The 136,502-nt window shown below is 42.5% G+C and overlaps 1 protein-coding gene across 1 annotated transcript; it reads left to right on the plus strand.

Annotated features, from left to right (window-relative positions):
* The first annotated feature begins 37,112 nt into the window (after positions 1 to 37,112).
* On the plus strand, positions 37,113 to 117,792 carry E2F3 (E2F transcription factor 3). Its single transcript, XM_079934566.1, has 7 exons — positions 37,113 to 38,118; positions 105,498 to 105,609; positions 106,832 to 107,051; positions 108,377 to 108,564; positions 111,602 to 111,711; positions 113,021 to 113,156; positions 114,327 to 117,792. The coding sequence occupies exons 1-7, from the start codon at positions 37,720 to 37,722 to the stop codon at positions 114,587 to 114,589; spliced, it is 1,428 nt and encodes a 475-aa protein (XP_079790692.1). The 5' UTR covers positions 37,113 to 37,719; the 3' UTR covers positions 114,590 to 117,792.
* The last annotated feature ends 18,710 nt before the right edge of the window (positions 117,793 to 136,502 follow it).

Below are 136,502 nucleotides of genomic sequence, written 5' to 3' on the forward strand. Positions count from 1 at the left end.
TGGAGATGCTAAGACAAATAATTCAGAGTCCCTGCCTATAAAGGACTTAGAATATAACTGAAAGAAGCAAATAAATACAATAAAACTTTATAGGTACTATATAGAAGCATGTATCCTTCTCCCACACAGGAGGGAGAGGTTGAGTCTTGCCGTGGGCAGGGGTGTGTGACAAACCTTGCTTACTGCCTAGCTAACAGTCATGCTTCCCCCTTCCCCCAAGCCACCACCCACTAGACAGACTTGAAGGTCAAATACTCCCTTTCTCATCTTCCCTAGCAACTAAGCATGTATGTGACACAGATGTGTCAGTGAGATACAAGAGTAAATTTGCCAGTGGTTTCTGGGGAAATGTTGCTTTCTTAATAAAAGGGCTCATGGAAGATTGTGTTTTTCACAGACGGCCACAACAATGGCTTCCACCCATGTGCTCTTCTTACAATGTGATCGTGAATCTTTTCCCATTAAGAGATGGGGGTCGATGTCCTCTCCCCTTGATCCTGGAGTGAGCTTTGTGATTGTCTTAGCCAACAGAGCGCAGAAGTGGCACTGTGACGTCTGAGGCTAGATCATAAAATTGCCACGTGTTTCCACCTTGCTCTGTTGAGAGACTTGCTTCTGGAAGCAAGGAAGCCCAGACTATGCCAAGAGACCACAGGGAGAGACCATGTCTAGATGCTCTGGACAATACATCGGAGGTCCCAGTCCACAGTCAGCACCAACTATGACACCTGTGAGTGAGGACATCTCTCAATGACTGTAGCCCCCACCAGGGAATCATGCCCAGCCTTGAGGTCTTCCTAGCTGAGACCCCAGACATGGTGGAGCAGAGGCGACCTCTCCCCACTGTGCTCTGTACAAATTCCTATACCGCAGAATCTAAAAGCAAAATGAAATGGTTTTTTTTATGCTGCTTAGCTTTGGGGTGGTTTGCTTTACATCTGGAATGTGGATATAGCCAGCATGACCCTTTCTTTCTTCTTTCAGCCTTGATTCTAGGAGCTGAGCAGAGTGGGAGTGGCAGAAATCTTACAACCACTAGTGAAAGCATGACCTTGGCCTTGACATTGTTGAGCTGCTGAACCAACACCCACAACTATCTATCACCAGGCCTCTTGGAATGGGAGAAAAATCAATACACTCTTGTTTGTTTATGCTGCTATAAGCCAGATTATCTGTTACTTATAGTTAGAAGCACCCCTGACTCACACAAGTGACCCCTACTGGTAAGATTTGGTGGATTTATGGGGGATAAAATTTGATTGTAAAATATCAACGACTGTCTAATCAGAATAAAAGTGGAGATAGCAATTGTTATCTAGTCTTCTGAGAAATCTGGCTGTGAAGAAAACGAGAGAAATGAAGTGGTAGCTACAGGGATCCTATGGGCAAATTTTATAATCCATGAGGCAATATCTAGTAGAGCCAGAGAGATGAAAAACCGGGAAGTGAACAACCTCAGCAATTATTGGTACAGTTCCACCCTACTTTGGCCCTTGCTGTCTTTAACCAGTCTCAAAGACTCTCTTGGAAACGTTAAAAACAGGGCCAGCTTCCCGGGCGTGCGTCCCATACAGTGGCAGAGGGCTTCATGCTTAGAAGGACCGCACATGTGACTTAATGCTCTACTGTCTCTGTCTTGAACTTCTTAATAATTTTTGAACACGGGGTGCCACATTTTCATTTTGCAGAGTCCTGCAAATAATGTAGACAGTCCTGCCTAAAAGTTTCCTGCTCCTACGACCCACTCATGTGCAGTGCTGTGAAACAACTTGGGCTTTTATTACCAATGGATTTTTGTCTTAAGGGCACTATGTTGCTCAGGTTTTAAATAACATGGCACAGGGTGTCATATAGACATGTCTTCAGATGGCCATCAAGAAAGTGGCCTTTTCCAGCTGGGAAATTTTCCAGCCCTGTGGAGTCCTGGGCCAAGTGAGCACAAGCCCAGTGAGACTCTTGTAGCTCCTAATTAAGACCCTGCCATTCAAGCCCATGGATCTCCTGCCCAGCACTTGCATCACGATGTCAAATGCACTAGCAGATCTGTGAATTAATTCCTCAAGAACTATACCCCATAATATCCAGAGAATTGGGCAGCTGAGTGGCCCACTGCTGACTAATACCTTCCATACGACCAGCTGAAATATTCCTCCCACAGTAATTATGAATTCTCTCGTCTATCCTTCCCATCCACCCCAGAACCACAATTGTGCCTACAGGATGAGCTCCAGGTCAATCTCTGGGACACGCTTCATGTCCCAGAGGCTTGGTACATGAAGCTCTTGTATGAAGAGCTTGGTATGAAGTCTCTGGAAAAATGCAGCTACTTAAAGGGGATCTTATGTAGAAGGAATGATCTTGGTTGCCATACTCTTTATATTTTATCTCTCTAGCTGCTCAGAAGACTTCAGGATGTCTCTCAGAGGACACGGATAGCTAAAAATAGTTAAGCAAGTGATTTGATCCACTGTCACTGACGTGGATGAACAAAACCCCATTCTCTCCTGCTTTTCTATGCGGAGATTCCCAGAACCTGGCACTTCACCCATTGCTTCCCAGAGACACCCCCTAAGGTGGGGCAAAGGGGACAGCAGAATATTCTGTGAGGCTGTCATTTTCAAGCCATCAGGCATGTGCCATAACTATGGATCAGGAATTCCAGCTGCAGGGCTCATTCCCCATCTAGATAAAGGCACGGTGATCAGGTCTCCAGACAACTGGGCTGAGCTTTAGTCCTACCAAGAATGAAAACCAGGCGTGGGGGTAGGAGGTCTGTTGGTGGATGGGCCACATATGGTAAGGGTTTGATTAGAAAGAGGGCCTGCACATCCACAAGGGTGTCCATGGCTCCATGTTCCAGAAATAAAGCAGCAGATTCTTACCAAGCTCCCTCATCCTCTCCATCAGTGGGCAAAGAGCCACTGACATACACCACCTGACCTGACTCTAACGGCTCAGGGCCTGGGGAGAATCAGATGGTCATTTCTTGCAGATGGGGGTGAGTGTGGCTGTGAGTTGAGGACAGTGAAAGCAGGAGCTTACCTCCTTTCCCCTCCCCTCTCCCTGTGCTAAGGGAAAAGACTGCAATGAATTTATCCCTCCATTTTATTTTATTTTATTTTATTTTTGCGGTACGCGGGCCTCTCACTGTTGCGGCCTCTCCCGTTGTGGAGCACACGCTCCGGACGCGCAGGCTCAGCGGCCATGGCTCATGGGCCCAGCCGCTCCGCGGCATGTGGGATCTTCCCGGACCAGGTCACGAACCCGTGTCCCCTGCATGGGCAGGCGGACTCTCAACCACTGTACCACCAGGGAAGCCCCTATCCCTCCATTTTTATTAGCAGGGCTCAGCAACCTTTTTTTTTTTAAATTTACTTTTGGCTGTGTTGGGTTTTCGTTGCTGCACGTGGGCCTTCTCTAGTTGCAGCAAGTGGGGACTACTCTTCACTGCGTTGCACGGGCTTCTCATTGTGGTGGCTTCTCTTGTTGCAGAGCACGGACTCTAGGCGCGTGGGCTTCGGTAGTTGTGGCACAGGGGTTCAATAGTTGTGGCTTGCAGGCTCTAGAGCGCAGGCTCAGTAGTTGTGGTGCATGGGCTTAGTCGCTCCACGGCATGTGGGATCTTCCCGGACCAGGGATTGAACCCGTGTCCCCTGCATTGGCAGGCAGATTCTTAACCACTGTGCCACCAGGGAAGCCCTCAGCAATCATTTTTTAAAAATAAAATGTAATGCTTGTTTTTTAATAAATGGCTAAGTACTAGCAGAAAACCGAAAAGCAGAAAATGGAATTCTACTCACTTAGAGGAAAAGCTGGTAAAAACCCTGCGTGTTTGATAAATATCTTCAAGACCCATTTCTATGCCCACAATAGAGAACCCCATGGTCCAATGCCCACATATCACAGCAGCCTGAAATCATTTCAGCCCAAATATCTTAGAGAGGTATATGGTCCACAGGCATACTTTTAAAAAAATCCTCTTTTTCTTCTCCCACCCAAGGTCCCACACACAACAGCTCACCTCTTGATTCTCAAAACCCTTTAGAAAATATCCTCCTAGGCCTAGCTAATGTGCCTTTCCTGTCAGTTCTCATCACAAAAGCCCAAAGGACTTCATCTGGCAAGACAGACCCTTCCGTAGAGAATGAGAGAGAGAAAGAAACATATCAGGCAGGCTTCGAGTTCTCCTTTGCAGGTGGAGAAAGGGGAAAGCCGAGCTCATATACACTGGTAATCATTTTCTTGTCGTATATGTGCATTTTAAAAATTGAATGTTTTTCTACATCAATCAACATTCTTCTGTGTCATGATTTTGACTAGCTTCATTGTATTCCATTGTACAGGTAAACTATAATTTCTTTAACCAAAACACTATTTAATTGATTTCCAACTTTCACATAAGGTCTGTGATAAATTTCATTTTTATTTAAATCTTTGCACGTAACCTCAATTATTGACTTAGGATAAATATCCACAGTAGGGATTCAGATGCATTTTGGGGGCCACGTGTGTGACATGCATTGACTTAAATAACATAAGAGTGTATTTAGGGCTTCCGTGGTGGCGCAGTGGTTGAGAATCTGCCTGCCAATGCAGGGGACACGGGTTCGAGCCCTGATCTGGGAAGATCCCACATGCCGCGGAGCAACTAGGCCCGTGAGCCACAACTGCTGAGCCTGCACGTCTGGAGCCTGTGCTCCACAACGAGAGACCGTGACAGTGAGAGGCCCACACACCGTGAGGAAGAGTGGCCCCCGCTCGCTGCAGCTAGAGAAAGCCCTCGCACAGAAACGAAGACCCAACACAGCCATAAATAAATAAATAAATAAAAATAAATAAATGTACGAAAGAAAATTTAAATCACCTATGTTCCCACCACAGTTTAGATTCTGGTATGTAGCCTTTCAGACATTTCTCTAATCATATATATTTTTTTCCTTGCAGAAATTGAGTCATACTGTATATCCTGCAGTATAATTTGCCTTTTTTTTTCACTTAAAATACCTTGAGAAAACTCTATGTAAATAGCAACAAGATCGAAATATAGTTTTTAATTCAGAGTAAGGAGACTCAAATGAATTACAATTAAAGATAGTGACCAGTAGAGTAATTAATCAACGTTAGAGCAAAACTTGAGTCATTGTTTCCAGACCTATAGTCCTACCCATGAATAACTTCTACCAGTATATCTGAATTTCCATCTCTTTGCCTATATACCTGTCTACCTATATACATACCTATCCAGAGCTAGCTACCTACTTTACCAGTCATGATGGACTAAGTAATGCTCCAGTAACAAACAACCCTGAAATCTCAGTGGCTTAATAAATGTATTTCTTCATCCTACCACATGTCCAATGCAGGTTGGGGAGACTCTGGTTATCTAGGCTTCTGGGAACCAGGGTAATCAAATCTCCATTCAACCCAGCAGGGGCACAGAATATGGCAAAGCACACCCTGGTTCTCAAAGCCTCACCCAGAAGTGATACTTCTTACTTCCAAGCATCATTCATTCACCAAAGCAAATCTCATGGCAATCTAACTCCAAAAAAGTAATCCTGCCATGCAACCCTACCACGTCCCCAGAAGAACTAAAATATTTGTGAGTGGCAAGTGGCAAAGATGACACTTAGTTTTCTGGAGTTTATAAACAATTTAGTAGTAGAAATTGGGTTGGAATGGAGAATAAAATCTTTCCCGATTTGCAAATCCTTTAAGAGGATCAAATGATTTAACCATATTAGTCAGAGTTTGCATCATAATCATTTCCATTTCTATCTCAAACTATATTTTGTCCCTCCCCTAATCCTCTGTTCATCTAATACCAAACGAACCAGGAAGTAAGGGCATGGACAGCTGGTAACTTGCACAGAAGACAATTTGGGGATATGCTAAAAAGCCCAGTGTTATTCATTCCAGGTGATCTAAAACAAATAGATATGATTATTGAAACTGCTTTAAAAATTATCCTGAGGAATTGAATATCAATATTAGAGCCCTATCATCAGTGATTCAGACCAGGAAACTATTATGAAAATGCTACCAATAATAATATGCAGCTCTGCAACCAGTTTATTTCAAGGGTTGCCTACTGAATATATTAACTGATTAAATTTAATTAAAATTAAAATCACTTTTAAAAAAAGTGATATATAGATTATGGGAGAACTACATCTTTAGCTGTTGTATGATGCAACTAAGGTATATCAACCTGTTACATTTATTGAGGGATCCCAAGGGACCATGGCCTTGGGGAAGAGAAAGATGGACAGGGTCATCATCAGAGGGCACCTGAGCCTAGGACAAGTTGGGTACCACTGGAACCAAAGGATACAGCCCTCTGACTTAGGTGGAAGCTGAGATGGAAGAAAAGGTAGCCAGTTGAGTCATAGTGGAAGCTACGGACTTGAGGCAGACAGGTTCCAGGGATGAGACTAGACACAAATGCTCATCTATAACCAATCTTGTCAGCTCACTGGTAAATATGCATCAGGCATGGGAAAGAGCAGAAAAAGGAGAGACGATAGGACTCCAGGGACAACAGTTTGCAGTCCTTGGAAAGTGGGGCTGAGCCCGCGGTGGGCACAGCAGAGGACTCCCCAAGGCCCAGGGCAAGTCTTATTGGGATGTGAGCAGTAAAGGACTTCTGCACCTGGGGTAGCACAGGATGATGTTTCCTAGAAAAAAGCCATAAAGACACTGAAGACCAAAACTTATTGCAGAGGAAAACTCTTAGCTGCAAGCTAAGGGCTGGGCTTTCACTTCCTGGTCCTGCCTTCTGTTCACTGAGCAGCTAGGGAGGGTGAAACTGGCCTCTGTCGAATGCACACTCTCTTGCCAGACCTCGGCTACTCTGAGCAGAGAAGAGAGGGTCTCCCGGTCCTAAAAATGCAGGGGACAGGCTGAGGGAAGAAGTATAGATGGGGCGAAATTGGATTCAGAAAAATGCTGCCCATCCTGCTATTGTCCAATTAGTCCATCCCCATTTTAGAGTCCAGAGGCTGTATGTTTGGTGATATATATGCAAGTTTTAATCAAGTCAGCAAGTATTCTTTTCCATTCAATATAAGAAGCAAAATGGTTGAGCTCACTATTTTTTAATGTATCAAATATATTGGAATTAAAAATTTTTTTTTATAATTACAAAAGTAATACATGCAAATGTAGAAATTTTTGGAAAAGCAGAAAACTGTAAAGAAAAAAATGTAAAGTAACCATAAGCTCACTGCCTGGAGATGGCTAGAGTTTAATGTTTAATATGTTAATATAATGTTTAATATATTTCCTTCTCATCTTTCTCTCTGCAATTTTTAATAAGTTAGATTTGTAAAAACATTTAAAATTATATGTTATATATAATATGAACCCTATGCTTATCAATTTTAAATAAAATATGAATGTTTTTCTATGTATTAGAAAACTCCAGCACTAGCGGGTCTCTCACTGCTACGGCCTCCCCCGTTGTGGAGCACAGGCTCCGGACGCGCAGGCTCAGCGGCCATGGCTCACGGGCCCAGCCACTCCGCGGCACGTGGGATCTTCCCGGACCGGGGCACGAACCCGTGTCCCCACCCGTGTCCCCTGCATCGGCAGGCGGACTGTCAACCACTGCACCACCAGGGAAGCCCTCCAACACTATTTTAATGGCTTTACATAATCTTAGTGGCTCACCAGCACTTATTCATTTTCCTATTGTTAGTCATTAAGTTCATTTCCAATATTTCATTATTATAAATTATACTGAAATGCATTCATAAATATATTTCAGTATAATTTATATATATACTTATTAAACATAAATATATATTAAATATAAATATATATATAAATATGTATATATGAGCATACAACATTGTCCACATTTTGAATCATTTCATTAAGATAAATTCTGAAAAATGAAATCACTGAGTTAGAAGACAAACACTGAGGTAGTTTCGAAACACGACCCTGAAATTCTTTGACACTCTTCCTAGGGAGAGCTGGGGTCTATTATCCCCTCTCCTTGAGTCTCAGCAGGTTTGGGACAACTTCAACCAATAGAGTAAACAGAACTGATGCTGTGTGGTCTCTGAAATTTGATGGCTGGATCTCTGAGCCACCATATAAACAACCTTGACTACCCCACGGTTGCCATGCTGTGAAGAAGCCAACCCACGTGGAGGCCAAGTAAGGCACTCCAGGGGACATTCCTAGCCTGTGCATTACTCCAGTCCAGGCACCAAACTTGTGAGAGATCAAACCTTCTGAAGGGCAAACGCCAGTCACTGAGTCACCCCCAGCCTTCAAATCTTACCAGCTGAAGCCCCACCTGTCTTAGAACAGACAAACCATCCCCACTGCTCAAATTCCTGATTCCCAGAATCTTTGAACTTAATAAAATGATGTTTTAAGCCAAGTTTCTGGTTAATTTTTCATGCAGCAATAGTAACTGGAACAAACATTTTCAGGGTTCTTGATACATCCAGTCAATTTGTTTTCCAGGCAGCTTATAGCAATTTGGACTCCCACCTAGAGTACATGAGAACTCCCATAGCACCGCACTTGATCCACACTGACACATTTCAGAATTCATCTCTTGTTTTATCTTTAAATTTTTACTATGGAAAATGAACATTCACAAAAATGAGGAACTAATATATTAATGAGCATGTACCCATCACCTAGCTCCAATAATTCCCACTCTTATTTCATCCATCTCTGCCCCTTTCTACTCACATCTCTTATTTCTACCAGCAGAGCAGTTATATTTCTACATCACTCTTCTTATATAAAAATATATTTGCTCCTGTTGGTCACTGAAGACCAGGACTTGCCAGAAATAGCTAGATTAAACAATAAGCAACGGACTAAGAAAAGAAGATTGCTAAATACATATTAAATAGTTACAACGAGTTAGGCGCTATTTTAAATGGATCACACGTAATCACCCATTTAAGCCTCTTAGGAACTCTAAGAGGTAGGTAAAATTAATTACCATCATCCCATTTTACAGATGAGGAAATAGAGGCACAGGAAACTAAGGAACATGTTCAAGTTTGCATAGCTAGCTAGTAAGTGGTAGAGACAGAAATGGAATCCAAGCAGTCTGGCTCCAAAGCCCATGCTGATAACTACCTCACTGCTCTTGAGGGAGCCTAATTTCTGTGGCCGGTTATAGCAAATTCGTTTGTACGACACACTGAACTGATTCTCTAATCCACCATTATCCCAGTTACTGGGGAGATATTTGAAGGTTGAAGATATATATGGTGCCATTTGACCAGATGGCTCAAGTACAAGTATTGCTGGTTTACGAGTGGAGTCTTGTAAAGAAAAAGCCAGTCTGTGACCACCTGGAGGGGGGCGGATAGGGAGGGTGGGAGGGAGACGCAAGAGGGAGGAGATAGGGGGATATATGTATATGTACAGCTGATTCACTTTGTTATAAAGCAGAAACTAACACGCCATTGTAAAGCAATTATATTCCAATAAAGATGTTTAAAAAAAAGAAAAAGAAAAAGCTAGGCTAGGAAAAAAGGCAACTGTGTTATAGCCTAGTAAAGTCAGGGTTTCTACTGCATATGGAATAGGTCTTTTTATACTGAAAAGGAAAAAAAATACAACTTCTGGATTAATACAGTGGAATAAAGCTGCATCTTACCTAATTCCTAAGGAAATAATGGAAAAAAGTAGAAGCAAGTCCTCCAGAAATTCACCAGCAGCAATCAAATGAGGGAAGGCGCACATTCCAATGGTATAAACCTTGACCAGGTGGTCCGGGAAGGACATAGATTTGGGAGTAAAGCAGGGCAGCATCTTGGTAGAGCTGCCAACCCCAATTCCTTGTGTCACAAGTTATAAAACCCTAAGCATTCTCATCAATACTCCAAATCTGCACATCGGTGTGGTTATCCTTATTTTTTCTGTTTTCTGATTGCAGGGAATGGAAATGGCTGCTGAGGTGAATTGGGTGAAAGAGTCCATTGGAACATGGAGGGGAAAGCTCTAGGGCTACCCTCTTAACTGGAGAAGGGATCCAAAGCCTGCGGAGATGCAGGACACCAGGTGGGATGAACTGAGAAGCACAAAGCTCGGGTTTTCCAAGAGGGCGCCAGCCTCAGCGGAGCCCCCCTACCATGCCCAGAAGGTGCAGAAAAACAGGAAACAACTGAGCCCGCCAATTTCCCAGCACCACGATGGAAACAAACTGGCCTCAGATAAGCTGGGAAGGCAGTCACAGAGTCACCCACACTCCATCAGGGCGAACAGGGGGTTTGACAGAGCTGCCCGAACTTCAGCAAGATGAAAAGACTCAGCCCTAGAAAGGAGGCACCGGTGTCTGCAGGGCTGGGAGTGGAGTAGGGGCGGAAGGAACCAACTGGAACAAAAGACAAACATGCACCGCAGCCTGCATGAAAATGTGACTCAGGGACAAGAAAGACTTGACCTTACCAGAGCGTCCCGGCAAGGCAGAGCCACGGCGGGATCAGGGCCTTCCGGAGACTGCCATAGAGAGGAGGGGTCGAGGAGAAGAGAACCAAGCAGGGCGTGTCCACGTGAGACAGCCTCCGAAGGCCCAGCTGCAGAGGATTGAGACCTTATTCCTTTGTGAGATTCAAGGCGGTGAGCCAGCTCCAGCCTTAGGACCAATACCGAACCCTTCCGAAAGAAGACAGCTATCTGAGTACCACAGTGTTTTAGGTACTAAGCTCCTTTCATGTATTAAATCATTGAATTCTTACAGCAACCCTATGAGATATACTGTTATCATCCCATTTTACAGATAAAGAAATTTTACCCAAGGGCGCACAGCTGGTGAGGTGGTCTGGGTCCAGAATCTATTCTCTTATCCATTAAACTCCCCTGGCTCTCCCTTACTCAAAAAAAGAAAAAAAAAAAGTTGAATCTTCCTCCAGAGCTGGAGAAGCCCATGTGGTTTAATGGGTAGACCCAAGAGCTAACTGCAGCCTGCCTCATCTAGGAGGAGTTGAGCGTTTTTTTGATTTTTTCCTCCCCCACTCCTATCCCTGGAAAGTAGCTCAAGGAGGAAGACGTCAGCCATCCAGTTGGTTGCACTTTCTTTTGCTAACAAACCTTATTTTCCAGGTAAATAACCAGGTGAAATTAATCTGATCTCTACTAAGTGTTAAGATCTTTCTCTTAGGTAAATGAAAATCCCTTCACCAACAGGTTTAGCCTCCCAGGCTGTGGACAACACCCGTACATAAAACACCCACACAGGCACACACAGCTTGCAGCAGTGTTTTCACACAGACATAATTATGACTCACAAATAACCATGGCTGGAGCATAAAGCACTCAACCAGAAGTTACATAAGCATGGATGACATCCATTTTCTACTAGAGCAGTACTAACATGAGGCATAGTGGGTTGGAGAGTCAATTAACAGAAGGCAGAAAGAGGCCATTTATTGTAATGAATTCTTGAAGGGGGGTATCTGTCTTGTAATCACTAGTCCACTGCGGGGAGTGTAGTATTTCACCAATTAACAATAAACTCGGCGATAAGCCCAAATGTTGCTTCCAGAGAGGCATTTGGTCTGCAAACCAGTGACTCTAGAAACTTTCTCTGACTCAGTATCTCGTGTTCTAGAGTTGATTACCCTTAAATAATTCCCACATGTGAATGATTTTTTTTTGGTGTCTCCGAGAAAGTACATAAATTGTATTAAACTCCTCAAATCAAAAATAGGAGAGGGGGACAAAGCCAGGTTCTCAGCTCAGAAGCGTAAGGGACACATGAAATGCCTACAGCATGTGGGGCAGCAAAAGCGTTTGGCCCAAATGTTGTAACTCCCTCCCTATTTAACCCTCTCTGTCTTATTTGCTCCTTGATCTTTCCCTAAAGCTGTTGATGTATTAGCATATGGAAAACTTGTGAGAATAGGGGGGGTAGAAGAAGTTGATTATTGGAGCGTTGATTATAAGAAGTATAAAGAATAGATTGTTGGTTCTATTTTCTCTATTGCCCTGCTTCCAGTGATCTGTTCTCTATTATTATTAGCATTAGTATTGCTTTCTCTATGGTACACCCATCTGTTGGCACACGTAAAGGTGTTAGTTGAGAAGATAAGGAGGAAGAGAGAACAAGTGACATCACATGGAGGATAGTGGCTGAAAACTGTATTGGCACCAGTAAAATTTCTTCCTCCAGTGACAAGGCTTGGTGTAGGAAATTATCTCACATCTCTGCAGGCTCTGGGGCCATCCCTGAGGCAACCATGAGTGTTTAGATTCAATTTAGAACAAGTCAGTAAGGGACTTCCCTGGTGGCGCAGTGGTTAAGAATCCACCTGCTAATGCAGGGGACACGGGTTCGGTCCCTGGCCGGGAGTTGCCGCAGAGCAACTAAGCCCGTGCTACTGAACCCCACGCACCCTAGAGCCCATGCACTGCAACTACTGAGCCCGCGTGCTACAACTACTGAAGCCCGCATGCCTAGAGCCCGAGCTCTGCAACAAGAGAAGCCACCGGAATGAGAAGCCCACGCACCGCAAGGAAGAGTAGCCCCTGCTTGCCGCAACTAGAGAAAGCCCGCGTGCAGCAGCAAAGACCCAACACAGCCATAAATAAATAAATAACTTTTTTTAAAAAGTCGGTGAGAACTACTACTATTTAGAATCATCAAGGGTATTTAAGTACTTGTGGTGCTACATGTACGGGGACAGAAGAACGAAGTACATCAGTGGAAGAATTAGGAAGACTGAGAAAAAAAAGGACCAGCGAAAAGCAACTACACAGAAGCCAAGAAATTAGGGAGTTGGAAGAAGAGAGAGCAGAGCTAAAAGTGTCCAAATATTAGGTTTCTTGAAACGTTTTCTCCTTTAAAAAAAAAAAGTCCTGCCTGGATCCTACGTATCTCCCTTGTACTCTCCCCCAACTACTGTCTAACCACATTCTTCCTCAAGAGAAGTCCACTGTCCTTTTCCCACTCTCCGCCCCACCACTGAGTAATTCCATCTACTTCTGTAACCAAGCAAGACCCTGTGGGTCCTCCCTGGACCAACTCCTCCCCCATATCCTCTGCTGAAGCTCCTCTCTCAAGTGCCCAGATAATAGTATCTGACGCATGTTTCCTGAGTTGTTTTACAGATGAGAAAACCCCCACCAAATGGAAGAAATTAACTGCTTGATGACCATGAGCACGTAGCCCTCACGCCTACTAGGGCCTAAGGATTGATCACGTTAACCCCTGTGACGCCTGTTACCGCGAGCTGATCACGTACCCTGGGACGCCCCACACTCACCTGGCCTTTAAAAATGCTTCATTGAACTCCATCGGGGAGGTCGGGGTTTTTGAGCACTAGCTGTCCCGGACCCTTTGCTTGGCGCCTTGGAATAAATACTGCACTTTCCTTCACCACAACGTGATGTCAGTAGATTGACTTTACTGCACGTGGGTAAGTGGACCCAAGTTTAGTTTGGTAACATTTCTCTTGTTTTAGCCACCTCTTGTCTACATGCTCAGGACTCCCAAATCTATTCCTCCTGTCTCAACCTCTTCCTGAAGTTTAAGCTCATTTTTTCCGACTACTTGCTAAACAACTTCACCTGGACATCCCACAGACCCAGCTGAACTCTTTATTGACATCCCTGGTCTACAGCTTTCAGCTGGACCCACCACTATCTAACAACTACCCACTCTGGAAGCCTGTGAGGCATCTTGGATAGTGCCTCTCCTCCAACCCTCATTTTCAATCCCTGAGACTTGCCTCTTTTGGCTCCTAAGCATTTCTCAGCTTCATCATCCCTTCTCCACACTGAGTTCCTGTCACCTCATCTCTCTCCTCAACCACCACTGTGATCATCTGTTACTGGTCTCCCCTTCTCTGGTCCTGCCTCCCTCAAATCCATCCTTCCCACATTCTCAGAGTCAGCTGATTGCAAAGCTCACTCTCCTGTTTAAAACTTTTCATTTTCTGCCATTATCCATGGACACTGTGGAAACAACTTAAGTGTCCATCCAAGATGAATGGATAAAGGAGATGTGTTATCAACATACAATGGAATATTATGCAACTATGAAAAAGAAGGAAAATTTGCCATTTGCAATAAAATGGATGAACCTTGAGGGCATTAGGCTAAGTGAAATAAGTCAGAGAAAGACAGATGTATGATCTCTCTTATTTGTGGAATCTTAAAAAAACAGCTCATAAATACAGAAAACAGATTGGTGGTTTCCATAGGCAGGAGGTGGGTATGGGTGAAATGGGTGAAGGTGGTTAAAAGGTACAAACTTCCAGTTATAAAATAAACAAGTCCTGGGAATGTAATATACAGCATGGCAACCATAGCTAATAATACTGTGTTGCATGGGCTTCCCTGGTGGCGCAGTGGTTGGGAGTCTGCCTGCCAATGTAGGGGACACGGGTTCGAGCCCTGGTCTGGGAAGATCCCACATGCCGCGGAGCAACTAGGCCCGTGAGCCACAACTACTAAGCCTGTGCATCTGGAGCCTGTGCTCCGCAACGAGAGAGAGGCTGCGATAGTGAGAGGCCTGAGCACTGCGATGAAGAGTGGTCCCCGCTTGCCCCAACTAGAGAAAGCCCTCGCACAGAAATGAAGACCCAACACAGCCCAAAATAAATAAATTAATAAATTAATAAAAAGCCAAGCATTTGAAGCCATTTAAAATAAATAAATAAATAAATAAAAATAATACTGTGTTGCATATTTGAAAGCTGCTAAGAGAGATCTTAAAAGTTATCGTCACAAGAAAATGTAACTGTGATAGGAGATATTAACTAGACTTATTGTGGTGATCATTTTGCCATATATGCAAATATCAAATCATTAAACTGTACACCTGAAACTAACATAATGTTATATGTCTATTGTATCTCAATTTTTAAAAACTGTTCACTTGCTGCCCATCATCCATTGGATAAAATTGCCACGGGCCCTCCATCATCCAGCCCCTGCCTCCCTCTTCCATCTCCTCCCAAGGTCCCCCTCCCCAAACTCCAGCAATAATGAACTTTATGAGGCTCTAATTACACATGATGCTATTTATTCCTTCATTTCTCTGCTTATGCCCCTTCCCTGAACCCAGCTCAGCCTGACCATCTCACATGCACACTCTAAGATTCATCTCCACTTTGCTTTCTCCAAAAACTTATCTGGTCCTTCCAGGCTAGTTTCCCTCCCAATACCTTGTACATTTTTTTTAGTTCATGCAGTGAAACACTCAGAATTATGCCTAATAGTAGCTTAGAGTAATAACTCCAGTGTACGCTACACAGCTACTCCATCACATCCCACATCGTATTATAAGTGCCTGTTCTTATTTCTGTTAGATACTGAGCTCCTTGAGGACTTGCAGGATACCTTTCATTTGGCTGTCCAGATCCACTCTACCCTTCTCCCTCCTACTCTGCTCAAGGAAACTAATGTATAGACACATCAGTTGGCTTCCTCATCCACTGGCTTCTAATTGGTTTGGAAGGGACACAGCAGGGTAAGGAGAAGGTCAGGGTATTTATTCCTCAGCTCAGTCCTCGCTAGGTTGTCATTGGCTGACTGCTCCCTTGACTGGAAGCCACACTGGACAGGAAGCATCTCTACATAGTTTCCTGGTACTTCTTCTCCTTCACCTCCCATGTTCCAGTAGCTTTGCTCGCCATCTCCCCCAGTTTCAGGCCTAAGGATGGTAAAATGTTCCCACTGTTATTAGCTTTAGAAGACTACCCTATCCCGTGTGGTTTCCCTACACTCCGTCTACATTCTCTTCAAGTTCACCAATTTTAAATACCATCTGTTTTTTCTACTGGGATGCTAACTGATCCAAGGATAAAGATGGATTCTTTTTTGTCTCTGAAGCCTCATATTAGGCATAGTGGCACACAGTAGGTGCTTAGTAATGACTGGGTAAATAAATGTGTCATCCTGCTGCAGTTCATCAAGTCACACCCAACTAAGTCTGAGATAACAGAAAACAGTGGTAATTAATGAACTAACTAAACTTTAGTTCAAGAGAAAATAGAAATGCTTTCAAAAGCCGAGGTAGGGGAGTAGTCTCAACAGAGGGACTTGTAATCAGTTAGGATTAGAGAAAGCAGGGATGGTCTTGATCTTCCTGGTAAATTTAGGAGAAAGGAAGTTCACCTCTGGAATTTGTAAAAGGTTGGAACAATTGATGAGAGGAATGAGATATGGAAGATATAGAAAAAAGAACTGACAATTAGCAGAGAAAGCACAGTTGACACTAGTGTTTGTATTTGTGCGTATCTATAGTATGCCTGGATACAAGAAAAGAATTCAGATAAACACTATGTTGAGCACTCCCATGGGCCAGGCATTGGAGTAGGATCTGGAAACATGGTAATGAATGAGACATAATTTCTATCTTTGAGAAGTCTGCAGTAGAGAGAGGAAGACAAACACAAAAATAGATCATTTAAGGGCCACCTGGTAAGGACTATGATCTGTGGAAAGCTCCCACAGACACAGGAAGGTTTATCAACCCAGCGTGGAGGAGAGAATGGGAAAGAAGTCCAGAAAGACTTCCTGAGGAGGTGAGCTCTGAGAGGTGTCCTCAGAGAGGCAGCCAGGTGAAGAAGGGCAGCCCAGGCTTGGAGTCAGTACGGTGAGCAGAGGAGAAGGTCAAAGGGGTAGAAGCACAGGACTCATACACCCAACCCCAGACCCAAGATCCAAACACTATGACCTGCTTGGAAAACTATTGGTTTTTTTGTAATTAGTTTTAATTACAAAAGATATCATTAAAACATGTCTGCAAATAATGTAAAGAAACTTAAAGAGGTTTTCAGAGTAAAAATAGAAAGTCTGCTTTCTCTTCACTATCAATTCCCCTCTGTTCCTCAGCAATAAACCTCGCTAACAACTAGGCAGGTTTCCCAAATATTCTTCTGGGTGTGATAGAATAATAAGTTGGTACATTAATCAATGCGATTTTGTCTTTGATATTTGTTTTTGTTTCTGACTTCTTTTCATAATTCTTTTTTATCTGATGACCCTTTTAGTTATACTCCCTACACACCCTACACACACACACACACACACACACACACACACACACACACACACCATGAAAGCAGGACCATGAGGCAGGGGCATTGTAAGAATCAAGGCAGCTCACGGCCAAAGCTTTAGATTCCAACGACCTGACATAAAAGTATTCTCAGTTCCCGAATCTTGTTGTTATGTATCAACATCAAAGCCCTAAGGTATCTGGGGCTAAAAACTCATGGCATAAACAGTCATTTGCAAATAGAAAGGTTGCAGAGGCCAACTTCCCTGCCACCAGAGACTAGACAGGAAGTGGAGTGATGGAAGGGACAGGACAGAGGGGTGGGGACCTCAGGCTGAAGGGCAGGACCTGAAGCAGCCACATCTGTAGAAGAGGAGACTCCGCCTTCCTTCCCTGTGAGCAGTGGAGAGCCACCAGGGGGCCAAGGCAGTGTCTGCAGAGGGTCCAGCAGCCGCTTGAATGAGCAGAACCAAGGAACCCTTCAGCTGTTCTGGTTGCCCTCTGGCGAGGGCTTCCTATAGACAGCAGCTGGACAGCCATCAGTTGTTCAGCAGATATGATGCCTGTTTATGCCCCAGAACTTTGCCCTTTTCAAAGGCCCAGGCCATTTATAGGCCTACAAGATGGAGGGTGGAGCCAGGATACATAAGAAGTGATGTGTGGTCAAGCAAGCTCCAGCGTCCACTTTGCATGGCCTAACGAGAAACAGCTGGCCTCCCTGCTGCCTGGACAGAGGGGACCACAGCCTGACGTACGTCTGTACATAGATGCAGATTATTGTTTAACACTCACCTTACATTCCATAATTTCATACTTTTAACTTTCAACACCCAGAACAGTAAGGTCAAAGTAAATCCTCACTAAATATTTGTTGAATAAATGAACGATATATGGGTGATCTTTCCATGTAGAATGTATGGATTTCCATTATTCTTTCTATTGGCCGCTCAGTATTCTATCATATGATATAATCTATTTAACTATTTCCCTACTAACAGGCATTTCAGCAAGCACATTCCTGTAGGCTAGATACAGAGTGCAACTGTTGAACCAAAGTATGTAGACATTTTGATAGATACTGCCAAATTGTCCTCCAAAAAGATATGCCAATTTATGCTTGTAGCAAAGGCATATGATATGAGAGCCAATGTTGACTGAGAGTTTATTGTACCCAAGGCACAAATATTCTGCATGGATTGATTTTCTGATTCCTTCAAATAGCCCTTTAAGATAGGTCTTATCTTCATTTTATATATTTAGAAACTAAAGCATAGGCAAGTCAAATAATTTGACCAAAGTCATGGATTAGTAAATTGGACTCCAGAGCATATGTCCTTATCCATGTGCCTCTCTAAGGGAGGGTATCTATTTCCCCACACCTTTATTAATAACAGGGATTTATGCATTTTTGTCAACTTCATGAGATAATGTATGTGAGCATACTATATGAGCTCTGAAGTAGATGTAAAGGTAAAACCTTAGAAAGTTGACTCCACGTGGCTACCTCTCCAGTAGACCCAGTTTTTAATATTTTTGTGACTGAAAGAAAAGTCCTGCTGTTCTTGCTGACAGTGTAAGAGTATTGGTGAGGGGTCCGATTCGGAGACAGCAGAATCACTGTACCTCGTCACAACAGAAATGGATTTATCATTGCTATCTAAGCTTAAGGAATTTCCAAGAGGGACGAGACCAAGTGTGGCAGCCACATGGCCAGAAACTATGCTGCCGGGAGAAACACCCAACCACACCAGGAGCCTGTCTAACACCAGGAAGCCTCTCAGCTGCTGCTGGTACCACTGGACACAGGACAGTTGTGCTACCACCCAGCTGCCCCGGAAGAATGAGTCTCCACCACAAGGTCCTGTCTCCCCGTGGGCTGCTAGCTCATATCATTTGCTCCACCTGCTAAGTTTCTGGTGGAAGCTACTGGAGTCTGCAAAGTGGATTTTTAGCTTTCTAGCCTCTGAAGTACCATCCGGAAGGGACTGAAGTGAGTTCTACACAACCAACAGATTCCACTACAAGGAAACATATACTTTTTCTCTTTAAGAGTTCAATAAAGTTTTGTCCTCTGTGAATGAGAGGGGAAAATATTTATTTATTTATAAATAAATATGATTTATAAATAAATATGATTTATAGATATCTTTATTTTTCCTGATTTAGTACTCTTGCAATTTGTCCTAAACTTGAGGGCAGCGTTATAAATGAGAATTAGTGGCTCCAGCTACGAGAGCAAAGTGAGAAGCAAGACAATCGATCACCTGTTTATATAGATATAATGGGGGGAATTCCCTGGCGGTCCCGTGGTTAAGACTCTGCGCTTCCACTGCAGGGGGCCCGGGTTTGATCCCTGGTCGGGGAACTAGGATCCCGCATGCCACACAGCGAGGCCGATAGATAGATAGATAGATAGATAGATAGATAGATAGATAGATAAAGGTAGATAGAAAGGTAGATAGATAAATGATATAGATATAACAGTAATGGATATCTGTGGCACTGTCCCCCCAGCACTGACTTCTCTGCTTCTGAGAAGGGCTCTCTCCAGCACCACTCCCATCTACATGGCTACTATAAGACCTTCCTTGTTCATCTATGCTCTTGATAATTCTTGCATGACTACATCTCCCAGCCAAATGTGACAAAGCTAAGGGTGGGCAACTGACCCAAACCAAAATAATGAGTGCCTTTACTGGTGGTTTTGAATTTGTGACTCGGTGGTGGAACCCATAAGATATGACCCTAAAGAGCTGTTGGTAGCCCTGTCTCTTACTAGTCTGCAGTGAAAGAAATAAAGCCAGTCCAATTGAGCGAAGCCACGGCCATAGACAGAGTTCCAGTAGCGTTTGAACTTCTGGTTCAAGTCGTCCCCAAGACGTACCTGCATTACAGCCCTCTTTGACTTACCATACCTGATCAAGTTTAAGACACCATCAGTTAAAAGATGCACCACTACGTTATGTATGTATTTGATGTAAATACACTTGTAATGAAATAGTAATGTGCTATCAATTGTTAGACTCATTTCGGAGCTGTTTTTTAAAAGTGTAATGCAAATTTTAGAATCAATGAGCTAGAGTAGTTATTCAACTCTTCCTTGGCATCTAAGCAAATTCAAGTTGGCTTGCCATGACTTACAGTCACAAGACTAATATATTATGGACTAACATATGTGAATATGATGCAGAGAGAAGTTCTGACCTGGGAATAAGATAATGTGAAAAACACACAGCAGTAAGTATTTCTTAAGGGAAAAATTATGTCATGTAAGAATTTTAAAGAGCATAAATTACCCTGAAAGTAAGCATGATTGCCAGTGTCCTCATTTGCTCCAGTATTACTTGGAAGCATCCAGTGACCCATCTTGAGGTGAAGAACTAAAGACAGTAACAATCGTTTCAAGCAAGTCAATGAAGCCATTTTCCTATAATTATCAAACACAAACACAATTTCAGATATTGGTTAATATACATGAGCATCTTCTCAAGAGTGAGAGAGTCCCCAAATTCCATCCTCTTAATGTAACTAAATCATATTCTAACAACTAGTGAAGAAAGAATGATTCAAACTAAAGAAAGCTTTAAAACTCCACAAATCAGCAAACTTTTCTTTGGGAACAAAACAGTTTAGAAACTCAGCTTTACCTTTGCCAGTGCAGGTAACGGGCCCTATCCGAAAGGCTACAGAGATTTGCCAGCTGTTCAAGGTGGTAGTTTGAATTTATGGAACAAAACCAGAATTCATTCTTACAGGTTCAAGTGTCCTGTATCTCACTTTTATTTTAAATTTGGCTCGTGGTCTCCCGTCTGCCGTAGCGTGAGTGGCGAACTCACACAGTCTGCCAGATGGCAGAGGGAAGCCCATTAGTTATGCATCACACATCCTGATCAAAACTGAAAGAAAGTATGCTCAGATTGAGGAGGGATGCTCGAGAGCAAGGCAATGATTAGAATATTCGGTATTTCTACAGAAGATTTCACATCATCGTTGTCCATAAATAAACTCATTCTTATGATCTGCAGACCCAAATCTGGGATTGCTTCCAAAGGAACTTCTCTCATGGTTTGGGTCAAAACGCACACGTTCCTGTGATATTCATTAGAGAATGCCACAGAGCCGATGCCCTTTCAAGGTTATCTCGAGAAGTCTGAGAATTAGACTGTGAGATAATACATTAAATGTTGTGCCTTTCAGAGGAGGCCTGTTCTTTAATAGGTACTGGGGAGAAAGAAGAGGAATTCAGTTACAAAGGAAGCTTATTAGAAACTTCGAGAGAACAGGCTTGATGAAAATTAATGGGAAATGCAATGTATAAATACTGCTGACGAGAAAGATACTAAGAAGTACTCTGAAGGAGCTGAGGGACCCAAAAGTGTATAGAATAATATTAACTGATTGCTTTAAGGAAAACCAATCACTGTACATATGTCCATGGAAGCCAATCCCAGCTCCACTTGGAATTGTTCTTTTGACAAGGAGCAAATGAATAACTATTTCTAGTCCTCGGTTGCCCCATCTATAAAATAAGAATAAAAATACCTGTCTTTCCCCACCCACTAGGATTCTGTGAAGAAAAATGATAGAGAGAGACATTTCAAAGGGGGGAAATCTCTGTCTCAGTTGAAGAAAGGAAAAAAATCTTTCTTCCTATCCCGAACTTTCTGAAAAAGCTAGAGAAATCAACAGACATTCACTGAGCATCTATGATAACTCCAGGTCAGCTCTGAGGGTAGCTTAGAAGACCACAAACATGCAACTGCAGCAATAGAAGTAGAGAAAATAGAATAGAAGTGGTCCAGGGTAAAGATGGCCCTCCAGTTGTGAGGGATGCAACATGTACAGTTCCTGTTCTCATGCAGTTTCTGGTCTAGTGCCCAGGGGAGCCCTGGGGCTGCAGTGTCCAAGCCTGGATCTCCATTAGAATTGCATGGGAAGCTTCCTAAGATCAAAATCCCTGGGTGCCTCACCCAAGATCCAGTGAATTGGAGCATCTGAAATGAAGAGGGATGTGACAGGTAGAGAGGTGATTGGATGATGACCCTGGACATCTCATGCAAACTCGCATCAGTGTTGTTCTGCCCTTATTTACATTCAGCAAGATTTTGGTTGAATAGAGAATTCAACATCAAAAATAAAATAAGCTTTTGGTTTTGCAAAATCATAGGTCTAATGGGTTTCCTCATAGACAGGAAATTATTTCAAGAAATTCTTTCATTCATTCATTCATCATTCGTTCACTCAACAGACACTTCTTGTATGCCTCTTGTGGCCCTAGGGTCTCAGCAGTGGAAAGGACAGACAAAGTCCCAGTTCTTATGAAGCTATCACCAACATAAACTGAGCATCCAGACCCCCAGCTTTTGTTTTTTCAGGTTTGATTCTTTAACTGAACCAGATGTTCTTCCCATAATTCCACACATTCTTTCTCACCCTACCCCCTTTCTGCCACCCTTTCTTCCCTCCAGAAATTCATTTCTATTTATTTGCAAACACAGATTTTAACATTTGCTCATCTGAAGTCTATTAGTCTCTGCATATTTCTGCCCTTGATTCTGAACCAGGCAGTGCAGTAAAACAAGTACGTCTGTGTAACACGTGCTTGTTCCTTGCTTCATTTTCTTCTGTTTTATATTCAGGATGACAGGAACTATATCTTGGAGCAGGATGTTTACATGTACATACCTTGGGTAGATAGGATCTGATGGGCGATGTAGACATGATCAATCGACAAATATTTATGAGACATTCCTGAACTTACAAAACAATCTCCTTATTCTCAAGAAGCATATCAAGCTTCCTGTGATGGACAACTCAGTAAAGGTAACAGAGGCCTACTCTCTCCCTTCGGTAATGTGAGGAGAGGGGAGGAAGGATTTTCAAGGTGGCAGGCAAATTATCTCCTCTTGTAGTGCAAGGCCAAAATAATGCCTGCCTTGTATTGAACAGTTCCACATTAGGTACTGTGGGAGTGTGTGTGAGGCAAAAACAGGACTAGTGGTACCTAGAGGGATAAACTTTTCACTCTTCCTGGTACATATCTCACCAGCTTTGCGCAGGATGAAAATAAGGGCAATTCTTGATAAAACCAACAAAAGGGAAGATGGGAAGTTGACACTCTGAGCATCCTTTCCTCCTTTGTTCCTTCTACTCCCCTCAAGTGGGCTTTCTCATCACCATCGCCTCATCAGCACCGCTCCCATCTTTCTGTTCCCAGAACATTGCTACCCAAGGCCCCACTGTTTGTCCCACCTCCTCGCTAGGGTGTGAGGGCACAGAATTCTACCGAGCCCCCTCCTTCATTTGTCAACAGAGTGAGTCCAACTGCTCCTTGGCAGGTCCTCCCTGCTTGAGAACATCCCTCCTAAAGCTGGCTGGCCAAAGGGAGAGGATGACCTTCCCAGATAGAGAAGGACTGTTGTCCATGTGAAGAGTCTACTGATCTCTCCAACAGCCCTCCAAGCTCACATTATTGCACTTTCTCTGGTACCAAATTTAGCCTCTCTGATCCAGATTCTTTGACATTGCTGGTAAACTTTAACGGATCAAGTAAATTATTCCAGGCTAATCAGCTCATGGGAAAACAGCCATGGAGAATCTAAACACTCATCTGTTACCTGTCTCAGTGTCATCTGTGAATTATTACAACCTCTCACGACAACGTCCTGACCTTTGTTCTCTTAACCCAAGGAAATGCCTCTAAGAGAAGGAATTTCAGGCTACAGTAAAAAGGGCAGGAGATATATTAGCACTGGAGGGTCCTTCACCTCATACTATTACCTGTAGGTCATCCTCCAACACAAAACTAGTTCAACAAAGAAAATTCAGTGACCTTCTTGCAAGGAGAGGAAAAAATTAATATATACTTCAAGGATTAGCCATGTTTTATACATTTTCTGCCATAGTTTAAGTTGAAAATGTTTTCATAGAACCATAATGTGTAAGTAGTTCTCTGTGCATTTCCCCCCAAATAACTCAGAGTTTAAAAAATATCCATTTTTGTAATAAAATGTTGGGAAAATAACCTTAGAGATTAAATATCAACTACTTGCTCTTAAACCAAGGACATGCCATTCACCTTTAAACCCTTAAACCATCACTGAGAACTGAAAGATACAAATCATATTGTTTCTGGTTTTTTATAAGAGCTTTGTTTTGTTTTGAGCAACTTAACATATAAACAGAAAATATTACCCTGAAGAAAAGAATGTGATCACTTTTTTTGGCAAGTAAGATGTTAGCAAAGACATTTACCTTTGTAGAATTTATTAGAAAGAAATTTACCTGCTGTATTAGTGTCCTAGGGCTGCTGTAATGTGGGATCTTAAAACAAATGAAATTTATGTCTCACAGTTCTGGAGGCTAGAGGTCTGAAATCATAGTGTTGGCCAAACCACGCTCCCTCTCAAAACTGTAGGGGAATCCTTCCTTGTCTTTTCCAGCTCCTGGGAGTTTTCTGGCAATCTCTGGCATTCCTCAGGTTGTATCCACACACTCCAAACTCTGCCTTCATTATCACATGACATTTTCCTTGTGTCTGTGTCTTCACATAGCCATCTTCTTATGCGGACACCAGTCTTGTTGGATTAAGGGGCCACCCTATTCCAGTATGACCTTGTTTAACTCAACTAATTATATTGCCAGTGACTCTATTTCCAAATAAGAACACATTCTGCAGTACTGGGGGTTAGGACTTCAACATATCTTTTGAGGGGGACACAATTCAAGCAATCATATCTGGAATCTGTAATTTCATTGGAGAATGACTTGGAAAGCAGGTCTTGTCCTCTGGAGAAGTTGGGTACTCGGTCTAAACCAGTGTTCCATTTTCAGAGCTATGTTATTGATATATATAGGCCACTGGGTTCCCATTTAGGGTGGTATGAGTTGTAGAAGGATCATTGAATCAAGAGTAGGAATATCTGAGTTAGAAATTCAGCTCTGCCATCTAGCAGGTGTGTGACTTTGGGCTAGGTGTTTGATATCTGTAACCCTTTGTGTTAGAGAGGGTAAAAATACCTAGGTTTTTCAGAAGGTTAGAAACACCTATATACCAATACTGCATAAGGCAAAGGCACCTAGCCTTGTGGATTATTGTGAATATTTTTAATTATTCAAAACAAGACTGTATTCATGTATTACTTGTAAAATTAAAATACCTTCATTAAAATGCATAAGGCTTTATAATCTGTAAAGCACTCACAAATTAAGATATTATTACATTTAATAAATCATATCCAATGTCTTAAAAAATATTAATATTCCTCCCAAAATATCTACCATTCATCTTAGATTTCACTCGAGCAAGTAAATGGCATTTGAGGCAATTGTCCAAAGCACTCCCACAATTCCATATTCCAACCCTTTCTTTTTCTTCCTCTCACCTTTCGCCTTTCCCATTTGTTCTTCTTCTGCTTTTCCTCTGTTGTTTGCTTTAGGTCTTCTTCTCCGCTCAAGGGCATTCCTAAGAGCACACAGGATTAACAGAGGTTGCTGACCATTAACACAGAATAGGTCACATATGTGGCCTGTCCACTCAGTGCCCTGTGTTATACTCACTTCCCACTCGTCTGTGATTTCAGAGTAGTTGTGGGGAGTTCCATGCACCCCAGTGCTGTTGAACCTCAGGTGTAAGCCCAGCATCTCCCTACAGTTCTGCTTGAAGTTCTCTCCAAAGATAAGGCAGCCTACTCAACTGGGTGCACCAGCAGCTCCAAATTACAGATAAATGAGGGACGAGAGATGCTGGGTGGATGCCTCAGTTTCCCTTCCTTTGGAGGGACAATTCTGAGACATTCTACCCAGAGGGTCCCCAGGTCATTAACAAACCCCCTTTATTGGCTTTTGCTCTTTCACTCTCACTGCTCCTTCACCCCTGCTTTCTGATATCATCTCCCAGCACCCCAATACTTATCTCAGGCTCTGGAGCCCAAACTAACACAGCACCTGATAGGCTTCAGCTCTATAAGCCTTTAGACAGGAATTATTCCATCTGAAGTAACAGAAACTCAACTCAGACTAGCTTAAGCAATGAGGGTCCTTATTAACACACATAACTGAAAAGCACAGGAGTCCAGTTTAAAGTGCACCTAGACCGAGGGGCTCTAATTATATTATTAACACTTGGATTCTCTTCTTTTTTTACTTCCATTGTCCTCTGCATTGACGTCATTCTCAGGCAGCCCCTTTCTAAATCATGATCTCTAGATGACTTAGACTTATATCTTCCCAGTTTAGAATATAGTAGAAAGAAAGAGTTCTTTTTTTCCAATAGATAGAGAAAAACAAAATCCTGAGTTGAGTTTCTCTGGCTTGGTTTAATCCATATGCCCACCCACGACATTTGATTCTACCTCATCTTATCTTATTATTTTTGGTGCCACGCGAGAACAGGACAAGTGAGTACCTAGAGGGATAAATCTTTCAATTTTACTCATGGATCTCTCACCAGCTTTGGGTAGAATGAAAGTAAGGTCAACTCTAGGCAAAATCAACTAAAGGGAAAGTGACCCTCTGAGCTCCCAAGTAGGAAAACCTAAGGCTTAGAAAAGACTTACTGGCCAGGCCCAGGCCACATTCCCACTCTTGAAGTGGGGGTAAAAGTTTTCAGCTTCAAATAAATCACATGGTTCCTGGCAATGAGAAGTAGGGACCAGCAAGCAAAAGTAGCTGATGCTTTGTATATAACTATATATGTCTCACACCCCTACAAATCCACATACATCTATTTATCCAACAAACACTTAACAAGCATGTACTATGTGCTAAGCATCAAAAAGACAAAACTGACTAAAGAAAAATATCTACTCTCAAGATGTTCACAGTCCAGTGGAAGAGAGAAAAATAGAAAAACAATAAGAAATCAAGAGAGTATCATTTTAATTCACATGCTATGGAAAAGGAGAGAAGGAGACATCAAAGTCTGCCTGGGTTGTCTGGTCTAATTCACTAATATGTCTTACCTAAACAGGTCAGAGGTTGGAAAACTTTTTCTGGAAAGGGCCACATAGTAAATATTTTCAGCTGTGTGGTTTAAACTCTCTCCATTGCAACTACTCAACTCTGCCCTTGTAGCCATAGACAATATGGAAACAAATGTGTTTGGCTATGCTCTACTAAAACTTTATTCATGGAAACCGTACTCTGGATTTCTTTTAAGTTTTCACATGTCATAGGATATATTCTTCTTTTAATTTTTTTCGATCATTCAAAAATGTAAAAAGTATGAAAATCATTCTTAGATTTCAGGCTGTACAAAGACAGAGTGGGCCAAGTTTGGTCCGGAAGTCAGATTGCCCATCCCTGACCTAGATCATTGCCACAGTCCTGGCCACTCCAATACATTCCCCATCCTGCAGCCAGAAGAATCCTTCTAAGACCAAATGTTATCTTGTCACACATCTGTCTCAATGACTTTTCATTGCCTTCAGGATAAATTCCAAATATCTTGATCATTGTAAGTTTCTTCACAACTCCTTGCTGAACCGCTTTTATTTCCTCCAACAAACCATGCATCCCATATTCCCTGCTCCCATTCCATAGTACCTAAGTAATCCCTACTCTTTCTTCTACCTATTTTTTTTTTCCTCCAAGAAACCTTCCTTAAACTCTTCCCCAAGCCTGGGTTAGGTGTCCTTAGTGTTTTGATAGCACTGTATATTGCCTCACTTCACAGCACTTATTATATATTATAATTATTATCACAGTATATAATTACAATGATACCATTATTATAATTCCCTGTTTGCTAGCCGCGTCTTCAAGCTGGATGAGGACACACTTAAGTCTATCTCTTTCTCACTTATATCTGCCATTTCTAATTTAGGGTCTGGCACAAAGTAGATGCTCAACAAACATTTATTGGATAAATGAATAATATGAAGAGGGGTATCTTAGGAGGCTTTGCAGAGGAGATGTTCCACGAGCAGAGTCTTAAAAGATGAATAACAGTTTATAATTTTGACAGGGAGTGGTAGGTATTTTTAAGCAGAGTGACAGCTCGATCAGACGTGAAAGTGGGAAAGACCATTTGCGATACTCCAGACAGTGTGGTATGGCTGGAGTTCATGCTAATTGGAAAATGATGTGAAATGAGGCTAGAGAGAGAACCTGAGAACTTGTAGGCTAAGATAAGGAATTTAGTCTTAACTCTTCAGGTCATGAGGAGCCTTAGAAGGACAGCTGGTTGAATTTACATTTTAGAACGCTCTTTTACATCTCATTGCCCATGTAGATAGTCTAGATACAATTAAAGTGCCTGGGATAAAGGAGACAAGATCATTCTGGCAGTAGAGTTGACTGGAATTTGATGCCAACCTCCCATTAGGAAATAATATTGGAGTCTGCAGCAACAATGCATGTAAGAAATAAGGACCACATGAGTCAAGGAAATGATAGTGGAAACTTAGTGGAAGTGTGTATTTAAAAGAGGAAAAATTGCGAGATTGAAAATACAGAATTAGAGGAAGTCACAGCCTATAGATATATGCTGTCCGATTCACTAGCCCACACGTGGCTATTTACATTTGAATTTAAATTAATTAAAATTATATAAAACTTTAATATTCAGTTCATTCGTCACACTAGCTACATTTCACGTGATCATCAGCCATGCGTGGCTAATGGCTACTGTACTGGATAGTGCAGAATTACAGAACATTATAGAAAGTTCTGTTGGACAACATTACATAGACTTAGTTGAAGTTATAGCTAAAGTCAAGACCATCCCAGGAGTTCCTCAAAAAGCTAAATATAGAACCTACCATATGACCCAGAAATTCCACTGCTAGGTGGAATGCAGGCACAGCTCATTTTATATTGTGCTTTGCTTTATTGTGTTTCACAGATATCGCATTTTTACAAATTGAAGTTTTGTGGCAACACTGCATCGAACAAGTCTGTCGGCACAATTCCTCAAGCAGCATTTGCTCATTTTGTGACTCTGTGTCACATTTTGGTAATTCTTGCAATATTTCAAGCCTTCCACCAACAAAAATATTATGCCTCACTAAAGGCTCAGATGGTGGTTAGCATGTTTTACCAATGAAGCATTTTCAAATTAAGATATGTACGTTGTTGCTTTAGATATAATGCTATTGCACATTTAATAAACTACAGGATAGTGTAAAGATAACTTTTATATGTGCTGGGAAAACAAAAAATGTGTGTGGCTTGCTTTATTGTGATATTCATGTTATTATGGCAGTCTGGAACCAAACCCACAATATCTCCAAGGTATACCTGTATATTCAAAATAATTGAAAGCAGGAACTTGAACAGATATTTGTATACTAATCGTCATAGGAACATTATTCACAATAGCCAAAAGGTGGAAGCAACCTAAGAGTCCACCAACAGGTGAATGGATAAACACAATAGTGTATACATACAATAGAATATTATTCAGCCTTAAAAAAGAAGGACATTCTGACATGCTACAACATGGATGAACCTCAAAGATACTAGGCTAAGTGAAATAATCCAGACACAAAAGGACAAATGTTATGTGATTCCACCTACATGAGCTACCTAGAGTACTCACATTCATAAAGACGAAAAGTAGAGGGCTTCCCTAGTGGCGCAGTGGTTGAGAGTCCGCCTGCCGATGCAAGGGACGCGGGTTCGTGCCCCGGTCCGGGAAGATCCCACATGCCGCGGAGCGGCTGCGCCCGTGAGCCATGGGCGCTGAGCCTGCGCGTCTGGAGCCTGTGCTCCGCAACGGGAGAGGCCACAGCAGTGAGAGGCCAGCGTACCGAAAAAAAAAAAAAAAAGTATAATAGTGATTACCAAGGACTGTGGGAAGAGGGAGATGGGGAGTTATTGTTAATGGGTGCAGAGTATTTGTTGGGAATAATAAAAAAGTTTTGGGTATAGATAATGGCAATACAACATGTATTTATTAATTAATTAATTAATTAATTTTATTTTATTTTATTTTTTTTGCGGTACGCGGGCCTCTCACCGCTGTGGCCTCTCCCATTGTGGAGCAATGGCTCCGGACGCGCAGGCCCAGCGACCATGGCTCAGGGGCGCAGCCGCTCCGCGGCATGTGGGATCCTCCCGGACCGGGGCACGAACCCGCGTCCCCTGCATCGGCAGGCAGACTCTCAACCACTGCGCCACCAGGGAAGCCCACAACATGTATTTAATACCACTGAATTTTACACTCACAAATGGTTAAAATGATAAATATTATGTTATGTAGATTTTACCATAATAATAATATAAAAGATTATCCAGAGAGAATGACTAGAACAGGAAAAGGGGAAAGAGATTTTTAAGGCAATAAAGAAGGAAATGAAGCCATCAAGGAGATCCAGGAAGTCAGAGGGGTAGAATGGGAAACCAGAGGGAGTGCTGCCAAGGAAACTAAGGTGAGAAAGAAAACAGTGATTTTCTACCCACAGGCCCATTTGTGATATGCTGCCAACCATGTTCCCTATTTAAAACCCACAAGCAAGAGGTACACCCACACCACCAAGTCTGAAAAGGTAGCTGGCGACCCTCTGCTTACTCCTGTCCCAGATCTCACTCTAACCATTGTCTAAGTGAATGAAGGATCTTGATTCCACTTTTCTTCTTCGGTTTTTCAAGTCCTCTCTGAGAAACTGCGAAGAAAACAGCTCATAACTTTCCTTTCCCTTAATGCTTGTTGGAGACGTTTGCCTACGTGGCATCATTTCAATGACACTTCAGCGTGGTAGGTTCAAAACAAACGTTTAAAAAGGAAGGAAAGGTAAATCTGAATGGGCGATGAAGCAGCATCATTCCTCAGTCTCTCCTTACTCCCACGTGAAAACAGAAAGGACGTCTAGATAGGAAAACCAAACACCACGGGCTACATTTACAAGACTTACTGGCAGAGGTGCCTCCACGAATCCCAGAATATAAATGAACGTGAACCAACCACCAGCTGCCGTAAGAGTTGTGTGGTATCAGCCCCTGTACATGAGGAAGAAGGAAAGACTTGGGTGGTGTTGGGTGCCTGTTGGACCTAAGAACAGGAGGAGCCCCCAGAGAGCCAGTAGATCTTCACTGGGATGTGAGTGGGCTGATGGGGCCATGGCAGCTGAAACTGAGAGGGGTTTTGCTCCCCAGAGGTAGATGACAGTAAGGGAGGGCAATAGGAAGGTCTAAAGGGACCACAGCAGTCTTATCCAACTCCCCTCAAAACTGACCCTCAGGGCTCCCTTTTCAGACAGGGAGGAAGACCAAGGAGGAACTGCTGGGGGTGGGAATCAAAATTGATCAGGACAACATGGAATCAACCTAAATGTCCATCAACGGATGAATGGATAAAGAAGATTTGGTTTATATATACAATGGAATACTACTCAGCCATGAAAAAGAATGAAATAATGCCATTTGCAGCAACATGGATGGACCTAGAGATTATCATCCTAAGTGAAGTAAGTCAGACAGAGGAAGACAAATATCATATCATATCACTTATATATGGACTCTAAAATCTAAAAATGATACAAATGAACTTATTTACAAAACAGTCAGACTCACAGACATACAAACAAACTTATGGTTACCAAAGGGGAAGGGGGAGGGGGTAAATTATGAGTTTGGGATTAACAGATACACACTACTATATATAAAATAGACAACCAACAAGAACTTACTATATAGCACTGGGAACTATATTTAATATCTTGTAATAGCCTATAATGGAAGAGAATGTAAAAAAAGAATATATATATGTTATATATATATATATATATATATATATATATCTGAATCACTTTGCTGTACACCAGAAACTAACAGAACATTGTGAATCAACTATATTTCAATATAAAATTTTTAAAAAAGAGCCTTAAAAGACATATCAACATTTTTTAATGGGCAAGACTAAACTATATTTCCTGGAGATGCATATTTGGGTGACAAACTTTTTTAAAAACAAGGAAGTAAAGACTAAAAGATATTAGGCTAATGGTACTTTTAGTGGGAGGGAAGATGTTGTGATCAGGATTAGGGTGAATGAAAGGGACTTCAGGGGTGCAGGTCAAGTTCTACTTCTTGACCCAGGTCGGGGTTACAAGAGTGTTTACCTTATAATAATTCATTAATCCATGATTTGTTTTGTTTAGGTTTCTGTATCTGTATTTTTTGTTTTGATAAAAATCTGTTTCAAAACGGCAAGGAAACACACACATTTGAGATAATACCTTTTTTTTCCTTCCAGTATATTTTGTCTGAATCACATTACTTGTTAACTGAGCAGAAAGAGCTTTAGTAGAAGAGGCAATTTGCAATCACAGTACAGTCTAAATAAATAGTTACTAACAGTGGTAACATTAGTTGCCCTAAGATTCTATTAACAAGGGCGTTTTCCATGTCACCATTGCCTAGAAGCCAATTTGTAGAGCAGAGACTGCTAGGTCATGGGTGCCTGTGTGGCACTGTTTCCCAAGTGTACCACCTGCATCACAAGTATCCTGTTTATAATGCATATTCCTGGACTCCAACCAGAAATTCAGATTCAGTAGATGAGATGGGCAGCAATGCTCTATGCTGTAAGTTCATCCTAAATTTATTTAAAAACACAAAAGCTCTATCTAAACAGTACCTCCCTGGTCTGGTCAAAGAACTGAAGACAAGAAACTCTACGCTCGTGCCCAAACCACTATCTATAACAATATTGGTCAATTTTCTAGGATGAGTACCTAGAAATTTTGTTATTAGTGTTTGATGTGGTAATGGCTTAAGGACATACTCCTCGTTCTTCCTAACCAGGAAAATAAAACAGAGAATGTTATTTCTATGTGGGCAACTAACTGAATTGCAATAGAAAAGACTTAGACTCAGATTAGTTTTTTCCAGACCCTAAAACTTAAAACTTTACACTCTCAATCCAATGTGACAACCAGATCTGGCTAAACTAAATTAGAGGCACAATTTAAACTTTAGATGTTCCAAAGATTTTCTGGGCTTGTGAACAGTTTCCTTAATCTTAGAAACCTATAATATTTCCATCTGAAGATTTAATATTGAATTCCCAAAAAAACTGTTTAACAGTATTGTTTCTTGGGAGTTATTTATATAGATCTTATGGATGTTGGCAAAACTGTATCCAAAATGGAAAATGAAAGCTTTTAGAGAAAACTGTAATGTCAAATTTTATAACTATAGTATGTATAATGTACATATACAAGTGTATATATGTGTATATGTATATGTGTGTGTGAATAAAAATTCAGAGCTTGTTATGGTAACCAGCAGGGTGAGAAGATGTAGTAGGGGATTGGAAACACCCATCAAGTTATTAGACAGAGGGGTGGCAACGCTAACTGTAGCAATGGGATATAATGGGCGGAAGTCCAAAGTCATACAGCTGACTGTGGCCCTCGATCTCTAGAGCATAAAGGAATTACCTGGAGGGACTTGTTAAATGAGCTTCTTTGGTCCTGCCACAGGGATTCTGATTGGTTGCGAATCTGCACTTTCATAAGCTCCTTGGGTGAGTCTGCACCGGGTGGTCAAGAAGTGATGCTTTGAAGAATCTTCAACAAGCTGGCAATAAGTTTCATCGATGTCCAGTAAGGAATCATATCTTGGCAGCAATCCAGAACAAGTGAGTAGCAGCTAAGAGGTCTGAGGTGCAGGTAGGCAGGCTAACAGACCGCATTCGTTTCTCAGGGCTGCCATAATAAATGATCACCCGCTGGGGAGCTGAAAACAACAGAAAGTTATTCTATCACAGGTCTAGCGGCCAGAAGTCTGAAAGGAAAGTGTTGGCAGGGTTCCGCTCCCTCCAGAGGCTCTAGGGGAGATTCTGTTCCTTGCTTCCTCCAGCTTCCGGTGGCTGTTGGCATTCCTTGTCTTCTGCTGCTCATCCTAACCTCTGCCTCTGTCTTCATGTCTCCACGTGGCCAACTCCTCCTCTCTGTATGTCTCTCTTCTGGGTGTCTCTCTCTCTTTTTTTTTAATTCAGAGAGGAGCACGAGGCTTTATGTTTCTTTCTTTCTTTTTTATAAATTTATTTATTTTATTTATTTTTGGCTGCATTGGGTCTTGGTTGCTGCACGCGGGCTTTCTCTAGTTGCGGCGAGCTGGAGCCACTTTTCGTTGTGGTGCGCGGGCTTCTCATTGCGGTGGCTTCTCTTGTTGCAGAGCGTGGGCTCTAGGCGCGCGGGGCTTCAGTAGTTGTGGCTCGCGGGCTCTAGAGCGCAGGCTCAGTAGTTGTGGAGCACGGGCTTAGTTGCTCCACAGCATGTGGGATCTTCCCGGACTAGGGCTCGAACCCGTATCCCCTGCACTGGCAGGCGGATTCTTAAGCACTGTGCCACCAGGGAAGCCCCTAGGTGTCTCTTACGAGAACATTTGTCATTAGATTTAGGGTCCATCCAGATAACCCAGAATGATCTCATTTCAAGATTCTTAACTTAATTACACCTGCAAAGACCCTTTTTCCAAATAAGGTCACAACCACAGGTTCTAGAGATTAGGACAAAGACATGTTTTGGGGGGACAGGCACCACTCAAACAACAACACAGGCCGATTCTGGGACAATTAGCTGCCTTGGGTCACTGTCAGAGCAAGGGAAAGGGTGGCAGTGATTGGCAAGAATAGTCTGGCTCTAGTGCTAGAGCAGTCTGACCTTCGCGGGAAGGTCTTAGGGACTCAGACTAAGTAACCAACCAGAAGCTGCCTATGAACAGACGAGCAGGTTAGAGTAGGATGAGCAGCAGAGCTGACTTTATTACCTTGAACTTCTGAGTCAGGATTCTATAATCCCTACTAACCAAGACACGATTGTGCTCCTACCCTGTGACAAAGTGAAGCTGCCACAGTGAGTGGACATCTGGGGCAGTATGAAGATTAGAGGCTGGGAGTCAGCTTGGACTACAAAGAGCTGCAAACACAATCACACAAACAAGTAGAATCATAAATACCTACCACTTATTGAGCACTTGCTGTATACCTGGTAAAGTGCCATTATTATTGCCTCTTTTCATCATAATCTTGCAATACTGGTACTACAATATGGGTTCCCATTGAACATACAAGAACACAGGATTTTAAAGATTAAAGTTATATAGCCAATCAGTGGCAGAGCTAGAATTTAAACCAGATCCCTCTGGCTCCAAAGCCCATTTTCTTTCTTCTAAAACATGCTACCTCTCCACAAATTAATAGCCTGCCCCAAATTTTAGCATCTTAACTTCTAACACCTCGTCTTCTCTCTTTGAACCCTTCCCACCCCATCCTGTGGTTCACTAGGCATAAAATGTCAAAACATCTGTTTCTCTATCGAATACCCTACATGAAAAATTATAACTTGGCTAAGGTAGAATGGTAAATATTTCAAAGCTTTCTAAACCAGAACCACAGGTGTGAATCTAGATGGTGAACACTTGCTCCCTTGTGACTGTGTTATATCCATCTTACTGTGACCAGTGAAGAGAAGTGTGAGTTCAAGCAGAGATTCTGTGCACAGTCCCAGGTCCTAGGCTTGTCTCTAATCTTAAAATGCAAGTCTTATAATGACTGTGCATGTTGCACCATTCCCTCCTCCCACAATCCCCACAAGAGCCACCAAATGCATGCTGCCAGTGATGTTCTACAGCTGGTGATATCCAAGTAGTTACAGTACAAGTTTCCTCCATAGTGACCCACAGTGGAAAGTAACTTTGATGGAACAAGGTCAAGGAAGTTGCTAATACCTTATGCCTCTAGCCCAACCAGCAATTGATGCCCCTTGAATACCACCTAATCTGCCCTAAAGATAGTGTCAGTTTGATGACACATATCGTTTATGTCAGTAAATGTTTGGCTACTGGGCCTTGGATCCTCAATTAGCTTGAGTGCAAGACCAAAATATTCCTGAGCCTGGTGCAAGGTGTAACAGTACTTTGAGTTCACCCTATTTCAGGTAACAGGACTGAAGTAGTAAGGACTCCTAGCCTGAACTGACATATCTTGTCAGGCCTTTCAGAAGACTGAGCATATGAGCTTTGAAAATTAATAATAATAATAATAATAATAAAAGTCTTGCAAAAGGGCTTGAGGTATTGCAATGCTCATCACCCAGTGAGCACCAGATCAGCAGCTATTTTGTGCAGTTCTCAGTGACCAGAACTGTAAATGATGACCTGACCTAGGTACACCTTTTCCCACAACCTGCCAGGGTCCCTTTTCCTGCTCCGTCTCACAGGCGCAATCTTCAATTTTAAGACCCATGAACACTTGCACCAACACAGAAGTCAATTTGACAATAATTTAATATTTTTCTGGTGGCAATTTCTAGTTTACTTAAAAAAATTCTTTTAAAATATTTTGGAAAAGGTTTGGGTCATTGTGTCAGAGAACTTGGTAGGATACCGAAATTGTAAAGTGCTCGTGGCCAGCGTGCAGTGTTTGTTAGGAGCAAGACGTCATCGTGGGAAGCACGTACTTCTTCGGATTACTGTTTGGCGGATTAGAAACACGCAAATAAGTCCTAGGTTAGCCCAGATTAACTGCCCTGGGTGCTTCTGGGCCAGTGGGTAGGGTTTTGGGGGTGTCTGCTGGACTCAAACCAGTACTTGTGGTAAGATTTCACTCGGCAAAGCATTCGGAGTTAATTTTTACTTAAACCCCAACCAGGCTAATAACGAAGCTACCGGTAATGATCTGGAATGGTAACTAAATGGTGCCCGCAATCACGTCAGTCGAACCTTCTGCCCCCACGATTCTGTCGGCCCACATGCTTCTGTCCATCAGCCTCGGCCTCGGGATCAGCTCTCGCCGCATTGGTCGGATTTCAGGAAGAGAGAAACCCGCGATTTAAAGGGCTCGGTTTCCACCTGCCAGGCGTCGTTCGCAAGGTCCAACTTGCCTTTGGCACATACTTGGGAGAATCTCTCGCTGTTGTTCATCTATTACACTGACTGGTCAAACAGAAGAGAGTTCCCGAAAGTGTCCCCTTTAGTCACCTTGACAATTTACAAAAGCGAAACTTGCGCTCTAGGTTAGATCCACACTGAGTCTGCGGGGCGCGGAGTCCCTGCCCAGGTCAGCAGTGCCCGCCCGGCTGGCGGGCGGGGACGGGGGCGGAGCCTGCACCAGGCGTGGTCTTCCGTGGGAGAGAAGGCGGACTTTACCCCCACCTCCTAAAACCCCTACTCCCTCCCAGCCAATCAAGGAAGCATATGCAAATAGGGCTCCTGTCGCCCCGGCAACCATGATGCACGGCAGCCAATGGAAACCGGCAGGTTGCGACCCTGCTCCGTGATTGGGACGGAAGGAAGGAGACAGAGGCCCAATGGGCTGTGGGAACGGTCCTCGGCGGGTTGAGGGGCGGGGATATGCAAATATGGTTTGAAAAGCCGGCGGGAAATCTGAGTTTCGCGGGAGGACCTTGGCGCGTAAACCGTATCCCTTCATTCATTGTCAGCAGCAGCTTCCTGGAGCCATTTTTCAGCTGCCGGCCGCAGCACCCGTGCTGCCGCCGCCGCCTCGCAATCCATTGCATCGGCCGCCCCCGACGCCTCCACCCCCCCTCGGGGCCCGATATCCGTGCGCCCGGGACCCTCCTCTCTCCAGAGCCCCGATTATTTTTGGCCCCCGGGGCCCGGTTGGTGCGGAAAAATAAAAAGAAAAGGGAGAGAAGGGGCTCGGAAGCGCCGGGCGGGGAGGAGAGAAGGAGAGACTTGGAAACTCCGACTGCAAATAATAAAGAAATTGAAAACAATACGTTAATATACCATAGCAATAAAAAGAGCAGGAGCGAGAGATGAGAAAGGGGATCCAGCCCGCCCTGGAGCAGTACCTGGTGACCGCCGGGGGTGGGGAGGGGGCGGCTGTCGTCGCCGCCGCCGCTGCAGCCTCCATGGACAAAAGGGCACTGCTAGCCAGCCCCAGCTTCCCCGCCGCCGCCACCGCCGCTGCTGCCGCCGCCCCGAGCGCGTACATCCAGATCCTCACCACGAACACTTCCACCACCTCCTGTTCCTCCTCCCTCCAAAGCGGCGCCGTCGCCGCCGGCCCCCTCCTCCCCAGTGCCCCCGGCGTGGAGCAGACCGCCGGCAGCCTCCTCTACACCACGCCGCACGGACCCTCCAGCAGAGCCGGGCTGCTGCAGCAGCCACCAGCGCTGGGACGCGGCGGCAGCGGCGGCGGCGGCGGCCCTCCGGTAATGCCCTCCCGTTCCCACCGTCCCCAGCCCGGGCGGGAGGTGGGCTCGCACCGCGCGGGGTGGTGGGCGCGCTGCGGGCCGCCCTGGGAGAGCGCGGGGCCGAGCGTCGTGGGCCTCGGCGGCTGCCCCTCCAACAACAGTTTATTGTTAGACTTGTGTGTTGCCCCCGAACCCCCGAAGGGTCTGGGGGGCTCCGCCAGGCAAGCAGGGCAGCGGGGATCGCCATGGCGCGAACCACATCAAACACTCCGAAACTTTTCGCGGCCCCCCCTTCCTTTCCTGCACTTTTCCCTACCCCCACTCTCCCCTCCCCTCCAACTCGAAGCTTCCTCTTTCTCGGGCGTAGGAAGGGGTCACGCCCCGGATGGAGAAGGGGGTGGGGGAGGGAGTAGTGAACTGGGGAGTGGGAGACTCCAGGGGGGTGGAAACCGGGGGGCCCTGGGGGTGATGGCCGCCCGCCGGCCTCGGAGGCCCGTTGGCAGCCGGGGGTCCCTAAGGCGTGCTCGGAGTGCAGGGGCTCTGCCAGGCTGCGCTTGACACATTTTGGGATCTGTAACTGCCGGCAACAAAGGGGCTGGGGGAAGCCGAGGGGAGAGGTGGAGCTGGAAGCCGGCTGCAGGCCGGGGCGTGGGCTGTCTGGGGGTGAGGGGCTAGCGGGCGGGCACCCCGGCCTGGGCGCATCCCGGTGGTGGCAGCGGCGGCGCCCGCGTGGCCCGAGCGCCCGGGCCTGCCTCGCCGGGCCCCGGGCCTGCCCTTGACCCGCCTCTCCCCTTGCCCCTTCCTTCCCCGCCCTGTCCCCCCTCTCCGCCCTCCGGCGACGGAGGGCGGGGGCAGCCGTGTTCCCGTCCCGCCGCCTGGGTCTGTCCCTCTCCCCGGGACCCGCCGGTGACGTTTCGCACACGTGCGCGGAGGACGCGCCTGTGACTGGGGAGGAGGCGGCGGCGGGAGGGGGCGCTGGAGGGGGAGAGGGGGCACCCACTTCCTCCTGCTCGCCGGCTCCCTGGCCTGGGACGGTCCCGGCGCCCTCGCACCCGCCCCCGGAGCGGCCACCCTCCCTCTCCTCTCCCCAACCCCCTCCACGGGCGCCCGCCCTCGCCCGGCGCCGCCGGTCCGTTCGGCCCTCCGGGCCCCCTCTCCAGCCGGCCCCCCCCCACCTCCCCCCGGAGCCAGGCTGGTTTCGGAAATGCCCTTACAGCAGCAGGTTAGTGACCGGGACGACTCGGGGGCCGCCGCCGCCGCGGGGGCACCGGATTCTGTTGGGGGTTGGAGCCGTGAGGGTAGGCGGTTGAGCGGGGTTTTGGAGTGGGAACGGGGGGTTGGGTGCTCGAGGGAAATGAGTAAGCAAGAAAAATCTAACTAAGTAAATGCCCGGCCTCCGGTTCTAGGAACCTCGGGGCAGGAGTGTCCGCCCCAGGGGGTGGGTATGGTGTTTACGTGTGTGTTTTTCTAGGGGGCCGAGGGATGGGCGATCGAAAACCGGAGGGGGGGCTTCTCGCCAATGGCCGAGTTGAGCTCTGCTTTCTATCTTCCTTCCCTTGTGCTGGAGGGGGAGGGGGGCGGGTCAGAGGGTAGGGTGTCTGTAGGATTCCCAGGCCACTCGCCGCCCCCTCCCTTTGTCCCTGTAATTTATAAAGCGCCTTTGAGAGATGATTTAGGTCAGTATGCGGCTTCTCTTTTTGTTGATACTAGAAAGAAGTGTGGCCCGGAGGTCTTCCTCCTTTCTCCTTTTCTCTCCTTCATTCCCTTCCTCCATGCCTCCTGTCTTCACCCTCGTGGTGAGGCTCGGCCCCCACGAGGCTAGAAACGAACCAAACCCAGTTAGATTAATGGTTGGCTGATAATATCAGTCGTTGACCTCACCTTGTCTCGGCTCCGAATGGGCTGAATTTTTGAAGAATCAAGATTTTGCAGAGCTCTTTAAGAGAGTCGGCACCCAGGCAACACTTTGGGGGATGAGATGGGTTTTGGAATAATGAAAAATTTTAATTCATGACTCTTCCCAATTTCTCCTCGAGTTGGATCTTAACTGCTTTGCAGCCCCAGAGATACTTGCTAGGGATGTGTGATACCGTCTCAGTCAAAGAAGCTCATGGTGTTTTAGTGACTAGGGTCTGCCAGCAGGGGGGAAAGAGTACAGTACCTGCTTACACATAACAGTATCCAGTGTGCCGGATTCTCAGACACGAGAATATGCCACGCTTTCATCAGCATTGAATACTATTACTGACTTGACCTAAACGTGCTTGGATATATTTTAAGCCTATTTGCTCCCTCAGGGTTCTGTCACTATATCATAAACCTAATCTGAAACAACCAGCTATTGACATACTTCTGGGACTTGATTCAGATTTATGGGAGGGTAGTTTTGACAATGGGAAATTGTGAGACGACCAGTTTGCTTTTTTTTTTTTTCCTTTTGAATTTTAGCGCACCTGGGCCAGGTCTCTGAAACTGCCTAGCCAAACTTCTATGTAATTCATTGTATTTAAGTATTTAAAGTATAAAAAATTACCCTCACCACCTTCCAAGCTACTTCAAAACTTTATCCTCCTTGCCACGAGATTATTATTCCAAAATCACGAGCACTGTATATAAAGTTTGGTTTCTTTTTTTTCTTATCAAAATTATATTAGACTTCTATTGAAGTCTTGAACTTTTGTTGATATTCTTTCCCTAAGCAGGAGGGACAGCATGGGGATAGCTAAGTGATTGGCTGAGCAAAGAGATCATTTAAACACTTTCCATCAAAGAAGAGGTTGAGAACTCCTGTTCAGGTGGCCACAGTTACAGACTCACCTGGCTCTGATTCCATGTTCTGTCTCTAGAACAACCAGGAGCATATTCTTCACCTTTTTTTAACGTGGAAAAAAATATATATATATATATGTATCTCAGTACTACCTTACTAGCTGTAATTGCCTCTGTCATTTACAAGTTGTTGGATCTTAGGCAAATAAACTCTCACAACACAGTTTCCTCTCTTGTAAAATAGGGACAATAACAGTACGAACTTGAAAGTTCTATTTAAGGGTTAAATATGATAATGCATGTAAAACACTTAGCACAGTGCCAGGTAAATAGTAGATGCCCAATAAAATGAATATTCAGAAATTTATATTTTTTTGGAACTTAGAGAAATAATGTAAGACCATGTGCACACTGCCCCTTTGTTGACATATATGAGTAAAATGGTTAAAAGTTTTTAAAAATGATATGTAATTAACTATTTATACCTAGTTAACTTGAGTTTTTAAACCCATAAATCATGGCTCTCCTAAGAATGGATAAAATAGGGACACGTCAGTACCACAGGCCTGTGTTAGAGATGGTGGTGATGAACTGCCCCAGTATGAGCTTGTGCCTTGAGTTGTGACAAATTTAGATCAACTCATCCTCACTTTTTTGCCTCGCTCCTCCCTTGACTGCATGGACCGGCCATCTTTTGCGTGTAGCCCGTGCTTAGTGGCTTTTGTGGAACTGAACTCTTAATCATCACCATGTCAGAGACATACACGAGATAAATTCAGCTCTAGATGGTGAACTGTTGGACATGGAAGGAGTCTAGAGAAACCAGAGTCACAAGTGCTGTATATTTTCTGGAACTGAAAGGGCTTCATCATTTTCTGCCTCTGCTAAAAAGAAGCTGAAATGATTTCATTACGCTTCTAGAAAGTTTGGGATCTATTAATGCAAGAGACAATGGCCTGTCACATCTGATTTAATTTAATCCAGTCATAGCATCCCACTTATTAGACTTTGGGAAGGCACCCACAATGTTTGAAATTTCCCTGTAAGAATGGAGAAACCATAGGTGCTACAGCTGAGTTTCTTTCCTGTATAAATATAAAAGAAGAAAAATGCTGGGTTCCTGTGGTTCTGTAGTCAATAATCTTGCTTCTGCTGAGATAGATGGTTGGTGCCAAGTTTAAGCTAGGAGAGAATTTTTAGTCACTACATACCCCAAAATGGAAGTTTTAATATAATGCAGTGCCCAGACTCAGGCAGTACGAATAGCTCCACTATAATCAGTACCCAGGGCACCACTCTAATCATCCTCTGAAACAAAGCACCCTTAAACGTGGCTCTGTGAGCTAAGGAACCCAAGCTTGTGAACAGGAAAGGATTTTTTTTTGTTGTCGTTTTTCTATAAATCGTCACCTTATGTAACACTTGGAAGGATAGATTCTGAGATTAATGTTGTGCTGTGTAAAGCTAACATGAAAACAGAAAATAATACTCTAAGCTTAGTCATGAATGGATGACAGCACCTGGAGATTGGAAGGTTGTAGGGAAAAGTGGCTCTTATTCTCATTTCTCATAGGTATAATCCATAGTGGTCTTTTATTGCCATCCCCAAAGACACACCATCCGTACCTTTAGCCTTTTTCCAAAGGACCTGGACCCACTTGGCAACGCTTCAGATATTCATAGTTGATTTTTCTGGCCAGTTTTCTAATTTAACATGACTTAACATATATTCCATTTGTATGTCTAGTTTACATCCACTTTCCCAGGCCGACTGACTCCAATTCCTTTTTAATCACCTACTTTCTACTAACATTTTAAACTAGGAAGAGTGAAAAATCAGCCACTGCCTGTGCTGATTAAATCACATCCCTCCTAGATGCCCATGAAACCGCCCCAAACAGTGCAAGGCAAAGAAGGTAGATTGCAGTTCTTATCAGATGCTCTGTTTCATTTTGGTTTTTAAAGAGAGGAACTTCCCTGAATTCTTTGAGGTACTAAGCATGTGGTTTAATGCATATTTTTCGTGCTTGTTAGCAGCTTAAAAGTGTTTCGGGGACTATTTACAATTGCTAAGAAGCATTTTTTCTACTAATCATTTTTCATGGGACTAAGAAGGGGAGCTAACTGGGAAAGCAGTAAGTATAGGAAACCACTAATGGTATCTCCTTCCTCCTATCCTGACCTTCTCTTTGGCTTCCAAGAGTGGCTTGGAAAATGTATCTTACACAAGGAAAAGTTATACAACAGAAGGGACAAAAAGACAACAACTGGGATGGGGGTAAGGAATCCTGGAGGGCAGGAGTAGGGTTAATATAGAGGGATAATACATACAGCTTTGGGGCCAGTAAGAAGGAAATCGGTTTATTTTCTGTTGTCGCTTTTGCTTCAAACGCTCTCCTGCCAAAGCAATGCGTTTTTAGAACTCAAAGAATGTGTAAGTTACAAGGATGCATTCTCAGTCCGCCTCCAACCTTAACTGGGGGTCAATCTTGTTGCTCTGGCGGCCAGGATCATCTACAATATAACTTTGAAGGGGAAGAGGTAAAGCCCACTGGTTGCCAGGTTGCAATCACAAAGCCTGGGCCCCTTGCTTTGCTGGAGAACCTGGTGAAACAGACCACTGCTTAGCTTTGTAAACTAAGGCCGGGGTTTATGTCAGCGGAGATTGATAGCAGTGAGAATGGACAGCTGATGGAATAGAGAGGCGATAGGAGGAAGTGAGAATAAAAGTAATTGACTTTAGTCTGCTTTTTATTACTATAGCCCAACCGTCTGGGGCTATTTCTAGTGTCCAGACAACATTCTTATAACTAATTCTTCTAATTAGCATAGGCAATAATTGATATTCCCAATGGTCTTTGATTAGTTTTTGTTTTTTTTTTTCCCCCGGTACGCGGGCCTCTCACTGCTGTGGCCTCTCCCGTTGCGGAGCACAGGCTCCGGACACGCAGGCTCAGCGGCCATGGCTCACGGGCCCAGCCACTCCGTGGCATGTGGGACCTTGCTAGACCGGGACACGAACCCGTGTCCCCTGCATCGGCAGGTGGACTCTCAACCATTGCGCCACCAGGGAAGCCCCTCAATGGTCTTTGAATCGTAACATGTGAGAGCTGTAAAGCAAGAGTCATCATCTGACCCGATCCCCTTCATTTTGCAGGGGAGGAAATTAAGACCCAATGCAGTTGTTACTTACCCAAGGTCACAGGCTAACTAGTGGCAAAGCCAGAACTGAAACTGGAGACTGGAATTCTTAGAAGCAGCCCCATTTGCCAAGAGAAAGTTAACTAAGTCTCATGTACCCTATATGGGAAAATTGGGATGTGTAGAATACATTTAAGATTGCCTTCAGGAATGGTTACATTTTTAAAATAGACACATACAGAAGTGTCCTTTGAACAGTTGGCTTTAGAGTAACACCTCATTCTCAAAGGTACAAAATACGCCACGCTCCTTTAGATGTTCAATGAAAGGGAATTTTAAAAAATGGAAGGAATGACAGACTCTTATAGAAACATGATAGTAGCCTTTTTAAAGCTTTATTTGTTATTTGCAAACTTTTGTGGATATGACACTTCCAGTGCTGAAACGGTGAAACGTACTTCACTGAGAATAGAACCTGAAAGGATTTTTGCCGCTCTCTTCAGGAGAAGGGCACAGTATAGCTCTGGTGTTGGAGGTTTGTCCTGGGCTGTCCACATCCTGGGTGACTGTTGTGGTTTTCAGAGGTCCTGGGGCCCTTGCCCAGTGACATTAGACCAGGTGCCCTTCCTTCAGGAAGATTGCTGGTTTAACAAAGTTTAACTCTTTCAGGGGAAGAAGTCCTCATCCCCTAAAAACCAGAACTAATTTCCTTAAAACGTCTTCTTTTACTTGTGGAATTGAGAAAGCTTAAAAATAGAATCACTTCAAGCCCTGAAGCCTAAAAGTGAAACATAATCCAATGTCGCTGTAGTTCACCAACGCGTTAGGGGCGGGGATATATGGCTTATCTATAAACCACAAACCAGAAAGGTGCCATGTGTAGGTGCGGTCTTAGATCAGGGAGCAACTGCTGGTGAGACCTGTAGTTATCAGTGAAGCTGATCCCCCTGGAGGACTTTATGGCGGATGGAGTCCATCTCCGGGAGCAGAGGAACTGAACACCCTTGGTCCTCCCAGTCAGCTCGTGCCTGGCTCCCCAGGAGACCCTGCTGGCTTCTGCAGCACGCACCTGACTGCTGAGAAGGGCTCCCCAAGCTCTGGTCTTCAGGATCCTGAAAGCTGCAGCTCGGGACGCTGGGGGTCACAGGAGGTCAGCTCAGAGCCTATAGATTTCACCCCTCCCTTGCCCTTTTTCCACGTCTGTTGCTTTGAGGCTCCAGAAATATATAACCAGAGCAGCAGCCCTGTGACCCCATACCTTCTGAGCCTTTCTGGGCCCAGCAGCCCTTAGGAGAGGTGAAGGCTTTTATGGACCTAACCCACACCCTCCACCTAAAAGGCAAACTGAAGGGCAGCCAAGTATAAGAGTCAGACGATGGGGCCTGAAGCCAGAGTGTCTGGGTTCTTATTCTGTGTGACTTTGGGCAACTCTGCTTAACCTGTGCGTCTTAATTTCCTCACCTGTAAAATGGACAAATCCTAGTAGCTACCTCATGGGGACCGGGACGATTAAAGGAGTTCCTATTTGTAAGGTGCCTAGGCCGGTCCCTGACCCATGGGAAGGATTCGATAGATACGTGGTGGCATTGCCCTTTTCTTCCGTGGCTGTCTCTGGGGCCCACCCTTTGGTGGTTTAGTTTCTGAACCAGCCCTTGTGTTCATCCAGACCCAGGTTACACCTCTAAAAATGGCGGTGATGAAGCAGAGGGGTGAACCACAGGGCGGTTTCCTCCCAACGTACTATTTAGGGCCTTTGCATCTCTGCATAAGCTGTGCATGGACTCGGGAGGATGAGCAGAAAGATAAGCGTCGCCTTATAGTAGTCCTTGTGGCAGTGTCAGTGTCATGACGAAAATCTTTATTTCTGTGATGATCTGCGTTAATGGAGCGGCACTCTTAACATGATTTCACTTCTGTACAGTCACCCAGGGCTTAAGACTGAATGGTGGAGATCAGGGTGTCTGAGGCGTGTGGGGCCCTGCGGGACTGGAGACGCCACTCCGTGTGCGGAGGGGAGCTACCCCCGGGCCTCCCTGGCCCCTTCTCTTCTCCCTCTCGCAGTGTCTAGTTGTTCAGTGTGTTATGCCTGTTCCTCCCACTTAGCCCTCACCTCTCCCTCTGCCTGGCTTTTAGAAGGAGGCCAGAATCACAGCCTTCACGGGCCGCTTCCGTGAATTATCCAATTAATTACAACCCTTTCCCTAGCGTTTGAGGTCCGGTGAAATCTCGCCCTTCCCGTTCTGCTCCCGTTCCTCCCCACTGGGATCCTGGCACTTACGGAGGCTGCTGCTTTCCCTCGGGGCATTTATTCGCTTGTTCCCCTCGCTGCTGCCGTCCTTCCCACCAGCCTATCAAGGACACCCCCTGCACAGAGCCTTCCCTGACTCCCCAGGCCTTGGGCCCCTCCCTTCCCATAGGACATCTTCGTCCACCTTATATCCTCATCAGTGGTGCCCTTGACTTACTCTTCCTCCAAACCCACAAGCTTCAGGAAACCAGGCTGTGGTTTTCGCGTCACGTCGTCCTTGCGATGCCTTCTCCGTTGTGGACGCTCAAACATTTGACAAGAGGCGTTGTCATCAGGCACCCACAGTGTGCTTGGCACCCCAGTCTTCCTGTTGAGGATGCAAAAGAAGTATGAAGTGTGATCCACCCACTCTTGAGTTTTATGGTCTGTTTGGGGAGACGGGCTTTAAACACAAGTTGAGTCGCAAGCAGGACTAAACGGGAGTCAAACAAGACTCATCTTGTCCTCGGTTGTACCGTGTCGACAGCATGTGCCAGCTGGACCGTGGGAGTGGGCAGGCCGTGGCTCCCATGGTCACCGGCCTTAGAGCACATTTGGGTGCATATTTGAATCATCTTGGCACTTTCGAGAAATACCCCCATCCAGACCTGAGTATGTCTTGAAAGTGTCCCATGTCATTTTGACGTGCACTCAATTGGAACTGCTGGACTAGGTGGACGGGGAAGGTTTGGGAGGCTGTTCATGGCTGGGGGAAGGTCATGAGGCCAAGGTAGGAAGGCAGGAAGTGGGCTAGCATAAGGAGACCTGTTGGACTGGTGTCAATATGGGGGAATAATAGAACCTAACACTGGATACATTGGTAAAGTTGGTCTGGAATAGAGATTGCCTTCCTACAAGGGCCAGGCAGGGAATTAACTGGGGGGTATGGAAAGGTGGGGATAAGTAGTATGGGAGTTGGGCTTGAACAAAGAAATGCCCTGTCAGAAGGCAGCCGAGGAGGGACCCCGCCCCAGGTGATGGCTTCCAGAGAGGAAAGCGGGTCCCATTTGTTGCCAGATCTTCAATTTTCTTAAAATGCCAGAAATCTACCAGCGTTAAAATGCAGGCTCAATTAAAAAGGAAAATGTGCAAGGCAAACAAAATAGGTCTCTGGGCCAGATTTGGCTTCGGGGCTGCCACTCAGCAGTCTCTGGTCTGTGGGGTAATAATAGCCGATGTTTATCAAGTGCCCATGCGCATGGAGGGCACTAAAGTAAGCGCTTTATGCGCATTAACACGTTATCCACATAACCTGTGAAGTGGGTATTATCACCACGCTTGTCCTGCACAGGAAGACGCAGACAACGAGGGCTTAAGCGGCCGGCTCAGGGCTCCACTGATGAGAGAGGCAAGTGGAACTGAACCCAAGGAGCCTGGCTCCACAGTCTGCAGACCCCAGAAACCTGGGCCAGGTGCACTCGTACCCCATGCCGACCCTGGTACCAGCTTCTGGACTTCCAGGTCATTGCCAAGGCAAACCATCCAAAGACGAGTGACCCCAAACCCAAAGGAGGTGAAACCAAAAGCACTCCCAAGGGGCTGAGAACTTAGGGGGTCCAAGCAAGCACTGTTGCCTGGCACCAACACCACTGGGAACCAGGGTGATACGCTGGACACCCGGCCCTCAAGGGATTTACTTTACCCTATAGCAGGAAGACTTTCCATCCTGTCGGGTCTGGGCCTGCCTGGAACAGGTTACCAACTGGACAGAAAGGCAGAAGTTCCCCTGGGAAGAAAAGTAGGGCATACCATTTAGAGCATGGGTGCTACAGAGCTGATGAGTCTGGAAGCAGGACGGCAACAGTGATGGTGTGAAAGGCAAGATGGAAGTGAGAGACAGGCTAAGGGAGAAAAGACATACAAGACCTTGACTCCCAAGATGGTTAACTCCTGGGGCTGAAAGAATGGACAAGGCTGAGCTTTTCCTCCGTCAGGGTTTGCACCCTGTGGAGGGAATGGTGAGTTCAGAATGAGCTGGCTGTGAGGGAAGCCGTGGGCCACCCAGCTTTCTAAGAGGCTAGGACCCAGCCCTGGGAATGTGGTTTTGGCAACAGAGGTTGGAGTGGAGGCCTTGATGAACAGCAGCCAGCCAAGACTGGCCTCCTTAGCTTAAAAAAACAAAGAATTAAACGTGGTGCTACAAAAACCTTTCATCATGTCCACTTCTCCTTCTATAATATGAAAACGAGACAGATTCATCAGGTTGATTTGGGGGATCAATACTGTCAGGGCTCCCAGAGACGAGCCATCAGATGTTATTTATGACGTACTTTCCCAGGTCTGGGCCTGGCTCCTAGCTGCTCTGAGAAAGCAGAGAGCCAGCTGGAGAGTGCTGTGCATAAGGAAAGGTCACGTAATTATGTCTTGAACTAAGATGGCTTTTTTGACCATTGTTTCCTGTGCTCTGATTTTGCAGATTAAAAAAAAATGTATCTTGGATATATTTTCTTAAGCCCTAGCATATTAAAGTTTAACAATGAAAGAGCCACGTAAATTCTAAGTATCTTTATCATTGATTTTTAAACATGTAACTTGTATTTAAGCCTATTTGCAGTAAGTAACCCTTGAATTGACCAACTTTGTTGCTATGTTTGGTAGCAAGACTTGTGATCACACTAATAATGTGGTCAAGTTTTCAACCTTTTCTGTTACTGTTTTCCTTGCTAGCATCTCAGACACTCTAATCCTGGGACTGGTCTTTAGGAGGGAGGTTTTCAGCTCTGGGGACCCATGGCACGGTTGTGGGGTACGGAAGGAGCCTAGGGCTTGACATCGGGCTCCAGAAACGTGCTCTGTCACTTAGCAGCGTGTGACCTTTCACAAATTCTATGAGCTGTAGTTACCTAAAATAGTGTTCCTGTCTCCTTCAGTGGTTGGAAGGATTAATTGAGATAAGTTTATAGGAAGTGTACTGTGTGTTCCTAACTTAGTGTGTTCACCCCACTGCCCCTCCTCCATGGTTAGGAGTGAGTTCTCAGCATTTTTACCCATTTGAGGGAAAACAAAGTACAGGACACTTACTGAACACCCACTCTGAGCTGAATCGGTTCCCAGTATTCTGGGTGTTTCAATGACTAAGATGTTCTTCTGGCCCTCAAGGGAGGTAGGGGAGATGAAGCAAGTTCTCCAATAACTAAGACAAGATAAAAGACAGTGAAGGCTGTTAGAGAATATCGATGAAGTTTCTTAGGCATCCAACCTGGGGCGGGGGTGGGAGGGGTGGGACAGAGAAGGCTTTGAAATTGGAGCAGAGTTTCAGCACCATTGACATTTTGGCCAGATACCTCTTTGTGGGGGGAGGCTGTCCTGTGCCCTGTTGGCTACTCGCTACTCTAGTGAGTAGTGAGGACTCCTCACCAGACGCCAGTAGCACCCTCCAGTTATGACAATCAAAATCGTCTCTGGACACAGAGACATTGGACACATCTGTCCAATGTCCCCTGAGTGCAAAGTCGGCCCACATGTCTCCCCCGCCCCCTTCCCTGCCCTGTTGATGAACCACTGAACTAGCCCTTTATGGGGCATGCCTAACCCCCACATGGAACCCCAGCGCTGTGATTCAGTGTCCCACTCTTGAGAGATGATACAGAGAAAATAAACTCTGTGTAGCCAGCCGGAGCCGTGCCTGTCTAACGATCAGGCATACTAGGAATGCGCCACGTGAAGCCTCTCCGTAACTTGGAGAAGAAAGGATCAAAGTCTGCAGTTCAGAGAAGGCCAGAGAAGTTTTGCATTTATCATTTACTCAACTGGGTAATTAAGAGAGACCTTCTGCTTGGGACCAGCTCCTCCATAGATAGTTAGCTGGTTTGGGAGCATCACTTCCTTTCTAACCTGTTTCCTCACCTGGTAAATGAGGAGAATCAAGGTTCTCATCTCATAGGTTGTTGTGAAAACTGAACGCCCCAAAGCATGTAAAGTGCTGGCTCTAGCTCCGGCCACATACCAAACACTCTGACGTGTTTGTTAGCATCATGTATATTATTACTGCTGTCGTTGTTGTTGCCATCCTTGTTAGCAAGTTGAGCTTCCCTTTCAGGGCAAGTTAGCTGTTAAAAGCCATTCCCTTTGTTGCTGGTGTTTCCACAACCACTTCCCTTGCTCCTCCGTCCCCACGCTGGCCCCAGTTTCCAGCACGGGGCATACTGATTCATTTGACTTACTTAGCAGTTATGTGTATAGGGCACCTAGTGTATGCCAGCCCCTGTCCTAAGTGCTGGGGAAGCAGCAGGGTCGACACAGACAAAATCGCCTGCCTTGTGCGGCTTGGATCGTGAGTGATGCAGATATGGCCGTGTAACAAATAACCCCACCACCACCCCCCTTCCTGTCTTTGATGGATCCTGTTCTGTTGTTTTCACAGCAGTGGTTCTTAAATGTGTGGTCCGGGACCAGCAACAGCACCTGGGAGCTTTTTAGAAATGCAAATTTGGGGTTCACACCCGAAACCTACTGAGTCAGGAATTCTGGGTGTGACCAGCAGCTTGGGGTTTGACAGGCCCCCCCCCCCCCCGAGGTCTTTCTGATGCCCAGGTTTGAGAGGCACAGTTTGGGAAAAGATACCTCTCAACAAGAAAGGACTAGGGGAAGCCAAGGCCTGGATTGGGCTGTCGTGTTACGCGACAAAGAGGGTGTTGCCCATACAGTGCATTTCCAAAAACAGCAGCGCTTACAAAAGATCTTAGGTGTATCAAGACAGTTCAAAACTGGCAGTGCCCTTTGATCTCTTCTGGGACTGGCATCCCTTTTTGAAATGGGAGGACTCTGGGAGGATCCTGTGAGCCACAGCACAGAACTCAGTAACAGACATTCTTAGCCTTCTTTGGGCTTTTCAGCATCATCCCGTGAACAGGAAAAACTGCTTCCCTCCCTTTTCTCCAGAGGCTTTTGATGTGTTTGTTTGACAATTATGTTCCTCCTTTTAATTCCTTCTCGTTTAATCGTCCTTTTATCTAGCACCAGTAAAAATCCTTATATCTATAACCGAATTGCCAGCCAGATGTACCAGGCTTCTCTGGAAATGAAATGGTTGCTGTCCTTACATGTCTGGTAATTTGGGTATTTAAATATATCGTGAAGAGTAAATGAAATGAGAGACCCTGGGCCAGCGTCCAGCCTGGAGCTGGGCACAGAGTGTCCGGCCACTTGATAAATTCCCACCCCTGTTCCCAACCCATTATGAAAACCAGTAAAGGCAATAAGTAGATACCACAGTTCTTTATGTGAAAAGCTTTCGGACTACCCACAGTTTGAATGGGTATGAATAATCATCATATAAATTATAACCAAAATCATGGAATCAGAAGTTCTGATCAGTTAAAACTTAAATATATATGTAATTAAATAAACTTAGAAACTTAAAAGAAATAGATGTTACCTGATTTTTTTTTCATGAAGATGGATTTTTTTTTAAAGCCCTAATCAGATTGACAGAAATTCTTTACTTCTGCACTAGCCCAAGATTCCGCTTATACATCTAAATTGATAGATTTTTTTTAACTCTACAAAATATTTTATTGCTTGGATGTGCGAGATAAATTTAGGAGGCAGAAGAATAAATACTGGCTTTCAAATTTCTTTGCTAGTGATACACAGAATACAAAAGGAATAGTTTCACAAGTTACAATCAGTTCGGTTTGGGATACGCTGTTTGAGTATGAGTCTGAAACACCAAGAAGAGTCCTACATATAGAATTAAGTTGATTCTTTTCATGCAAAAATATCTAGCACAATATATTGATTAATCAGTATAATGCCAATTTATAATAACACCAAGTTCTCATTATATGAGTGTCATTTCCTGAACACTCTGAACTGTTACATTGACATACAGTACTTGCCCACTCCCATGCCAACATTACACTAGTTTTATTTTAAAAGTCTTGTTATTGCATAAGTAAGTCTCCACACCTTATCACTACCACATCTTCTTCTTCCTCTTCATAATTGTCTTGGCCGTTTTGGTTCTTTTTTTTTTTTTATACAGCAGGTTCTTATTAGTCATCAATTTTATACACATCAGTGTATGCATGTCAATCCCAATCGCACAATTCATCACACCACCCCCCCGCGGCTTTCTCCCCTTTGGTGTCCATACGTTTGTTCTCTACATCTGTGTCTCTATTTCTGCCCTGCAAACTGGTTCATCTGTACCATTTTTCTAGGTTCCACATATATGCGTTAGTATACGATATTTGTTTTTCTCTTTCTGACTTACTTCATTCTGTATGATAGTGTCTAGATCCATCCACATCTCAACAAATGACCCAATTTCATTCCTTTTTATGGCTGAGTAATGTTCCATTGTATATATGTACCATATCTTCTTTATCCATTCATCTGTCGATGGACATTTACGTTGCTTCCATCACCTGGCTATTGTAAATAGTGCCGCAGTGAGTATTGGGGTGCAAGTTTCTTTTTTTTTTTCTTTTTTTTTTTTGCGTTATGCGGGCCTCTCACTGTTGTCGCCTCTCCCATTGCAGAGCACAGGCTCCGGACGTGCAGGCTTAGCGGCCATGGCCCACGGGCCCAGCCGCTCCACGACATGTGGGATCTTCCCGGACCGGGACACGAACCCGTGTCCCCCGCATCGGCAGGCGGACTCTCAACCACTGCGCCACCAGGGAAGCCCGCATGTGTCTTTTTGAATTATGGTTTTCTCTGGGTATATGCCCAGTAGTGGGATTGCTGGATCATATGGTAATTCTATTTTTAGTTTTTTAAGAAAACTCCATACTGTTCTCCATAGTGGCTGTATCAATTTACATTCCCACCAACAGTACAAGAGAGTTCCCTTTTCTCCACACCCTGTCCAGCATTTGTTGTTTGTAGATTTTCTGATGATTCCCATTCTAACTGGTGTGAGGTGATACCTCACTGTAGTTTTGATTTGCATTTCTCTAATAGTGATGTTGAGCAGCTTTTCATGTGCCTCTTGGCCATCTGTATGTCATCTTTGGAGAAATGCCTATTTAGGTCTTCTGCCCATTTTTGGATTGGGTTGTTTGTTTTTTCAATATTGAGCTGCATGAGCTGTTCATATATTTTGGAGATTAATTCTTTGTCCATTGATTCGTTTCCAAATATTTTCTTCCATTCTGAGGGTTGTCTTTTCGTCTTGTTTATGGTTTCCTTTGCTGTGCTAAAGCTTTTAAGTTTCATTAGGCCCGATTTGTTTATTATTGTTTTTATTCCCATTACTCTAGGAGGTGGATCAAAAAAGATCTTGCTGTGATTTATGTCAAAGAGTGTTCTTCCTATGTTTTCCTCTAAGAGTTTTATAGTGTCCGGTCTTACATTTAGGTCTTTAATCCATTTTGAGTTTATTTTTGTGTATGGTGTTAGAGAGTGTTCTAATTTCATTCTTTTACATGTAGCTGTCCAGTTTTCCCAGCACCACTTATTGAAGAGACTGTCTTTTCTCCATTGTATATCCTTGCCTCCTTTGTCATAGATTAGTTGACCATAGGTGTGTGGGTTTATCTCTGGGCTTCCTATCCTGTTCCATTGATCTATATTTCTGTTTTTGTGCCAGTACCATACTGTCTTGATTACTGTAGCTTTGTAGCATAGTCTGAAGTCAGGGAGTCTGATTCCTCCAGCTCCGTTTTTTTCCCTCAAGACTGCTTTGGCTATTCGGGGTGTTTTGTGTCTCCATACAAATTTTAAGATTTTTTGTTCTAGTTCCGTAAAAAATGCCATTGGTAATTTGATAGGGATTGCATTGAATCTGTAGATTACTTTGGGTAGTATAGTCATTTTCACAATATTGATTCTTCCAGCCCAAGAACATGGTATATCTCTCCATCTGTTGGTATCATCTTTAATTTCTTTCATCAGTGCCTTTTAGTTTTCTGCATACAGGTCTTTTGTCTCCCTAGGTAGGTTTATTCCTAGGTATTTTATTCTTTTTGTTGCAGTGGTAAATGGGAGTGTTTCCTTAATTTCTCTTTCAGATTTATCATCATTAGTGTGTAGGAATACAAGAGATTTCTGTGCATTAATTTTGTATCCTGCAACTTTACCAAATTCATTGATTAGCTCTAGTAGTTTGCTGGTGGCATCTTTAGGATTCTCTATGTGTAGTATCATGTCATCTGCAAGCAGTGACAGTTTTACTTCTTCTTTTCCAATTTGTATTACTTTTATTTCTTTTTCTTCTCTGATTGCCATGGCTAGGACTTCCAAAACTATGTTGAATAATAGTGGTGAGAGTGGACATCCTTGTCTTGTTCCTGATCTTAGAGGAAATGGTTTCAGTTTTTCTCCATTCAGAATGATGTTTGCTTTGGGTTTGTCGTATATGGCCTTTATTATGTTGACGTAGGTTCCCCCTATACCCACTTTCTGGAGAGTTTTTATCATAAATGGGTGTTGAATTTTGTCAAAAGCTTTTTCTGCGTCTATTGAGATGATCATATGGTTTTTATTCTTCAATTTGTTAATATGGTGTATCACATTGATTGATTTGCATATATTGAAGAATCCTTGCATCTCTGGGATAAATCCCACTTGATCATGGTGTATGATCCTTTTAATGTGTTGTTGGATTCTGTTTGCTAGTATTTTGTTGAGGATTTTTGCATCTATATTCATCAGTGATATTGGTCTGTAATTTTCTTTTTTTGTATTATCTTTGTCTGGTTTTGGTATCAGGAAGATACCAAAACCTCATAGGATGAGTTTGTGAGTGTTCCTTCCTCTGCAATTTTTTGGAAGAGTTTGAGCAGGACGGGTGTTAGCTCTCCTCTAAATGTTTGATGGAATTGACCTGTGAGGCCATCTGGTCCTGGACTTTTGTTTTTTGGAAGATTTTTAATCACAGTTTCAATTTCATTACTTGTGATTGGTCTGTTCATGTTTTCTATTTCTTCCTGGTTCAGTCCTGGAAGGTTATACCTTTCTAAGAATTTGTCCATTCCTTCCAGGTTGTCCGTTTTATTGGCATAGAGTTGCTTGTAGTAGTCTCTTAGGATGCTTTGTATGTCTGTGGTGTCCGTTGTAACTTCTCCTTTTTCATTTCTAATTTTATTGATTTGAGTCCTTTCCCTCTTTTTCTTGATGAGTCTGGCTAGTGGTTTATCAATTTTGTTTATCTTCTCAAAGAACCAGCTTTTAGTTTTATTGATCTTTGCTATTTTTTCTTTGTTTCTGTTTCATTTATTTCTGCTCTGATCTTTATGATTTCTTTCCTTCTACTAACTTTGGGTTTTGTTTGTTCTTCTTTCTCTAGTTCCTTTAGGTGTGAGGTTAGATTGTTTATTTGAGATTTTTCTTGTTTCTTGAGGTAGGCTTGTATAGCTATAAACTTCCCTCTTAGAATTGCTTTTGCTGCATCCCATAGGTTTTGGAACGTCGTGTTTTCGTTGTCATTTGTCTGTAGGTATTTTTTTATTTCCTCTTTGATTTCTTCAGTGATATCTTGGTTATTTAGGAACATATTGTTTAGCTTCCATGTGTTTGCGGTTTTTTCCCTGTAATTGATTTCTGATCTCATAGCGTTGTGGTCAGAAAAGATGCTTGATAAGATTTCAATTTTCTTAAATTTACTGAGGCTTGATTTGTGACCCAAGATGTCATCTCTCCTGGAGGATGTTCCATGTGCACTTGAGAAGAAAGTGTAATCTGCTGTTTTCAGATGGAATGTCCTATAAATATCAATTAAATCTATCTGGTTATTGTGTCATTCAAAGCTTGTGTTTCTTTATTAATTTTCTGTTTGGATGATCTGTCCATTGTTGTAGGTGAGGTGTTAAAGTCACCCACTATTATTGTGTTACTGTCGATTTCCTCTTTTATAGCTGTTAGCAGTTGCTTTATGTATTGAGGTGCTCCTATGTTGGGTGTATATATATTTTTAATTGTTATATCTTCTTCTTGGATTGATCCCTTCATCATTATGTAGTGTCCTTCCTTGTCTCTTATAACTTTCTTTATTTTAAAGTCTATTTTATCTGATATGAGTATTGCTACTCCAGCTTTGTTTTGATTTCCATTTGCATGGAATATCTTTTTCCATTCCCTCACTTTCAGTCTGAATGTGTCCCTAGGTCTGAAGTGAGTCTCTTGTAGACAGCATATAGATGGGTCTTGTTTTTGTATCCATTCAGCCAGCCTGTGTCTTTTGGTTGGAGCATTTAATCCATTCACGTTTAAGGTAATTATTGATTTGTATGTTCCTATGACCATTTTCTTAATTGTTTTGGGTTTGTTTTTGTAGGTCCTTTTCTTCTCTTGTGTTTCCCACTTAGAGAAGTTCCTTTAGCATTTGTTGTAGAGCTGGTTTGGTGGTGCTGAATTCTCTTAGCTTTTGCTTGTCTGTCAAGCTTTTGATTTCTCCATCGAATCTGAATGAGATCCTTGCTGGGTAGAGTAATCTTGGTTGTAGGTTCTTCCATTTCATCACTTTAAGTATATCATACCACTCCCTTCTGGCCTGTAGAGTTTCTGCTGAGAAATCAGCTGTTAACCTTATGGGAGTTCCCTTGTCTGTTATTTGTCGTTTTCCCCTTGCTGCTTTCAATCATTTTTCTTTGTCTTTAATTTTTGCCAATTTGATTACTATGTGTCTTGGCGTGTTTCTCCTTGGGGTTATCCTGTATGGGACTCTCTGCGCTTCCTGGACTTGGGTGGCTTTCCTTTCCCCTGTGAGGGAAGTTTTCGACTATAATCTCTTCACATATTTTCTCTGGTCCTTTCTCTCTCTCTTCTCCTTCTGGGACCACTATAATGCGAATGTTGTTGCATTTAATGTTGTCCCAGAGGTCTCTTAGGCTGTCCTCATTTCTTTTCATTCTTTTTTCTTTATTCTGTTCTGCAGCAGTGAATTCCACCATTCTGTCTTCCAGGTCATTTATCCATTCTTCTGTCTCAGTTATTCTGCTATCGATTCCTTCTATTGTAGTTTTCATTTCAGTTATTGTATCGTACATCTCTGTTTGTTTGTTCTTTAATTCTTCTAGGTCTTTGTTAAACATTTCTTGCATCTTCTTGATCTTTGCCTCCATTCTTTTTCTGAGGTCCTGGATCATCTTCACTATCATTATTCTGATTTTTTTTTCTGAAAGGTTGCCTATCTCCCCCTTCATTTAGTTGTTTTTCTGGGGTTTTATCTTGTTCCTTCATCTGTTACATAGCCCTCAGCCTTTTCATCTTGTCTGCTAAATTGATAGATTCTTAATTGAATCTATCAATTGAAGAGTCATCTTCAGTTTACAAATGGTAATGAATTACTATAACGTTGATTATGTTAAAAGGAGTGTTTGAGGTGGATTGATAGTTCCTTTTGATAAACGGCTGTGTCTTGAAAATGCATGTGGAAGATTATAAGGCTTTACTATGGCCCAGTTTTGTCCTGTTGTTCTCTTCTAAAAATGTCTCTCTGGCCATCAGTGGGCATTGCCACCCCCTTTCCCTCCACCTTCAGCCAAAACAACTTCTGGTTACAGTGACGGTTTTAAGTTTGCCATTTGTGGTTGATTATATTATAGAAGTTGGGAAAGTAAGGCGAGCAGTACTCATTTCTTGCTTCCTGCCTTGCTCGAGAGTGAGGATCAGCTTTTCTAAGTCCTTGACTTTCAAAGTTCGCTGCTCTATATGGTACGGGTGGCCGAGGTGTGGCCCTTACATGCCACCACCTCTGAAGGTCTAACATGACTCAGCGCCTGCCATCCTTTCTAAAACCAGGTCTGGGGACCAGGGTGTGGGCCTCCCCTCCGCCTTGCAGAGAGAGTAAAAGAAATTAGACTAGACTAGAGCCATGCCATCTACACAGTTGAGTTCTATAAATATTTTTTAGATAGATTGTTACATTTGACAGTAACAGGTTGATGAGCGTTGGGCTCTTCTGAGTCTTGCTTTCCCTTTGCTGTAATGTAAGAATAGTGGTACAGTAGTCAGCTTATTGGCTGCCCGTTTCAGGTAAGGTAGGTCTCCGGCTCTTTTAGCACCTTCGAGAAGTGCTCTCAAAAGGACTAGATATAGACCCCAACTTCGCATGATTAGGGACTCAGATTTATTGCTCTGGGGACAATTTTGTGTAAATCGGAGTTCTGAAAGCTGATAAACTAGAATGCAAACTTATTAATTTACCATGAGAAACGTAACTGCCAAGTGGACAGTTGCAGAAATTGGTATTGCCTTGGGTTTCCGATCAGAAGGCTATTAGCTGACTCAGAATAAAGGGGTTGAGTTATCCTTTTAGTACCCTCCCACTGTGCTCGCTCCTCTCTGGAGCTCACCTGCAGGGGTGGGAGTCCTGCTGGCTGTTTAAGGAACATAATGGACACTGTCATTTACTCAGGTGTCCAGTGATGACTGTTATGAAACACTGACTTTGTTGCCCCTTCCTTTCTTTTTTTTTTAAGAAAAATACTTGCTTTTGGGACAACTTTGTTATTTAAAGAAATCAAAGATGGTATAAGTCAATGGACTAAAATCTGAAATACACTCTTCACTCCCTCCTGCTTCACTTTCCAGAGGTAATCACAACTTGGTTTGTCCCTTTTATATCCATTTGAAAATATATATTCTATATAAAGCTTCGAATTGTGGCTTGCAGTTTGTACTTAACAAGGTGTTAGACACATTTCCATTTTGGTATTAATTACACCTTGTATTGCCACCCGTTATATGGATATGCCAGAATGTAGTTAACTCTTCCCATTTGATTGTTATTCCTAATTTTATAAACAGAGCTGCACTGAATATCCTTGTACGTTTGTTTTTGTGCATGTGTATATTTCTGAAGGCTAGATTTTTTTTAAATTGAAGTATACTTGATTTACAATATTATGTTAGTTTAAAGTGTACAATACAGTGATTCAAAATTTTTATAGATTATACTACATTTAAAGTTATTATGGCATCATGAGAAAATCTACAAACAACAAATGCTGGAGAGGGTGTGGAGAAAAGGGAACCCTCTTGCACTGTTGGCGGGAATGTAAATTGGTACAGCCACTATGGAGAACAGTATGGAGGTTCCTTAGAAAACTAAAAATAGAATTACCATATGACCCAGCAGTCCCCCTACTGGACATATACCCAGAGAAAACCATAATTCAAAAAGACACATGCACCCCAATGTTCATTGCAGCACTATTTACAATAGCCAGGTCATGAAAGCAACCTAAATGCCCATCGACAGACGAATGGATAAAGAAGATGTACATGTATACAATGGAATATTACTCAGCCATAAAAAGGAACAAAATTGAGTCATTTGTAGAGACATGGATGGACCCAGAGACTGTCACACAGAGTGAATTAAGTCAGAAAGAAAAAAACAAATGTCATATATTACCGCATATATGTGGAATCTAGAAAAATGATACAGATGAACTGGTTTGCAAGGAAGAAATAGAGACACAGATGTAGAGAACAAACGTATGAACACCAAGGGGGGAAAGCGGGGTGGGGATGAATTGGGAGATGGGATTGACATATATACACCAATATGTGAAAAATTGATAACTAATAACCTGCTGTATAAAAAATAAAATAAAATTCAAATATAAAAAAAGTTATTAGGTAGGCGAAATTTCTATGTGTATATTGAATTTCTATCACAGGGCACATATAGTAAAATGCTGGACAGATAAAGCCAAATTATCCCCCCAAAAAGGCCAAACCGGTTGATCTTCCTCTATTTTCTCACACTCTTTCCAAGACTGGATTACATCAGTCTTTTGCAGTTTTGCTCATGATGGTTTTGCTAGTGAAGCTAGATACTATCTCCTGATTTTTATTTTGTGTTTCCTTAATTATACTACTGTTATCACCACCACTGCTGCTATTATGACTGCTGCTGGTTAATATTTATTGAATGTTTTATGTGACAGGATTGTTTTAAGCACTTGACATGAAATTTACTAATTTAAAGTTTAACATCCCTGTGAATTTGGTATGATTATTGTTGTCATTTTACAGACGATAAAAGAGAAATGAATTAGTAAATTTGAGCATCTCTGCTCAGTTGCTATTTCTGTGAATTGCCTCTTTGAATCCTTTATCATTTTTGTTTTTAAGGCTGTTTATAGTTTTCTTACTGATTTATTGGGACTTTTCATGACTTATTGGAACTTTCCAGATACTGGACTTTCTCTGGTGTGTGTGTGTGCGCACACGTGTGTGGTAAATATTTCTTACCAGTTTGTTACTTTTCTTCAAATTTTATCTATGAGATGTATTTCTCTGTACGGAAGTTTTGCTCATTTTTTAACATGGAAAACTACAGTCTTTAGTTGATGACTTTGGTGGCTTGTTTTGGGAAAGCCTTTCCTAATCCCCAAATTATAACCGTCTTCTTTATTTCCTTCTTCTGACCTTTTGATATTTAACCTCTTTGGAAGGGGTTACGTGTATGTGTTAAAGATCTGACTTTATATTTTTCCCAGATGGGTAGCCAGTTATACTAGTGCCATTCACTGAGTGGTTCAGCATTTACCCGTGAATTTGAAATGCCAGTTTTGGTGTGTGTGTGTGTGTGTGTGTGTGTGTGTGTGTACATGTGCAGGCTCATGCCTGGGTCTGTGTTGATCTGTACCTGGACCTTCTAATGTGCTCTGTTGATATCTTTGTCTCTTTCTAAGGAAATAGCATCCTTCTTTAAATACAGTAGCTTTATGGTATGTTTTGCTACACATAGGGAAAATCCCGCCCCCTTTCATCTTATACTTGGTTTTTTTCATTAAAATTATAGTTTTCATTATTACATTTTTTTTACACATTCTTGCAATTGTACAGCTTGGGGTTCTGTCTCCCCCATTCACTGTCAATTTGAGGTCATAAGAAAGATAATACTTGCCTACCTTATTGAATAGTTTTGTACACTGGGAATGGCAGTGAGCATTTTACACTTGTTATTTCATCGGATAAAGCAACCCTCCCTCATCTGTAGAGGAAGAAAGTGAGGCTCAGTGGTTAAGCAGTTTGTCCATGGCTACACTTCCAGACAGCGGTAGAGCAGTGGGTCAGGGCGTGGTTTGTACAAAGGTGAAGAGGACACAGCCCTTGACATTAAAGGAAGGGGCATTCTAGTGGGAGAGGCCACGGACACAAGAAAAGGCAACACGTGTTGACTCCCTAGTGGAGAAACGAAGGTCTGCGGTGATCCTGAGAGGCGCTTTTAAATGGGGGCAATTTTCCTCTGTGTCTAATCCATCTACCTACCAGTGTAAGCCTTCTCTTCCCTCTGGTGGTTGCCTCTTGATTCAGTTTCTCTCAGGTGCCTTCTGTGGATTCTTACGGGTGAACATCAGGAAAGTAATTTTCTTTGGAGAACTTTGCGTCCCAAACAGAAGTCCAGCTGAGCTCCCATCGGGAGCCTTGGGAAGGTAATCCTGTTTAGTAGTAGTAGTATATTGATTTCGTGTGTAAAATGGGCCCAGAGGCCTGTGACAATGAGTCCGTTTGAAATTATAACTTAAAATATCTAACAGAATAGCTGGGCAGAAGTACCAGCCCAGAATGTAAATGATGAGATGCTTAGTGAATTTCTCGTGTGTGCAATAATGAAATTGGCAATTGGTAGGTCAAGTTTTGTTTTCGTGTCCTAAATCCTTTAATTTACCTTTTCTTCAACAATCACTGGTGTAAGGATAGAGGCCTAGCTATTAAATCTTAGAGACCTTTATAAAAATACATAGTTTTGCTTCCTTGTTTAATTAGCCCACTTTGCCCAATCTTGTACAATAAAACAGAAGGCATTTCATCAAAGAATTCTTCTTTTTATTGTATGAGTACACTCTTAATTTTGTGAAAGCTTGCAAGGTTTTCTTCCAGATTGAAAGGTAAACGTATAATTCTTTTTTTTATGTATTTAGCACTCGCTGCCCGACCTTGTTTCTTAGGTCTGCAGTTATGGCTGGTACGTCCATTCCCCGCCTCCCCGTTGCTAGTGTCTCTGCGGTCACCACCTAGTGTCGCTCCGGGATTATGACCACAGGTGGGGCTCCTGGGGCAGCACCGGTGGTGACTACGCCGGTGCCGGTAACGCTGCCATCCTGGCTTCGCCTCTGCTGACCCCGGCTTTCTCTCACTCTGAGGGCTGAAGCTTTAACTCTGCCCACTCTGTTAGCTGTCGTTCTCCACCTTTCCTTTAAAATATACTTTCACGTCTTCCTTCCCTCCCCCCCACCCCAATACGACTCACTACCCTGGCCTCCTGGCTTTTTCCATTCTTGACAAATGATCTGTCCACTGTAACTGTAGCTCCGCTGTGCTGATATCTGTTGAAATTAGACCTAGAATCTAAATGTGGCTTCATGAAACGATAGGTGAGACATTTTTCTCTTTGAGTAGTCTGTGATCTACTGGCACCCCAAACCACGTACCTGCACCTTCTCCACTGTGATATTGGGGGGAAAATAGGGAAAGTGATTTAGAATTGAAAATTCTGTATAAGGCACCGTGTTAGCTCTTTCTGCATCTACAGTGAAGCCGAGGGCTGTTGGCCGCCATTGCTGCCTGCTTGCCCACCCCCGCAAGCATACTGAATGGACTTCAACCTAACTGCGTTTCCTATCTTGTAATAGGAATCAAGAACCTTCCCTTTGTTTGTTCCTACAGCTGCTTCTTGCCCTAATGAGACTTTGTAACTCAAAGCTTAACTCATTTAGGGAATGAGTTACCCAAACACTTTGTATTTGGGCCTTTTTCTTTTAGAAGTTCAAAACAATAATTGGGTCCTGAAACTACTCCTGCAAAATAGGTGCGTGACAAATATGACTGTTTATGTTGGAGGCGGGCCAGACTACGCGGTGATTTCTTACATGGAACGGGAGGCCGCTTAGGAAAGAAGGATTAGCCGGGGCCTGGGCAGCACAGGGGCTTACCATGTGGTCAGACTTCTCAGGGGGACCTGGGGCCTGGCAGAGCTCACAGCCTGCATGGGCTGGATCAGTTCTCTCACATCTAGGCTCATTTGTTCTCTGTCAAATGTGAGTGATCTTTATGGACCCTTCTGCTCAGATCTCCTGTGATTTTGTCCACGAAGCTACAGGGGTCCTCGGGGAGGTTTGGAAGCTCAGCGGAGCCACTCAGCTGCAACCATGCATTGGGAGTTCCACTGGAGGTGACTGGGACCTTAGCAAGAAGGGAAAGCCACCGAGGGCGGGATCTTCCCACCATTTAAACTTCCCACCATTCGCCACACCCCTTCCCAGCCAGACTTGAAGTCTCTCACTTCTCCTCTTTTAAAGTCCTAAGGGTTAATTATGATGTTTACTATTTACATTTGCATTCCTGATAGTGCTTTTTCACAGTGAGTTGGCTCCAGTTCATTTTCTAGTCTAAGTAGATCTCAGAATCAGGGTGTGTTTCTTCTGGCCTATGAGATGGGCAGAGTTCAAGTACAGCAGGCCTAGGGGAGTGTTACAGTCATTCAGAAATCGCTGAATATTGCTGCGCGCCAGTGGCCAGGACTTTGGGCCCTGCCCTCCAACAACTCACTGTGAGCTGCCTTTAAGTTCTTGCCGCGATTCTGAGAAATACTGAGAAACGTTATTTCTGGGTTACAGGTGAGGAAACGGAATGAAGGTCAGAGACATTTAGTGACTTGTTTTTCCCCTAAGGTGAGAGAGGTGGTTAAGGGGTTAGACTTTGCAATTACTTGAGTTTAAAATCTCACGAGCTGTGGGAACTCGGGCAAGTTATTTCCCTGTTCTAGACCTCAGTTTACTCATCCGTAATGTAGGACAATTAATGGCCTGCCTCTCTGGGTGGATGGAGAGACTGAATGAAAAGGCATGTCATAGTAAGTGACCAGAACATAGAAAATGACCAGAAGTTTAGTTCTTCCTAGATATGGTGAGCAAGTGAGAGGGATGGGACTGAAAACAGGTCTCCAGCCTAAACCTTGTGTTAGCAACAACTTCCTGTGCATAAAGAGAGTTAGAGGCATCTTTAGATAGATAGACCTATTTCATTTAATTATACTGTAAATATATTTAGAACAATTTTGATCAGCATGGATTTGGTGCAAATTTTGTTATAGTTGTTTTTTGTTTTTGTTTCTCTCTCTCTCCCCCCGACCTCTGTCTGTTATTCTAAGCTGCCCTGAAATGATATTTTTAAAAATTGCTGGGAGCTCAGGACTAGAGAGAACCAAGACACTAAATGTTCTCCTAGGCCAATGGTTCTCAATTGGAGACAATTCTGCCCTCCTGGGAATGGACACTTGGCAATGTCTGGAGACATTTGGGGTTGTCATAACTGGGGTTGGGGGACATCTAGTGGGTAGAGGCCAGGGATGTTGTTAAGCATTGCACAACACACAGGAGGCAGCCCTCCCCATAGCAAAGGATTATCAGGCCCCAAATGTCAGTAGTGCTGCGGTTTAGAGGCTGTGCTCTCAGGTAATCCCATTCCTATTGCAGTCAAACTTCCTTCCCTTATTGCAAAGTCATATAAGTCTTTTCAAACAAGGCATACACATTTTCTAAGGTATATTGGTTTTCCATGTGAAAAATCTTCAAAGTCCTGAAAATCTAGGACCATTTCTCAAACTGTAAGGGGAGGAGGAGGTTGGAGAGGAAATTGTTCAGATCGTTCTCAAGGTGTGTAAAGCTTTCAAATCCAATCAGAAATTTTCTCAACAACTTTCTTTTTTGTGTTCCCCCCGCACCCCCAGGATCACATAACCTACGTTAATGCTTTAGTTTTTGTAAGCACTAGGTAAACGGTGGCAAGCTATACAAATAAAATGTGTTCTTACTACATTTTAATTGCTCTTTTTTATACAAATAATTTATGGCTTTTGGTTCCTACACGTTGATTTTAGGGCAATTTTAGTATTTATTTTTAAACTATTTTATTTCTCTCAAGTTGAACTACCCTAATTGTTAGAATGAGCCATCAGTTCTAAAATGCATCTTGTTTGTTAGAATAGCAGCTTGTTCTAACTAGTTATGCTTTTTTTTTTTTTTGCGGTACGCGGGCCTCTCACCCTTGTGGCCTCTCCCGTTGCGGAGCACAGGCTCCGGACGCGCAGGCTCAGCGGCCATGGCTCACGGGCCCAGTCGCTCTGCGGCATGTGGGATCCTCCCCAACCGGGGCATGAACCCGCGTCTCCTGCATCGGCAGGCGGACTCTCAACCACTGCGCCACCAGGGAAGCCCTAACTAGTTATGCTTTGAGCATGTGGTTTATTGAGGTTAAAACAGGAGCTTTAAATTTTAAGAAGAAATTTTACTTTTAAATTCTAATTTTGATAATTTCCCATTCTGGAATGTTAAGGTAGGTAGGATTGCCATATAGAATATAAGATGCCGCATTCAATTTGAATGCCAGATAAACAAGTACTTTTGGTATAAGTATGTGCCGTGCAGTATTTAGGATATGCCTATAATAATAAAAAGTTATTTGCTGTTTGTTTGAAATTGTAATTCAGCTGAGTGTTCTGCATTTTTATTTGCTAAATCTGGCAACTCTAATGATAGAACTCAGAGTATCGGAAAATACCAGGAAATACCACTCAGGTCTGGCATCTCCCTGCATAACCTCATCTTGGATGTTGTACTTTACAAAACTGTTAAATAATAAGTCTCAGACAATTATTTGCCAAAAAGATGGCAATAATTTTCTGAAGGCAATTTGGAAAATTTGTTCTGCAGTCACATTCATTGGTCTTTAAGGGCAGCTTGAATAAACTAGAAGAAATCTCTCACCTGATGTTCAGAAGTGCCGTATATTGGACCGTAAAACTCCATTTCAGAGGCGAGAGCTGGATGGGAGGGAATCCTTTCGATGGTTTGGCTTCCAGGGATTACGTAGGACTTAAATGAGGTGATTATACAAAATCTAAACTCTGCTGCTCTTCATAAGTGGTAGAATTAATTCCTTTTAGAGCTGAAGGGCCAGTTACATCAAATGAAACAGGTGTATTGTAAAAGACTTAGATTGGCTTTGGAAAACAGCAAAAAAAGCCCAACCAAAATTCTTATCTAAAAGACAGAATTTGCAAGAGTCTGCTGAAAGCGGGCATGCCCAAGTGAGTCTTCTTTAACGTTCTCTCCATTATCTACTGACACCCATATTGACCTCTCGGGAGGAAAGCAACTGTCATGGAAGCCAGCATCTTTACATCCTTGTGGCCTCGAAATGGGTCCATCGCAGGATCTTGCTGCCTTCAGCTGTCTTAAGGATGTTTTTGCCTCTGGAGGAAGAACCAGCTGTGTCAACTGTCATCACCTAACTTCATGTTTCCTCTGGGCCCACATCACATCCCCGTGGCCCACCCTGTTTTGGGCCACCTCTGGCGCATGCAGTACTGCTTTTTGCTTTCTCCCAAGTAGCTTCTCTAGTGCCCCGGCCACACGCACTGCAGCTTACATGTCAAGGGCGCTAACATCCCTGAGGCAACCCTCCACCCCTTGGGAAAGGAAGGGGACCAGGGGGTAAATGTCCCTGCCTCTCAGAACAGTTCTGGAAGCATTCTATTGACAGATGCTTCCTGGGAGACCCCAACAGAATTAAGCCCCTGTCGCCCATGGCCATGAGCTGGTTCACACACTCTTAAATCATACACCTGCCTCATGTCCCCTGCTGTCTACTCCTGCTTCCTGGGACCACTTCCAAATAAACCACCTGCACCCGGGTCCTTGTCTCGGTTTTCGTTTTTGGAAATGTCTAACTGTAGACACCTGTTGTATTAGTTTGCTAGGGCTACCATAACAAAATACCACCGACTGGGTGGCTTTAACAACAGAAGTTTATTTTTCAGAGTTTGGAGCGTGGGAAGTCCAAGATCAGGTTTGGGTTCAATTAAGATCAGCAGGATTGGTTTCTTCTAAGGCCTCTCTCCTTGGCTTGCAGGTGGCTGCCCTCTTGCTGCCTCTTCTCATGGACCCTGTGTGTGTGGATCCTGGTGCCTCTCTGTGTGTGCAAATCTCCTCTTCTTTTTTTTTTTTGCCGTACGCGGGCCTCTCACTGTTGTGGCCTCTCCCGTTGCGGAGCACAGGCTCCGGACGTGCAGGCTCAGCGGCCATGGCTCACGGGCCCAGCCGCTCCGCGGCATGTGGGATCCTCCCGGACCGGGGCACGAACCCATGTCCCCTGCATCGGCAGGCGGACTCTCAACCACTGCGCCACCAGGGAAGCCCAAATCTCCTCTTCTTATAGGGACACCAGTCATTGGATTAGGGCTCACACTAATGGCCTCATTGTAACTTAGTCACCTCTGTGAAGACGCCGTCTCTAAATTCAGGCACATTCTGAGGTACTGACCACTAGGACTTCAACATGTGAATTTTGAGGTGGACACAATTCAGCCCATAACACCTGTGAAGAAGGAAAACTCTATCTAGAATACAGGCTACCCCACCATAATTATTTGGTCTCAAGTTTGTGGTCGTTTTCACAAACTTTTCTGTCTTGTCTACCCTAGGACCTTAGAGAGGTGGGTCTGTGAATTTGGAGTGGAAAAAACTACATTAGTTGGCTATCTTGCTTTAAATGTAATGAGCAGCCTGTATGTGTCCGCTTCTGCCCCGTACATTCTGGAGAAGACATGCCAGGCAAGGCTGCTGCCTCAGCCTGAAGGATCTTAAAGTCTAAAGAAGAAAAAGAGACCATTAGACACACATCAGCGGAGTACAGTTTGTTTGTTTGAGACAAGCTACATGATACAGACCATAAACTTAGAAGTTGAGGGGAGATATGCTGCTTCAGTGGGGTTGAGTTTCTTGTCCCTGAAGGATTGATCAGATTATGATAGGTAATGTTTGACTTAGGTGATTTTTGGAACTTCTGCCCTGAAATTCTCTGACTGAGAGATCAGTGTGGCCTGGAGCGTGGGAACATGTGATAGATGTAAGGAAGAAGGGAGGTTACAGTAGAAATGAACGGAGCCTCTTCTGCTTCCTCCGGGGTCTTGAAAGAGACCAGAGGGTCTGTGTGAGAGAGTGGGAGGAAACGTTGACAGGTTACGGTGAGGTCAGGTGTGTTGGAGAAGAGGGAAATGTTTTTATATGTTTGAGCAAGGGCCCCACAGCACAGAGGAAGATGTACTGGGCAGCGCTGTGTGGGAGAGAAGATGGGTCCAGGGAGGAGAGCAGCATTTTAGGGTAAGATAGGAAGTGAGAAAGGCCCGAGCCAAGCTTCTTCCTGCCTCAGAGCCTTTGCACTTGCTGTTCCCTCTGCCTGGAATGGCCTCGGCCCACATCTTCCCACGTGACCTTGGCTCCTGGTCACCACTGACACTCCAGAAAGGCCCCTGCCATCATCCAGTCTAAAATGCCCCTCCCAGCCACTCTTTATCCTCTGTTCGTGTTTTATTTTCTTCACACTAATCTCTGTCTGAAGTTAAAATCTTCACCCAGTACCTAGAATGTGGCCGGACAGTTACCAGGTGCTCCGTGAATACTTGCTAATGAAGGAAGAACTTGATTGGGCTCCGGGACCCTGGCCGTCGGGGTCGACTAGCTGTCCCACAGGCTTGGCTTTCGGTTCCTGTGCACCGAGTTGTGCGGTCTATTGCAGTGTATTAAAACCCAATATGTTAACAAGTATACGTTTATTTTCAATGGCTGGCAGTAGGTGGACTCGCTGAGATTTGGGAGGTGGGAAGGTCACTCAGTTTCCTTGACTCCTTCCTAAATTTTTTTTTTTTAAGGTCACATTTACTCAGTTCAGTTCAGCCATTTACTGAGTGCCTGTCTCGTGCCGTGCATTATGCTTATTAGGTATCAGGAATCACGGAATGAATAAGACCTTAAGGACGTCACAAGGCAGGGTATGGTTCTTAGCCTGGGTCCCCGAATAGAATTCTAGAGTTTCCTTCTTTCTTTTTACTACCCTGTAACTGAAAGTTAGCATTTCCTTTCATTACGAATGTAGGCAATAAACCACAGTAGTACCGGCAGTGCCTTTGACTTCGTCACCTACAGAAATCACAGATATTTTCATATCACATTACACTCGTTGGCAGGTATCTTGAAATGCTGTGTATGCTCATCACAACTTCAAAATTTTGGACCTGCAACTGGATATTTTTATTGAATGCATTAGTAAAACACATAGATTACTGTATCATAAGTTCTTTTTAATATTTTGTATAGCTGTATTTCAGTACAAGTGTTTCCTTTGTGATCCTGTGTATTTTATTTTAGGTATATAAAAACATTGGTCTGAGAAGGGGTTCATAGGCTTCCCCAGAAGGCCAAGGGAGCTCACGGCACAAAAGAAGTTAAGAGCTTTAGTGGAATTATGTTTAAATAAATAAAAAGAGGTCCTATCGCTTTATCTTAAATTATGATAGTAATTCCTATCAAAAATGATCCCACCCCCTGCTCTGGGCTTACTGATTCTTTTTGAGTCTTCTTCTTCCCTCCCCCAGGAGCTTGTATAATTTTGAAATGGACCTTTTTGTGAAAGATTCTTTTTCTCATAGTTTGATTGGAAGATGTACTCACCTTGACAGGACTGTAAGAGGATATTGCAAGCTTTGATGATTGAGCAGAAAAATCTTAGGACAGCTGGTCAAAACAAGCTTGTCCTGCCTTGTGGGAGGGACAGAGCTTTCCAAATGATCTTTTGGTTTAAGACCTTAATTAAAAACAGCCTAAATTCACTCGTGGCAAGAATTTATTAAAGGAAAATAACCATGAGTAAATCCCTGTTGTGGTCTAAAGAAAGGAGTGATCCAGTGGGGGTCAGGAGGCTTGAATTCTGGTGAACTCGGTGCAGGGTAGCCAAGAAACCTCGGACTGGTCACTTAACAGTTTGTGATCCATATAATTAGGGGATGGGATGGTCACTAAGATCTAAGAGTCTCTGAACCTGAAGACACTATGATTTGTGGTATATTTAGGTATAGTTTAACTGTGATATCAAGATGTCAGAAGAAAAATTTACAAGTAATACATCTCAGTTTTGCTTCTCATGGGAGAAGCCACTTAGACCTTAGACCCACTAAAAGCATCTCAATGCATCAGTGGATTTTTCAGTATTACCAAAAGTGTTCTGCTTGTTCTTTCTCCAGAAAGTACATAGAGAAATGCAGGTTTCTTCCAAAATGCCTTTATTAAATTTAACTGTCGTACCTGGCAGCTTCACTTCTTTGTCTCATTTAGGATCAGAAGGGGCCCAGGTAGCTGAATATCCTTTCCCTGCCCGGACACCCCATTCACTGCTGCAAACTTTATAATGCTTGTGGGCATCCTTGGAATGAGAGAGCACTGGGGACCAGCCACCGATAATACTGAGCAGAGCCAGTGACTTCTCCTTTTCAAAATTAGCAAAGGCACACGCACATAATCAGAGCATGGCAGATGGAGAGGGGGTGGGGAGTCTAGAGGGTGACCAGTTCCGGGCATAAGCAATGGAGGAGGGCCCTGGAATATGGCGCCAGAGCCAGAAGAGTTGGCACCGGCCCCGAGTGCTCTGTACAGCACTGATGGGCCGCTGGGTGTGGCCATGGATGAGTGAGGTCCTGCTGGATTATTTCAGAATATTTCATGATGGTTTTCATGTGTTCTTCCCAGCAACAGCTCTTTGAAGTAGGTGGATCCATTTTACAGAGGAAGGACTTGAGACCTAGGTTGGTTGTAACTTGCCCAAAGTCATGTAAAAAATTAAGTCAACCCTGAATGTGTGGCGACTTGAATATTGTTTGGCCTTTTGATTTGATAGCGAGACCAGACCACTTCAGCATAATAAAAGCTGTAGAAGTTTACAAAGTCAATTTGTTAACTTAAATAAAAAGAGAGGGAACAATGAACGTTACTAAAATTCATTGAACTGCTGAATACCGTAATTAAAGGAATACCAGAGGTAAGAAGAATGGGCTCCTTTTGTTATTATAGAACAGTAATAATAATAGTAATAGCAATTGTTATCACAGCTCTTTCTTTGCTTGCTTTCTTGTTCCTCTCAACCGCCCCTGGGGAAAAAGAGAACTTTACCAAAACTAATATGGCACACTAAAGAATTGTCTTTGTAAAAGAAGAATGTTTGGGTTTTCTCTTAGAACATTTACGGTAGAATGGAGATTCTAGATTTTCTTCCTCTCTCTGTACATTAGAAGCTTTCTCTCGTTAGCAGCCCTTTCCCTCCTCCTCCCTTAAACAAAAGTACCAGGCAGGAGTAGGAAAGCATGAAGGCAAAGGGAACACAGTGACTGTAGTTCAATCCCTTGAATTCCAGTAAAGTTCTAATACAGACTTATATAAAAGTGTAACAAATAAGTCGAATTAGGGAGAAGGAAAATCTTTCATACCTTTTAAAACATCAAAAATCAACATTCCCAAGTGGGATGTGCTACCGAGAAAACGAAGTCTCTTGGTTGGACCTGGCTGATACGGAAAGTAAAACCTCAGTCATTGTGAACTACAGGTGACTGGTAATTTTGAGTAGAATTTATCAGCTTTTGAAATGGCATCAATTTAAAAGGAACAGTCTTTGTCTCTAGGGCAAGACTGTTCTTATTCTGGCTTTCTGATACCCTTGATCTATCAGAAGAGTATAAAAATTGGCTGATGCAAATCCAATTTGGAAATGGAACCAAGCGGCACTCTAATCTACAGAAAACATTGAATAATGCTCGAAACGATTGTTCTGTAGTGTTCGTATATTGCTTTGCTTAGGTTGGGCAAACGTTGGTAAAATGCATTTTAGAACTCTGTTTTTGTTTAGCTGGGGAGAGTGGAGAGCAGTTGACTTGGAGAAGCATCTAGTATCCAGAAGGGAAAGAAAATCGACACTGAATTCTGAGTAGGCGTGAACAGAAAAAACTGAAGCCACTTAGCTTCACAGCCAACTTGCTGTTGAAGGGCCTTTTAGAGATTCTTTACTCAGTCCTTTCGCTCTACTGATTAGGAAACTGAGTCAGAGAAACCCCTGGTGCAGGGTCAGAGAGAGCCAGAGGGAAAGCTGCTTTCCTCATTACCACCTTCCCGTACAAACTGTGTTCTCCAGCCGTGCTGGGTTATAAGATTTATTTAATGACATGTGTTGACTCTAAGACTGTGATGGTGAATACCTCAGATTTGACTGGGTAATGTGATCTTTTTTATTTACTTTAAGTTAACTTTAGCCTGTAGCATGGTGTGTTGGAAAGGGCACTAAACTTGGATCTAGAAGACTTGGGTTCAAGTTTCAGCTTTGACCTTAGCTTTTTGCTTCAGCAATTCTGAGAGCCCTGTTCTCTTAATCCGTAAAATGGGAATAATAATACTCACCCAATCTACCCTCCACAGTTGTGAGGATTAATTAATGTGAAGGGCTTTGTAGAGTATAAAGTACTATATATAGGCATAAGGGTATTAATCTCATGTTTTGGGTGTTAGGCTAAAAAGACATATTTTCAAATTTTGCTTACTCTAATTGCATAATCATACACATTCTTCCTCTATTTTTACTCTGAGTATCTTTTTCCTTTAGAATTTCTAGATGCGCAGAATGATAGCATCTCCGTTGATCTGGCCTTTGTCTTAAGGTATATACATTCAAAGCAGTGCCTCGAGGGCAATTTGTCAGTTCTTTGGCCTATTTGAAATTTTTGATTCTTTGTTCAGCATATGAACTGCATCTTACAAGGCCATAGGACACTTTAGCAAATGTTCAGGCTTATATTGTGAAAATCCTAGCATGCTCTTCACTGGGGAAATGGAGAATTGAGTATATGGTTTGTGATAAGAGCATCACCTTAAACAACCCACCTAGGCAACACAGATTGGAAGGAGATTTGGTAACTACACTCTTCCGTTCTTCTATGAATATAGCCGGTCTGGGCAATTTGGGCACCAGAGTGAATTTTTAGGCATGAATTATCTGGTTAAGTTAGCCAGATAATTGCCAGCTGTCTCCTTTGCTCTCTGCTCTGTAGACCCCAGCCTGAATAATTGTCTTCTGTTTACTCGGGCAAGCAAGTTGCTGGTTTCCATTTTCAAACAAAAAGGAACTACATATTAGAATGGTATTTTAATTGAGCTATTTTTCCGGCTGATTCAAAGGTCCCCCCACCCCTTGCCAAAGGAGTTGCCCAGATGAGAACCCACTAATTTAGTTGATTTGGGGGCTTCCCTGGTTGAGTCTGGGAAAGACTTAAATATAGTGAAAGAGATTTGGAAGTTGATGCTATGAGATTTTGTGAAATATTCAAAACTTATCTCAAATTCTGACCAAACATTTTTCTACTAATTTTCCTAACTAAATGAAAACTGCAGCTGTATAAATAATGATTTTTGTTTGAAAATATTTCTTCCCTTGTTTTTAGAACCATCAGGGGAATTAAATTATAAATAAGTAGCAGCAAAGAACTACTTTGTCAACGGGAAACAAAATGTAAAATCGCTCAAATTTTGAACTGAGTTTTAGAATGTAGACACCACCCTTCCACATGGGTTGACAAAGCAAGCTGCCCTTTCAAGAGGGAGGAAGAGGCTTACTCAGATGTTTCTTTTCTTTTGTGTGTATGTTCATTCTTATTTGCCCATTTCTCTGTTGGATCTGACTTTAATCCTGCAGTTCTTTCCTCATACTTTTAACTGATTACAAGTGCAGTGATGTGTCCCTCTGCACCCATCTTTTTTTCCTCGCATTTTTTTCTTAAAAAAAAAAAAGGAAAAGGAGAACTCACATTTCACTGACCTCACAAACCTCATCCTACTTAAGCATATGTAAAGAAAATACCTGAATTTATGATCAGTACTGATACTTTCCTTTCTGTATGTTTGTGTTTTGTTTATAAACTCCAGTGGAGAAAGCAGTGACCCATCATCAGCCCAGCCAGGGTGCTCTACCCACTACTTCATCTCCTGCCGTGAAAGCTCCTTATCAAAACGTTATGCGCCGTCTGGACCCTTTGTCGTACTTTCTCGAAAACTCCCATCACTGTATGTCAAGGACATACTCACATTATTGAACTATGGGCTTCACGTATTTTGAACTCATCTTTGTCTTGGAGAGTCATTTTTCTTGGGTTCTTCATTCCGCAACTTACCCGATGCATATTTGGTGACAGGGCTATTACTGCCAAAGAAACGGTAACAATTATTTAATTCGGTTATCCAGGAAAATGATAACAACCTAGGTTAGTATCGTCACCATTATCTTACATTGAACATTCTTTCAGAATTACTCAATGGAAACAAATGGTTGCTGTGAATTTTTATCTTTGCCCCAGCTTACTTTATAACTTAAGACAGTTATAAAGAGAACTATATCCATCAGTCCAAAGAAGAGAGGAGAAAATTCAGCCTTCATGTCAGGGAGAGTGAATGATTCACCCATCCACACATGGAAGGCTCAGCCCCTTTTCTGTGTCTCGGGCTTTTTAGTAGGAAGTCAGTGATACCAGTACAAAAGCCCATTTTTCTTAGGATTTGGTCTGCTCTCTGGAACCCACTGGAGACACTGAAGTTTTCTCTCCATGATGATCTTAAATGTTGGTAGTTACCGTCTCTGTGAAAACTCATTAAGAATGAGTTCTGGGCTTCCCTGGTGGCTCAGTGGTTGACAGTCCGCCTGCCAATGCAGGGGACGCGGGTTCGTGCCCCGGTCCGGGAAGATCCCACATGCCGCGGAGCGGCTGGGCCCGTGAGCCATGGCTGCTGAGCCTGCGCGTCCGGAGCCTGTGCTTCGCAGCGGGAGAGGCCACAGCAGGGAGAGGCCCGCGTAAAAAGAATGAGTTCTTTTCCTTTGGAAGGTGAGGTCACATGCTGGAGCTCACAGTGGAGCATCAGAACCGAGGATCACAAGCCTCCTGCTTTAACTCTGGTTCCCAGATTCATTTGAGCCTACTTCTGCCAGGAGTAATTTCAACGGACATCTCACAGTGTACAGATGGTCAAGGAAAGGGAAAGTGGTCAGAGGTAGGGGTGGGGAGATCCTGCAGTCCAGTGAGGACACACCAGGGAAGGACCTGCAGGGGTGAAGGTATCCTTTGGGAGTCCATGTTTTGTTTGTTTTAGTGTGGTAAAATATATATATATAAAGCATAACATTTATCATTTTAGGTGTATAATTCAGTGACATTAAGTACATTTATAATGTTGTACACCATCACCACTATTTCCAGAATTCTTTTCACCATCCCTAAGAGAAACTCTGTACCCACCAAACAGCAACTCCCCTTGCCCCTCCACCCGCCAGTCCCTCATAACCACTGTTGTACTAGTACTGTCTCTGAACTTGACTGCTCTAAGTGCCTCATATAAGTGGAACTGTAGAATATTTGTCCTTTTGTGTCTGCCTTATTCCACTTTGCATAATGTCTTTGAGGTTCATCCATGTTTTAGCATATATCATAATTTTACTCCTTTTTATGGCTGTATAATATTCCTGTGTGTGTGTGTGTGTGTGTGTGTGTGTGTGTGTGTGTGTGTGTGTGTACCCCAGTTTGTTTATCTGTTCATCTGTTGCTGGACTCTTGGGTTGTTTCCACCTTTGGGCTATTGTGAATAATACTGTGTAGAAGCATCTGAGTTCCTGCTTTCGATTCCTTTGTGTGGATACCCAGAAGTGGGGTTGCTGGATCATATGGTATTTCCATGTTTAACTTTTAGAGGAACCTCCAAACTGTTTTCCACAGCGGCCACACCATTTCACATTCCCATCAGCCTTGCCCAAGGGGGGAATCCTTGTTTTGACCCCTCTGAATGTCACGTAACTCGCATATGCTCACCAGGCCTCATTCCTCACTGGGTTTCCCAGGAGGAACTGTTTTTGCTGCCTGGTGAGTTAGCTTTGGCTGGGGGAAAGAGCGTTTCTGTTTTGTTACTACCTGGTTGGGTATGGCCACAACCACATGTTTATGCAGGGTAGGAAGGCTTCCTGAGCCTTGGCTCTGGGTCCTGTCTCCTGTAAAGGGAGCCAGTTGGGTGAGGGCTCACTGTGCCTCCAGAAACAGCCTGCCCTGGAGTCTTTTCATACGCCCACTAACCATCCTCTTAAGAGCTGCCGGTTCCTCTAAATGAAAAATTTATCTTGTGCGGCTTGCCCAAAGGAAAGGCTCCTCACCTGCCAGATGTTATTTTACCAATTACCTCGGTAACTTCTGTACTTTTAGTTTCTTCAAGCAAAGCTGAGAATTATTTGAGTCCCCGTAACCTTCAACTTTTTACACCTTTTTATTATCATCAGGTAGTAACAGTAAATTAAGCAACCTTTAGAATTATTTGAAATGCTGTAACACCTTCAATTGTGTGGTGTGTGTGTGTGTGTGTACTTATATCTGGACATGATTCTTTTCCTTGATCAATGCAGGTAAAGCCTTTAGTGAACATTTAGGTTTCTCAGATAATCACTTTTATGGAAATCTCAGATCTGTTTTTTTTTATTTAATGTAACCTTTGAAACATTTGCGTGAAGTAGGTGGCTCTCGAGCACGATTCTTTTGGCGGGAGAGGAAGGGAGCATGTCTGTCAACAAGGAAAGCTGGACCTGCCCAAAAATTCCCATGGGGGTGCAATGGGGGAGAGGCCGATGTAGGCTGGGTACCACTGCCTGCGATGGGGGGTGGGTAGGCACGAGTGGGGGTAGAGATGTCTACTTTCATTTCTGTGACTCTTTTCTCTGTAGCTGTGTCCTTCTCGGGTCCTCGTTCTTTTTCTCTTCATGGAATTATTATGTTGGATATGGACATAATTATCCCACATCCCAACTCATCATTTCCCCATACCCTCACACTGTACAAAATACACACTTTCTTAATCTGGAATCCCCAGGGTGGTGTTATTAATAACGTTTTTTACTTCTTTTTTTTGAAAACTGTAGTGCTTCAGATGCTGTGTCGGCCTGTGTGAATTCCCAGGGCTTTATTGCCTATGGAACTCATTTGACAGTTTAATTGTGTGTACTGATACTGCATGTCTTCCATAAGTTAAAAGTTGGTTATTTTATTTTATTTATTTTACTTTAATTTCCTATCAACTGTTTGATCACTGTTTAGCTTGTAAGCTTTTTCGATAAAAGTTCCGTATTAGTGGCCCCATGGTGTCTGTACCACATACTTATGATTTGATATGGTGCTTTCAAAAAAGAGAGATTTTTTGGGGGGGGGGCTGCATCGTGCAGCATGCAGGACCTTGGTTCCCCAATCAGGGATTGAACCCGTGCCCCCTGTCTTGGGAGCGTGGAGTCCAAACCACTGGACCTCCAGGGAAGTCCCACAAAGAGATTTTTAATATTAGCTACTCACGATTCATCCCAGGTTCAGCCTCTGTGAAATAAGCTTCGTCAGATCCTTGAGATGTCCAGTGCGTTTTGCAGTAGAGCTATGTAGTTGACACCTTGAATAGATTAAAGGTTTATCCATTTCTTAGTTCATCCTTTCACAAAACAAGAACACCTGGTATCTAGTATGATCCCTAGTGGGCCCTCAAAAAATATTAGTTTCCACCTCCACCTTAACTCAACTTGTAGGTCTGTTTCTCTCTATCCCATTGCATGTGAGTTCCTTACTGCAGCTGATTCCAGAAGAAGAGGCAGGAAAGCAGTGTGAGTGCTGTCCTGGCAGTTCTGCCCAACTTGTTTACATCCTCACCCAGAAGCAAATGAAATGAAATGTTATGTCAAAAGAAAAAACAAAAATCAAAAACAGAGAAGACACATTTTCTTTCTTAACCATTCAATTCAAGACTTTATATCAAGTCTTAGGAAATGTTGCAGAGTCAATCCAAAGGCCTTGGAAAGTCACCCTGAGTCATGAATGGGTGTAGCTAAGGGCTGGGATATGGCATCAGGACCTCTGGGCTTTCATTCTGATGCTAAGTTCCCCGAGGGCAGGCATCACAAGGGGACCCAGGCCCAGCACAGTTTGCCACATAATAGGTGTTTCTGGAACTGAACTGCATTGGCCCTGCCACTCCTTGGGCCCTTGGACAGATCACAGCCTCCTGAGCCTCAGGTTCCTCCTCAGTCGGGGTGGGGAGTGGGGAGCGGGTCATAGTGAGTTGTTCCTTTTGTGTGAGAATGAGGGTATTTTCTCCATTTTCTTAGACATAATATTTTTTGGCAGATGTCATCTGCCATCGATCTCTCCATTTGTTTATGAAACAGTGATACTTCTTGCAATCGGGGGCTTCTTAGAGCCGAGGACTTGTTTTCTCATCCACTCTTGGAGGGAAACTGGGTATTAGAAAGACGGGTTCAAGTGGCTACTTTGCCACTTTCTAGCTGACATTGCTTCCTTATCTGTGACGTAGGAGTTCAAGGAGGATAAAATGATCATTTTAAGCACCGAAATCCAACTTTCAACAGAGGCTCAGTGCATGTTAACTCTAATTATTTCACCAAAAGGCTAGGAGCTTACCCTTTAAAGCACGAGGAGTGCCTACTTGACACGTACAGGGGTTGGGTACCACCATGGGCAGCGCTTAAGGTTGGAAGCTTTGCTGACCCCTGGTGTAAAATATCTCTTTCTGAATTAGGAAATGAGAAGTGAGATTTGATATCTACCCTCTGTCTTACTTTTGACAGGAGACACAACATATACACTTAGAGGGAACCTAAAAGGTTAAAAGTGAGAACAAATAAATCTCAACGCCAGCAAAGCAGCTTCATAAAATGTCACTGTTTTACTGCATCTTTATAAAGCAATGCAGCCACCTTGGACCCAGAAGATGTTCGTTTTTTTAAACGTCTTCCTTGGATAATATCGGGATGCAACGTAATAAGTTAGGTGAACGTAATATATTAGCTGTGGCTTCTTGTCAGGGAAAACAGGTCGGTCCTCAGAGCACAGAGGAGAGAGGAACCACCACGTTATCTTGTTGAATGTCGTTTGGAAGAGGAATAGGACCCGCCACTGCCTCGTGTTCTGCAGCTTTTGACGGACTTAGGGAAAGGGCCCGGCCTCTCTTGTGAGGTTTGTTTTTTTTTTTCTTTTGCCCAAGGGACAAATGAGTTAAGCAGTACTGCATTATTGGTTGTGTGTGTGTGTGCGTGTGCGTGTGGGAGAGAGAACCGCACACTGGCAGAGCTGATAAGTCTTGGCCATTTTGCTTTCCATCTGACAAGCCAAGCCACTGCCTTCTCTGCTTGGGCCTCTCAACAAGGCAGCTCCCCACTGCCCCAGACGGAGACCCACAGTGATCTTCTGGGATTCTTTTTTTTCCGAATGTCAGTGATTTGCACTGATCCAGACTCCAAGGGGAAGGGACAGAATGAAATAGAGAATTTATTTTTATATTATGTCATCTCGTGCAGAGACTGCTACATAATCAGGAGTCAGAAATCGAAAGGATTAGACTGTGAAGTCATTTTGCCCACGAGTTGGGTTACAACACATTCATTCATTGTAAGCAGTCATCAACAGAAGAAGCCACTGTCGTCCCCATAATTTATTCTTGCCAGTAAATTGGGTGTTCTAGTGACAGAGTAAGCTAGCGGAATTAAGCAACCTGGCGTTCCAGTCTCTGTTCATGAGTGCCGGGAAAGACCTCTGTGAGACCTCGGTATCACCACCGCATTCAGATGAGTAAATGGAGGCCCAGAGAGGGACAGTGACTTGCCCAGGGTCACACAGTGAGTTAAGGCCCTATCAAGGACTAGAAAACAGGCGATTCTTGATACTCTGTCCTTGGATCTTTCTTCTCCACTTCCTGGTGACACAGTGGCTAGGATTTTACTCAAATTTCATTCCTGGGGGTTGATGTGAAAGGATTTTCACTTGTCCAAACCCATTCTCTTTTTCCAGGTAGATTACAGGTGGTAATTTTAGAAACTGAGCAAGGGATGCTGGAAAGCTGGTTTGTTGGGTGGGCTTTTTTTTTTTTTTTGGTTGGTTTGGTTGTCATGAGTGCTCTCCGTGCATAGCCTAGAAACATCTCCAGAGAAATGATAACCGGCTCTCCAGCAAGTGCTAGTGCGATGGCAGGTTCGTGCCTGCTGGCGTATACCGTCCAGTAAGTTCCTGCTGCCGAGAGCCGGTACAGGAAAGGTCAGCGGACTCGCTTTCTTTGAATCATGACAGAAAGTCATAGAACCATAACTCTGGTGTCTTGACATGTGCCCAGAATAAGTTAAATGTGTTTGTCTTTATTTTTTAAAAAATTTTATATAACATTTATATAAGGTTTACATTAACTTTATAAATTTTATGTAGCAGCAGTCCGAACATAGAGGATGATTTTAAAATATGATATTTTAGGGACTATGTAAAAACTGGCATCTCTTCAGGGAGACGTGGAAGTACTAAAAATTTGGTTACTTTGCCTCGTTTGAATCCTCTATACGGTGTACTTTGTACGGTATCTAAAGGTGCTTCCTGGTTTTGCGTTAGAGAAAGGACAGGTTTGAGGGCTGGGGGGAGGGTAGAGTGTAGTTCCTGTCTGATCTGGGGAATTTCATGTTCCTGAAGTCTATAATTAGGTGCTTCTGTTGGTTGTTTATTTATTAAAACAAAAGTGGGGAGAGCGCCACTGAGTGAAAAACATTCTATGGCAAACATCTGAGCGTGGCTTAAAAGTATGGGCTGCAAAGAAACATAAATTCATTGGCTTAATTGGAGGAGAGTATTTATAGAGATTGAATGATACAGTAAAACTAAAAGCCTGGCTTCTTTCATCTTCAGAGACCTGTTGTAGTAAATGCTCTTCCGAAAAGCACTTGCCTGCAAAGTGGACTTTGCCATCTAACATCTGGCCTTCTAGAGGTCAGTAATTTTGGCGTAGCCCTATCACTCGACTTGTATTTACTAAGTACTTTTTTCGAGGGGAGTGCAGGGGCGGGGCTTTGAATGGTGCTGAAAACATGTGAAGAAAAAATATTCAGACACCAAAGTTTTCTCATGTTTTAAATAATACTACAATTTGATTTCAATCACTCTTATAAAGAAACTTTTATAAGAAGGCTTACTTGAAAATCTTGCTCTAAGGCCTGTTCCCATCCACCCTAACCTCCTATTTCCATTAGTTTCTTGTGAATTCTTCCATTGTTTGTGCAAACTCAAAAGATTAAATATTTTTATTTTCCTCCTTTTCTTAGAATAGAGGGCAACTGTTATGTTATTCTGCACCTTGTTTTCTCATTCAATGATATACTTCGAGCCTTCCGTGTCAGAACATACAGAGCCACGTCATGATTTTTAGAGCTAAATAATATTCCATTGTATGGATGTGTCAGTTATTAAACCAGTCTCCTATGAATAGTCTCATAGGTTCTGTCAATCTTCTGCTGTTACAAACAAAGTTGCACGGGTATCAACTTTATGCACGTGCAACTGTAACTGCAGAGGATAAGTTCCTACTTACTGGCGATGGTGTTGATTGCCCTTCCACCAGATTGTTTCATTTTGCTCTCTTACCAAGAACTTATGAGAGCTTCACCAACAGAGTAAGTTTCCACACTTTGGAATTTTTGCCAATCTGATATGCAAACTCTATCTCAATATGGTTTATATTTGCATGCCTTTTTTAAAGAGTGTGAGGTCAGACATCTTATCTGTTTAAAGGCCATTTGTATTTCTTGTTTTGCAAACTGTATCTTCCTGTACTTGACTTATTCTTCTACTGGGTTGTTGGTCTTTGTCTTATTGATTTACAGAGCACTTTATGTAATAGGGAGATTAATTAGCTCTGAGACCATGACATGATCTCCAAATATTTTTCTCAGTTTATCATTTTCTTTAGTCTTTGAGGTTTTGGTTTGCCACATACAGAAGTTAATTTTTATAAAACATATTTTTTTCCATTCTTTCCTTTGTGGCTTCCAGATTTTGAGTCACAGAAAGCATCCTCCTCTATCTACCTTCCACACACATGTACAAAATTGACCCATATTTTTTTCCAGAATTATGTAGATATTTTTTGTTTGTTTTACATCTCAATATTTGCTCCATTTGAGGTTTATCCTGTTTTTCTACAAAGTACAGAGTCAATTTTTTTTCCAGATATTACTCTATGGCCCTGACCGCTTAGTTAAAAAGCCCACCTTTACACCCACTTAAATGCCACATTATGAAATAAACATTTTGTAAATGAAAAATAGCCAATATTCCTTTCTGAAACAAGAAACCGTGGGTCAGCTTTTTTGGGGGGGGGAAATGTTAAGGTCTTTCTCTTTTAACTTAAGACAGCTCTTTCATCTTCTCCTCCAAGCGTATCATTTGCTCACAAGTGAATGAATGAAGTTAACTGAACCCGTCTGTTCCTCTCTAAGGGAATGATAAGATTTTACCTCTTGGCATAAATCTCAAGATTTATCTTAAGACAATGTCTCGTTTCACTCAAAGTGAGTTTTCTCTTTATCACAAAGCCTGAAGCAAGACAGGAACATTTGGTACTCTAGGAGTACCATTTGTGAACATTTGTTACTCCAGGAGTACCATTTGTGAGCACCTGGAACAGGGGTCCTCAACATGTGGTCCTCACACCAGCAGCAGCAGCATCACCTGGGAACTTGTCGGAAATGCAGATTCCCACCCTCGACCTACAGAATCACAGACCTGTGCCGTGGGGCCCAACCATCTATCTGCATTTAACAAGCCCCCTGGGTGATTCTGAGCATGGTCAAGTTTGGGACCCATGGCCTTAGAAGTTATATTTAATCTCTTAATGGAAAATTGCAACCTTACGTCACTGCCTTTTAGGTGGACAGGTTTGGTCCTTATCTTCTTGCCATAGAAAAATGTAAAGACTGGTAGGAAATGACAACATCTGTTTCTTTGACAGTGATATTCTTAGAGTAGAAAGCTTCTCTGGATTTTTTCCGGAAGTCATAGAGATATGTCACTAGTGCTTTGGACAAGTACATCTTACATCCAAAATTCAGACAAAGTGCTTCCCTTTGTCATATAATAAAAAACCAGCAAAACTGGTTTCCATAATACGCTAGGAAGTTTTGTAGCACTGAAGACTTGTCTTACTGCTACAAAAGCATCATTGTTCCTTCTTGTCTCTTGCCCTTCTGCCTTTAAAAATAATTTGGTGTCAGAACAGAATACATATTTCCCCCTGATGAGTGTTCACCACACCATAATTGTGCTTGTATTTGGCAAGGTAAGGCAGGCTTCCCGTAAACGGCAGTAACTTCTGAGCCTAATTGCCAACCAGGGTTTACCGTGGAGCCGTAGTTCTAAAACTTTGCTAGACGTTAGACTCACTTGCGTGGCTTTTAAAAATCTTGCCACCCGTGCAGCAACATGGATGGACCTAGAGATGATCATATTAAGTGAAGTAAATCAGACAGAGAAAGGCAGATATAATATGATATCACTTATATGTGGGATCTAAAAAATGATGCAAATGAGCTCATTTACAAAACAGAAATAGACTCAGACATAGAAAACAAACTTATAGTTACCAAAGGGGATGGCGGGGGCTGAGGGGGTGGGGCTAAATTAGGAGTTTGGGATTAACATACACACACTAATATATATAAAATAGATAAACAACAAGGACCTACTGTATAGCACAGGGAACTGTATTCAATATCTTATAATAACATCATGGAAAAGAATCTGAAAAGGAATATATATACACACATATATGTATATCTGAATCACTTTGCTGTACACCTGCGACTAACACAGCATTGTAAATTAACTATACTTCAGTTTTTTAAAACAGGTTTAAATAAACAAATATTAACATTTAAAAAAATCTTGCCACCCAGACCACACTCATATATACCTAATCAGTATCTCAGGTGGGACCCAGGCATCAGAAATTTTTGAATGTTCCAGTTGATTCCAATGTATATCCAAGTTTGGGAACAAGGATTTGTGCATTTATTTTATAGTGATTTCGGTACCACAAGGACTGTAACGGTGACCAGACATCACATGCAAGAAAATCATCCTGAAAATATCAAATACAATCTGAACAAGAAAGAGCAACTTGCTTGAAACTTAAATCACCTGCTTTTTGGGGGGGGGTTGGGGTTTTTTTTGTTTTGTTTTGGCTGCGTTGGGTCTTCGTTGCTTCACCCGGTCTTTCTCTAGTTGCGGCGAGCAGGGGCTACTCTTCATTGCAGTACACGGACTTCTCATTGTGGTGGCTTCTCTTGTTGCGGAGCACAGGCTCTGTGTGTGCAGGCTTCAGTAGTTGTGGCTCGTAGGCTTCAGTAGTTGTGGCTCGCGGGCTCTAGAGCGCAGCCTCAGTAGTTGTGGCTCATGTGCTTAGTTGCTCCGCGTCATGTGGGATCTTCCTGGACCAGGGCTCACACCCATGTCCCCTGTATTGGCAGGCGGATTCTTAACGATTGCGCCACCAGAGAAGTCCAAATCACCTGCTTTTTGGATGACTTTCTCATCTTTCAAAGATTCCAGGTTGTAGCATGTGTTTCTCTCCGAATCCCCTGTATTTTGTTGTAATAGTCTTGCTGATTTTGTTGGCAGTGACGAAGTGCCAGGTGGGTCACTTTGGACTTTCCCATTGGTTCTGATGTCTGAGAGACGTCCCTCAGCCTCTCTCTCTCTCACAGACACACACACACACACACCCCTTGCCACTCCTCAAGTTTAACGGGGAGTTAAACTTAGCTGGGGAGAGAGCAAGCCTTGTGTGTTTGGCTACGAACTAAGTCACAATCAAGAGACTTTTGGTATTCTTAAATTTCTGCTTAGGTTCTAGGATGGTTTTTGAATTATATTTTATTTACCTTATGTTCGTAACTAATCTAGTAAAAATTTCTGGTGAATTTAGCACTTGCCAGGTTCTGGTTAGAACACTCACACACAAGGGCTCTTGCTCAGAAATGTAAATGCAAGTAAACAAAAGAGGTGAACTTGGGCTTCCCTGGTGGCACAGTGGTTGAGAGTCCGCCCACCGATGCAGGGGACGCAGGTTCGTGCCCCGGTCCGGGAAGATCCCACCATGCCGCGGAGCAGCTGGGCCCGTGAGCCATGGCCGCTGAGCCTGCGCATCCGGAGCCTGTGCTCTGCAACGCGAGAGGCCACAACAGTGAGAGGCCCGCGTACCGCAAAAAAAAAAAAAAGAGGTGAACTTTGTTAGTAGAGAGGTTTCAGAGATGCTCACAGGCCTTGAGGCTCTGGAAAGTACTCCAGGGATTTTTCCAGTCCTCTCTTCATTATGTACAAACAAAGAAACGGAGGCTCTGCAACTTGGCCAACGTTCTTGCTGTCCCTCCACAGTCTCACAGTTAAAAAAAATTTTTTTAAGTTATATTTTGCAAACTGACAAAAAGAATGATATAGTAACATGGTGGAAATAACGCTCACTGTAATGTATCGGTTCTTGTAGTTTCTTATTTTATTCACCTTTATAAACCGCTCCGAGAATATCATCATAAAGAGCGTTCTCCTAAATTGGAATGTGATTCAAATAGCCCTGTCTCTTTTCCTCCCTTCTTTTTATGAAGCAACTGCCTACACCCACACGTCTTTTAGTGAGCAAATGCAATGTGTGAGTGCGAATAGAAAAAGATTTTGTGAAAATTAATGTCATCAGTCCAGGAGTTGAAAAAAGTATCAAAGTAATTACAAGATTCATTAATCATATGTTTAATAACACTATCAGGGTTTTTTGGATTGGTTCGTTTTACTCTATAAGACTCTTTAACATCCTCAGATCGGTAAACTTTAACCGATTTGTAGAGATCAGGAAGTTTTATTTACCACACAGATAAGTTGTTTGTTATTATTTTTAATAATCAGGTACTTATTTTGCATTTGTAATGACCAATTGTAAAAAAGTTAACACAGGTAATAGGAATCTTGGATGAATTCCCAGGGTGAGACCTCAGGCGGTTCTTTGACGTTCCGCTTGGGGTCGCCCATCAAGAAAAGCAATGCATTTCAGGTTTGTGAACTCACTTTGCCACCGCGAGATTTCCAGGCTGAGAAGCAGCGGGAGGAGGGGCAGTGGGAGGATGTGATACAGGTACAGCTTCAGAGATGAAGAGCGTGTTTGTGCTTCGTGCACCCACCTTGCCTACATCTGGAAGTAAGTTCAGTAGTTTCTCGATTTCCTGGGGGGATTGGGTCCAGGACCCACGAGGATACGAAAATCCGTGGACGCGGAACCCACTGAGACGGAGGGCTGGAGGGCGTACTGTATATAGACTGGGAGAGAAATTGTTCTCCAAATTGTCAGGTGCAACGAGTAATTTTTGTAATCTCTCTTTAGTCTCCCAATTAACATAACATCTATTGGGGTAACATCCAGTACCTAGAACTGTTGTAAGGTATATAGGCTAGAGGTAGTGAAAAAATAAATGGGTTAGGAAAAAACTCACTTGTAAAAAAAGGAGACAAGCTATATTGCCCCCTAAAGAAAGCCTGATTTGTTCCACCTGAGCTTAAGCCCTGTTCAGATAAATCGCTGCTTTTCCTGTAATTACCAAGCTGCTGAATAGAGCTAGGTCCTTGCTAAACTTTATAGTTTGTTATTGATTTTCATCATTAATAAAGGTTAGCATTTATCATCGTCTCCTATACAAGACACTAGTATTCTTTTTTCAAAACTCGTTTAGATGAAAAACATTTTTCTTTGCATGTTCTTTGAATTCAGTATTATCAAGTTTGTACAGTTTTAGAGCTATTGTATCACCCCTATTCCATCCCACATTTTTCTTTTTTTAAAAAATTTATTTATTTATTATTTATTTGGCTGTGTCGGGTCTTAGTTGTGGCATGCGGGATCTTTGTTGCCGCACGCGGGCTACAGAGCGCTCGAGCTCGGTAGTTGCGGCCCACGGGCTTAGTTGGCCCAGGGCGTGTGGGATCTTAGTTCCGCGACCAGGGACCCATGTCCCCTGCACTGGAAGGTGGATGCTCAACCACTGGACGACCAGGGAAGTCCCCATCCCACATGTTTCATAGTATTTTTTCCTAGTATGTTTTCAAGATATTTTTGTGTGCATTTGGGAAATGAACATGATTTCATATGTATTCATTAGCACTCACTGCCGTAGGCCTTTCTTTTGATTTTTCTTCTGTACCTCAATGGTAGTGGCTCATTATGAGGTAGAAAAAAGCTAAGACCTTGTTTTGAACCTTTGTTGGGTAAGTGAGAGGCTTCTGAATCATGATCTCTATCAAAATGTTTGCCCACATTAGTATAACGGGGAGTTAAAGTCCATTTCGTGCGTTAGAACCTGGGGAGTCAAAACTGCAAAAATGAGTGGAAGAATTTGACTCCTTTCAAAGAGTTGTATTTTGTCTATTTTGATGGCTGTATTGTTTTGCCCTGTAGATCTAAAAGGAGAGGATCCATACTTTGTGTTCTCCAGATCGAGGGGTCTTTGAATCCTAGGTCAGGCGGTACCTAATAGCAGGAATCGCTCTGCTGCTAAAGTAACCCATTAGGGGACCCCCTACTCACCCAGCGGGGCTCCTCTGGAACCCCCCTCCCAGACCATTTCTCCATTTCCTCAGCCTTAGAAAGCTCACTAGTGGTCCTATTTGGTGAGAAATTTCTGTTCTTTATTGTTTCTTTTAAGAATGTTGAATTCTCACCTGCTGTATAAAAAAAAAAAAAAAACTAAAAATTAAATTAAAAAAAGAGAAGAGCATTGACACAAGAAGAGATAATAAAAGAATATTCTTCTTCAAAAGTAAAAAAAAAAAAAAAGAAAAAGGAGGAAGCCCCCAATTTCTCCTAACATTATCATTTTTTTAATTTGCCAAAAATGTTGGATACATGTATATCTATAACTGATTCACTTTGCTGTACACCTGAAACTAACACAACATTGTAAATCAACTATACTCCAATAAATTTAAATAAATAAATAAATAAATAAAATAGATAGCTAGTGCAAAGCAGCCACATAGCACAGGGAGATCAGCTCGGTGCTTTGTGACCGCCTGGAGGGGTGGGATAGGGAGGGTGGGAGGGAGGGAGACGCAAGAGGGAAGAGATATGGGAACATATGTATATGTATAACTGATTCACTTTGTTATAAAGCAGAAACTAACACACCATTGTGTAAAGCAATTATACTCTAAGAAAGATGTTAAAATAAATAAAGCTTCTGTGATAGAAAAAAAAAATGTTGAATTCTCATCTCAGAGCCAATACATGTCTTATCAGTATTACTTTATATACTTTCCAAAGAATCCATTCTATCTTTTAAACTCTAGGAGATTTCTCAAAAATAGGTAGGTCTGTTGGTAAAATTGTCATTACAAAGGGCGTAAACTTGCCTTTTGTGTGTGTGGGTAGTGCATTTTAAATAATCCATTCCACAGAAACAAGAAGCTTCTGTGGAAGTTACTGGGGAAGAGCTGATTAGAATAATGGAGGCTCTTCCATCATCTGCCCCCCATCTGGGTGTTTTAGGGTGATTCTCCCATCTCAAAAGTTGTTTAATACCATGTCTACTTTGTTGGGGAGCATATGAATTGGGATCTATGTCATATTTCCCACAGTTGTTTGCTCTTTAGTGATCTAGCTAGGAAGAGCACCAGTGGGAGGAATGAACTTTACAGGGATTATCTGAAGAGACTTATTAAACCCAGGATAACCTATAAAAACCAAGGCTCCCGTATACCATTAGATGAGGAGACCACAGTCTGCCCTTTTCTCCCTGCGGCTTCCGTGTTCACAGATTCAGCCAACCTCAGATTGAAAATATTCAGGGAAAAAAATTCCAGAAAGTTCCCAAAAGCAAAGCTGGAATTTGCCATGTGCACCAGCAACTATTTACATAGCATTTACATTGTATTTACAACTATTTACATAGCATATTAGATATTGTAAGTAATCTGAGATTAGTTGAAGTATACCGGAGGATGTGCATAGATTATATGCAAATACTGTGCCATTTTATATAAGGGACTTGAGCATCCTCTGATTTGGGTACCCTAGTTGGGGGTGGGGGTGGTCCTGGAACCAATCCCCTGTGGATGCCAAGAGACAATGGTGTTCTGAAGTTCTCCTGTTGCAATATATTATGTTTAATATTGTGCTTCTGAATAGGCAGTGTATCTGAGAATTGATATCACTATGTTTACATTGATTTTCTTTAAATACAAAGAAATTTTCATCTTAACGAATTAAGTGTGTTAGAGGACCCACCTTTCCTTCATTAAAATAATCTGTTTGAAAGTACATGGTAGGCATTGGATAAATGTTAGTTTCCTTTCTGGAAATTTCGGAGTTAGTTACCTAACTAGGGAAGTGGAAAGGTGATATTGTAGAAATGGTCAGTAATCCTAAAACCTGAAGTCTCCCATCCCCCCTTCCTTCCTTCTTTCCTTCCGGCCTTCCTCCCTCTCATCGGTCCGTTCTTTCATTACACTTTGTCCTTTGTCATTCTTCACGGAGGCTTCTGTGCACCCCATCTCCCAGAAGCCCAGCCATCTCTGAACTCCTCACGTTCGCTGGCCCGCACTCTTCTCACCTTTAACTTCTGGTTCCTCAGATTTGTCATTTGGCCAATCCCTGGCCCCTAGGCATTTTTGTTTCCAACATGTTTCCTCTGTTAATACCCATTTTCACCAGTTTTTGAGATGAGTCACAGAGCTAGTGTATTCTCACACACCTTCTAGCAGAAGTCTATGGAGTGTATCACCTCCTGAACCCTTCACCTTCCTCCTCATTGATGGGCTTCCTTTGAGGCCTTTTCTGTGTATTTTCGACAGTGGTTATTTTTGCCTTTACAATAGGAGATTATAGGGCAAATACCGTTCTGAGTTGGTTTTTTTTTTTTTACTAGGTAAAGCCAAAGGTGGACCTCACCGTAAAATAACGCAGCTACGTGATGTTCTATAATGTGGGTGTATAATATTGAGTGGTTTACTTAACCATTCCCCAGTTAATGGACAGCGGACATTTAGGTTTAACTTCCCCCTGTTAAATATAATGCTGTAACAAAATGATTGTACTTGCCTCTCTGTGTACATGTTTTTAGTATTTCTAAATTGGTCCCCAGAAGTACAATTGTAGCATCAAAAGGATGTGTATGTTTCAAATGTTGATCATACTGCCAGATTACCCTCCAGATTGTTGGTCGCATACCTACTCTTCTCTCACTAGCTGACTCCTATTCATTGTTTTAATTTTTCAAAATTTATTATAAAATGTTTCAGATACAAAGGGCAGAAAGAATAGCCCCATATACTGACATTAACAATGCAGTTGAATACTCTTTTGTTTCCCTCTCCAATAGTCTTTTTTTTATTCTTCGCTCTCTGCACTTACCCCTACTCATTCTTTAGTTCTACTTAAAATTATACCATGTAGGGCTTCCCTGGTGGCGCAGTGGTTGAGAGTCTGCCTGCTGATGCAGGGGACACGGGTTCGTGCCTTGGCCCGGGAAGATCCCACATGCCGCGGAGCGGCTGGGCTCGTGAGCCATGGCCACTGAGCCTGCGCGTCCGGAGGCTGTGCTCCGCAGCGGGAGAGGCCACAACAGTGAGAGGCCCGCGTACCGCAAAAAAAAAAAAAAAAATTATACCATGTACCTTATGATAATATACTTCCATTTCTTCCCTCCTGGCCTTTATGCTAGTATTGTCATGTATTTTACTTATACATATACATGATACAATTTACTATTTTTGTTTAGACAGTCAATTGTCTTTTAAAGGGATCTAAATATAATATAATGGAGGGAAAACCTCCTATATTTACCCATGTAGTTACCATTTCTGATACTCTTAATTGCTTTGTATAGATCCATATTTCCATCTGGCATAATTTCCTTCTGCTCAAGGGACTTCTTTTAATATTTCTTTTAGTGCAAGCCTACTGGTGAAAATTTTTTTTGGCTTTTGTATCTCTGAAAAAGTCTCTGTTTTGCCTGTGGATTTTGAAGCATATTTTTGCTGGGTATGGAATTCTGGTTTGACAGTTTCTTTCAATGCTTTTAAAGATGTTGCTCCACTATCTTCTAACTACATGGTTACAAATGAGAAACCTCCCGTCTGTTTATTTCTCTGTTTGTAACATGTCTTTTTTTTTTTTTTTTTTTTTTACCCCTCTGACTGCTTTTAAGATTTTCTCTCTTTGCCACTGATTTTGAGCAATTCGATTGTGATGTGCCTTGGTATAGTTTTCTTTATATTTCTTGTGTTTGAGATTTATTGAGCTTGAATCTGTAGGTTTATGTCATTCATGTCTCTACATAAGTTTTTGAACATATGGAATATAGTTGCATTAACTTTTATCTATCTACTAATTCTAATATTTGTGTCAGTTCTAGGTCAGTTTGTGTTGATGGATTTTTTTTCTTTTCTCCTGAATATGGGTGGGATTTTCATGCTTCCTTGGAACCCTGGTAATCTCTGGTTAGATGGTAATCATTGTTGGGTGCTAGACATTTTTGTACTTCTGTAAATATTCTTGAATTTTATCCTGAGATGCAGTTAAGTTTCTTAGAAACAGTTTGATCTTTCAGGTCTTGCTTTGTTGGGTGGGACCAGAGCAGTGTTTATTCAAGGGCTAATTTTGCCTCACCAATGAGACAACACCCTTCTGAGTATTCTACCCTGTGCCTCATGAATTATGAGGATTCTTTTTTTTTCAGTCTGAGAACAATCGTAGGAACAATGTGCCTGCGGTTTCAGGCCCTGTGGGAGCTCTAGGCACTGTTTTCTATTCCTTTCAGGAGTTTGTTTTTCCTAGCCTTGGGTAGTTTCTTCACATGCATGCACTGATCAGGGGTCTACTGAATCCAAGGTGCCTTCTGCGGATTTCCAAGTTTCTGTCTCTGAATATTCTTTCCTTTTTGGTCCTCTGTCCAAATTCTAGCTATTTTGATCTCCCCAGACTCTCAGCAAAATCTTCTCAACTCAGGGAGTGTATCAGCCTCTACCTGGGCTCCTCCTTACTGTACTACAGCCTGGAAACTCCCAGACCTCAAATACAGGATTAGAGTTTGCCACTAAATGGAAGTTGAGTGAGCAGGAAAGCAGCACTTTTTGGCCATCAGGTCAATTGTACAAGTATTGGATATTCCTGACGTGATATGACACTAGCAGATGTCAGCTTTCAGTTCTTTGTATTTCTTTTTTCCAGTACGCAGGCCTCTCACTGTTGTGGCCTCTCCCGTTGCGGAGCACAGGCTCTGGACGCGCAGGCTCAGTGGCCATGGCTCATGGGCCCACCCGCTCCGCGGCATGTGGGATCTTCCCGGACTGGGGCACGAACCCATGTCCCCTGCATCGACAGGCGGACTCTCAACCGCTGCGCCACCAGGGAAACCCAGTTCTTTGTATTTCTTAAAGTAATATTTTACTACTTTAAGAGGGAGATCTTCAATTGGTTCTTAGGGTCATAAGTCTTCCAAAACCATCCTTACTTCTTGAAGTCCATTTATCATGCTCCTGCACCAGGAGATAGTTTGTGAAACTATGTCCTCCAGAGCCAAGTGCCCTGTCCTTGGGAGCCTGAGTGATAAACACATGCCCTTTTTCTGAGATTTAAGGTACCAGCTGCTGTGCTGCAAGCCATTTTAGCAGCAACGCTCTGAAGTAAGCTTCTGTGAACTCAACCAGTTTAGATTCAGAACAGTTACCCTCATGTGTTAACAGTAACTCAGTGGGAGAGGGTTTACGGACAGATTTTATTGGTGCTAGTTATGAAGCAATTGAATTAATACTCTCTAAAATTGATCTGTCAGACCCATAGTAAGAATTTATTTATAGCCCTTTATTGCACCTATAAACTATCTTTTTAGTGATGAATGTTGAGGACATAAAAAGGAGTATCTTCGTGTGTTTAATTATCATTGTTTTCCATGGATGGTGTTAGGTCCAACTATTCAGATGGATAGCTCAAATTTGCTTTTATTTTTAGTACTTGTTTCAAGTACTCACATATAACACAAAGCATGATAGAGATGTAATTTCATTAACCCAAAAGATGATTGGCTTTCTCACTTCATAAAATTTTAGTGTTTCGTATGAGCAACATAGATGTCCTTTGATAAAACATAATGAAAATTTTTAAGAGGATAATGATTTATCCCATGAGTGCACAAACTGTGGCCTGCGGGCCATATCTTGTCCACTGCCTGTTTTTAAATAAAGTTTTATTGGAATACAGCCAAACCCATTCATGTGTGGGTTCTGGCTCCTTTCTTGTTACAATAGCAGAGTTGAGAGGCTACAACAGAGCTGTGTCCCACAAGGTCTAAAATATTTACTACCTGTTCTTTTACAGAAAACGTTTGCCAACTTCCTGGTTTATTGCATTGCTGTTGAAGTGAGGTAAAATCTTAAGACCAAAACTAGGAATTGGAGAGGGAAGTAGAGATTAAATAGTACTCGAGTGGGAGATTCAAGTACACTATTGCAGGGAGACATCTGAGCAGCAGAATGAGAGCCTAAGCTTCCTAACTGCCCATCACTGAATATATTTTAAATACTTTGCCAACCTCCAAATCGGAAATTCAGATGTCTGAAGAGAAGAATTCTTAAATTCCATTTTATGGACAATAGCTACATATTTAAGACTAGCAATCATTTAAATTACAGAAGAACACATTATGAACATATGAATAAATGTAAAACTGTCTTTTAAGTTAGCGATTTAATTGCACCATTTTCCCTGCCGTTTATTTTTCTGTAAAAGCATAGAAAATTCAGACTTCGAAGGGAATAGTGAAGGGAATAATAAAGCTTAAGCATTGCATGGGGGATAGAAACCTTTTGCCCACTGTGATGTAGAGACCTCTATGACTCAGATAAAAAGGGTCATCATAGTGTTTCTTATTATTAAAAGTATTACTCATTTTTTCTTATTTCATCTGAGTAACGTTAGGTCTATGTAATTTATTAATCAGGCCTTTCTCTTAAGCTTCTTACCCATTTACTTTTAGTTTGGTATAGATAGATAGATAGATAGATAGATAGGTAAATAGAGAATTAGTCTGTAAAAGGTTTTCAGAGGTCTTGGCTTCTTAAGATCAACATCTAATTGTTGGGGTAGAGACTTAGGTAAGAAAGATATTAGGGCTTCAGCATTTGCAAAAGAAACAATTGCCTCTATTATTTGAGTTCATTTACTGATACAAAGTGCCAGGCACAGTGCCTTATACTTAGAGACCCATCAATACCACTTGCTGATGAATGAGAATTAAACACATAGAGGGACACTTACGGTTCAGAAAGGCAGATTGTCACACGTATTTATCTTCTTTCTCTTGAAACTGTGAAAACAATAGTAAACAATTTTTTTAGTCATTGAAAATAAGAGGGGGGCAACTAATGAGAACCTACTGTATAGCACAGAGAACTCTACTCAGTGATCTGTGGTGACCTAAATGGGAAGGAAATCCAAAAAAGAGGGGATATATGTATATGTATAGCTGATTCACTTTGCTGTACAGTAGAAACTAACACAACATTGTAAAGCAACTATACTCCAATAAAAATGAATTTAAGAAATAAAAGAAAATGAAAGGGGGGCTTTTCGTGGCCAAGATAATCCAACAGATCTCTGGAACACAGAGAACTGGTAGAGGAGCGGCGATCACTAAGTAGAACAGAGGAAGCCATGACCAAAGAGGGTATCGGTCGGCTCTGGAGAGTCACAGAAGCTCGTGTGACAAAACCAGAGATAAAAGGGGATTCTCATCAAGGTCTTCACGCAGAATTAACGTCCAGAAACCAGAAGAGTTTTCCCCAAATAATTTTTTGAGAAATATCAAAATAAATGGATTGGCTTCATTCTGGCACTTACGGGCATCACCTCAACTTGAATCATACAGCTCCCAGTCGTCACTGTACTGTTTTATTCTCAAATATGTGTCTTAAAGACACAAAGCTTGGTGAGACATTTGAGAAAAGACTATACTATAGAGTGAGACCAAGATTTTTTTTTTTGGAGGGGGGTAGGTAGTTATGACTATGGAGAAAACAAATGAAACAGGAAACAAAAGAAGACTTTAAAAGAAATAATTAGTGGTGTTGGAGAGGCTATGCTATTCATAAAACAAGATGCTATAAAAATAGGTTGATCAGGGAGCAAAACAAATGTTCTTGGAAACTAAAAATCTAGTTTCCCATTTTTTTGTAAGTCAAGTAAAAGCTAAATTTGATGTAAGCAAGTAAGTAAATTTGATGTCAGTAAGTAGAACAACAACAAAAAAGACATGGAAAATAGAAAATAACAGCTTTAGAGGATCAATCCAAGAGGAATAGGAATTCCAGAAAGCTTAGACCAAGACAATGAGAGGGAATGGTTTACAACGTACATGTTTCTCACAGCTGAAGGCCAAGCACGTAGTTTCTAGAAGCCCATGATTTCCTCATGCAGTGAGTGAGAAAATGATGCACACCTGAATACGTGTTATGAAATTTTACAATAAATGTTAAGACAGGCCTGGAAGCTTTCAGGGAGGTTAAAAATCGAATAGCTTCAAAGGAATGAGAATCTGCGGCTGCAGGTTTCTCATCATCAACACTGGATATCAAAACCCCAGGAGCAGTGCCTTCAGAGTTCTGAGGGCAACAGATGTTCAGCCTTAAATTCTTAGACAGACTATCAAATGTGAGGGTGACATACGCATCTCAGACATATAAGGGCTCAGATTTTCTCTTCCATACTACTGTTCGCATATGTTCCAGGAAAACAATGGATTAACAGTGGGATCAGGAAACTGACTCTTGCAAGCAATTGAACACAACTCTGGCCAACTGAAGCAGAAAAGATGTTTATTGAAAGGATATTGGATAACTCGCTGAATTGTCAGGAAGATTAGAGAACTAGGCTTGGCAAACAGGCAGGAACACGGAAGTATCCCTAGCCAGAACCACAGCTAAGACATCCAACCACAGCCATCACCTCCGGTCTGCTGTTTTGCAGGAGCAACTCCAGACTCCAAATCTAGGGTGGGTGTGACTGCCTGTCCCAGCCTAGGTAGCCCTAGCCCAGGTTCCAGGGAAGCTGGGAGAGAGGATTGGGGGTCTTCAATTTCTATGGTTGATTCAAGAGGGGGTAATTCTTCCCCCACCCCTCCTGAGTTCTTTTGGCTAGTCTGATGATTAAAGTGACACAAGACAGATTAACAGAGGAGGAAAAAAGACCAATTTAATTCATATGCACGGACGTCTCAGAGAAATGGGACCCCCAAAGTGACCAAAGCAGACTGTTTATATATCATTTTTAGACGAAGAAACAATGATTTGTGAAGATTTAACAAAACCAAGGGGCTTGTACTTGGGGTAGCAGACTAATGAAGAAGTAACAAAGTTTGCTTATACGGCTCCCTTCGCCTCGAATTCCCTAATTCCGATGATAAGGATGCTGTTTATACCTTCACGTGGGAGATTTATTTCCCACTTTCATGGGGGACGGGGAGTCAAAGTATTTTGGGTTTTTTTTCCAGCTGTTTCTCAAGTTTAATTCAAAATAATCATTGTGTTATTGAGGCATATTTTGGGGTGGCCTGCCCTGGGCCCCACGGTAAGAAGGTGGCTGTGCCTCCCACCAAGACTGACAAAGTGGGGAATTTCCTAACCCACAGGAGGGCAGGGAAGGTTCAGAGGCTGGGCAGTCAAATAAAATGACAAATGTCCACCTCAGGCCTCAACACTGTATGTGGTGAGGGAAAACCGCAGAATGACGGCGATGCAATGACCTGGAGAACCGTGCAGGGTCTAGACAGCAGGAGGTCCAAGAGCTTCAGGGAGAGAAAGTGGGGACTTGATAGAATATCTGATATGATGGCGAGTTGGAAAAAGTTGAAGATGTGGTGAAGGCAGACGGTGCCAACGAGCGGGAAAGACGATCGGGAAAAACTCCAAAGAAAACAAACCAACTTTACAGACAGGAAACGCGCTCTCAGCATCCTGTGTGACTCTGAGGGAGCAATATTTATGTAGTCAAAATGCACAGCACTGGCTTTTAATTTAAACAAAAATACTGATGTCACTATCGGGAGAAAGGGTGGAAGAAAGGTGGCTGTCTTATCATTGAAGGAAGTCCTCATAATAGCTAGAAATGTCTGTGTAAGCTTATTTTACTTAGAAATAGGGAGGTGACCTCCAGGAAAAATAGTAAAATGTGTTCCCTTGGCGAGGTAGATCCCTGAACTCGTGGATTTTTTTTAAAAAATCGTGCATGTATTTATTTTTAAATTATTTTTTAAGTGATATAAAAAGGAAGGCAGTCACCAGTTCATAAGTAAATGGCTTCTATTCCAAAGTTAGACATCAGTTTGAGATTCCTTTTCCTTTAGAAACATTCATACGTATGTGGTTAGATTCCCCAACCAGTCCACAAATACAAGTTAGAGTGAAGTTAAAACGCCTAGATCTGTAGTTTAAAAATCAAAAGGAGAAAAATGGTCAAGTTTGGGATCCATTCTAGTAATCCAGTGAGAAATGATGGGGGGATCTGGCTGGGACAGTGGGGCAGGCGTGGAGATGGACACCTCTGAGAAAGGAGAATATTCAGCCCACCAACTGCTGGGTGGCTGGGATGTGGAATGTAAGGGGAGATCTCCACCAAGATAAAATGCATACTAGCTACTCCTGGTGCCAGGTTACCACCGTCTGAGCTTCCGGCGTGCTCTTCAGTTCATCAGTTCTCTGAGATATATTGGTTTCTGATTAAGCTCCCCGCCTAACAGCTCATAGAGACGCTGCTCTTGATAGGTTCTGAACTTACCTATTGCTGGGGGGAAAACAACAACAACAGCAACTCCGGAGGAGACCTCAGAGCTCTTCATCTTAGGTAACCTTATATCAATGAAAGGTTGATGCTGGGAGTGTGGTTATTCGCCTGGCATGTAAGGGACCATGATTTGGCCCTTTCTTTATCCTCTGCATCAGAGCCCCCCTCCCTGCCACCAGCACCTCCAAACTGGGGCCCTTCCAAGTCTCCATGCTTCTGGTTGTGCTTGGACAGCCTGCTTAAGGCCCCTAACTCCCACTCCCTTTTTAAATGGTTAACCAGATTGAGTTAATATATAGTCACAGCTGGAAACTAAGTATTCTTTTCTTAAAATCCTCGTGCCCTGACCCACTGACCTAATGGCCAGAATCCAAGTGGGTCTCAACTGTGGTCTAGTCTCAAGCTGGAGGTCCCCTCCTTTGGGTTATTTCAGTATTGTATTTAATCTGGTCCTCATTCTACTGATTTAATCTCCATTTTCCTCTATTTCCCTTCTTCCTCTGTTCAAAATACCCTGTCTCACCCTTGGCTTTGAGACAAAATGTATCATATATCTAGTTCTTTCCCTTGCCCAGATCTATTAACTGGGGTAAAGGGAGTTTATTTTAGTGTTCACAAGTTGTTAACCTACAGCCAGCATGCCTTTTTCTTGATTTAAATTTTTCCTGTGACTCAGCTGAATGGCAGATAAGAACACCACTTTCTTTCCCACCGTGAAAATAGGATGCGCATTCTGGTAGCATACCCCATTTTTGTTTTGAACCCATATCTGTACACGTTGAATGGGTATAAACCACCAGACCTCTTTTGTTGAACTCCAAATGGAAAAGATTTTTGTTTTTCTTGTTATGCAAGAAACCCACACTCACTTTAAAGTGATTTAGTAATATTAAAAGTTAAGAAGAAGAAATAAAGTCACCATAATCCTACCACCCAAAGATTAATACTCTTAAACTGTTTGTTATATATCCTGACTTCCTTTCTTTCTATGCATATAGTTTCCCCACAGAAATAAAATTTTACTATTCACACTTTTTTAAAAAAGACTTAGATATATAGAAGTACATCATTATTAATTGCATAACATTCCATTATATAAATGTACAATAGCTTACTGAATTTTTCTTCTGAGATTGGGCATTTATGTTGGACATAAGTAGAAAAGTATAAATGTTCAAGAAACTGGCTGTGCTGTTTTTAATAGACAAACCCTAGAAGCAACATAAATGTTCTCGGAATGTATTCCAAACAGTGGAAGTGTTAGTTTGAAAGATATAAATTTAATATGTATATAGACATATCACTTTGTAAAACCCAACCAAATATTATACAGCTATAAACATGAAATCATTACCTCATGTTTAATTTTACTTCTCAGAGATAATCTCCATTAACATTTGCTGTGGATCTTTCCAGACCTTTTTCCTCATGGATACATGGAAAATTTCATATTGAGATCTATATAGTTTTATAGTTTTTTTACCCCTATGAGATCGTATTATACATAGCCTTCTGCAACCTTAATTTTTCCCCCTTTATATTTCTTGAAAATCTTTCCAAACATGTAGATTAATCTCCAGCGTGTGTAAATATATATATATATATATTTAAGTATCCCCTTTACAGGTGGGTAATGTTGGAGCTTTGTGATTTACCTGCCAAGAGACTTCGGGAATTTATTCCTTGGTTCATTCAAAATAAATAAGTCAGTTTGACTGAGTGCATGCCATATGTAAGGCTCTGGGAAAACTAAGTTACTTAAGACCTGAGATTGCACTCAGGTCCAGTGCAGAAACCTGGAGTATATATGTGTTATGATGGTGAAATCATGCCCCAGCAGCCCAGAAATTGCTATGGCAGCAAAGGAGGGACATCTCAATCAGTCCAGGGAAGTCGTGGTCACTGACAAATTATTTGAACAGACCCGGGTTCAATCCTGGTATCTGTGACTTATTAACTGAGACTTCAGGTAAATCCTTAACTTCTCTGCCTCAGTGCAAGATGGGTATAGGAATGCGTACCCCACAGTGCCGTCATGAATATTTATTGGGAAAGTGGTTATAGCAGAGGAGTGTTGAATGTCCATTAGTAGGTGTCTGGCTAAGTAAACAAATCATGGTATATTAATGAATACAATATTATGAAGCTCTAAAAAATAAGGTCGTTCTATGTGTACGGATAGGGACCAAACTCTGAGACGTGTTATTAATAGTGTGCGGTTTGCTACCATTTGTGTAAAAAAAATTTTATAAGGTGTGGTGGTATAAAACTGTATATATATATGCTTGTATTTACCTAGACTATCTAAAAGGATATCTAAGTAACTTACTAGTGCTTGCCTTTGAGGAAAGGAACTGGGGATCATGAGTGGGAGAAAGACACATTGTAAATCGACTATACTCCAATAAAAATTTTAAAAAGACTAAAAAGAGTGGGAGAAAGTTGTTTTTTTTTTTTAATGGTTATGAAACACACAGTCTGGTTTTTTATTTTTATGTTATGTTATTTATTTATTTATTTATTTATTTTTGGCTGCACTGGGTCTTCGTTGCTGCTTACGGGCTTTCTCTAGTTGCAGAGATGGGGGGCTACTCTTCGTTGTGGTGCGCGAGCTTCTCATTGTGGTGGCTTCTCTAGTTGCAGAGCACGGGCTCTAGGCCTGTGGGCTTTGGTAGTTGTGGCACGGGGACTCAGTAGTTGTGGCTCGCGGGCTCTAGAGCACAGGCTCGGTAGTTGTGGCGCACGGGCTTAGTTGCTCTGTGGCATGTGGGATCTTCCCGGACTAGGGATCGAACCCATGTCCCCTGCATTGGCAGGTGAATTCTTAACCACTGCGCCACCAGGGAAGTCCCAGGGAGAAAGGTTTGCTACCCATATATATCCATTTGTGCTGTTTGAATTACCATGTGCCTTTTATGTAAAGGAAAGGATTTTTTTTTAATTATGAATAAAATAAAACTTAAGTTGATCATAAAGTAAGATGGTATCAATTTAATATAACTTTTCACCTATTTGTATATGGCAGTCTTTCACAGTCATTTTATGGAGTGGTTATAAGCACGGACTTTGGAGTAGGCTTGTTTACTGGCTGTGGGGATCTTGGAAACGTTATTTAAGAGCTCTAAACCTCCATTTTGTCCTGTAAAATAGGAAATAATAATAACAGCTATCTTATGGGGTTGTTGTAAAAATAAGATAACACAGTCAAGTGGAAAGCAATTAACCTGGCGTATGACCTATTGTAAGCACTCAGATGTTGAGTGCATTGTGGTTCATACTAAAAGCCTATATCTAGGACTCTTGGTTGCAAGTGGTAGTAATCTGACAGTTTTCTCCTACCATAAAAGGGAATTCTTCACCTCACACAAATGAAAGTCTAGTAGATCTGTCTTTGGGACTGGTAAGATCTCGCACCTCCCTTGAAGGCACTGGGACGCAGTCTCTCTCTAGCTCTTAACTCTGCTTTCTTCTCTGTGGGCTCAGTTCCCAGGTAGCTCCAGGCTTACATCCTACCAGCCTGATAACTCCCAGTGAAAAGAACCCTGTACTTTCCAACAAAAATCCCATCATTGAGTGATTCATCCTGCTTTGGTCATGGGTAAACCACCCGGAAACCAGTCACATTCGCCAGCTGACTGGACTACACTGATTGGTGGGCCTAGATTAAGGTGCTTACCTCTGTAACCTAGATAGTAAGGGCCAGCCTAAGATGTTGAACAGTGTCAGGCCTTTTGTTTTCAAGCCTGTTTGTTTTCAAGAGAAACCACCTGAACTAAGAACTGTGGAGGAGTTCCCCAAACGAAAAATTAGGGCAACAAATGCCAGGTAGACAGAAACCATGGATGTTCCCCTCGGCCCGCTGCTTGGCTGCCTGACAGTTACTCCTATCATTTTCATACGTACATTTTCTGAAACACGTAACAGTGCAACTGTTCCTTGCAGAGGCATGTTGTCATAGTTGGGGCTGAGGTCCTATAGTTAGCACATACTTCCTTTCTAGTAAAAGCCACCCTTGATAATAGCTCAGGCAGATGCCCTGTGGGTGATCTATAGAGCATCACTCATGTTCGGCCTTTACTCCTGCTTAGGACCAAACGGCTGGGCCTCCTGTTAAGCACCAGATATATTAGTTGCTTTACTGGTAGGGGCCATGTAATAGGAAGGTCTGTTTATAAACAGGACAGCGCTCCGTTCAGCAAGATGTTCACACTAAGAGCAAACAAAAATTGAGATGACCGAGAGGAGATTTTTTTTTTTTATTTGATTTTTTGATTGTGTTTGACTTACAATATTATTATTAGTTTTAAGTGTACATGGAACATTCTCTAGAAAGTGCTGACAGGAAAAAAAAATCAACCCAGAATTCTGTATCCATTGAAAATATCCTTCACAGATGAAGATGAAATGTTTTCAGAAAAAATAAAACTAAGATTATTTGTCACCAGCAGACATACACTAAAATAAAGGCTGTAGGACATTCTTCAGGCGGAGGAAAAATGACACCAGGGGATTACACGCATCTTCAGGAGCCAACAAAGAACAGCAGAAAAGTTGAATTCCAAGAGGAGATTTTTATCTGCGCTGGTGCTCTGTCCAGGGCAAGGGGGTGTAGGCAGAGACTACCTGCCCTGTTTAAATCCTCCCTTCTGGCTTCTTGTTTGTTTTAACAAGCATGTGTGCGCAAACACGCTAAGGTAAGCATCAAGGTAATGCTGCTTCATCACAGCACTTCCCCAAAAGGAAGTCCAGTTACAGTGCCCATCGTCAGATCTAGGACCTACAAGTACTATGTGTTCCAGTTTAGTCCCCACTCACTCAGCAGTGGAGGAAAGGTAACAGGATAACCCAACAGAAACATCCTTCTGGAAAAGAGGAAATCACACACGGTGGTCACCTCCCGGAGCATGTCATGTCCCCCCCAACAGGAATAGCAGGCCCTTGGAGACTTGCTGGAGATGTGGCTTGCTTGTGGCTCCAAGATGGTCACCCCGATTTCTACTCTCTGGGAGGATTTTCTGGGGCTGCCTTTCTTTCACAGCTCATTTCTTTTCGGTGTGAGTCTTACAGGTTTAGGGATTGATTCACTTAAAGACTGAGGTCTCATAGGCCTTTGCTTCCTCGGGTGCCTTTCAAATGTAGTAGATTTTCTATCCAGTATTGAGATCTGTCAACTCTAGGGTTTGGTGCTTGGTTACCGAAGTCACACAACCGGACTAGTTCTGGTCCTTGAAGTTAGATCGCAGTTTCTTAGCAACAGATCTTGGAATTTCCCCAGCCTACAGCACATTGCTTCCACAGGCCTTAACCTCAAAGCAATTTGAAACAGTAGCTGAGCACTGGGGAGGCACAAAGGACATGCCCCCAGGCTGCTGGCCAGTGGGTGGTTCTTCATTGAGGGTGCAGGGAGAGTGCAGGCCTTAAGGGGCCAGGAGCTCAGGGGCCCAAGCCCTTTTCCCCTTTTGCCTTCCTTCTGTGGACTTTAGCAGGGGCAGAGAGTACAGCTGTATATCTTCTTGGATTGCTTTCTACTGAGAAAAAGCCTCCAAAGCAAAGCTGTTTTCTCCTTCTCTACTTTTAGGTGAGCCTCTACAAAGCTTGACTCTATCAGTAGTAATTTACTGCAGGCCACAGGAAAGAAGTGACCAACACACCTGGCCCCTTGCTATTAGCAAGGCATGCCAGCTCCCCATTTCACTGGAGCCCGTCTTGACTCAGCCATTTCCACAGGTTGTCACATATTCCCCACACTTTCAGGAGCCCAACTCAAAGTGCTTTGAGCTAAAAGGAGACTTTATTGGCTAATGTAACTGATGTAACTGAAAAGTCTGGGGGAGGCCAACTGCATGACCTGACCCAGAGTTTTGAATGATGGCCTCAGACCCCTTTCTCTCTGTTTCTCCACTCTGCTTTCCCCTGGGGAGGCCTCATTTCCAGGTAGCTTCCGGCTACCAGCTTATCAACCTTACTAAGAAGGCGCACCCCTTCCTACCAGTAGTTCCAGAAAAATTCCTGGGGTTGCCTTCGTTCACCCAGCTTTGGTCCTGTGCCAGAAGGACTGCAATCACTGTGGGCGAGGGGGAGGATGGAGCATAAAGACCAGCCCGGCCTGGGTCACCTGTGTGCAGCAGGCCACTCTTAGTCTGTGAGAGGGAAGGGATGCTCCCCAAAGAACAAGCAGGGAGTTTTGCCTGATGAAGCAGGAATGTTCACTGGGCCAACCAAAGCAACAGGCCCACACAAGGATTTGACAAGAGTGTTTGGGAGCAGACAATGAAATTAAGAGAGTTAATTTGCTAATTGTCATCCCTAGGCCTTTGGAGTGGTGATGCACTGCTCAGCAGAAAGATAATGTGTGCCACGAATGCAAGCCACACAGTAAAAAGATACATATATTTTCCATATATATACACGGAAAGGTGAAATGATAATCTTAATAGCATCTTATTTAGTAATATTTTATAAAGCCGAAACAGCCTCATTTTAACATGTAATCAACATAAAAATTATTCATGAGCTCTTTCAGCCTTTTTCGTGCTAAGTTTTGAAATCCAGTGTGTGTTTTACACGGACATCACGTGTCAGATCGGATGAGCTGCCTGTGGCTCATGGCTTCTTAGTGAACAGAACAAGTTCAGCTGATAAGTTGTTACTTCAGTTTCTATGTCATGGGGAGTTATTTTGAAATTGTGAATCTCCTCATTAGAAGCATCCGCCCTGAAATGAGCCTCAATGCACCTTGTCACGTGGGTGTCTAGTTGGTACCACCCCTGTCTGAACACCCTTCACACCCATGCAGTCAGTACTCAACAGTTACTTATTTCATAATTACCTGGCTTCTCTCCTGGACTCCACGCACTAGGAACCAAGGGACTCTTATCTGTCTTGCTTACCTCTGTTCCCTTCGCCCAGAGCCCAGTACATAAAAGACATGAAGTGCATATTTTTATATGAAAAATCAGATTAAAAACTTGGGTGAGAGCTTCTCGTTTGCCCAGTTTGATGACCAAATGGGGAACGTAATCCTAGGTGAAACCCAGGATTGAGTGTTTGCGGTATTTGTTATTCTGATGAATGAGCATTTGCAGTCTGTGACCGGTTGTGTTACTATTCAATCACCCTTTCTTTCACTGAATATATATATATGGAGAGAGAGAGAGAGAGAGAGTGTGTGTGTGTGTGTGTGTGTGTGTGTGAGACTGAATACCTACAGAAACCCAGGCTCTGTACCAAGCCCTGCGTATACAAAGATAAATGGGAAGCAGTCCCTGCCTTAAAGGAAATGAGAAACAGATAAGTGAAATAACTCTTACATCCAGCAAGTGTTACGATACCCATAAACACAGAGTGTTTGGGGAGCACAAGGAAGGGGATTCAACCCAGGTCAGAGATGGAGGCAGAACCAGAGGTTTGCTGGGGAAACGTGAATTTAAGTCCCGTGATGCCTGCGGTATTCTTAGTCTGCAGCCCCATGCCTGGCACGTCTGTTGAATCAATGAGTAAATGAACAAAGTGACCCCAGAGCCCAACCCTGAAGGATGGTTGGATTTGTCCATCTGAGCCCAGGTGGCGAGAGCTCCGCCTCCGGAGCCGGAGCCCCGGCTGGAGGGAACCGAGCCCCTGAGTGAAATGGAGGGGGCCGGCGGGGGCTGGCGCGAGCCTGTGGCGTTCGGCTTCACTTGTGATCGTCCACATGACCAGCGACCAACAACTGTCCTCTCTTATTCCAGGCAAAGCGCAGGCTGGAGCTAGGAGAAAGCGGTCAGCAGTACCTCTCAGATGGTTTAAAAACCCCCAAGGGCAAAGGAAGAGCTGCGCTCCGAAGTCCAGATAGTCCAAAAAGTAAGGATTCCGTGATCTCTTCCTGTCTTGGGTGTGAGCCTCCCAACTTTCAGAGCTTGTGGCTGAAGGGATGGCAAGGTGTGGATAATTTTGGCATGTTTGGTTCTTTTTCATTTCTGCCTGTGCCTATCCAAAAAATAAATATGATGTCTGCAGACACCCAGTGAGAGGTTTACAGAGTCCCTCCGATACCTGAATTCTGACTGCAGGGGAGGCCTCTTTTGATGTGTGCAGTTTCATTTTTCAACTCAGGATACAAGCTCTTTGGCACTGTTCCATAGTCACATCTAACTTTAACCTTCCTTCATGGACCTTACTTCAGGGACCAGGGCCAGCTGGGTGTAGGTGATGTCTGTGCCAGCCTAAATCTCGAGTTCAGCGTGTGGCAGCGTAAGGATTGACTGAGACCAGTAAATTGCAGCTAGTTTCCATTTCCATCAAGCACAATCGTTCTTTCTTTTGGGAGAGAGAAAAGTAGGTTGGAAATAGCTAAATAGTCCTTTACATCTTTGGCATTTAATGCAAAGGCTAAATTAATTTAGACTTTGTCCTCTCCTATCCCGTAGTGTATGAATTAGGCAATCCACAAATTGTGTGTGGATTAAACCCTTGACCTGTGCACCTATAAGAGAATAAATGCAATATTAAATGAGGACAGTTCATTCCAGAGGGATGGGGAGACTGGACTGAACGACCTTTCCAGGTATTCTTCATCTACATTATTTGAAAAGTTGGTGAACAAGTTATATACACACAGAGACACTGGAGTCTGAAAGGGCAGTTAGGATGGGTCTGTCTGGGTCCCATCGTCAAACGCTGGCGAGATTCATAGCCGGACCCCATCAAGTTAGGCTCCACGTGTGCTGATCCCGTGAGGCTACAGCACTTTTTCATTCATTCAACAGATATTTTTGAGCACCTACTATGTGTGAGGTACTTCACTAGACCCCAGGGAGTAGGGTAAGCCAAAGCAGAAACTACTGAGAAATGCACAATAAAATGCTTTAATCAAACAGGAGTTTTTACTGTCCCTTCCTTTCCTAATAAAGCAATTTCATAGCTTTCTATAACTCGCCACAAACATCAGCGACAACAGCTTTACTTCCAACACTAATACCTGGGCTGCTGGGGGAATGGGGGCTTGCTTGACTGCAAAGAAACCCTTCATTTCTTTACCTTTGCCCCTATCCCCCCACCCGCTTGGCTTTTGTTTTTCTTTAAGCTCCAAAATCTCCCTCAGAAAAAACACGGTATGATACATCACTTGGTCTGCTCACCAAGAAGTTCATTCAGCTACTGAGCCAATCACCTGATGGGGTCTTGGATTTGAACAAGGCAGCGGAGGTGCTGAAGGTGCAAAAGAGAAGGATTTATGACATCACCAATGTACTGGAAGGCATCCACCTCATTAAGAAGAAGTCTAAAAACAACGTGCAGTGGATGTGAGTATGAGTCACGGGGCCCGCAATTCACTGGCTCTGGGGTCCTTGCAAACTGCAGAGGGGTTTCTCCCAGGCCCAACTTTCACGCCCATGTCCACACTTCATTCCTTTTCTCTCCTACTTCTCTCTCCTTCTCTCTTCCCTCCTCAACTCCTTAGCCAGAAGTTCAAAGTCTCTTTACAAAGAGACCTTCTGTTTAGATGCTGTCAGAGATAAAAGGGTTTATATTCAGTTAGCCTCAAGCAAGGGGATCCTGGGATTAAATGGAGCCCTGCATCTGTAAAGTAAAACGCTGTCATCTGTCACCGTGATATCTGCGTGTGTGCTCACATGTGTAATCTAATAGATGCTTACACAGGTCTGTGGCTTGTCTCTAATAGGAGTTGAGAAACTATCTGTGGCTGTGTATCAACACATCTGTGTGTACGCACAGTTGTCAGGTATCTTTATTGATGGTTCTCATTGCCGATTAACTCACTTTCTGTGTAAATTAAATCAAGGTTCCTTCTGGAAAACCGGGATGATAATACTTGTCATCTACACACCCACATGTATGATTAAATGTATGATAATGTCATTTGTGAATTATGGACAGAGCATCTGAACACCCAGTATATCAGAAGGAACTATGAAAGCATTATTGGAGGGAATAAATCTGTTATGGGTTGGCTTTGAAAAAAACATTACTTCAGACATGATAAAATGAACATGTACTTTTTTGGAATTTTATGACATTTCAGTGACCCATTTTAGCCTGTGGTTGAGACAAACCTGTTGGGAACTGGGTTTTGTTCTTGCGTCCAGCACATATACCTGTTTTCTTCACCTCCTTTTCCTTTTTAGTTGTTGGTATAAGACCCTCAGAAATTACCTAGGTCTTTCATGCTTTTTTTTTGGATGACGTTTGGTTGAATTTTGAACGATTCCATCTTTTTCTTCAAATTTTTCTATCTTGCTATGTCTTTCTATCCTTTTTCCCCTGTTTCTTTTCCCACATGCCCACTGGGAGGCATGTGGCAGGAAGGAGCCGCCTCCTTTGGCCCTTTGAATTTGAGTCTTCTGAAGAAACAGCCTCCTCTGGAGGAAAGAAACCTGAAAATAGCAGTGTTTTTTCACTTAATTTCTATGGTGTGAAAAGTGAAGGACTTTATGTACGGAAAAATATGTATAAACATTCTAATTTTAACACTTGGCTAACAAACAGTGTGACCTCCTGCATCAAGAGGGGACATTTACCCAAAGGACCGTTTCTCCCAGCCCTCCCTTTCGCCCTCTCCCCTTTGGCCTGTCGAGCAGCCATGCAGAGTCTGTGTTTGGGTTTCCAGGGGCTGCAGTCTGTCTGAGGACGGGGGCATGCTGGCCCAGTGTCAAGGCCTGTCTAAAGAAGTGACCGAGCTCAGTCAGGAAGAGAAGAAATTAGATGAACTGATCCAAAGCTGCACCCTGGACCTCAAACTGTTAACCGAGGATTCAGAGAATCAAAGATATCCTTTGTGCCACCTGTTTGGCGGGGGTTACTGCCTTCTAGACTATTTCCAGAGTTGATGATCTGACTTTTATGCACAAGGTAGAATTTTACTCGTTTCATACAAGTAAGCGTGTGTGTGTGTAGGTGTGTGTTCGGTATTTATGGAATGATAGTCATTAGACTGCATCCTATCGTATCTCTCTTTTTTTTTTTTTTTTTTTGCGGTACGCGGGCCTCTCACTGTTGCGGCCTCTCCCCTTGCGGAGCACAGGCTCCGGACGCGCAGGCTCAGCGGCCATGGCTCACGGGCCCAGCCGCTCCGCGGCATGTGGGATCTTCTTGGACCGGGGCACGAACCCACGTCCCCTGCATCGGCAGGCGGACTCTCAACCACTGCACCACCAGGGAAGCCCAGGCAACACTATTAATGAGATATGTAAGGTGTCAGTATTAATGATAACAGCAGATTCATCTTGGGCTTCCCAGGTTTTAGGTGGGTGTTAGCTGTCACTGTTGGGGTTCTCATATTCTGTTTGCTTTTCATCAGATATTGGGGGCAACTGGAGTTTGTTGAATCTGTAATTGAACTATAGTTGAAGGAATTGAAAGAGTATAGAAGGATCATTCTATAATTTTTAAAGCACATTATGCTGAATCACAGCACCAAAAACTGATTTCAGAAACACCTCAAGGCCTAAGAAATCTCAGCTTATCCATTCATCCACAAACATTAGTCCTTGGAAGTAAAAATATAAAAAGCCAACTCTTGTTCTTAACTGGCTGACAGTCTGTTGACCACCTGAGGAGAACTTACTGTTCATCACCTCACTTCAGACCATAGAGGAGAGAGATTACTTCATCATGCTGACGAGAAGATTTTGCAATTTTCTCACTTATTAGTAGGAAACAAAACCAGTATTTTAAATAATCTCATCTCTGATTTTAGTTCCCCATTTATCTTCGTTAGACAGAAAATAAAATGTGACCTGCCTGGTTTCTTCTAGTGTCTCATCTCTAGTAGGCTTTCCCTTGGAGTTGTGGGGACATTTATTTTCCAATTTAAGCGGTTTTTTTGGAAACTCTGATTGTTCATTTCCTGTTGGCCAAAGGATTAACCTTGTCAGCTGCTGCTTGGTGAGCTGGGGAAGAGGCGTGCTGATTGGGCACCGCCCCCTCCCCCCTCCCCGTGGTGGCCAGAGTGGGCTTACACTGGAAGAAATGAGAGTAGCTTTCGTTGGGCTGCTTCCCACATTGTTTACTCGGGAGCCCCTTCGGGGAGGAGACGTGGCTGTTCCATGTGATGGGCAGCTTACAGCCTTGTCACCTACGTTAGCTTTCTCTGGTACCTTTGTTGCAGAAAACGAAAGCTTCCTTGCAGGGGGCTGCTAACCCAAGAAGCAAATTCAGGAGGGAGCCCCGATGGAAGCACTTCTAAGTCTGTGAGATTAGAGACTATGTTTGCACAATTTATTTCCGTTTGCCATCCAGTTCCGAATTTGGTACAGCTTGCTCACAAATGTGTTGAAATTTTCCTTCCTGCGGCACGTTGGGTAATTGTAGATGAGGTTTTATTTTAATAAGTGGTTGTCGAATAGCTTTTTGACAGTGGGCTGTGGAGTAAGTACCTAGTTATCAGTTTCCCCACTGTTCTCAGTAAAAATTCGTAACTGTCAGGTCTTCTATAAAGACAGCAATTGGCTTCCTTGATGAAACAGATGATGACCTAAAACCCAGAATCCTGCGTGAGCTGTCCTGTCAAGCTCAACACTGAAATAGCTGTTGTCTGAACTACTGAGACTTAAAGATGCTAGTCTGTGATAGCTGCCCCTAAATGTACATGCAGATTTGGGGTGAATGTGCTTTTTTCTGGACAGCAGGTTCATAGCTTCCTTCAATTTCTAATAAAAAGCTACTAATCTCAGGGACATCATTTCCTCTAGGCTTTCTAAGTCCTATTTCTGTATTTAACATGTTAGATCACAGACTCTATTCACTACATTATATTACCTCCGGAAATGCCTTTGTTGGGTTGTGATTTGCTGTTTTATCCTAGGCATTTTTTGTAAGTTAATATGAAAAGCAACTGGCTAAAGACATTGTATTTAATTATGGTACTCCGTGTCCCTTATAAAAGAAAGCTATGCAACCTATTCTCTTGTAGTACCAAGTCAAAGCCTGTCTCTCTAAGCAAGCTAGCATGAATACTTTATCATAAAATAAGTACCTTGTTCTTTCGTAATATCCTCTTAGGTTTAACTGTCAGGGCGCTTTAAAGAATTGTTCAGTGCTCGGAAGTAACTACCAAGAGTACTGAAATATTATTTTACTCTCTTTTCCTAAATCATTTAGGTTGCAGATCATCTGGAAGCTGCTTTCCTCCTTGTGAACACTGAAATGTTGTAGTTAATAATATCATACAGAGGGTAATCTTTCTAACAGAGAAGTAATGACACTCTTATCAGTAGGCAATATATAATCACAACCAGCCCAGGTACACTTAAGAAAACAAGCTCTCTGCCTGAGCAGTACTCGGAGTTCTTCCACTGATACATAGATTTCATTCATTCATTTGGGTGGCTGCTGACACTTTTTAATAATCAAGTAGCAGATAGAAGTTACCGGTGTTTCAACAAAATTAGGGTTAATAGGGCTTAAATTTTTTCTGTGAATTGGGATCTGCCATCATTCAATTTGAGTGACAGAGTACTTCACTGGAGTTCATGCAATACCTGTGCTGCAGAGGAACCTGGTTTGAAAATCCTGACGAAATTGGGTTTCAGTTTTCTTTCAAGAGTTTATTTTAACTATTCTGTTTCTGTGTTTATGTTAATATCTTAAGTAGCCATGAACTTAGAAATGGAAAGAAAAAGAGCTAGACACTTCTTTCGTTGTTTAGAATAACAACCAGAAACGAAGATTCATGGAAGATCCCATATATTTAAAGATCTAGAAGGAGAGACAGATATATTCTTCTAAGAAATAAAATACTTAAAAATCTTTCCATGCATCTATTTTGTTATCTTCATAATGGTTACATCCGAGACGATTAGTTGGAAGATTTCCTTAACGCTCATTACGTTAGCTTATGTTACATATCAAGATATTCGAAAAATTAGTGGCCTTAAAGACCAAACTGTTATAGTTGTGAAAGCCCCTCCAGAAACAAGACTTGAAGTGCCTGACCCGATAGAGGTAAGGAGATAACGTCTTCGTTCATCTGTACAGATCTTTTGGGAATGCCTGGTGTTAAAGAATCATTGACTCCTGGTTAAAGTCTGTATTCTCCTAAAAGCTTCATAGTTCTTCCCCATCTGTTGTACTTAATCCTAACTTTAAAAACATTTCAACAGTTTGATATGTATTGAGTGTCCAAAAATTCGAATTTTAACATAGCAGGGCATTCAACTCAAAGTGGTATATGGGGCCCTGTCCCTCTTGTATTTTCTCTTTCTCATAATTTGTTATATGGTAGTTCTGATCCATTTGAACCGGTGGGGAATTTTACGTGGATTACCCTGGATGTGGTCCCCACCGTGGACAGAGATATAAATGTTTTAAAGTAGTTCCCTAACTTATCTTAGGACATTTTAAGAATTTATCATTTATAAAACATTTACTTTTAAGAAATCAAATGGGACTTCGGGTTAATTGATAGACTAGAATATTGTAAGAAAATAAGGAGCATAGTTTTGTGATTGCTTTCAGATATACTTTGATAACATAGACCTAGACTGTAAAAGATACAGAAATGTAGTAAAAGAATGTGTAGAAAATAAAAAGAGAATGAAATTTGCAAGCTCCCATCTAGGGTAGAGTTCTCACCTTAAATGATAATAATAGCTCTATGACCTAGATAAAGAAGAATTTTAAATATTAGTGTGCTGCATTCTCTCATTAAACTCAGTTCCTAGCACTTAAGAGTACTATTCCTCCAGTGGCTGTTAAAGTTCAACATAAAAAAAAACCCTACTGTTAAGGAATAATAACATGGGAATACTGTATTTGGAACACTTAAAAGACCTTCTAACAGTTTGCATAAAAGGAATATATATATATTTTTTAAATTCACCTCCTCTTGGCAAGGGTCAGCAAACTTTTTCTTTAAAGAGCCAGACAGTAAATGTTTTTGGCTGTGTGAGCCCTACAGTCTGTTGGGACTATTCAACTGCCCAGCTCTGCCATCATAGCATGAAAAAAAAGAAAAGAAGAAAAAAAAAAAAAAATCAGCCAGAGGCTACACACAAACAATGGGAATGGGCATGACTCTGCCAATAAAACTTTATTTGCAAAGCCAGTTAGTGGACAGGATTGACCCTCGGGCTGCAGTTTGCGGACCCCTGCTCTAGAGGATGACAGTCATTGATTGAGGTGGACTACCAGTAGAGAAACAAAAGGAACAATGAAAATTACCCTTACTTTCCATTTTTTGATGAAGATTACTATAGCTCTCATTTCCAAAAGAACTTTCTGTTTGAACTTATCTCACTTCTTCTGTTCATAGAGCCTACAAATACATTTGGCAAGTACCCAAGGACCCATTGAGGTTTATTTGTGTCCAGAAGAGACTGAAACACACAGTCCAATGAAAACGAACAACCAAGACCACAATGGGAATATCTCTAAACCCACTTCCAAAGGTAAAAATTCCACTTTTGTCATTTGGAAACTATGTTAAAAATGAAATGTGGCTAGAAGGATCCTGTATCAGAATCACAAGTCTAGGCAAGAAACAAAAATTTCTGTTATTAATGTTATTAAGGTAACATTTTTTTTAAAAAAAAGTCATTCTGAATAGTTTGCAGAAGAAAATAATGATCTTCTTCAGGGCAAATGGCTCCTCCACCCACTTAATGGAGCCCCTACAGGCTTTTGCCGTCAGCAGAAACCATTTCTTTACAGTGTTTTGGAAAACCAGTGGAAGTGAGGAGCGAAGCTGGAAGCTGTCTGGGTGAATCACCAGCGACACTTGGCCGCACACCTCTGAGTGATACCGCAGAGATCATTGGAGAGGGAACTGAAAAAAGTTAGGAGAGAAGAGCCTTTTGCCAAAGAAGTTTTATCCTAATTTCCCCCGCCATGTGATGGGGAGAGAATAAGGGAGGGAAACCCCAGGAAAATAAATCTAATGCATCCCTCCACTGTCCACACAGCGAGGGAAGCTTTTTTGCAGTCTTTTCGTTTTTTTCAGATTGGAGATACGCGTTTAATTTTCTTCTGCTACCTCCCGATATAGGAGCAAGAATAGGAATGATTTAAGTGATCAGGTCTGACTTAATATTGAGGGGGAGAAAAAAATGCTACCTCAGACGGTAAAACAAAAGACCACTTTTTTTTTTCCCACCCTAGAACTTCAAAGTGGATGTGTCTTTTTATTTGTATTTTTAGAAGTATCTTTAATAAGCTAGTTGTTCAAAAAAAGACTAAGTTAAAATCGGCGATCTCTACTAAGGAGCCAACTTTTCAGTCTGTAGGTTTTGTTTTCTTTTGTTTTTCTTTACAGAATGACTAACTGATAGCAGGACAGTTTTTAGCTTGTTAGCCTCTAATCTTTGAAGCTACGTGTATTCTTGTTTGCTAACCGTCGGTATTTTAAAAGATGAGTGAGTAGACAAGAACACAGAAAGGCTTACCAGAGTCACTGCTCACAGAGCCTGTGAGCATGAGGTGATCTATACTGTAATGTCATCTAATTGTCCTTAGCAAAGAGTGTGCAGGCTTTTATAACAGCAACACGTACATGCTTCCCCTAAATTAATTTGATTGTTGCCTAACTGATTTTCTTGTTTCCACCAACTTTTTCCTTTCAGACTTGGCTTCAACCAACTCAGGACATAGTGATTGCTCGATTTCTATGGCAAACCTTTCTCCTTTGGCCTCCCCAGCCAACCTTTTACAGCAGACTGAGGACCAAATTCTTTCCAACCTAGAAGGACCATTTGTGAACTTACTGCCCCCCCTGCTCCAAGAAGACTATCTCCTAAGCCTTGGGGAGGAGGAAGGCATCAGCGATCTCTTTGATGCTTACGATCTGGAAAAGCTCCCGCTGGTGGAAGACTTCATGTGTAGCTGATTATGCTTTGTGTGGACTTCCCTTATAAACCCATATTTTTTTATTATGAAACCGAACATCTGTCATGCAGTGTTGTCCCTTCCTACCTTCTTCCTCCAAGATAGTATCATGAAGTAAACTACAAACTTCAGAACAAAGCTGACATTTTAATGAATTAAAAAAAAAGAAAAAAAATGTCTAAACGCACAGTTGCAGGCGCCCTTGGGAAAGCCGTGCCTCGCCCCAGGCTCCAAAATCTCCTGGATGAGTCAGCAAGTGAGAAAATGTGCAATCAGGTGTCTCTCACCCGTCCTTTTCCTCCCTCCCTCCTGGACTGGCTTGCTGTGCCTGACGGATGGGCTGTAGACTGGGGTCTGGCCACCTGGCCCACTCGCAAACAGCAATCTTCCTTAATAGCATTTCAAGCCGTGCCTTCTTCGCAGAATGCATGTCTTTGGGGTCTGCTAATTTGGAATGGAACTGCAGGAACTGTAAACTTGAAGTCATGCAAAAGTATGAAATGGATTTCTTCAGCTCTTCTTAGGAATATTTAAATTACTGTCATAATTCAGTTTAAGCTATGGACCGCATGTCCCACTAGGAGGTCAAGAGATCCTCCACAGCCTTTCAGATGAAGAAACTGTTTTCAAGTATTTGTCGCAGATACAGAAGAATAGTTGAGTTCTGCCCCTCTGAGCTGTTGTGGATTTTTCCTGTCTCCATAAACCACTTCCACTCCCCTGCCCCCAATGTATTCGTAAGTTTGAAGTTGATTTGTAGCAAATGCCTACTTTGGAGTTCTTTGTGGATTATTTTAGATTTTTTTTTTTAAGCTGCCATTTAAGCATTCCTGTGGCACCCATCACCATTTCAATTTAATTGTTTACTTTGAAGCAGTTTTTGCTAATTCAAATTATTTAAGCAGAGGTAGAGAACCTCTATTGATCAGAGCATCTAAACGTGTGTGATCTAAGGTTTAACAGCCTCTGCAAGAAGCTTTGCCCCATCTTGCTTCCTTTCCCAGGAGGGGGCGCTTGGAGCCAGTGGAGCTCGCAGACAGGGGCGGCCCATCTGGAAGGAGAACCAGGTCAGATGACACAGCAGCCCCAAGGAGCAGCAGGTGTGGATCCCTCCGTCCTTGGGCTTCCCGGGCCCCCGTGACCGGGGAAAGGGCTCTCTTATACTGCACTCAGGGAGACCACTTCTCAGGATGGGGTCAGATGGAGAGGCCTCTGGGGAGAAAGACATCCCCCGTTGTGAGTAGGGTTCTATCAGTGGCATTTACTTCCGCTGGTGAGAACAGCTCCCATTCCCCTCCCGCTACGAAGGAGTGAGCTGGACCAAGGGAAGTCAGGGATGTAGAAAAAGCAGGACGGGATGCCAGGGCATCTTCCCCTTAACTCTTCAGGAATGGTGTCCCAAGTTGGAGGCTTCGTGACAGCTGCAAATCCTACCAGTTCTGTCCAAGAATGGCTTTCCCATTGGCCAGGGGGAGATGGCCCTCTCCCGCTGGGAATGTGGCAGAGTACCTCACATCCATTCCTTGGATGCTAAAGACTGTGGGAATGAGGGAGTCATCTAAAAAACAAACCTCAACACAAAGAACAGTTAAATTGAAATGCTATGTGCCCAACACAGCGGTAGGCACATAGTAAGGCACTCGATTCACGTGTTCAATTGAATGGCAAATATATCCCTTAGGAAAAACACAAAACAAAACCGCGAAAGCCCTAGCCGGGTTAGTCTAGGTAGATTTCCACAATATGCAAAGTGGTGGTCGGGTCAAAACAATGACACCAGCACTTTAAACTATTTGTGTAGGTATGCATGGGTGTATGTTTGAGAAGAAAAACAAAGGTGCAGATCATCCTCCCTTTTCTTCTGCCTCCATCCCCACCCCCGTCGTCCCCTCATACACACACTGGACTTGGTCCGAGATGAAGCATTGGGGGGGTGGGGGGGGGGAAGGGGGAGCTTTGTGTCAAGTGCCTACTGGAAATGCACTGTGGGGTGTTTTCCTGTATGGGAAACCATTTATGCCAAGCTTTTCCCCATTTCCCATATTTATCTCATCTGGTTAGCTGCCTCCGCTTCCAGCTTTGTGTAATTCTCTTTGCCAGCTGCACAAAAGCTGATTTTTTCCCAAAGTCTAAAGACTGAGCTCACCTGACTAGGTGTTTGTGTGTTTGGTTGAATTTCTCGTTAAACCTTTTCGTAACGTGATGCCGTATTTATTGTTTTAAAAATGAAAGGAATCCTAATAAGTCTTACAAGTTCCTTCATGCATAAGGTTTTCCCAGTTAATGGGCTTAACTGGTGTACATTAATTAGACGTCCATACTGTATTCTGTTTGCATTATTAGTCATTTTATTTTTTGCATAGTATCTGGCACACGAAGTGGGTTAGTACTACAGTATTTGCGTTACTTTAAGTACTGAGTATGCAGGTTTCCTGGTACCATTGAGTTGCTGCTATTAAAGCTCACACATGAAATGGCTAAAAGTTACACGTGTGCGTATTATGACTGCGTGAGCCTTAGAAAGTAAACTGTATAAAGAGCAACACATGAGCTGTCAAACAGTGTTAGGTGTGTGTTTATATGTACAGATCTGTGCGTAGCAATCGTTTTATTTAAGTTGATACGCAGCCTACTCATATTTTCATTATCTAGCAATTTTGTACAAAAATAGCAATTAATTTGTAAACACTGCCAGAATATTTTCTAGCTGGTTTGTAATTTTTTAAGAGTGTTGTTTTGTTTTTGTTGTTGTTGTTGTTGCGTGCTTGTGTTCATTTCTGTTGTAAGTGTAGATCTGTAAATACAATTGCAGTATTTAAAGCTTCAGCTTTCAGGAAAAAGAAAAGTAAGAACTCAGCGTGTGCATGACAACTCGTGTGTACAAGAGGAGGGATTTGAAGGAAGATGCCTTGCAGAGTGAGTCGGGTGGCAACTGTCAGATTGTGGGAATTTCTTTTCCTATGGGGTACGTGATTTTGTCAAAAGTAAGTATTTCTCCCAAAATTGGGAGCAGGCAAACTACTAATCAGTTTAGCTTTGTGTTGTATGCTAGTTAAAAGAAGAAAATATGTAATATAATGTAAAAAAAAAAAAAAAAGCTTTTATGATGGATTTTGTAAATAGATTTGTTACAGGGTAACCTGTTCTCTAGCTGTGATCTTACCACTTCAAATGGGTGTAATTTGAATAAATTTTGTATGGTAAAGGATCAATAAAATGATTTTTTTTAAAGAGCTTAGACTTGTGGATGGATTTTTCTTACTATTGTCTTATGCTCCTACATTAATTTTATTTTTAAAGACACGCTTAGCAAGTTAAGGGGAACGTTTGAACAAAAACTCACAACATCATATGTCTTACCATTTAGTCGGGATTTGGGGAACATTAAGCAGAAAATTTTTTGAGCACCTGTGTTATGCCTGCCACTCCGGGAAGCAGAAGGACTTGCCGTGTCTCTGATCACTTGGCAGAAACCACTACCAGGTATGGAGGATTTTTACACTGAGAAAGTGACAAGTCAAGTCTTATTCCTCATAAGGAGTATGAAGCCAGTAGATTCTGTTTCTCAAGATTGGTAATTCCCTTCCTCGTTCTAGATTCTGTATTTCTTATAATGCCACCTGTGAACAACTTCGGATTTTTTTTGACTGCCATGTCACTCCTAACTCAGAGCTCATCATGTAAAAACTCCAAAATGTATATCGTATACACACACAATCAATGCACAAGAGTTAACGTAGAAAAAAGAAACATCCCCTGCTGCCCCCCCGCCCCCGTCTATTCACCCCAGAGGTAACCACTATTTTCATTTTTCCTGTGTGTATCCTTCTGGTCTAGGTGTTTTCTAGGCATATATAAACACGCGTTTATATACAGTTTTTAACATAAATTGAACTTAATACATATATGTTGATGTTTAGCTTTTTTTTTTTTTTCCACTAAATAGCATCTTGGACATCTTTCCATGTTTGTACTTAGAGATCATGTTCATTCCCTTCAAAGCCTGCATAGCATTCCAGTGATTAAAATTTTATTTAATAATTTATTTACCTAGCTAATTTCCTGTTTGAAGATATTTTTGAAATAGAAAATATGTTTTATTGAATGCTTATACTATGCCAGGTACTATTTTTTTTAATATGGTAAAATACACATAGCATAAAATTTACCATTAGTGACATTTAATACATGCACCATGTTGTGCAATGATCACCACTCTGGTTCCAGAACATTTTCATCATCCGAAAAGGAAACAGCACACCCATTAGGCAGCCACCCCCCATCCTCTTCTAGTCCCAGCCCCTGACAACCACTAATCCGTTTTCTGTCCCTATGGATTTGCCTGTTTGGGTTATTTCCTATAAATGGAATCATACAATACGTGACCTTTCTGCTTTTTTTTCACTTAGCATCATGTCCTCAAGGTTCATTCATGTGGAAGCACGTGTCAGTACCTCCTTCCTTTTTATGCCTGAATAATATCCCGTTGCATGGATATACCACATTTCCATTATCTGTCCATCAGCTGATAGACATTTGGGTTGTTTCCACTTTTTGGCTACTGGAACACCAGGTACTATTTTAAGTGCTTCATGTGAGTGCTCTGTGGTTTTTCACGGCACACGTCACTAGCTAATCCTATATACGTTATCGCTCCTCTTCTAGAATGTGAGCTCAATGAGGAGAGGTACTCTGTATTACTCACTGTTGTGCCCCCAGTTCCTAAAATAGTGCCTGGCACATAATAAGCACCTAATACATATCTAAATGAATGATTTGTATTTAGCAGATGAGTCTGAGGTTTAAGAATGTTAATTAAAAGGCAACACAGTGATATAATGAGCTCAAAGGCTTTCTCACCTCATTTTGTACCTTATACTGGACTTTTTTTTTTCACATTTTTGCGTTTTATTTTTAGTTCTGCTTGGAGTCCTGTTTTCCCAGAGTTGGAGCACCTGACTTCTGTCATCCAGCATAGCCGCTGTCATATCCAGGGGTGTGCCCCTTTGGTCAGCAGGTATTCTATAGTCAAGCCAGTGATGGAAGTTGAACAAAGTGATACAAAAATGGATCCCTTCTTCCAGGTAGACTACTGAAGGTGGTGGGGGGGGGGTGGTAGGAGCTAGCAAATAAAACAAGAATTGTCCATACACAGTTGAAAAATGTAGAGAAGATGAATTTGAATCAATTGTGTAGAGCTGCATCTTTTCAAAAGGTGAATATATGACTAGGATGTGTAAACAGTTTATAATTCAGAAACTTACCTGAGTATTGTTTTAAAATGGGCTCACTCTACTCTGGGGAGAATTTAGAAATCAGTCTGTAATATTGAAATAGAAAATAAAACCATTATTAAAAAGTTAATTGTATTCACTCATTTAATGTCCATTAAGAGAAATATCAATAGTTATTCATTTATTCGGTCACTCTTTGAATGAGCATAAAGTGATTACTATATGCCAGACACTGTTGTAGGTGCTGGAGTGCAAATGGAAAAAGACATAGATCCTATTAGCAAGAGGAAGCTTATAGTCTAGTGGGGAGAGGAACGAGTTTTAGTTAGGAGAAGTAAGTTCTGAGGGCCAGGTCTTAAGTGATTTTTCCTTCCAAAGCCACATTTGGAAGACTTGGAAGGATAGATGGTTAGAGGCAGAAATGGAAATGAAGATGTAGACTTTCTGCTGGAGAGCTTTACAAAGCAGGAAAGCTTCTGATCCAGGATGCAGGAGGGCTTTTGCAGAAGACTGCCCAGGTAGGCACAACTCAAATGTGAATAAGCCAATGGATTCATTTTCTAGGATCTAGGGAGCTGGGGAGCCTCAATCCAATCTCGACTACAACCCGGATACCTTGAAGGAAAATGACGAGATTAAATGGTAGGTCATGCCTTGGGATAAGAATGAGAATCCCTGCCCTGGCTACTTAGAATTAATCAGCTAGGAGTCAATCAGAAGTTAAAAGAAATACCATTGCGGTGCGCGGGCTTCTCATTGCAATGGTATTTCTACTCATCCCCATGTTTCATGGGTGGATGCTGTCATTATTCTCTGTGTCTCTGTGCACAGTAACAAATTGGGAGAGATGGAAACCATTGGAAGGCCAAGTTGGAGGACTTCTCAGTGGTTCTTTTGTCCTCAGTCTTTGATAAAAATGGATTTGCTCTGTTTAAACAGAGGAATAGTCAAATTGGCAACAGCTCCTAAATAGGATGTTCCGCCTCTGCCTTGAAAGACTCAGACTTCTCTTCCTGTACAGGCTACTTTTCAGCTTTAGAAGCCTTTAAGACAGTTTTTCTGCATCATCAAATTCAGGGGCAGTTGCCTCAGCTGAAGCCTAAACTATACTGTCTCTCTCTCATCCTTGAACAGCCCTTAGCATTGTACAAGGCTTTACAGTTTACAAAGTATTTTTGTTTGCCTTGTCTCTGCATCTAAAGCCATTTGTAACTGATGGCAACAGCTGCAGAAGTAGCTAATCAATTGAAAAATGACAAACAGTATGTGGGCAGTGATATAAACAAAGGATGAAAAGCATTTAGCTTTAAGCCATACTCTGGAGACCAAGGAGCAAGAAAGAACACTGAAATTCTACAGGAGAGACCTGAAATAATGACGTCAGTAAATAGAAATTAAACCATGTCAATAAAGAGAGCATGTTTAAAGGGGTTAGAGATGGGAATAGAGGTTGTATGTGCTTAGAAATGGGAGGAGACAGAACAAGACCCAAGATGCTTGAAAAGAGCCACAGCTAAATCCTATCCTTGGCAAGAAACCAAAGAACGGCTGTTCCTTTCATCAAAGAGAAGGTACCATCACCAATGATTCAAAGTTTGGTTATCTATCAAGGGAATAAAGTGGGTGCTAAAGACAGGGGCAGGCATAGGGGTGTAATGAAGGAAAGGAGACAATAGAAAGTGTGGAAATAATTCCCTTACCTGGTCCTGGGAAGGAGATAAACCAGCAATTGGGGGGGAAAATTAGTTATAAGTGAAGAAGGAAGAATTGGATAAGACTCCAGCTCTGGCAATACGGCTGATTAGATGGCCAGGAAACCCTCTTGTTACAAAAAACCTAGATTGCACAGAGAAAAAAAAAACCTTTTAATCTTTATTGTATTGCTGAGATTACAGGGAATTCCTGAGGGCCAGAAGAATAAAAAAGAAAACTGAGCTGAAAAGAAAGGTTGAAGAGCCTGTAAATGGGAAAGACAGGTAAACCTTAGGTTGAAACCAATTTCATTTCTAATACTGTTACTGGAATTGAGAAAAAAACGTCTTAGGCCAACAAAGAAAGAGTGAAGTACTGAACCCAAGACTCAGATTAAACCAGAGAAATTGGAAGAAGGCGCTAGTGCTCCAGGTCAGCGTCATCTGGTGTTCAGCAGAGCAAACACATATCCTTTCTGGACAAGACCTCCTTAACGTAGGACCACAGACTGTAACTACCAAATACAAGATCACAGTCACAGGTCAACAAATATATAAGGAAACAAACCAGCATTAATAGCAGAAGCAGGAAACATCAGATTTAGACCTCAAAGAATTCAAATAATGGAACTATCAGATACAGTATATAAAATAAATATGTATGAAATGCTTAAAGAAATAAAAGATGGTAACACAAAACGAGTGGTCAAGAAGAGATGCTCAAAACGTGGTGCACAGATTAGAAATAGAATAAAATAAAATGTTAGAAATTAAAAACAAAATTGTTGAAGAAAAGAAAAAAATGATGGCTAAACCAGCAGATTAGATACAGCTAAAAAGATCATAATAAACTGGTGTGGTAAATCTGACAAAATTACCCAGAATGTAGCACAGAAAGAAAAGGAGATGGAAAATACAAATAAATTTTAAGAAAGAGGGAGCAGGGACTGAAAAACTAATTTTTTTCTGTAAAAAATCCAGATAATAAATATTTTAGGCATTGTGGCCATAAGGTCTCTGTCAAAACTATATACTTAACTCTGCCTCTGTAGCGTGAAAGCAGCCTTAACCAGTCAGCAAATAAATGAGCGTGGCTGTGTTCCAATAAAAATTATGGATGCTAAAATTTGGTTTTCATGTAATTTTCACTTGTCATGAAATAATATTCTTCTTTTGACTTTCCCCAACCATTTTAAGAGTAAAAATTGTTCTTTAGCTCACAGGTGGTACAAAAAGAGGTGGTGAGCAGTTTCTGGTCCAACATGTGGAGGGTGGAAGTTGTCACGCCTGTCCTCACAACAAAGAAAAAAGCTGAACAATGTGAAAATCAACAACTCTCCTTACATCTATGAGAGAATTGAGGTCCAGGACAAACTCCCACCCTGAAAACTGGAGAAACGGCAAATCCAGAGAACCAGAGCTACCCAGAGCAGAAACGGCCACTGGAACCAGCAACTGGTATGAAAACCTCAAGGGTAACTGACTAGTTGTTGGGGTCTGGGTGTAGACTAGCTTGAGAAATGGAATCTCCGGAGGACCCATTCTTAGGACTCCTCACACCTTCACTAGTTTTCCCTCCAGGTGGGAAATAGGGAAACAGAGATGGGGAGCAAGGATTGGATTTTTTTTTTTTTTTTTCTGTAAAGAGCCAGATAATAAATGTTTTAGGCATTGTGGGCCATCAGGAGAAGGACCTCAGGGTGAGGATCTGAGAAAATCTCCCTCATGTTTCTGGTAGGGGGAGGGGCAAGTAACTATTTTGAAATATGCTCAGACCATTCTGTTCTCCTTAATAAAGGCCTGTCTTCAAGGAAAACCATTTTGCCAGAGCCTACCCCATGTGGATTTTGCCAGAGTCTTCCTGATGTAGGGGAAAGGAAATACCCAATTCCAGCCCTTTCTAGCCTTCCTGTCCCATCTAAGGGGGGAAAAAAAAGCTGAGAAGCTTGTGAAGGTCACAGCCAGAGGCAATAAAAGACTGAGATCTAATCATGGGATTACAGAACGCTTACCATTGTCCACACCTTACCACCACATTAATAGGGCTGTGTATAATCATAGGGGACTACAGTGGAAAGAAATGCAAGCCTCAGACTCTTTTTAAAAAGAAGTTTCTAGAGCTTCCCTGGTGGTGCAGTGGTTGAGAGTCCGCCTGCCGGTGCAGGGGATACGGGTTCGTGCCCCGGTCCGGGAAGATCCCATGTGCCGCAGAGTGGCTGGGCCCGTGAGCCGTGGCCACTGAGCCTGCGTGTCTGGAGCCTGTGCTCCGCAACGGGAGAGGCCGCAACAGTGAGGGGCCCGTGTACCGCAAAAAAAAATAATAATAATAAATAAAATAAAAAGGAGTTTCTAGTAAAACCCAAAGACAACAGGAAAGGCAAAACAATGACGCTAGAGAAAATTTTAGCCACTGACACAACAACTACAGCAAATAGTACACACAGCCTACCTCCTAGCCAGATAAACTTAAACCTCACACTAAAGGGCTATCTACCATACTTCCTTTTACCCAATATATAATGTCTGAATTCCAGCCAGAAATTACAAAGCTGGGAATTCCCTGGCGGTCCAGTGGTTAGGACTTGGCACTTTTGCTGTGGGGACCTGGGTTTGATCCCTGGTTGGGGAACTAAGGTCCTGAGTGCTGCGAGGAGCAGCCAAAAAAAGAAAGAAAGAAAGAAATTACAAGGCACACTAAAAGGCAAAAACAAAGTGAGGAGACAAAGCAAGCAACAGAACCGGACTCAGGTATGGTAGAGGTTTGAGAATTATGAGACTGAGAATTTAAAATAACTGTGATTAAGATACTAAGGGCTCTAATGGAAAAAATTGACTTCCTGCAAGAATAGATGGGCAACGTAGGCAGACAGGTGGACACTCTAAGAGAGAATCAAAAGGAAAATACTAGAACTTAAAAACACAGAAACAGAAATGAAGACCATCTTTGATGGACTCATTAGTAGATTGGACATGGCCAAGGAAAGAATCAATAAGCTTGAAGATATGTCACTAGAAACTTCCTAAACTGAAAAACAAAGAGAAAAGAGAATGAAAAAAATAACAGACTATCCTAGAACAGTGGGGAAATTACAAAAGGTGTAATATGCACTTAATGGGAATACCAGAAGGAGAAGAAAGAAAGAATGAAACAGAAAAAAAACATTTACATAATAATGGCTGAGAATTTTCCAAAAGTAATGACAAACACCAAAACACAGATCCAGGAAGCTCACCAGAAACCAAGGAGGATAAAAGGTCTAGACCTAGGCATATCATATTCAAACTGCAGAAAGACAAAGAAGAAATCTTGAAAGAAGCTAGGGGTGGGGAGGACACCTTATCTATAAAGGAGCAAGGATAAGGATTACATTGGACTTCTCAGAAAAACCACGTAAGCAAGATGAGAGTGGAGTGAAATATTTAAAGTGCTAAAAGAAAAAAAAAAGACCAATCTATAATTCTATATCCAGAGAAATTATCCTTCAAAAATCAAAGAGAAATAAAAACTTTCTCAGAAAAAATAAACATTAAGGGGACTTGTTTCCAGCAGACCTGCCTTGCAAGATATGTTAAAACAAGTTATTCAGAGAGATGGAACATGACAGAGGTCAGAAACTCAGACCTACCTAAAGAAAGGGGATTTGTTAGAGAAGTAACAAATGAAGGTAAAATAAAATATTTTATTTTTCTTACTCATAACTGAGCTAACAGATAATATATTGTTTGTTCAAGATAACAATGGCAACAATATGTTAGATGATCATAGCTTATGGATAAGTGAAATGAATGACAGAAATGTTATAAGGCATGGAAGAGAGGAGTTGAGATACTGTCAGGAGATACCTGCACTACACGTGAAGCAGAATAGTGCTACTTGAAAATGGACTCAGATTACTGAAAATTCTATGGCAAAAAGTAAAAAATTTTTATAAAGTATAATTGATATGTAAGAGAGGAGAAAAATAGAATCTTACAGAACACTCACTTAAAACCAGAGAAGAGAGAAAAAAAGTGGAAGACAAAAAAAGAGGGGGCAACAAATAGACAACAGTAACAAATACGGTAGATATTGATCCAACTATTTTCAATAATCACTTTAAATATCAATAGTGTAAATATACCAGTTGAAAGCAGAAACGATCAGAGTGAAATAAAAAATAGGAGCCAACTGTGTTATTTATAAGAAATCCACTTTAAATATAAAGACAGCTAGATTAAAAGTAAAGGAATGGAGAAAGATATACCATGTAAATACTAACCAAAACAAAGTGGAGTCACTATATTAATTTCAGACAGAGCAATACTATTTGCATTAGTGCCAAAAAAGCAAACACTTAGGCATAAACCTAATAAAATATGTGTGAGATCTACATGAGGAAAACTATGAAGCTCTGATGAAAGAAATCAAAGATCTGTATAAATGGAAAGCTATTTCATGTCCATAGATAGGAAGACTAAAAATTGTTAAGATATCAGTTCTCTCCAATTTGACCTACAGATTCAACCCAATCCTAATTAAAATCCCAGCAAGTTATTTTGTGGATATCAACAAAGAGATTGTAAATTTTGTATGGAAAGGAAAAATCCCCAGCACAGCCAACATAAAACTGAAGAACAAAGTTGGAAGATACTACCCAACTTGAAGACTTACTACAAAGCTATAGTGACCAAGTCAGTATGACACTGGTAAAAGAATAGACAAATTGACCTGTGGAACAGAAAAGAGAGTCCAGAAATAGACCCACAAAAATATAGTCAACTGATCTTTGAGAAAGTAACAAAGACAATTCGATGGAGAAAGGATAGTCTTTTCAACAAATGGTGCTAGAACAATTGGACGTCCACATGCAAAAAAAAAAAAAAAAACCAATCTAGACACAGCCTTTACCTCTCTCACAAAAATTAACTCCAAATTAATTATAGGCCTAAATGTAAAACACAAATCCATAAAACTTCTACAAGATAGAAGAGAAGAAAATCTAGGTCCCCTTTGGTTTGGTGATGACTTTGAGATACAACACCAAAAGCGTGATCTGTGAAAACAATATTGATAAGTTGGACACAGTTTGATATAATGGTACTGGTGCCTTATTCTTAAAATTATGTAGTGAGTTCACAGGTACTCATTTTATTATTAAGCATCAAAACTTACATTCATGCTGCACATAATTTTTTTTTAAATGAATTTATTTATTTATTTATTTATTTCTGCATCGGGTCTTTGTTGCTGCACACGGGCTTTCTCTAGTTGCAGTGAGTGGGGGCTACTCTTTACTGTGGTGCGCGGGCTTCTCAGAGCAGTGGCTTCTCTTGTTGCAGAGCAACAAGAGCAACAAGGCTCTAGGCGCGTGAGCTTCAGTAGTTGTGGCACACGGGCTCAATAGTTGTGTCTTGCAGGCTCCAGAGCGAAGGCTCAGTAGTTGTGGCGCACAAGCTTAGTTGCTCCATGGCATGGTGGGATCTTCCCAGACCAGGGCTTGAACCCGTGTCCCCTGCATTGGCTGGCAGATTCTTAACTACTGCGCCATGAGGGAAGTCCATGCACATAATATTTTTGTATGTAAAATTATTACACAATATTTTTTTTAATTTTGAGGTTGGGCCTCAAAATGTCAGAAGGATAAAGGTAAGGGATTGGCAACTGTGACAACCAACTGGTCTTTAGAGTACCAAATGTGATAGATCACTACCTGATATATAGCTGACATACCATAGATTGAGCTCATCTTTTTTTTCTGTGCTGTGCACTGCAATAAAGCCTTCTGATAGATACATAAAAATAGGGAATTGGGCAGAATTAAGAGAAAGGCAAAGCTTTACAATTCATTATTTTTTAAAAAAAAGCCAAGAGTTAAATCAGAAACAGAATATTTAGAAGAGAAGCAAGGAGACAGAAAAAACTAGAATTTTACCTCAGCAGGACTATGGCGTGCTTTGCTTAGCCCTTCTTTAAAGTGCTGATGTGTACAGAGTGCCAGGAACTGCCCTTTATAGAAACTGCTTTTCCTCCAGGCCCCTTGTCCAGCTGAGTTCAGTTACCTTTTCAAAGGCCCCAGCCACAACTTGCTTGTGGATAGGTGCCAACAGGGTAGAGGCCGGTGAGCGCAGGTAGAGGCCGGTGAGAGCAGGCAGAGCTGAGGGGCAGGAAGCACCACTGATACTGTGTTGTGTGCCCGCCCCTTTCGTAGTAATTTCATGAAAATGGTAGGCAAAAAACCAGAGTAAGAAAGGCCCTCTGAGCCATTCTTGCTGATTTATTCTTTCTTAGCTTTCTCACCTCCAAATTCCACAGCTTCTATCGTATTATCTTTGCTTTCTCTTACTTCTTTCCTCCCTCGGGCCCGCTGTTTGTCAGGCCATCACAATCAGTGTGAACTTGACTTCGATGCACCTGCCCAGCATTGACCTCCTACCCCTAAGCCCAAATCCCCTCCTGCCACCTAGGGCTTGTATTTGGCATCTTAGACCTTACTATTCCAATTCTGGCTATCACAGCATGCACTAATGGAAGAGCAGAGACAATCAAACAATATTGTATTCATTATTTTCTGGAAATAACCATTCAACTCAGTTTACAATCTTCTTTGGGCCTCTCCTCTTTTCTTTTTTCCCCATTTATTGTACTTTGGGGGAAATGCTACATAATCTATACATACTCTTTTCATCCTTTGTTTAGCTTTTTTTGTTTTTTTGCTTTCAAAAGAGATTTTTATTTATTATCAACATTTGGCTTGATACATGAAGGTCTAGAAGAAACCAAAAGTTATTTTTGACTTTTCATTTCAGTGATTACCTTTCAAAAATCAGAAACCTACTATAATTGAGTAAAGCCTTAAAGCAGGTTAAAATACAGGTGTGTGGATTTCTTCACTAAGGTCTCACGTTTCCTCCCAAGCAGTCAACCAATGTTCATCATTAAGCCCCAATTCCCTAGCCATCTCTCACATGTTCAATGTGGCCTCTTATACACACAAGTCCAGTGCAACCAATCCACCCATAACACACACATCAAGTCTCTCCAAGTCAGCCACAATGCACAACACCCTCTCATCACTCATCTGGTTGCTAATCAAGGGCCATTCTTCTTGACACTGCCTACCATCTCTTTTTCCATTTCTCCCACAATACTCACTGCTCAAAACAACAAAAGAAACAAGTTCCTTTTCCCCAACCGCAGACGAAACAGCTTCTTTAACTCTATTCCACCCTAGCCCTCGCCCCGCTTATCCTGTACCCTGCCTTTATTATTCAGAAAGCACAGGGCCTGGTGAAATCTCACTCACCTCATGCTATACGTACCAGCACCCAGCTACTGATGAACCCAGGGCAGAAGAGCATCAAAGTCCTGCACCGGCCGTATTCAGTCACCTCATCCACCAGAGGCAGCGGCAGAGCCCAGGCCATCCTGGCTCCTTCCATACCCCAGAGACAGCGTTTCTTGTACAAAGGCAAGTACTGTGATTCTACCCAATGGGACCAAGACTAGAAAACTGTAAACCAAGATCTCCCACGCAGTACCCACCAGCCAGCCACCCCCGAGGCCGACCCTCACTGCCCGCACCCTTGGGTCCTTGCTCTTGGCTGCCCTGACTTCCAAATTCCGTCTCCGCAGTTCTCCGCAGCCGCGCGAGGCCCCTTTGGCTTAATTCTTCCCGACCGCCCGGAAGCCCTCCGGGCTCCCCGCATATCCCACTCGCTGGGCTCCCCGCTTGAGATCGTGGTGGTCACTCGCTGCTTTCCAAACAGACCAGGGCAGCGACCCGCCGCCTACACAGCGCTCCCAGGCAGCTTTCGCACCTTTCCCTGCCCCCTTCTGCTGGAAGCCCCTCCCTCCCGGGTCCGTTCTCCTGCTCCCCTCCAGGCCTTGCTTCCGGTCATCCCAAGATCACTTCCGGTCGCCCATTCTCAACCCCGCGGCTCTTAAGTGAAATCCAGGTTTCCGCTGAGCTGACTCCCCGCCCTTTGCAGCGCCCCACGGCCTGGGAAGAAGGATGGGGAAAGCCCAGCTCTGGCTTAAAACCCAGACTCGCCAGGCTCCTCCAATGCCCCAGCTGCTTAGCTTCAAAAAATTACAAAGGTATTCTCTTCCTGGTGAAATCACCAGTTTTGTCTTCTTATATTTCTTTTGGCGATTATTTGACATAACTGAAATAGATAGTACTAACGCTATGTCATTTATGAAAGCTTTTGTTTTAGGATGACTGTTTGTCTTACCAGGGCAAGAAGGTGACATGACAGTAGAAAAGGAAATGGAGACCACTCTGGCCTCTTCCCTCTTCTAAGTGGCCTGTACCACTTAGAGCTGCCATGCTCAGGACTGCTTGAGGGATACTGAATGAACATCACATAGAAAGCCTCAACTCTTGGGACTTCCCTGGCGGTCCAGTGGTTAAGACTTCACCTTCCAGTGCGGGGTGGGGGGGAAGGTTCGATCCCTGCACCTTCCAGTGCAGGGGGGTGAAGGTTCGATCCCTGGTTGGGGAGCTAAGGTCCCACATGCTTTGCAGCCAAAAAAACCAAAACATAAAACAGAAGCAATATTGTAACAGATTCAATAAAGACTTTAAAAAAATGGTCCACATCAAAAAATTTTTAAAAGCAAGCCTCAACTCTTAGCATTAAGGACATAATAAAGTTCCTATTGCTTCAGTTATCAAAAATATAGTGGTTTCAATGTAACCTCCCAAACTTAATTATATAGCGGTGTAATTAAGGAGACTTTCCAGATGGTTCAGGAAATTTCTAACATCAGCCATGGTTATTGAACAGATTCAGCTATAATTCCCTTCTCTTGGTTCTCGATCTCAGCAACTCTCTTACTTTTACCTCACTTTTTAGCTCTAGCGCCACTAAACAAAGGGCTTCTTCTAGAAATCAACATATTTGTAGATCTGAGACAGTCTACATTTTAAAATGATTGGAGGAGAGTAGTTTAAGCTGGTTTAAAAAAAAAAAATGCCTGGAGGTGTTTTGACAACACATTGCAGTGTTGAGCACTTGGCTTTCATTATGCTGTGAGTGGTAAGAGATTGATGATAAGTGCTGAGTTTCTTTTGAAACTGTAAACAGGAAGGCCGGAATGGATGAGATGTGGGAATCAGATCATACGATGACTTTTATAGAAGAGTGGTCTGTGTATATATATACATATACACATCCTATGGGTTCTATTTTCTGGAGAACTCGACTAACGTAGCATCTGTGTAGTAGAAATCATGTCTGTGCTTCCTCCAATATCAAACCATAGGGTCACAGGTGGGTCCTGTGATTATTAGTACGTGACCCCTCATTTGCTAGACTCAGCTGGCTGAATGCAGTCTCTTCTCCAGGAATTGGAATTGGGGTTAAGAGGAATTCATGTCTATTTCTTGAATGGAAGAGATGTAACCACTCAGAAGTGTTGTGTAGCCATCTTCTACATGAATTGAGTAGCAGAGGAAGCCATGGCAATTAAAGAAAAAGGAACTCCAAGTTTTAAGAGAAACGAAGATAAGAGACAGAGAGCAGTGAGTTCCACATGCTTCCTGAAGCCAGCAGCACTCTGGCCCTGAAATTCTCCTTGTAATGAATTCTTCATTGCTTAATTGGGCTTCAGTTTGTTTGTATTACTTGCAACCAGAAGATCTTAACTAATATAATAACCTAGCATGTCAGACAGTTTGTCAGCCACTAGGGATATAGAGATTTAAAAAAAAAAAAAAATGGTATGGTTCTCATCCCACCACTGCACAACTCCCCACCAAAAAACAAGTCCCTTCCTGCATGGAACCTCCAGTACCCAGGGGAGAGGTACACACGTAAGCAGATAAAGTCTACACGGTATAGTAAGTGAGGAGATACTTTGTGTTACCAGATTTAGAAAACAAAAACAAAAGCAGGAATGCCTGGTGAAATTTGAATTTCAGGTAAACAATGAACACATTTTAGTGTAAGTGTTTCCCAAATATTTTATCCGGCAACCTCAGAGATAGACCGTAGACAGATGTTAGAGAAGAGGGGCACTTAACCCAAACTAGGGTGTCTCAGAAATCTTGTTTTATTTGTTTATTTACCTACCTGGTTAGTTCTTTTCTGGAGAAAGAATGCTTGGGTTGAGTTTGGAAGGATATGTAGGAGTTCACCAGGGGAAGAAAGGCAGGAAGAGTATTTGAGTGAGAAAGAAAAACAAGAGGACTAAAGGCACAGAAGCATGACACAGCAGTGTACGAGAAGGGAACTCAAGCATTTTGGCATCACCAGAGCTCAACAGTACAGGCAGTGAGATTTAAAATGTCAGGAAATATTTAGGGATTCAGATGGTACGCTAACACGATGATTTTCCATCCCATGCATACGCCTATTGGAATGTCAGGAAAGATATTTTAAAAACAGTAATTCATAATGACACTAGAAATGTAGAAGGGCTGTAGGCAGCAGATAAAAGAGTTGAGGAATTCCTGGAAAACAGAACATTTATAGCATCACATTAGCAAAGGAACAAAATGGAGAAGCCGTAGCCAAAACACAAAGAGGAGAAAGTCATTTCAGTGACATTTCAAGGGTGAGAATGGATTTTCCTAGGGAAACCCCAAGTTTGTTGTCCATAAATAGAAAAATAGAGCCTGGACACATCATAATGACAATTACTGAAAGATCTGACTTGGGACAGCAGTATCTGTTGGATCTCCCTCCCCTCCCTATGTTCTAGCAAAGTTTGTTCCCAGAATAAAGGCCTGAGAATGTTTTTCTCAAAGCATGGCAAGGAAGGGTTAGGGTTAGAGTTAGAATTATCATGCTATTTGGGTCAGAGAGCAAAGCAAGAAGGCGCCAGAGGTAACTCTAGACTTTGGCCAAGACTATAGAGGGTGAAAGATTCCAAATTAAGGTCATGAGCACGGCTCTCTAAAGAGAGAATTGTATTTCAAAAGATAGGTAGAAGGCACCAGGTAAGAGGAAGGTATCTCCAAAACCACAAGTCACCCTCAATCTCTCTCTTTCTCTCTGTATATAAACAAATACATACATACATGCATATATATTATGTATGTATTATCTTTCTAAACGACAAATACTCCTTCATAACAAAACTTTTTAAAGTATGCGAAGCCATGGTTTTGCAAAATATCAAAGGTGTCTGACTTTAATAGTATTGCATCTGTCTGGATACTCAGTTGATGGACCAATCATGCTTAAATGTGTAAAAAAAATCTAATTCATAAATGATTATGTATTTATCCCATAACATTTCTTTTTCTTGACCATTTCAGATTATAATCAATATTTTCACCGAATTTGTGTTCTATTGACAGTTATTATCTGAGGGGTTAAAAATAAAATATAATTATATTTGAAATGTACAAAATTTCAATTATTTTAATCAAAATGTAAATTAAAGTAAATATGAAAATTAATTTTTATATAAGGTTTCAAATGTTATTTTTTCTTCTTTTTTATTATTTTTTAAATTTATTTTTGGCTGTGTTGGGTCTTCATTGCTGCACGTGGGCTTTCTTCTAGTCGCGGTGTGCGGGGGCTGCTCTTCGTTGCTCTACGTGGGCTTCTCATTGTGGTGGCTTCTCTTGCTGTGGAACACAGGCTCTAGGCGCACGGGCTGCAGTAGTTGTGACACGCAGGCTCAGTAGTTGTGCCTAATGGGTTCTAGAGCACAGGATCACTAGTTGTGGCGCACGGGCTTAGTTGCCCCGCGGCATGTGGGATCTTCCCAGACCAGGGCTCGAACCCGTGTCCCCTGCATTGGCAGGCAGATTCTTAACCACTGTGCCACCAGGGAAGCCCAAATGTTATTTTTTTCTGAAGTGTTTTAAATTATTAAAATTAAATGACAAACTACAAATTAAAGTTAATGAATATTGAATTTTAAAATCAAATTATTTTTAAAGCTGAAATTTAAATATAATTTTTAAAATTTATTTAATGTTATTAGTTTTAAAATAAAACACACTAAAAGCTAGTCAAATATTTAGTTTTCACGGTCCATCTGGTTGCCAATAGAAAGAATCAGCATCATGCGACATGCCTAAACATGTGTGTATATGCAAATTTAAGAGTAATATGAATTATTTAATATTGGGAAATTTTATTCACCTGTCGTGTACAATTGTTTCAAATGTTGAGCTAATATAAGAGAACATTCAGATTCACAAAGGCAAGCAAGAAAATGGAAGCTGAGCCCTCTTAGAGAATAATCCTTCATTATGCGAGAATCTACCGCATCCATCTTGAGAGGAAGGATTTGTCACAATTACTAATTTGTATCTTCTCTTTCTTCAGTGTTTCTGCCTCTCAAATTCTCCCTGCTGAAACAATACCCATTTCCAAAATCGGTAGGGCACAACTCACAAACATTGAGGACATTTGGACAGGATTGCCCTTTCTTTCAAGGTCACGGACATGAGGAAATGTGTTTCTCTGGGGCTTGAACAGTGTTAGCATGACAGCAGATGTTTAGGGATGCAGATGTTGCTGGACCAGGACTGAGTGCCAGCCTGAGTGGGAAAGGCACCTGTATTTTCTTTAATAATTTACTTTTGTGCAGTCTTTTATGCCCAAGTGTCAGAGTGTGAATGCTCCTTTTGCCACATGACCCAGCTCTCACCTGCCATCATCAAAAATAGTTTTCTGTGATCAGAACTTGAACCCACTGATAGGTAACCAGAGAGTGTTATTTGGGCGTGGAAATAAGATGTTTAACCTAGGTCCACACAGCAAATATTAACAGGAAAGAAAAAAGTAAAACAAAGCAAGAACCACCAAACATCTGAGGAAAATCAACACTTTGAAAGACAGGCACGAAAGGCAACAAATAAGGGAATTAACACTAGGTTACACTGTGTTCATTAGAGGAGAGACAGGCGACAGCCAGATCCTGACGGGCCGTGCTGGTCATGCTAAGGAGACTGGACTCTATGTAGCTGTCAGGGGGTCAATGGAAGTTTCACCAGGGAAGGGCTTCTCATGTTCGTGTTGTAGACAGGTCACGGGGTGCCGTGTGAAAAACAGGTTAGAGAGGAATAAGATTAGAGGCAGGAAACTTGTTAATAGTCCAGATGGGAGTTGATGGAAGCCTGAACTAAGGCAGTGGGAGTAAAAATAAAAGAAAATTGTCTGAAAGTACTTAATATATATAATCATTAGAACATAATGACTGACTGGATAAAGAGTAAGAATAAAATCAGTCAAGGGTAATATCCAGTTTTCTGGTATTTTGACTGTCTGGATCATTATGTTACTAACTGATTCAGAAAAAACAGGAGAAACAGATTTGGTTAAAAGTAAAATTTAAAAAATAATAGTCATAACAATAACAGCAAATAATAATAAAGATGGATGACATTTAATGAGTTTCTACTATGTCTCTATGATTCCATTTTATTCTTTAAAATATCTACATCTAATATTAGAGTTAATGCTACAGACAGTCTGAAAGATGGACACTATTAATTAGTCCCCTTTGACAGATGGGGAAACTGAGGGGTAGAAAGGTTAAGTAACTCGCCAAAACTCACAGAGAATACCCTTAATAAACAGTGTTGCTGTTATTGTAGCAACTAGTTTATTAGGGTTGTTTCTTTTAATGTCTGCTTTAATCTATTGCCACATAACCAAATACCAAAACCTATTGGCTGAAAACAACAATAAACATTTATTATCTCATACAGTTTCTGTGGATCAGGAAGTGGGGAGCAACTTTGTTAGGTGGATCTGGCTTCAGGGGTCTCATGAGGCTGCAGTAAAGATGTCAGCCAGGGCGGCAGTCGTCTGAAGGCTGGACTGAGACCAGAAGATTCACCTCAAGTTAGTTCACTCATGGTCAGTACGTTGGTGCTGGCTTTTGGCAGGAGGCCTGAGTCCTTCCCATGTGAACCTCTTCATAGGTTTGCTTATCACATGGCCACTGGGCTCCCCAGGTTGAATGATCCAAGAACGAAAAAGATGGAAGCTACACTGTTTTTATATGTCCAAGCCTTAGAAATCACACACAGTCATTTCCTTAATATCCTAGTGGTTATGCAGATCAGCCGGATTCAATGTGAGGGGGAAATATATAAAGCTGAGCCTCATGGGGGTCATCTTGGACACTGGCTGCCATATGTTCTTAACCTGGCCTTGTGGCATTATGTCATCGTACCTTTCAGCAGTGCAATTCCGCTCTCAGCTCATCTGACTTAACCCACAGATAGATTTTTAGAGACAAGCATGCACTCCATACCCTTAAGGCAATCCTTTATTAATACTGAATCTGTCAACCAAGCTTTAGTCAATGTTGAGCATCAGGAAATTTGACACTGTAATCGCTGACAGGTTCCTTGAGGCCGATGAACCTCTCTTGGTGGCTAACGGTATAGAAGGGCTAGCATAGCTGATCTCTGCCCACCTCCTCTCAGGCCACTCTCTTCCCATTCATACAATCCAGTTTCACTGGCCCTTTTCCCCACCTTGGAGCCTTTGAATTTGCAGCTCTCTCTGCCTAGAATTTTTTCCCTTGCTTCCTCACACTCTCCCTCTCCTCTGGCTTCTTATTCTAGGCTTCAGTTTACACATCACTACCACAGAGAGAACTTTCCTGCTCATGTGGGATTCAGACGGAGAAATGGCCTCTCATAACTGGCAGCCCTGAACCCATCCTGCCATGAAGCAGGTGAATAGAAATCTACTCTGCGTGAGGAAGGTAGCTCCATTAGCACCCACGTGGGGAAGAAAAGGTGCTATTTTTCTTGTTATTATGAAGGATGATAAAGACAATTATTGCTACCATTTGTCAGTACTTAGAGAGCAGTTGTACCCTTGTCCTCATCTCCTTCAAGAATTCATAAAAAAAAAGAGTGAATAAAAGTGACTTTATTGAAGATGTCAAGGGAAGAACGAGAAGAAAACAATCTGCAAATAAATCTCTCTTAGATTTCTCTGTTCCAAAGCAACTGATATATTTTATCCAATGTTGTGTTTTTACCAGCCAGCTCTTTCGGGGGTGGGAAGGACTTATTTGTAG

This window comes from Stenella coeruleoalba (assembly GCF_951394435.1).
Source record: "Stenella coeruleoalba genome assembly, chromosome: 10".
In the NCBI taxonomy this organism is placed as follows: Eukaryota; Metazoa; Chordata; class Mammalia; order Artiodactyla; family Delphinidae; genus Stenella; species Stenella coeruleoalba.

Bases quoted from the DNA above. Each gene is read 5' to 3' on its own strand.
- E2F3 (XM_079934566.1), top strand. From the start codon at position 37,720: ATGAGAAAGGGGATCCAGCCCGCCCTGGAGCAGTACCTGGTGACCGCC. The intron at 105,610-106,831 runs GTAAGGATTCCG...TTTTTCTTTAAG, and splicing joins AAGTCCAGATAGTCCAAAAA to CTCCAAAATCTCCCTCAGAA. The intron at 111,712-113,020 runs GTAAGGAGATAA...TTCTGTTCATAG, and splicing joins AAGTGCCTGACCCGATAGAG to AGCCTACAAATACATTTGGC.